Source organism: Atractosteus spatula, chromosome 11 (assembly GCF_055471065.1).
Source record: "Atractosteus spatula isolate fAtrSpa1 chromosome 11, fAtrSpa1.hap1, whole genome shotgun sequence".
NCBI lineage: Eukaryota > Metazoa > Chordata > Actinopteri > Semionotiformes > Lepisosteidae > Atractosteus > Atractosteus spatula.
The window spans coordinates 13276856-13421034 of NC_142716.1; the positions used below are offsets into that span (position 1 = coordinate 13276856).

The following is a 144179-nucleotide window of genomic DNA, read 5'->3' on the forward strand; positions in this document are numbered from 1 at the left end:
TTACAGGTTTCCTTTCATTAAACTGTCAAGTTAACATGATTCCTTTGAAAACAATCAGTTTAATGTGATACAGTACGTTTGGATACCCTTTACAGAGAAATACTGTAGTTCGCCTTTGGACAAGAAAGATATTAGATATTAAAAGATAAAGATATTGATAGGGAAGACCAACTAAGAATTACTGCAATAATAAACATAACTATCAAAGGCAATCAAACAGATAACCCTTTTTCGTGTTTTATTTTCTTGTAGCATTATGTTTACTTATAGTGATTGTGCTGCTACAGTACAGTATGTACACTGTAAAGCTATATGCTAATTGTTGTGTACAACAAACCAATTGAAGTGAAGATTCAAGAGTGATTACTCTGGCAGAAGAGTCTAACAAGTACAGAACTACCATGGAGGAATTGATGGCTATATGACTGCATAATGATGATGATGCTTTATATTTATTATTATTAATACTGAATGACTGTTTTCCTTCAGGAAATTCTTGATAATGTGACAAGTCTCCCAAAAGTGCATCTTAATAAATGTGACTCTTAATTAATAGACATTTTTCTGTGAGTCACTTCAACTGGATATAAAAATAGAAATACCAAGCCCGCAAACAAAAAACCCTATCCAAGTACAGTATATAGCACCTGTGACCTGAATTACATTTCTGCCTTAAGCTCCTCAAGACAAGAAATGAATTAGAGCTGCACAAATTTGCATTCATCTCACATCAATAGATGTATTTCATGTTACCAACAAGGCGTGCTTACAGATCTGAACTTTGAAAAGCCTCAAAAATAGAAAAGAAGATTCTGTATTGTTTATGTTTGTTAGTTTTTTTGACCAGTGTTATTGACTCTTGTTTTCTTGAGATATGCGTTGTATCTGCCCGTAAAAACTCTTCAATAAACCTTAGTATTAATGAACTACTCTGCTTAAAGCAGCTTTGAGTAATCACAGAATTGAAATATTATTTGCAACTTGATATGCACTTTACTGTAATGCGCTAAATGCTATTTTGATCAAAAAGAGTGTTATTATTAAACAATGCTATTTGAACAGGTAGTATATTCATAATGTTGCCAAATTATAATAATGAAGTCCTTTGCATCATTATTTGTATAATTGACTATATATGTTTGAAATTCACAGTTAATATCAATGTTCTAAAAAAGTATGCATATTTGGAAAATGGTGTTATAAGCTGTGACCACTAGCAGGTAGTCTTGTCTTCCAAAAACAGTCATACAGTTTCTTGACAATATTATAGAATAACGTATGCATTTATACATTAAAGGGGAAAAGGACGTGGTTTTCATACCACAGACGCTTGTAGGAGTGGCGTGAAATATGCTTCAAAAACATTTTAATTGAGCTTCTAGATATTGATCTCTTATCGTACAAAGTTAAACGATTTAAGCAATAAGGTATTGCAATCCTTATTATTTCTCTTTGTATAGTCATAACATACATTTTCTGAGTATTTTTAGTCCAGCATTCTTATAAACGTGCTATGATGATTTGCAACAGTCAGTTTTTATTCTTTTAAATAATCATAAACTAAAAAGGCAAGGTGAAGTACTGTAAATGTCTAAAATACCCAATATTAATGCGCTACTAATATTATGCAGAATAATAGTCATGCTGACAGTGCATTGTACAGTATAACGTTATCACCGATATGTGGGAATGACAGACCAGACTTTTAAGATAGAAGCTTAATTTACAGCCACTAGGTGAAGCACTGTCTGTCTCTCAATGAGTATTTACTGTAGTATGACATAAAGCACGTGAGTCTACTTAAGATTTCTGGCCGTTTGGGCTTTCTTGTCTCAGCAGTGAATAATGTCTAAACTGAATATTCAGTATTAAACATTGGCGTGACGGAACAAAACCACTAAAAGATAAGGCTGGGAGAGAACTCTCTGTTACATAAAAACAGCAGAATGCTTTAGCTAACCTGATATCCAAGAAAGAAAGCGCATCTTTTTGCCGTAACAACAGTTAATGAGCTTTTTCCAGTGAAAATAGAGATTTTCAGAATCACTGCTCAAGGGATAGATAAAATATAATAAAATTATATTCAAAGGATCTCTATTCCTATCAGAAAACAAAATTAATTGGTCATTAATGCTAAAAAAGGAGTTTGATCTGTAATTGTAGTAGTTCATGGGAAATACTGTTTTTCTTTTTCGCATACAGGACGACAGATGTATTGCTTGGTATGTGAGTATATGTTTTGTTAGTTAACCATAGAAAATATAAATGTGTATCCTGAACTTGCAGCTTTAAAAAACACAGATTTTTAAATTAAATGTTGTTATTTCATTTTCATTTTGTGTATTGAGCCACAGTATATACTGTATATTGTACTTTTCAATAAAAATAAACATAGTCGGGACAGTTATTTTTTTAACAAAAACAAACCAACTTAAGAAGAACTGTATCTACTGCATATAGCATTCAATAGATACAATTATAACAAATATAGCACTGATACAAATATAGCACTTAGTAAAAAAACGGGAAATCGGGTCTTGTCATATTTGTATCAAATGAGTTATTCAAAATATTATCCAAAGCTGTAGTTTTCAAACAATGTAATGACATTTTAAGTCATACAAAAAAAAGTTTACAGTCGTTTTTAATTGAATTAATTGAAACAATACTGGATATTAGTTTAAAGGAAACCATATTTTGTTGACTAATTTAATCGTTTAAAAATACAAGAGCTCCAGCAAATCATTATATCATTAACATTCCTTCCGGAATCTGATAATAAAGTAGGAACGACCTGTATGTGTCTATCATTTAAAACATAAATCCTCCTGTTTTACTGCTAGAAAAAAATAAGCGAGTCTAGAAAGTCCCCTTTTAATTTGAGCCTCAGTGAAGAGATTTTAAGTGATTATTTTAACTTAATTCTTATTTGATGTGTTATAGCAAGATGAGATAGCAGTATCTCAGATAAACTACAATTCTTTTTGCCTTAATAACACAGTTAAGCCACTAGGGATATTGATTTGCCTGCCACATTTCTTTTTTCTGTGGTACCATTAGGAACCATACACCGTTTCCCAAATTTAAAATGAATGAGGAAAAAAAAGGAGTCTATATCCCCTCCTACTAATCTATGATGCAACGCTGTTCCAATGAAAACAGGTGGAATTCCCAGATACAACCAATCACTGTCTCTTCCCGAATTATCCAAGTAGGAGAGTGTGTATGTATCCCAGACATGGCGCTGCCGTGAACTGCGAATGCATAAGCTAGTTTGTTGATGTAATTTAACGCAGAAATCACGGTGTAAGAATCATTTTTCCCCATACTGCTTCTTCGAATTCCGCATTTTTGCTAGGTTACCTTTTTCTTACTGTAGAGAAAGCGGATCGCTTATTGAAGCATATGAACTGTAACGTTGAACTGAGGAAGTGTGTCGACTTCAGTGTTTGCAATTGCTTCAAAGTTACATTAGCTACCTATTGGGTACTAGCAGCACAGTGACCTTTCGGACAAAAACGCACTGCAATGGACTGCTGGAGTTAGGAAGTTGAATCAGCTTAATCGCATCGGTTATCGTTCAGTCTCCCGTTTTGATTTTTGAATACTGATACACCCCTTAAGGTGATCATGCCGGGGAAAACCAAATACAATTTAGTTGATGATGGTCATGATTTGAGGATTCCTTTGCACAACGAGGAAGCATTCCAACATGGAATCAATTTCGAAGCGAAGGTAAGATACTTCGTATTCCTTTCACGAGTCCCAGTAGCAATTCAACCTGAGAGAATGTTAATGTTTATAAAAAACAGAGTCTTTGTTGTTTTTGTTGTAAAATTATTTGTCCTTTTTTTAGTTAGTTATTGATGTCTGATAAACTTTTCTCTTTAAGATTCACATCTTAACAGCTTTAAACTCTACATTATTTCTTACACAATGCCTATTAATTATTTCTTCAATGCTTTTTTGCCCGCAAGCTTTACGGGTGTTTTATTAGGTTCTTTCCAACTGTTTTTCATTTTTAGTACATTGGTAGTCTGGATGTGTCAAGACCGAACAGCCGAGTAGAGATAGTGGCTGCAATGAGAAGAATTAGGGTAAGTTCTTGTTCATTAGTGTGTTCCTGTGATAGGTTCTCTGATGGACATTGACCTGAACGTTTAATAACACACGATTCTTTCTGTATAACTATTCACCTTTTGATATACACAATCTCTGTTTTTTTTTCTCAATATTGCATCTATTTGCATAGTTATTCGTTGGGTTTCGTAAAGACGGATTGCTGACTATCCAAAAAGTAAAACGCTTGATATAGCTTCGTTTTCTCTTAGAAGAAAAGAAGGCAGTATCAGTTACTGGCCGAGTTCCAAAGCCGTAGAGCAAAGTGTAAGAAATGTTTACGCCGCTGATTACATTTCCAAGGCAAAGTCTGTTTGGATTCACAGGTAATAGTGTATGAAGAGTAGCGTTATTTTAGTTTATTTTTCAGTTAGGGCTTCTGTGGTCTTTAAACCAAATGTATACAAACTTAAAAGACGCATTGTAGCCATTGAGAAAGCACATACCTACGCAGTGTAAGAACAGGTTCATGTCAAAGTAGACCTCTTTTCTGCAAACATCCCTGTCATAAATGAGCGGACTGCAGAAACTTATAGGCTATGCAAAGTGTGTTGTATATTTTATGGAAATGATATCCAAGCTCACAATGCCCTGTAATACACAGACGTACAGTAACAATAGTATTGGCAAGTACCCTAGCACAAGTTTACAATAGACCTATTATTTCATCACCTAGAGCAGGAGGTACAAAATGTCAGTCCTGGAGGAGGTCTTAAATCCTCAAGGAATGGGGAAAAAGGCTTAAACAAGTCCTTTGAAGCCAACAATTAGATCATTTAGGTGAATAAGAGCTTGGTAGAAAAAAAATGCGCAAACTTTGCTGTCCTCCGGGACTGGAGTTGTATGACCCTGACTTATAGGATATGAATTAAGAAGCTGGAAGTGATACAACTGGGCTTTTGTAAACAAACAATTCAAGTTTAAAGGGTCAGTGTGGGGGTTTCTTGACTAGCAGTAATGCAATCCAGCTGTCACACTTGGGTGGTGCCTGTTTACTTTTCTGTAAATTAGTTTTCTTTGTGTACCTTAAGTAGACATAAACGCTGAAATAATTTGTATCTCTCTTTAATTAAACCCAGAACTCCGATGAAAGGGCGCCTTTCAGCACATCACGCTCATCTGGTTCAGTTCAGCTATAGTCCCATAGATAGTACTGGGAGCACCCATCCCCCGTATGAAATCCTATTGCATCCCATTGCCCTCATTGGCAGGTGCTCCAGGAGTTATGAGGTACTGTAGTATTGCTAACCACTACAGACCATACTACACTTAATGAATAATGAAAAAAGAATTGAATGTTCTATAATATGTAAAGATACTGTACAGTATATCAGTTTTGTACTTGCTACATGTAGCTGATGACTACATATATAATATAAATGTATTAATAATCTCATTGCATGCTGTTTACAACAGCCATATCATTACATTATTAGAGGATTTGGTTGACTAAAAAACATTTAATCTTACCGAGGTTACTGCTTTTTTGATAATGGTATATCTGATGGTAAATTATGGGGACAGCACCTGAAAATAACCATACTTTTTATAACTTACATTTAATTGTTTTTGTAGTTAAATACAAATTAAGTGGGTCATTGATAATTCTTTGAGTGGTCATGCTGAGTGAAACTTTCCAATGTGATTTTTTGTTTTAGCAAAATGCTATCAATATTAAACATTTCTGTCAGTTACCTGTCATTTCTATCAGTAACCCAGAAACTGACTTCTTTGCACAGACCAACAAGAAGCTTTTGTGCATATAACGGGATGGGAAGAGGAGCTGGTACTGTATATCGGCTTTATCACTGAGTTTGAGAGCCTGAACGTAGTGATTTCTTGCTGACATGTGCTGCAGACATTCATCTCTGATGTTGAAAAGGAAGTAACAAGACGGACAGAAATAAGTACTTTGAGGGCCAACTCTATCATTTTTACAGTATCTCTCTAGAAGGTGGCTTTCATGAAATAGGTTTACTGAAGTTCACAATGTTTATGTTTTTGGGGTATGAGAGCAGAAATATTTCAAGTCATCCCCTGAATGTGGAGAAAAGGGAGAAATTAGAAATTTGATATTGGAGAGAAACGAAGGGGCTTCCTGTGGTATTTAACGTTCTAAATAAGAATTACCTGTGTGATGAGGTGTGGAGCTTTTTTAAGTCATCACAACTGATTGGCTGATTCCAAATGGCAAGTGAAAGCTATTGGATGACAAGTAAAACGAAAAAGGAACGTGAAATTTTTCTACTATAATGATATAGCACCATTACCTTTGAAAATATTTTCAACGTATCTGAATATTTTTATTTTATTGCTTATTACCAGTCCATTTAAACAATTTCTTTTATATACTGAATAAAGAATAAGCATGAGGGAGTCCTCTAAACCTGTCTTGCCTGTATGATTCCACCAGAGATAGCTACACTCTTTAAAGTGTGCAGCCACATTACTGTATATTTGTTGTTCTGGATTTCGGCTCTTCTCTGTAAACTGCTAATTGGGCAGTTGTTAAAAGTGCTATCTTTTATTAGCCTTATCTCTTGCTAGGCTAGGATGCTTCTAATTATATGAAGTGGTTTGACCACCAAATAAACTGTGGCTATTGTTCCATAAGGTTAATATGCTGTAGTAACCTTTGGCTGTTCCCTGAAGAGAGAAGAAACTGCAGTGATAAGACACATGTCATTGCCAACTGGCCTGCAAGTGCTTGTATTAAGGCCTGTAATGTGCCACATATTAACCGAAAGTGATGCGGTATTATACTCTATTGACATTCTATGGGGAAAAAAGCAGTTACATTGACTGCCTTGGCTATGTTGACTGTTAAATTAGAAATACCTTGAGGGCTCTATCTCTCAAGGTAGGGCCAGCAGCCATATCACTCTGCAACTCACAACTGGCAGCCCACTGAAGCTAAGCAGGTGTGAGCCTGGTCAGTACCTGGATGGGAGACCTCCTGGGAAAAACTAATGTTTCTGCTGGAAGGGGTGTTAGTGAGGCCAGCAGGGGATGCTCACCCTGCGGTCCATGTGGGTCCTAATGCCCCAGTATGGTGATGGGGACACTATACTGTAAACAGGCGCCATCCTTTGGATGAGACGTAAAACCGAGGTCCTGACTCTCTGTGGTCATTAAAAATCCCAGGGCGTTTCTCGAAAAGAGTAGGGGTGTAATCCCGGCGTCCTGGCCAAATTTCCCATTGGCCCTTACCAATCATGGCCTCCTATTAATCCCCATCTATGAATTGGCTTCATTACTATGCTCTCCTCCCCACTGATAGCTGATGTGTGGTGAGCGTTCTGGCGCACTATGGCTGCCGTGGATGCTGCACATTGGTGGTGGTGGAGGGGAGTCCAAAAAAACTGTAAAAACCTGTAAAGCGCTTTGAGTAGAGTGTCCAGAAAAAGCGCTATATAAGTGTAAGCAATTATTATTAAATTATCTAGTCTGTAAAACTTTTTTGCTGAGTAGTTTGTTTTTGAGACATTTGTGTTTGTCTATATTAACTCCAGACTTGACGATTCCATTTTGTCAATGAGTTGGGTTTTTTTTCTTTTGTCAAAGCTTTTTATTTTTCTGTTGCTCTGGATTGATAAAGCTGAAAATGGTATTCATGAAAAACTAAAAACCACTAAAAATGAAATTCTTCCCTTGTTCTGTTTCTACAATTGACAGGAAATGTGAAGATATAAAGGTCTCTAGCCCCAGTGCTGGAAAGTTACTGGCTGCTTTACAATGGAGTTCTAATTCACCAAATTTGATGTCATTGCTATAATTCAGTTTAATTCAACTTTAAAGCATCAGCACCTTAGGAGGTGGGAGAAGTTGGTAAATTGGTTCAATTAAGATAATAAAGAACTGACTTGTTATGGGTGATGAATAGGAATGAAAATCCAGAGACCCTGGAACCGCTCTGGATTAGTCAAGATGAAAATGTTTACCTATTGAAATTGAATGAAGAAACCTATAAAACCTGAAGGACAGGGACTCTGCTCATAAAGAGCTAAAGGAAACTCAAGAGATAAGCATATGTTTTAGTTATCTTGACTGATCTGTTTTTATGACAAAGTGTATCCAGTGATGAGGGGAAAAAGTACAATGAAAAAGTGTTCAGCAAGAAGATTTAAGATTATACAGTAAATAGCCTGTTTCAGGCATAACCAAATACTGATTTTAAATGTAATCTTTTGCAGGATTTTGACATATCTGGCTTAACACTTTGATGTAACTGTTTATTAAATCATATACAGTAATTAAGCTGATGGCATTAAAGACAGACATTACAGTGAGCTAAAATGATCAATATTTGACTGCCCCAGGCCAGATCTCTTTCTGGCCAGTACACACTAAGTGCAGATTTTCCCATTAACTTTTAAAATGGAAGCATAAAAGCATCCTCCCTAGGTATAACAGCTGTTTAAATTGGCATGGGAAAGGCACTGGTAATACTAGCATGGGAGTGGTTGTTAAACATTCCCTATGGAAGAAAAACATGGTGTACCGATAGTGTCCCAGAAGAATTTCCTATATTATGGCGCTTTATGCATATGTTTGTTACTCTGTACGATCATCTGCATCGTGTGCTTATTTTATTCATCAATTCACCTAATTACATTAGCAATTAACATAATTAAAGGTTTAGGCCAGGAAGCTAGACTGTAGTGCTTCCTTGGAATTAGTTTATTAAACGAATATCCTTGATTAAGATTTCCCTGATTTTTAGTTCTGAAATAGTTAATAAAAAAAACTGAGAGGGTTAAAACAATGTACAGTAGGTAATGTAGGAAGTGACTATCAAAAGCTACAGCTGTGAAAGCTTTTATCAGACTAATTTTTTGTAGTTGTACAAATAGTGACTGAATTTAGCGGATTAGTACTAGTGGTGTTGATTTTGGTTAAATCTGACAATCGAGATAGATATTATAAAGTAAACATGGCTTCTGGATTGGCTAATTAATTATATAACTCTCCAAATTATATAATCAATTCTCTTAGAGCACTCACATAAAACCGTACCATCTCCATGTTGAGATTTAGGCTCCGGGTGCAGAATGTATTCTTAAATATGACTCCATAAGATAATAATAATAATATCTATTTTCCCCTTTGAGTTCTGAGCCAGTTATTCCATTGAAAAACTGGCGTTCTTGTTTTTGTATTCATATGTGTGATGATTGCATTTGATTTATATTCCTCACATTGATCTGGCTTTTGTGTGTATAGGTAAGATGGAATGAAGTGGAAGTTTAGAAAAACATACACTGTAATGGGAGATTCTCAAGCAATGTAAAAAATGTAATCACCTCCATGTGCTTTTTAACATTGTCATGTATTAAACTGCAGCATATTCATGTTATTAAAATGTTTTTATTTACATCATAATAACCCTTCTTACTTCTTAATTCCGCCCCCCAAAAGAGGTTACAGTTGCTTAGCAACTCACAGCTATAATCTGTGGAAGCCTGCTTAGACAAGATTTCTGAAAGTCTTAATTACAGGTTTATATGAACACTGTCATTTTTTTTTTACAGTTTACTATACATTTATTGAGATTTTCTATATTGTCCCTTAATGCAGGATAATAAGATGTCTAAAGTTTCTAAATTTGGAAAAACTGAACTGCTGCAGTGCATGATTTGTTTTGTGGGGAACACTTGGCCAAGAAATAGTTTGCTAAAAAGACTAAATTGCAGCATTGGTGCCAGTTTGAGAAAAAGTATTTGTATAAAATGTGAATTACATGGTCCACAAAAACAACCATTTCAGCGGCAAGGATATGATAATGTTTCATATCCTATTAGCCTATGCATAAGCAAAACAGAATTTCACTTTTTATGTGAAAATCAACAAAGGCCATAACTGTGCAACCATGTAATAGACTGTATAACTTTCAAGTCAAGCAGGAACCTCTTTAGGTATAGAACTATTTTGTATTGTTTCTCGTTGCATAGCCTTCAGGTGCAACCATCTGATGTAGAACACACAAGCTCTTCTTGAGGCTTTGAATTTTGGAAATGGTAAACCCTGCTTGTTTTAAAAATAATTCATTTTTCCATCTCTGCCCTTTTAGGAAATGGAATGATTTACTTTGGTATAAAGTAAAATAGATGTTTGCTAAGCCTGCTGTTTCTGTCTTGTAAGACTAATGTTTGTTGTGCAATAGGCCTTATCAACCTAAAGAATAATAAAAAAACTGAACATGGTTTCCTTGTCTAGTGTATTTTGCAATTGTTGAAGCTCAAAGATAGCAGCTGAAAGTCAGCCTCCACCATTACTGTTTTTTTTAGGATTTTGTATCTTTGTCATCCTTTTGTCTGGAATTAACACTCATACCTTCATTTAGTAGTGTTAAAAACATGATAAAGCTTGAATATTTTCAATAGGGGGATATATGTAATTTATTTTATCTTCAGGCTTAATTAAAAGTAGCTTCTGTTTACCTGCCGTGCAGTGATTGACATTAACGACTAATCCTCCAGACGCCTGTCAAATGAAGGTGAGCCTATGAATCATTAATGCTCTTCTTTTCAGACTTTCTTAACCTGATGATGCCATGAGTCAGAAGACCCTTTCATAGTTTGTCCAATCTTGTATCTTGCATATGTGCTCATGAAATGCTACCATAAACCTCTGATATTGAAATAGTCTGCAAGATTTTAAATCTTTTATGTGCCCTTGATTTTAATCTAAAAAGTGCTTTATGCATTTGATATGTGATATCATGTGTACCGTACTTTTGATACTTGAAAGGTTAATGAATATTCTTAAAGACTCAGCTATCTATCTAGATGTTAGTCGGTTTACCAGTTTCACAGTGTTGTAGATATTTGTTTTAGTAAAGTAATCCTAGATGTGTGTTGATAAATGGTAATAAAATGCTGTTCCATACTTTGTAAACTCTGGAGAGTTCATATACAGTAAATGTAGGTTTCTGTCTAACAACCAATTCTTAATAAGAAAGATATAGTATAAATATGTTTCCATTAATGGTATTTTTACTTTTAGATTTTCTTTTTAAGACCTATATAGATTATTTGTGTAAAATCCATAATTTACGGTGTTGCTAGTGTAACGAATATACCCCTGCATATAACAGGGACCTCAGCCACCCAGGCTGGGGGAGTTCTCCTATAGCTCAGCTGGCAAGTTCCCTGTTGTGTGATGTTGGAGATCCGGGTTCGTGCCCAGGCAGTGAATGATGAACTGGCAGGGCAGGAGCACCAAGGGCAGAAACCCCAAGAACCGTTACAATGGTGGCCCATACAGGGATGGCCCTGATTGGTGAATGAGGTGATTATGGTTTTGAGCACAGCTTGCTGTGTGATTAATTTCAGTTATCAAATTCAAATTGGTGCATTCGTTTAATGGTAGTGAAATTTGCAGTTTGACCTAAGCAACAGCAATATCTTGTTTAACATGCTGGGCAAAACCATTTATCTTTTAGTTCAATAAGTATAGCTCAGAAATTCAGTGAAATTGGATGCAAACACCCTAAGGATGTTGTTTCTTTTACATTTGCCTTTTAGAAAAAGGTTATTAGATTGATTCATCTAGTTTAGTGCAACAGGAGAGCCAGATCATTTGGATTTTTTACAAACCTTTTTTGGAAGCCAGTCTTCTTACTAGTTCTAAATTTTGTTCCTGCAAGTAAACACTTCTGAATCTATGAAAGATGTTATGCTTTTCTTCTAATAATGACCTCTTTATGCAGTTAACTGACAACCTGTCCGTACAACCAACACGTCCTTTCTTGGTCAGTATTTTGCCGTAACGACTAGGATCTCTAAATCAGTCTTTTTTTTTCCGTCCTGTGAGGCACCCTTGCTAAACATTATTCAGTGCATGTCACGTTTTGCCTTTCATCACAGTGATCTGAAGAGCTGGTAAGCTCAGATCACAGTGGTTGATAGCATCACACCCTCTTTATGGAGGTATCTGTTTTGTAATGCTTATGTAGCAAAAAAGGTATTGTTATAATTAATTCTTGTTTTAGTCATGCATTCTGTATCACGGAGGAATAAGTCATTGCTAGTCATTGATATTAAACAAGAACCGTTTAGAATTTGTAATATGTTAATCTAATGCATTTTATTACTGTTATCATTTAAATAATGGCCTAGCTGCAGCCAAGAACTGACTTATTAAGCTAAATGCCGAATAATATGCATCCATTTTGAAATCCACCAATTTCAGAACAGACTATGAAAATGAATCATCTTTTTTATTTCTGGCTGCTTTTGCAAATCAATGTAGGCATTAACCTTTGTCATCATGTGCAGAATAACTGCTGTTTTCTACATGCCATATTAAACATTTAAAAATAATGCATATAAGCAATCAGATCCTTTTTTTAAAAAGTTTTGAGTAATACATTTTTAGAATTAGAGCGATCCATCAGGAAAACTTTTGATGTCAATAACCATTTCTGAAATGTTTGTGTGTATACTTGAAAAACCATAAAAAATATAAATACCAGTCCTTACCCAAAAATATAAAGTTTTAATTGCATGCAAAACGGAGGAGCAGATCAGCAAAAAGTCAGAGTGGTTCCTTTTCCAACATATATTCAACTAGCCAAGAGATGGGTAATAAACATGGGCACTGATGTTGATCCCATCGACATGTTTCTCAACGAGATTCAGCCTGAAGTATGAGCAAATAAGTACAGGTTGTGCTGTAGGCATTTCTCCATGGAAATATTCCGACATGATCTGCATGCAGAGCTAACAGGTAGTGTTTGTCGGCAAAGTTGGAATGTTGAATTCAATTCAATTGCACTCAGTTGGCAGTCTAGATAAAGTATCTAAAAATCATGATGTAAATTGGAGGTTTTACATGTTACCGTGTACTTGTACTTTCATTTTGGTTTGAAATTAATTCATAAATGCCGATTCTTTATAACCCTAAAGTGTGAAAACAGCGTTGAAGTTCCCCTTTAATATGCAGTAGGAAATAACTTTACAGAATAATTAATGAGGTCTCTTGCATTCTGGTTAAAGTTTCAGCTAAGATTTACGGTATAGTATGTACTGTAGAGTACACTGCAGTGTTTGCTTAATTCCCATAGACTGGTTTTCATATGTATCTGAAAGAGATCTGCAGTGAGCATGAATAGTTGTAAGTGTCACCACCAATAGTTTGTTTAAACTACTATGGCATTTTTCACCTAATCTTTTTGTATTGATTGTAATCTTTAAGCTAAGGTTTTGAATGTATATGTGGCCCCATTTTTCTAAAAACCCATGTCAGCTGTGAGGCTTGTAATCGAAAGAGACAAACCCGGTGATGATATTTTTATGACTTAACCTCATGTCACATTTCCAGCTTGACTGGTACAGTACATGTGTGGTAGATAAACAGCACACCCAGTTCCTTCTATCAACCTGTTGTGCAATCACAAAGAGCTTTAGAAGATTCTTACAGTATGTGTAAGAAAGAAAGGTGGCTGCTCTATTTGTTCAGTATACCTGTCACTTTCCACAGGTTTCATTAACAGCCTATCAGTCATCTCAAGAAACTTGGCCTGAACAAAGCTGCTTGTTCTCCCTTTTTCATCATGTCTGTCAACAGCACTTTCTAAATGAACAGCTGATGTAATTGGTTAACAAAAACGAAATCCCTCTTCCAGTAATTTACTATGTCAGAAAGTCCTTGATTAAAATGTAGGTTTCTAGTGGTAGACAGAGCTATTTTGTTTTTAATTCCCCTTAGTCCTGAGCAACAATAATTGAAAACTGCATATTCTAGGTTTCTTACAATTACAATAAATTCATGTAAAACTGATCCTTCTCTCATGCTACAGTATCAGCTTGTATTGATTTGGCGTGAAATCTTCATGTCCATACTGTATACGGACATGCATGATAATGAAAGTCCCTGATGCAGATGAATTCTTTCTCTGTGTGCAAGATGAGCCTCTCCATTATTGTTCCTCAGTGCACAAAAAGGTGAAATAGACCTTAATGCCAGATGCTTTTATCAGGTTCTGTTTGGGGTCGTGACTATGTTGTAGAGTAAGGAAAAGATTCCCTCTTGAGACAGTGTTTGCACTCAAGCAAAACAGCTACCCAGAAACAACATATTTCGTTTCCTAAACGCAAAAATAAGAATTGTAGTGCTGCTTTTTACAGACTGTATGTTCACAGTACTTATCTTTAATGTAATTCTTCAACACATAACGCAAGTTAATATTATATTGAAACCTAACCTAATGGATGACTTTTGTTTATTTGGTGACAGGCATTAATTAAATCATAATTCTGAGTTAAAGATCCAGCACATAATCTTGGATCCTTTTTCTAAATTCTGTCTTTTTGCAGAGTGTAAATATCTTGGCTACTTCAGTAGACTTAAGTGTTGGAATGTTTTTTTGAATATACTGCTTGAAAAGTGATACAAATCAAAGCTGATATGAGTTAGTGGAGCATGAAACTGCAGCTATCGGGAATATAGAAGGGATATTTTTCTTTATTTGGTTTAATGCTAGTGCATTATATTGCATTACCCACTTCATAAACTAAGTTTATGATACACACAACAATAATACAAATCATTTTAGGTTTTGTTACCAAGTTAATTACAAAACCAGAGCCAGAATAAGAGTAAACCCTTAGTTTACAAATATATTTTTTTAATATAATGAATTCCCCAATTACGATAAGCATGGTGCTCATTTCTGGCCTCATCTTGGCAGTACACAAATGTTAATATGTCAGTAAAATAACATTGCTTTAATAATAAAATCCAATAAGCTTTCATCAAGAGTTATTTTTTCCTGTAATGTATATTTTATCTCCAAAATTTAAATACTTAGGAAGAAAGAAATTATGCTGTATAATAAGGACACAAGTTACAAATGAGAGGAGTTAATCTGGCTCATCCAACCCAGCCATTTCCTTCAAGAAGCCAGGGTTTGGCTTCAACATGGTTGGTTTCCATACTCCCACAACTCTTTGTGTATAGAATTATGTCCTTGGTTTTAAATTGGGTACATATCTGTTTGTTCTTTTCTGGACTGATACCAGACCAGCAATATTTTTTTAAGGACATAAACACTAGATGGTCAAAATGGCCTTTCATTTGTAACCTGTTTGATAGTAGTAGATTGATACAACTATCTCTTCAACATGGCTGCATAGTTTGATCCATATACTGTATATTCCCATAAGCCTTTGAGAAAAGAAACATGGAACAGGAGGAATTTTAAATGTAAATAGTCCCCACTTTTTGTCTTCAGGTGCATTGATTGTTGGTAAGGCAGTGACAAAAACTGAATGGGACTAAATAGAATGGAAATGAACTCACCCCCACATGCACACCCATTATATTGGTTAATAATAATAGTAATAATAATAAAACTTTCATCACTCAGGGGTTGGAGTTATATGCATGAATGTTTTGACAAAGGTAGAGTTGCATGATTTTTTTAAAGTGTCACAGTTGCAAAAATAAAGTTCATGAATGGAAAACAAAGCTCGATTTTCTTGCAATTCTGATTGATCCTTTAATTGTGCAGAGGTGCGTTAATTGTGCAAGTTATACCTGTTACTTGGAGAATGACTTGCAGTATAAGCAAAACATGTGTATTTGGAATTTAAGTTAGTTTAAATTCTTAAATATTTTGGTAATAGAAATAAAAATTACAAATGTTGCAACAAAGACAGTTTTCAAAAAAGCTCATTTGAAGCAATTGAGCCAGATGTTCTTTAAGTGGGGTCATATGAATGAAGTTGAAGCTCACTTTTGTTGCTTATATAGGTGTCTTATCAAAGTAATGGTAACATTAACTTATTTTCTTTCCAAATGTCTATGTTCTTAGAAAAATTTTGATTGTTCCTAAGCTGTGATATTTACCAGTCATTTTTAAATGTTGGCACCGAGTCATGGCCTGTTAGTATGCTGTACAGAGGCAACCGGTACATTGAGTTTTCCCTTTTTGCTTCCTCATAACCTTGACATGTCTTTTTATTTGGCTATGGGCTGGGTAAGATTACCTTTAGCTTGTTCCCGGAGGAAGGCTAAAACAAGACATTAATGAAATCTGCTAGGAACCTGGGTACTGATAGGACACAATCATTACTGAGTTGCTTGGTTTTTCTGTAATGGCAGTTTGAAAGCTCCAGCAATCAGGAAGGCAGGCTGTTTAATTGACCTGACTGCCCTCAGTGAAGATTTGGCAGTAAGAAGGCTCAGTGCTTTTAATAATGTTGCAGTAATGAAAACCTCAAAACTTCAAAGTTTTGTAATGAAACTTAACAGTAATAAAATGCTCTTGATCTTATATTCACAGATGATGATATTGGTGAATATCTCATTTGAGAGAGAAGCTTTAAATTTGATCATTAAGCAGAGCAAATGGCATGTCTTCCCAGAAACAATTTATTTTGTTGCTGGACGATGAGGTGGGAAGCATCTGTTGAAACCTATGCGTGCTCACACTCCTTGTATAAATTCATGCTTAATATGACCCTTATGTACTTTTTCAGCACTAAATAGATTTCATAAACACGGGATTTACACAACATTAACATCCTGTTTCTAAAACGTTTCTTGGAGAGAATTTAAGCTCGTTTCAATGTAAATTGTTGGAATTGTTGTATTATAAGTACTGTAAACTGTTATGCCAGACAGTGGATCCTATCAGTTACAGCTCATTGGATTTGCATTTCTCATTTAATCTTTGAAACATTTTCAAGTGCAAAGAGTTTACTTGAAATGGTAAAAGAGAATGACTGGAATCCCTGCATACTTTTTTCTTTATCCAGACAAATAATTGTCTGGTACTGTCTGAGCAAGCAAATAACTGCAATTAGGCATCCAGACTGGCTATGTTGAAAAACCTGTCTTAAACACACACAAATAATTTTTAAAATTATCGTTACATCTGATACATTATTCAAGATAAATTTTTTAACTGAAAACATTAAAGGACCGTACAAAAAAGAAAGGGTTGGGTTGCACTCTTTATGCACAGGGAAATTCACTGTTTATGCCTCTAATTAAATACTGAAATATTTTTATAACCCCAGCACCATTGGGGTTTCTCTTAAATTGGTATTCCACAAGGGAAGTTTAGAAATTTAAATAAAAAATCAAGATATTAACTATAGTGGGAATGGATGCTCCTACGCATGCTTAAATATAATCTTAAACATCCTAACTGAGCCAGTGTAAGCAACAACCTGCTTCAAACATGGTGGTTTCTGTTGTGTGTTTATTTACAGTTTATTTGCTAACTTAAAGACATGCGCGCAGTTTGGTCAAATGATGCTATAGCATACAATGAAGTGATGTCTGCTTGACATAATGTCAAAGGTAATTTCAGAGCTGACCTAGATGTTTGTGAGTCTTGCAAGGAGCCACATTGGGGTGGTTGACTTAACAGGGGACTAGTATCATTCAGTGAGATCATAGTTGTGGCTTACAGGGTCAACAGATCATTTGGTCCTATCCTTTCTGTCCAGTAGGCTGTAAATACAAAACTATCTGATTTTTTCCAGTCATTAATTGATCAGTCACTTCAGCTGTTAAAGCAAATCTTGATTTTTCTTTAGGTAAAATTATTCCATAATTCACGCTGTAATTACTACTTTTATGGTTACACTACAGTAGGTTTTTTCAAGAAACTGTAATCCTCTCTTTGAAACATTCTGTGAACTGCTTGGCTGGTTTCATTGTAATCTGCTATTTTCACATGTGGTGTGGTAAGATGTTTGCTTCTTAAACCAGTCAGCAAAAGACAAACATTGAGATGCCAATCAAGTGATTATGAAATGTATGCATTTTTTCCTTGTTTTGACTATAGACTATCTTCATACTGTTGGGAGACTTCAGAAAATACAGGATGTTCTAATAAAGACAATTGCAGCCATGAAGACCAAAAAGCTTTTGTTCTATCTTGGAGCAAGAAACAAAAGGAATTTCTTTTGAAAAAACCCTATTTAAATACAAAGAGTAATAAAAATTAGTCCTTTCGATGGATGCTATGAGATTTTATAGTTTAGTGACCAGATATTTGGACACAGAATTCTGTCAATAGTGGTCCACTGTTGTGGACCTTCTTTAACCATGTAATGCAGCCATAAACTTACAGATACACTGGGATATAGTAATGTCCCAATAACTATTAATTGCATTTTAAAGATAAGTACATCATTGTAACAAACACTGAAAATGAGGAAAGTAGTCATTAATGAGGAAGTCAATAAGTTTGTGTTGTATTGTATGGGAAAGTTTGCATAGAATGTACAAGGCAATGCAGAAGTACTTTTCTGTAACTTAAAGTTTTCAGAAGGTCCAGAATTTATGTATCAAGTTTTTGTAACATAATTTTCGGATGAAACCCTTGTAGTCTTTGAAGTCAGAAAGTGGAGATAAATTTTGTTTTGGGAGGGAGTGCATTTACAGTAGCTCTAAGTACCCAATAGACAGTTTCAGAAAAGTCAGGATGTTAGGCATGCACCTCTATGACATCTTAACGTATTTTTAATTTCAGTGATTAACCAACACAACCACAGTTTTCATTTCACTAAGACTTGAACAGGTAGAAAAATATACTATAAAAATCTAAACACCTGCTCTGACAATAAAAGCATTTCAAAATCAAGTCACCATGAGGCAGTTATGAAATCCATTAAAAATATTTCTAAATACTTGAAAAGTCATTTAAATGTACAGGTTTTTAATTTACAGGAAATATGCTTTCAGACATTTCCAAGTTTGGCTTGCTAAGCATTGAAATCACTTTCACCCTACTGTGGAATTTCCATAATTCATGTTAGACAATTTTGGTTTTCCTTTTTTAAAAATTTATCTTTTTAATTAAAACTTGTAAGCATGTCTGTTTGTGGCCGCTCTTTTCGATTTACCATGAGCAACAGCAAAAATCTGTTTTTGAAGCAGAGTGCTGACAGGCAGATTCAGATTCCAACAAACCTTTTTCCTTGTTTTCAGTTTCATGCATATATATATTATTTTTCCCTTACCTTTCATCCATAAGCAGAAGTCAGTTGTCCTTGTGTAAAATAAATGATGGCATAGGTGGAAATAAAAGTATGAAGAAGCAGTCCCGTATTGTGGATGTTTGAAGTTACTTACTATTAAGATTTTTCTCATCTTCATTCCTGAGTTCTGTTCTCAGTAGTCTAACATCTTTCTAGGTAAATTAAGATTTAAGCTGAGTGCATTAATGTTTGTTTTCTACATGTATTCCCTTTCTGAAAAAATAATTACTGTAACTTTTATACATCAACTATTAAAACATTTAAGCTTGTATGTGCATATACTGTATATATACTGTATATCATAGCTTCACTTAACAGTTGTGGGAATAGGTTCTTTACTAAACGTTTTTAACATAACAATTCTGAATTAACATAATAAACGTGCACAAGCCTTGTTATGTGTTAATGTGCAATCTTGCCAAAAAGTTATACAGTAACATTCCTCTAAATGTAAGAATGTAGTGAAGGCCATTGACTCTTAAACTGTGGAAAAAATAAGCATGCAAATCAGATATTTTTTTGGTCTAGGTTTTGATAAGAGCGTGAATTTCATGCACAAAGGGCTGGTGAAGGAAAGAGAGTAAGTGAGGAACAAGTAGAAGAATAATTAAATGTGTCTGGGGAATAAGGAGTTGACTGAATGAGTTGAATTTCAGGCCAGTCTAAAAACTCAGTAGATAGCTAATTCTATTATTGTTTTTATGTATATACCATCCAAGAATTGACACTTTGTCTGAGAGCTGAAGTTAACACTCCACATTAACAGACTGATCTTCACTGAAATATTTCATTTCAATGACTGTTATTAAAAATTCCTGATTAAACTTGAGACTGTATCTCTGAGTATATGGCCAACGGAGCTACCCTGTCCTAAATGTCATCATTACACATAAAGCAGCATAATTCACATGCTGTTTTTATGTAATTTGGGTTGAGATTCGAACAAGGATGTCATTTGGAGGGGACTGAAAAGAGGGAACCTAAATACTCTCATTGTGCTCCCTAGGCATTTAAACTGCAGTCACTTTGTGAAAGTATTGTAAGTTGCTAAGTTGTCGCTAACCTTGGTTCTCACCACAGGCGAGAGCGAGAGTTCCTGCGAACAGTGACATGAGTCAGCCCCTTTCTGCTCACTAGTCACTGTAATAACTAATGTAATGGGTTATACAAGCAAATAAGTACAGGTTGTGCAGCAGACATTTCTCTGCAGAAATGTTCCAATGTGATCTGCATCCAGAGTTAAGTAGTATTTGTCAGCAAAACTGTCTTGATGTCTATTGGATTAAAAGATGTATTCACAAGCCCACTTGTTTACAGTGTAATATGGCTGCTTCACAACACTGGACGTTGCCTTATTCTGAGTCACAGAACATGACACTGCGTCTACCTGGAAATATCTTTTGTGAAGAAAATTGGAGGTTTTAGAAGTTATTGTGTACAGTACATTTAACTTTTATTGTGGTTTGAAATGTGCACATCAATGTTGATTTTTTTCTAACCCCAAAATATAAAAGAATGTTGCAGTTCCCCATTAAGCAGCTACTGTACAACGTGCCCTGGTGACGTTCTGCAAGCTGCCTCCCAACCCCACCCCATTACTGCAGTGCAAAGCCAGGGAAAGGGTTCACCACTTGCATTGTTTACTACCTCTATCCAAACAATACCCCTCTTAGAACCTGACAGTATACGTCAGTATGAAATACGTTTCAGTGGTACTTAATATCAGTGCCTGTAATTTTTGAAGTGGATTAATCCTGAGAATGTAAAGACATTGCTTGTAAAACTAATATTGCTAACGTGTTATGACATATTTACCAGTAATGCATCCCTGTTGCCCACCATATGCAATGTCAACACTGAAAGGGACAAAAAAGGGATGTTTTCATCCACAATGGAAAACATGGTTTGTGAATCAGATGTTGAATGTGGTACTGCTTTTGATCAACAGGCATTTTACAGTACATATGAGTTTCAGGAAACTGTCATTTAACTTCTTTGATAATTATTTATGAATATTATTATTCACGATTTTGATCAGCACAGATGCAACTGCAAAGATTTTTTTCATGTGCATAAGCACTCATTCATATATAGTGGTTTAATGCCTGTCTATAGAATCTTACCACGTTTTACAATTTCAGTAAACTAGTACTTAAAATCTGTTTAATAATGTCAATAATTGATTAAATTTGAAAACACTTTAGTTGTACCAATTAATGACCTTTTTTAAAGCGAACTGGTATGTGAATATTGATGTTCTGAAATGAAATGAATGTTATAACTTTACGTACAAGCACCCTGAAACCATTTTAAAGGACTAGAAGGAAACAATTTCCTATGGTTATTTTACTGCTACATTTGTCATTTACAAAAAACGTTTAACAATTCCATTCCTATTGTTAATGTAAACATTTGTTATAGTGTGTATGACAAATCCAGTAGTGTGTTGCATGTGTTGTGCAAGTGAGATGTAGAAAGGCTTCATCTCTGAGATAGTGAGAAAAATATGTGTGCTGTTTAGTACCTCTCTTTTTTTTAAGGCGTCTGCTCTTGATAGTTATATGATTGTTCAAGATGTTTGTATTTTTGACTTATTGCTGCTGGAAAATGCACTAAATACTATGTGCATTATATTGCAGAATTGAAGATATTTCATTTTTGTTACTTTTAAGCTGTCCGGTGTATTGTGTGTAGATTTGATTTGCAGCTGAAGCATTCATTCTAAGGCTTTTGTAAAGTGTGTTAAACATTGAAATAAACCACTGTACTAGGATAAATTCTTCCACATGTTGGTAAATTAGATTGTTGTGTTTCTGTACTAAGACTTATTGCTCATTATGTGGTTTCAGATTGAATCAACGGTAACAGAATTGCAGATTATAAAACTGATTTAAAATCTTCAAGGTCATTAATGGATTTGCAAGTTGGCAAGTAGTTTAAATACAATGTGGTAGTCTAGACAATTTTGTGAGCTGATTTGGACTACTATACTTAAAACCATCTGCTCCTTGATTGGATTTAAGACTATTTGCAAAAGTCATTTATTTTTTATTTAAAAGGCTCCATTTTATGTTGAACACTTTTGTTTTGTCAATATTCATTTACAGTAACTTTTCAGCCTTAAATTTCTTTAACATATCATTGAGAATTTCCTCTTTGGGTGTTTTTTCTTTTTTAAAATAGTCTCATTTCCAAAATGTGTGTTATAGGTGAATAAGGCCTCTCCAACATATTCTGAAATTTTAAAATGTACGATTGAATCAAGAGGTTACAACAGTGCAGTTAGTCTTATTTTCATTTCTATGCATTTTATTTCAAGCAAGGTTTGTTTTTTTAGCGTACACAGTACCTTCAACAACTGTTAATGTTCTGTTTGCAGCCCTTTGTGGTATTTGCTTTGTTGCACATAGGAAGAAAATCTCCAATTCAGGGGTGTGTTATCCAGAGCAGGCAAATGTGTCATGGCACAATCTAAATCAAATCATTACCATTTCAAAGGAGTTTGTGAACTTGGAATAATCAAAAAGGACCTCTTTGTGAAACATTACTCAGAATGAAAATGCAAAACCTTACTCAAATGTTGAAATGGCCTACAATGGTCAGTTGTGTTTAACTTGTACTTCTATGTTTTTTTTTAATTAATTTTTTTTAATTTAATTACTGTATATTTTAATTCAGTAATATTACCTTATTATAAGTGTTTTTTTTTGTTCTATAGAGCTTTTAATCTGATAATAGTCTAGAGCATTTTATACTTTGGGTAAGACTCACTTCATCCACCTGGAAGTGAGGATGACGAGTGAGGACTTCTGCTTAATGGCATCTTCTACTGATCCTCAGTCACTATGCTGAGGTCTTCATTTGGAAATTTTAGTCCCATTACTGGTCAGGTGCTGCCTTTCATATATCAACCTCTTCAATTTAAGTCAGACTTATTTTATATACCATTAACAGTTTGCAATTTTAAGATACCTTTTCTTGGAGTTTAAATATTTTAAGATTTCTTACATTGTCGCATACACACGACACATCCTTGCCTTTTAAAGCATTAGATAAGTACAAAATATAATTCTGGAAAATCTTAATTGTCTTTTTTTGGAACATGAATATGTTTTTCCTATGGTAATAGTGTTAAGGCAAGTTCTACAAAATTACACTGCTCAAACCTGTTTCACAGACCTCAGCTGTTGAACCTTAACGTATACCCAAAGTGTACTGTAGAGGAGACCGGGGAGAACGTGCTCTTGAAAGAAAATTCTATGCTTTTGCCAGTTCTACCAGTGTGTTTGCCAGGAAAAAAATTCTGAAGAATTAAAGTGGATTTTCCTCACTTAGTAGGATGTCCCAGAGGGCACATTAAGCCTGCCGGAACCTTGCACGTACAGTACAAAGTCAAGTAGAATACAGAATAAGATGGACTTAAACTCTCTGAGCAGCAGCAGTATAACTAATTTCCTCTCTGTAAAGAGCTGACTGAGGTTTCATATTTTTCTTTCATTAAGATGCATATTGAGGTACTAAAAGGAAACTAAGAGGTATAGGAAACATAAAATGCATATGGAATATTCCTCAATTCAGATTTAATCTGCTTTATTGATAAGCTTTTTTTATTTTGAGATACAAACTGAAATCGGTCTGGATAGGAAAACAGAGTAAGGTAGACTGCTTGTGTATTTTTATTTAGATCTTTATAAGGCAACAATGTGTACTTTGTGAATTTCTCACTTCTATAATTGTACTTGTATTTTGGTGTTTGTTCAGAAAAATAATGGAGAGAGAAACTCTAGGTTCCTCTTAGACTTCTCTCTATGCAAATATGCTGTTATTGTGATTAATTCTACCATCCCTTGTGAGTCAGTTCTTTTCTTTTGAAGTTTGACAGGTCTGTCTCTGCCTCTGTCTGCCCTACATTAGGCACAGTTAGTTCATTCACTTTCAAAGCCACGTTCTTTGCTCATATGCTTGCTTGAAACTATCAAATCAAGTCCAAGTCCCTACTTTTGATTTATTTGTTCAAAATTTGTCCGTTTTTAGTTTATGCCTTGATATGTGCGGCAACGTTGCAACAATCTGAGAAATTCACTAGACTTGAGTTTTATGTAGGCGATGAAGTTGGAGATGGTATATATTATTCCATTAATATTAGATTTACTAGTAAATGATCTGTCAGGTGAAGTATAGGCTACATGATAACATTAAATTTTGAAATGGTAGTACCTTGAGTAAAAATACCGTATACCCAAAAGTTAGTTACATTTTAGAAGGAAGTAGGGGTTTTGCCTTCAGGATTCTGTTAAGGTTACCTCCATTAACATAAGATATAATCTTAAAGCAGATTGTTTCTCTGGAAATTACGAGACATTTGGCAGAAGCAAGAATGCATTTCTTCCTCTGTTTCCAGCAGTCTTTCTGACTTTATCACAGCTTGATTGATGCCAAATGAGATTGAAATGTGAGTAGTTCAATTTCTCCTCATTTATGTAGCTGTCTCTCCGAGTACTGTTTGCTTTCAGTCTCATAGGAAATTGTTTGCTACCTGCATAGTCAAAGAATCATTGTATGATTTACTGTGCAATGATGAAAATGATCAATGTTCAGTTACTTGGCAATGACTTTTAAATCTTAATTACAGTAGGTAAAACCTTCATCTTAAGTGTAAAATTTTACCTTAAATTCTGAAATATGCAGGTACAGCATCAATTCATAAATCAGTACAGAATTTTATAAGATTAAAAATATTTTTAATGTGTGAGTATCCTATTCCTTGTTCTTACTTCCAAGTCTAGGATCTCAACCTTTGATCTTATTTTTTTCTATGATCTAAACCCTTTACTAAATAGTCTGTTCTAATTTTTCAGCATTACAAAACTGCTTTCCTAAGTTATTGATATCATATTTAGATCATCTGAAATCTACAGAATTTAACATATTTTTGTTATTATGGAAATTATGTACAGTACCAAATAACTCATTTGAAACAAAAACCAGGAGACCAGGATATGGTTTTAGAAAATCTATTGTATTTTCCCTTACTTTGTCTGAAATCTGTTGGCCTTTAGTTTCCTATTTCTGTCTATGAACCTAGACTCATATTTTCTGTATTTGTTCAAGACTGTATCTGTAATAGGCTTCACAGCTTTAGATAAGCCAGTGTCCTTTGTTCAGTTGGGTTTTCTCAATAGTTCTTGAAAGCACTCATTTGATTTCAAGAAGTGATTCTCAGTGTGTGATAAGAAGGAGAAGGAATCTCCGTTCATATTTCTGTTAAAGAAAATTGATAAGAAATAAATGTGTGCTAAAATACCAATTAACCACAGTACAGTAGAATTTTACACATTGTATTATGGAATCGGCCTGTATTGTATTATGTAGCAGATACTTCTGAGTGACAATTTTTATTTGATGAAGGAAGTGCCCCTGATTTGGGCATGGTAGATTTTTGAGCTATCATTCACAGCCAAGAAAATCCTGATTTCACACTGTATGAGCTCCTTGTACCCGTTTCTCGGAAAATCGCTGGACAAATAATATAGCAGTACAAAAAGGTTGCTGAGCCCTCTAGCTTAAAAGAAAGATTCATGGTGATGTCGGCCTACACCCCTTCTCCGTCTGCAAAAAATAATCCTAATCTTTCATTTTATTTTGTGAAGACATCATGCTTCTGTAACTTCATTTCAGCAGTTACGTCCTTTAGAATAATGTTATTTAACAGCCTTGTATCAGGTTAAGACATTTCAACTATAATTAGTTAGAATTTGGGCCATCCATCATTTTACTACATCCATAATGTGAATGATGAAGATGATGTGGGTGCAGAATCACAAGCCACCACTTCACTTGAATTAGTTTGTAAACAGGACAGCTTCAGCTAATAACATACACCAGCTGTCAAGAGATTAAGAGCCTGTTTCAATCTTTGTGCAGGATGAGCTAGAACTGTTATTGAAAGAGAGGTAGATGTTTAGCTTGGGTTCTGTCAATCCAAAGATGATAGTAGGACCATTAGCAAGTGCTAGTAGTTGCATTAATTGGATGCCTTTTATGTGGCTCAGTTTTCTTAACTGAAAACCATACACTTTTTAATTGAATCCTTAATTTTGCAGTGTTGCCATCATTGCATTGTTTCAACGATATTATATTAACCTTAGTTTTTTAGGTGTCTTCCTTTGTTTGGTACGAAAAATGAGCAATGCAGGCTTGTCTTTGGTTATTTATTTGAGCCAACTCTCACAGTGAAAAAGGAATTTGACTAGTGCTTCCACGTTTTACTGGTTTATTCACCTTGCAGAGCCACCTTCAACCTCATGCACAAACCCGGCAGTGTGGATAGAAATGGTCTGTTAGATACATTTGTCTACATCTCTTCTGTGCATCTGTAGGAAAAGTAGTGTTTGGTCTGACAGAATAGTTGTTGGTTTTTTTTCTAACCAGCAGCTATATCACCCTGCATCTTACACCTGGAAACCCACTGAAACTAAGCAGGTATGAGCCTGGCCTGTACCTGGATGGAAGACCTCCTGGAAAAGCTAAGGTTGTTGCTGGAGAAGGTGTTAGTGGGACCAGTACGGAGTGCTCACCCTACGGTCTGTGTGGGTCCTAATGCCCCAATGTAGTCATGGGGAAATCATACTGTAAAAAAAACTCTGTCCTCTGGATGGGACATAAAACTGAGTTTTTGACTCTCCATGATCATTAAAAATCCTAAGGCGTTTCTTGAAAAGAGTAGGGGTGTTACCCCAGTGTCCTAGCCAAATTTTCCTGGTCTTTACCAGTCATGGCCTCCTGAAATCTTCATCTTTGAATTGGCTCCATTACTCTGTTCTCTTCCCTACTTATAGCGGGTTTCCTGTGTGCACTTTGGCTGCCATTGGATCATCCAAGTGGGTGCTAAACATTGGTGACAGGATAGTTTCCATTATCTGTAAAACATTTTAGAGTATATGGGGGGAAAAAACTATACAATTGTAAGGAATTATTATTATTAATAATAGTAATTAGGTATTGTACTGTACACTGGTACATATTAAAAGAAGGACCTAACTAGGTAAAATACATTTTTCTTTATAAAAATTGACAGCTGACTACTGCCAGACTATGAATTGCCAAGTTCAACCCATTTGCTCACTGGCTTCATTAAAGTTCTTTGGAGATGTTTCAGTTCCTCCAGCTCCTTCTTGTTAGCAATTCACCTGCAAACCCCCAGTGATTAGCAAATAGGTCACACAAGCCTTGTATGCTCCTCATAAAAACAAGTTCTCATTCTCTCCGACTTCACATTTTTTTGAAGGAAAATACAATCTGTAGAAATATGAGCCTAATAAAAACATTCGCAAACCAGAGAAAAAGAAAAACATTGAATTTTCAAGAAACCACACTTGTAAGGGTAAACCTTGTGTGAAGCAAAATCCATATAAACTATACAAAACTAGAGTACAGAATGTATTGCTCTTCTGTTTTTAAGAGAAGTCATCTTAGTTTAGTCTTCTGAGCCACAAAAGTTGTTTTTTTTTCTAGTACAAGAAGTACCACTACTACAGTGCATACACTGTCAATGAGGAAACATATTAGCTTTGGGATCATGAAAACAGGGCAAAAGTGATCCCATAAATCCATAGAAAAAACGTATTCCGCATTCATCAAGTTTAGCTTGGTTAAGTTCTTGATTGTAGCCTACTGTATAATCATATTTAATTAGGGTAGGTGTATATAAATGTGCATAATAATGAGGAATCAAAATATTGAAAGCTATAATATAATTCAGCCTCGGCATATTAAGTAAAATTGTTGGGGAATCGCAAAAAGGATTTAGATATTTTTTGTTAGTTCATATGTTTTTTTTCTGTGGGTAAATTGTTCATATTCTGTGATTCCTTGAGTGTGGAATGGATTTTATGCCCAGTTTTTATGGTAAAATAAGAACTAAATCAAAAAAAGAGCAAAATAGTAACTGAGGAAGTCAGAGGTTTGATGGTCTACTAAATAAAAATGATCTGGTTTCAAACTGAAAAAATGTGCAACTTAGATCTTGTGAAATAAATCCTATTAGATTCCTGAGAGTTTTCAGACAGCCCAAACTAATCTACATCACTGCCAAATCACTTTTCCAGTTCTCTTAAATGTCACTATTTTCTTTATTCTAGTTTATGAACAGTTAACTTCACATAGATTGTTTGAAGTACAAAACTTTCTGTTTTTAGGAATCCGAATAGCTTTCAATTTCTAAGGTAATGCCCCTTGCTAGCAAGTAACTATAATGCCTTGATTGTAATGAAGAATTACAGTAAGTTACAATTAAGTTTCACAGGAAAAACCCTGCAAAATCTGAGAATCTAAAGTAGTGAAGACTTGGTAACAATACAAAAAGGTTTCATTATAAACAAAAAAATGATAGCCTGTTTTTTTATCTGTGTACCTGTATATCAACAGACTCAAATAAATGATTAAAACAACCATTGTCACTAAAATGTGGTGTAAACTTTTTGTCAGAAACTTTGGGCAGAAAATAAAATGGAATTCAGATTAAGATCCTTTTTCTGAGCATCATAAAAAAAACGTAGAAACATAAACAACATAGAAAAACTGTTTTATAACCTTATGGATGTATTGTGTTAAAAATATTTTATGACATCAGAACTTATGGAAATTCAGAAAACAAAGTACGAAATAAATAAGAACAAACTGCATCTATATTCCAGACTATACAGGTAGCTCCAGTTTGCTATACAATATTATATTTTGGAAAGGTCTACAGTTGTTTCATTTGGTGCATAATCTATTGAAGAAATGGAAAAGGTGTCTGTTTTGGAAATAGAACTGTGATCTGTGGCTGTGACTTATTTTGTCCATTGTTGTTGATCAAAATAGAAGAAATCCCTTTATTGACAATTGAGAAAACGTATTATAAAATGACAATGAAAAGGGTTTTAGCTACTCAATAAAAATGTATTATGTAAATTAAAACCCCAAAAGATCTTAAATTTCAGCAATATGACGAAAGAAATATTGTTGGTTGCCATAGTAACATCTTATGATTCACTGTATGGTTGCAGCTATAGAAATACAAGAATATATTTAATTTTAAGGTTGCCTAAAAATGAGTTATGCATTCAAAGTTATGCAGTTGCAGGGTTAACGGAGAAGATGAAAGACACAAAAACTAACTTCCTATGAAGTAAATATAATTTCTTGCCATTGGATTGAAGTGAATCAAATGGGAGGTGGGAAGATGTTATCGCATGACTTAGTAACATTATAAAGTGGAGATCACTGTCTGATTTAATACATTTCATAAATGAAACTACTTAGCTTTGAGACCTATGCCAATTACATGGATTTTGTCAAATGCTGGAAAACTGTCTTGCTGCTTTTTTTCAGGTTCATAGCCTCAGGAATTCATTGGGGATGGTACTGTACAGAATTTTGGAATTCCTTTCTTGGCTCTGGAGTTTCAAAGGTTAGGGTTGATGTGCTTATTATCTTGGAGAGACTAGAGGGGTGTAAATCTGGCCTGATGACAGACAGAATGAGTCCCAGCAGAGGACTGTGGTAATGAGAAAATTCTGGACCTTTGCAAGAGCTTGTATTAACGCTCAACACACAAAACAATGTTATTGGACATTTTATATTGTCTCTGAAATTTGTAATGGAGATTTTGTTTGTATTTATGTTCAAGAACTGAATATTGTGATCTTACTATGCTTTAAATCATCATCATTTTATAAACTCTGCCAGAATGACATACATCAGACTCTTACAGTAAATTATATAAAGGGATGCTTTGATTTAGTTAATGGGACATGCAAAACAGAGTCCCTATTAATGATGTCTTCCTGTAAGTCAGGTTGAAAAAATGTTTGAAATTGATTATACAGTAGTTCTGTCCTGCAAAAAAAGATTAACCTTTCATATGCTCTTAGTTATTTGTAATACAAAATACCTTATTTTGTGATTGTTTAGAATTAATATTTGCCAAATAGAAAAACCTGTTCCTTATTTGTGTTCAGATCTCTCTGTATGCAGAATCAAACTTAACTTGTTTTACTTTGAGTAAAGAGTACTTATTAGTTTGTCTGTTAAAACAACCATATTGTGATAACTGTGCACCATTGAATAATATGTACTGTATAGTACTACACCTTACAGGCATGTTCCATGGTGCAGTTTTGAGGGTCACTTATATCCGCTCCCAGTGTTGCAGTATTGTGATATAAGACTTCCAGCAGACATGCAAGACTGTTATTTCAGTGGAATTAGATAAATCTTTAGACCCATGTTCCTTGGAGGAAATGTATTATGTGGTCTGAAATCATAGAAAATTATTAAATAAAATTTGTTCACTAAGTTGTACAAATAAAAGTTGTAGATTCATCAAGTGACTTTGATTTCATGCGTTTTCCAAAAGTGGTAGATTTAGTAGAATTTTGTCATTCACAGAAGACTAGCTCAAGACCATTTTTTCCCCAAGACCAACCTTTTTACCTAATGAGAGAGAGAGAGTACATCTATTACTCATTCATTTGGAGAATTGTGTTGAACAGGTTCTGCATATCTTTTGTTACAAAGCTGAAGGCCTTTGGAGAGTTTATTTAAAAAAAAACAGGAAGTGGGATAAGTAGATAAGTAGAGCATTCATCCTCATGTTTCTGTATATCTGTGTTTCAAAAGTATTGTAGTCTCTACATACACTATATAGTTAGGTTGCATGGACTAAATATAGATGCTTTTAAAGGCAATTCATACCTTGAATGCAATGTGATTCATTGTGGTAGCTGAAATTATTGGTTTTTATTGGTATGAAGTAAGCATAAATTATTTTTAAAAGTATTTTTAGCCATGTATACAAACAGGAAATTCTCAAAGAACCCTTACTTGAGCTTTAAAAATTGCCATGCTTTGTTTTTCCATGAGTGGATGTGAAATTGGGAAACCTAGGATAAGCAGAAAGTATTGGTTGTTATGGATCTGAGAGACTTGGGTTAAGATCACTGTGCTCAGCATCACCCAAGCTATAGGAAGACCTGCTCAGTTTTCTAATTTCATCTTTCACTGGTTTGTTTCCTTTTCCTGTCAAAGCCTTCATCCACATTTTGTTTAATCTGAAGTTGAATATTTTTTTCATTTTTACAAATGTCTCATTTGGTATGACAGTTTTTGCTAATTTGATCATTGACAACATGGAGTTCGGTTTTCTACTGAACTACATTCATGTATGTGGGGGCTTCTCAAAATATTTTTGCTGTTTTTGACATGGTAAAGCATCAACTACTAGATAATTATTATGAAACTGATTTAGGGTTGCATGGTGGCACAGTTTTTTATCTTTACAGCCTCACTGGGGCCCCGAGTTCAATTCCAGACCTGGGGTGCTGTCTGTGTGGAGTTTGTATGTTTTCCCTGGGTTTCCATACCATAGGTATCTTTCGGGGGGGCTCTGGTTTTCTCTCACAGTCCAAAGACATACTGGTAAGTTAATTGGCTTCTGGGAAAATTGGCCCTGGTGTGAGTGTCTTTGTTTATCTCTGACCTGCCCAAGGTGTAACCCGACTCCCCCATGACCCTGAATTAGATGAAGGAGTTAGAAGATGGATGGATGGATAAAACTGGTTTACTGTATGTGCTGAAGTAGTTGGGAAAATACTTTTATTCTGAGATGGAGGAGGTACAGCAGTTTAAAACTCAAAAATCAGAAAAACGTCTAGACAATAAATTAGTTTCTACATTTTGCACGCGAGATTGGCAAATCTTGTTAGCTTGTTTTAATAGCTTGATATATGAGGCATTTAAAGTAAAGAAGAAATCCTAGTAATTGTACAGTACACGTCTAAGTGAGACATCCTCAGTTTTGACTGGAGACTAATTTCATCCATTAATAAAAAATCAGATGACATGCAGAGGTGTTAAAACAATCATTCTGTCAAACAAGTTGGATTTATTTCCTCTTTTCCCTACAGTTTTTTTTAGGAAGTCTACCTTCTGCATATTTTTTGATTTGGGCAGGTGTTTTGTTTCTGATCTTGTCCATTTCATCACAACACTTTTTGTGAGTATTTTTTTAAAGAAGGTTCACATAGTCATGACATCAGATGTCTGCTATAGCCTGGCTCCCCTCACTCAGGACATACCCCCACACAGTCACTGGAATGTATCTTGGACCAAAATCCGTGAATGTACTTATTAAAGCAACTTCCAGAGACTCCCTTACAAAGAATTTGGACAATGATTGTACTCCAATCCCCAAGGCTATAAATTCTGATTTCATCCTTACCATGTTTAAGCCTCACAACAGGTAGCATCATTGTGTACTAAGCCCAGTGTTGTTTTTGTAGTACTATCTCTGGTTGCCGAATAAACTAAGTGTTTTCAAATGGTTATTTTTTTGCAAATTTCTCTTTGGCAACGGCACTGGGATTGTGGTATTGTAGAATTTTGTTGGGACTTTCTATTTATAAGTATTTATAGAGTTCAATACATACAGTATGTGTCTGCAAGTGCCATTAGGCCTTGTAATTTAAGTGAATGTGTTTTTTTTAAATTCATCTACAGTATTAGGTTGCTGCTGGAAGAGGTGTTAGTGGGGCCAGCAGGGGCTGCTCACCCTGCAGTCCATGTGGGTCCTAATGCCTCAGTATAGTGATGGGGACACTATACTGTAAATAGGCGCCGTCCTTCGGATGAGACGTAAAACCGAGGTCTTGACTCTCTGTGGTCATTAAAAATCCCAGGGCGTTTCTCTTAAAGAGTAGGGGTGTAATCCCGGTGTCCTGGCCAAATTTCCCATTGGCCCTTACCAATCATGGCCTCCTAATAATCCCCATCTATGAATTGGCTTCATCACTCTGCTCTCCTCCCCACTGATAGTTGATGTGTGGTGAGCGTTCTGGTGCACTATGGCTGCCATCGCATCATCCAGGTGGATGCTGCATATTGGTGGTGGTGGAGGGGAGTCCCCATTACCTGTAAAGCTCTTTGAGTGGAGTGTCCAGAAAAGTGCTATATAAGGTAAGCAATAATAGTATTAGAAAACTAGAAGTTGCAATTTTCAAGATTTAAAATTCAAAATTTATTTACACTCTGGTCTGTTTTCTTTTCCTTTGCTCTCATTTGGTGAAATATAAACCAAAAGTCTTAACTTTGTTTTAGGAGTACAAATTACATTTTATAAGAGCATTATAAGTAGCTATTAAATTTTATAATTGTCTACTTTGGTATTATAAAAGATGGATATGGGACTTCAGTGAATATCCATGTAAATAATTATTACTAGATTATTGAGGTTTTATTACAGATTAAAAGGAGTTAATAAATCTGTACCCTTTATACTGATGTGTTGCCCACTAGTCTGTAACAGTACTTACATTAGGTTCCTTTTGAACTTTGTCAGTGTGAATTAATCTGGAAGAGAACAGGAAGGGAGCAGTGCTAAACAGCACAGGGCCTACTGCCAGCAACTTGAGTGGGGCTCTTAAGGGTGGAGGCATCAGTTTTTTGTTGTTGCCTGCGATGACATAGTAGCCTACATTGTTCAGTTTCATTGGTCATCTATCATTACTGCTAAATGTAACAAGTGATGGTCACTTATGTTTGTATTTTACACCACTGCCTTAGAAATGTGTTTACCTTTCTAAGATGAATGGCATTCAGAAATACAATCTATGCAGCATCACTTTCCTTAACCATGTGAAGGCGATCTCTATAACAGCATATCTAATTTATTTTTCTAAACATTTTGTAAACAAACTATACATTTTTGTGCTAAAATGTACTTTCCTAAATACTCCAGCAACAAAATACAAAAAGGTTTGCTAAACTCCAATATAAGCCCTCTGAAAATGAATTGTAATTCTGAAAATTGAATGGTGGACATAGGGAATTTAATTGTGCTTGCAGGATATAATAGGCTTTTTCTGATGAGAGGACCTAGTGCATGGGAGGGATTCTGTGTTTGAAATGGAGCACGTAAATATTAAGTAGTGCATTGTCATTTGTAGTCTGTTTTGTCTTTGCTTTTTGCCTTTTCAAGTGAAAAATTAAAAGACTTTTCTTATACAAATTTTTATTAAAACCTGTTTTCAAAACAGCAAGTTATTTAAGTAAATGAAGGATATTTTGGGGACTGTACTGAAGGTTTTTTTGATATGCTGGGTCATACTGACCTGAATTGTGAGATATGGAGGCAACCTTGTTTAAAATGAATGCTTTGCTTACAGAATAATTTAAAAAAAAAATCTTATTACTTATAACCACTGAACTGAAAAGCCTCTTTGAATGCAACAGTTTATAAAGTATATTTTCAAATGAATTGCCTACCAGCTTAGAAGTATTTAGCTCAGTTGAGTGCTGTCATCCACAACTAGTCTTCGGAGTAATCTGTAAATTTAATAGCCTGTCTTCAGGATGTTCTGAACATTCTAAACATTTATGTTCATTTAACTAAATCTATGTTATCTATGTGGAATCATGATAAATGTTGTGTTATAAAACAGTTAGAATTTAAAACTAATTTATTGACGTTACATCAGTCAAATTCATGCATCGCATGCATCTGCTTATACTCGAGAAAAACAGAAAAATGTCAGGAACTGAAGGGATAATCCATGTCGTATTGCATTCCCTGTCATAGAAGTGTTTTCAGAAAGGTAACCTGTGCATTAAATCAAATGCATTATATATTCTGCTTACAAAGATTAGTGCATCAAGCTTTGCAGCTGAATGTTTATGTTCAGTCTTTTTCAACATTAGAAAAACTGTTTTATTTGTTAAACTGATACAGGTTTTACAATTTAATGGTGGCTGGACTTCATGAGATTTTATGATGCTCTTCAATACGTCAGGATCCCTATTCATTTTCAAAGGCAGTGTGTTTTTGTACATTCATTGCTTTAGTGCTGGAGTATTTGAAAAGCATACTACAGTCACATTAACAATTTTAAGATTTTTTTTTACATTTGCTAGAATTTCCAAACCAATGCCCCTATGTGATCACGGGAAGAACTATGCTGTAAGAGGTACTTTCCTTTGGATTAGATGCTCTTACTGCTTGGAAATTAAAGATCCCTGAAGTCTGTTGCCACTAGTTTCCTGATCAAATCCCAATTTGAGCCTGCTCAGTCGGCTTAATTCTTAATTCTCACTTCTCCACCTAATGTGCTACTGTAAGTATTGGGGCTTCTGGTGTGGAATGGTCAAACACCCATGTGGTTGCTGCACTTCCACCTGAGCGATAGAAGTAGGTTCCCTCCTATATCCTTTATATCCTCCATAAGCATGTAAGTTTCATGCATCTCTTGGTAAGACAATCAAACCTTTCAGTGAACCATGCAAATAAAGTGTCATAAGATCCTTCCGATGGAAAGTAAAATTTCGTCACATTTGAAATATAGAGATGGAAAATATGGAGATGAAATCTGGACAGTTCTGTTCTATCTGCCTAGTAATGCTTAATTTGCAATCTAAGAGAGGGGTTTCATTTTAAAATTAAAGATAAGAGCCGATTTGGGAAAATTTGTACCTTAGCTAACAATTGAACTTTTGTTGATTGTTTTTATTATTACCAAGGAAAAAAAGTTTGTTTGTTTTTTCCCCAGCATAAAAGTATTGTACAGTTGAGTATGATCTAAATGCCATTTTTTAATATATTTGATATAGTATTGTATTGTTACTGTGTTAAATGCAAGAACTACAAAATTATGTAGTTAGCGACATAAAGAAAAAAAAATTGTGGAGTTGCCCGAAGACTAACATTATACATTTCATTTAAGGTTGTTACAGGTTCAAATATTCATTCCAGATTAACAAACAGTGTGAAGCACTATATCAGACTCCGTTTATAGTTTTCTGGCTTTTGTTTTTTAATGCAGTTATTATTAGGTTTTCTACATTATTGCAAGGACTTTGTACAGATGGTGTCAATGTCTGTCAATGTTCTACTAATATTAAAATTGGCTGGCCTAAATACATCATCTGTCCTTCGTTAGCAGTTGTAATGTTCCTTAAGAGCAAACGGTTACAAATAAGAGGTCATTTGGTCTGTCTAGTGCATTTGCTTGCAAATTGGTCATAGAATCCTATTTCTTGGAATAAATCTGGGTGTTGACTTCGATAGCATGGCTATATAGATTGCTATATACCCCCACAATCCTTTGTGTAAAATGTGCCTCTTTTTAAAAATAAAAATTTCCACTTTTTTTTCCACTTTTGCAAAATACTGTATGAACCAAAGGACACTTGATTCTGAAAAAGTCCATTCTGTCGTCTCGGGCTTATAGCCTTCTCTGTTCAAGATTAAAAAGATTCATTTTCTTTTAGCTGTACAGACTAGGACATTCCTTTGAGCCCAGGAATGTATCTAGTCACTCTTCTCTGGATTGATTCCAGAGCATCAATATCTTTTTTGTGAAGTGGTGACTGTTTCAAGATGTAAGACAGTTGTTCCCTTATTCTACTTATTTCGCCTGCCCATTATATCGCCATTGAAGTGTATCATTTTTCTGCAAGGAAGAGGAGGCTCAATATGGTTCAACATTCAGTCACCGATTGAAATTGACATTGATAAACGACTTCAGGGAAAGAATTGAGGTGTTTTTCCATGGGTAATAGAATGACCAAGAAAAAAACAGTTTAAAAGTTTAAGTACTTCAGAAGAAGGAGCATTTTTAAGTTCTCTATTGAATAATCTGCAATCTTAATATTTAATATTACTAAACGTGTTTAAATCAGTTGTGAAGAACGTACCATGTGAATTTCTGTTTTATGACTTGATATTTTGATTCTTAAAACTTTTTACATTTGTTTGCTTTGAAACTTTTCACCAAGAGACTTTATTTCCAATAGTTATGATGACTTATCTTTTGTCTTCATTTAGGTGAAGCATCTCGTTTATCATAAGGTGATCAGTATCTTCTGCGGAATCCAGATTTGTTAATTTTCTAAAGTTCAAGGAAAAATGCTTCTTGGAGTTTAGTGTTTCCTACATTATCTCATGAATAACTCTGTGTTTTTAACACATTCTTCATTAGTAGTAATGAGGTTGTATGCCACTCAGTTTGTGTTGCACACATTACTCATTTAAGAGTCTAATGACCTAACACTGAAACCTGAGCTGTGGAATATTTAATGTCAAATTGTCCTACAGTACAATGCATGTTCGTGACCATGTATTAACCTGCTTTTTCTGCCATCATGAATTTGCCAACCTTTTACTTTTATATCATGTTGGTGTGCCTGATATAGTATTTCTTTTGCTATTCTGCTGTCCAGTAGCAGTCTTCGATGTTACTAATCATTACTAAGCTTTCAAAAAGATGTAGCACAGCATATACACTATATAGATGAGACAAGCAAAATTTAAATCATGAACTTCAGATATCTGCACTGCCTTGTAAACTTTAACCAATGGTCCCCTACCCATTCTGAACTAAACTGAATGTATGACTGGTACAGTTTATGATTTTCCATATGGGGTGACAGCCAAGAAAGCTATGGTTTATGCCTTTCATATTGCAGTGTTTATATACTTGAATAACCTTGGAAAAATTCCTCTGTGAAGCAGCTTTCTGAAGGCTTGGGCAATTTTCAGCAGACGCACGTAGTGTTTGACTTTAGATCTCTCCTGCTTTATGTCCGAGCATACATTAGCTATGCAAATATCTTTCCCAGCAGTTGCACAAATGTTGTTGTAAAGGACAAATGGCTTTACAATGGTGTTCTTATGGAGGCAGGAGGCACAGGCTGACAGTGGTGCATCAGGCTACTGGTGAATAAAGATCTGAGACCTCCCTCTGAGAAATGTGGTAGAAGATTGCCGCTCAGACATCCTGTGTAATCAATGCACAGCTTAAAATTACGCAGGCTGCTTAAATTAATTTTCCTTGTGTACAATTTTCCTCTTTTTGAGACTCGGCAACAGGAGTACCGCTGTTTAAAGAGCATTTCTTGCACTGCCACATTCTTGGCATGACTCCAGAAATTACTTTAATAACCCACAGTGTGATTTAAATGGACCACACCGATTCTTCAGCTTTGCTTTGGCAGTTTACAGTACATGTGTTCTCTTTATTCTGTTAAAAGTATTTTGACATTACACTCCAGTGTTACAGGTTACAAAGTGTTTTTCCAATTGTTTTTTTTTTAATTTATTGATTATTCATGTGATGTATTTATTGATCCTGTAAAAAAAAATCAGTATTAATGCTTAGGTCCTGCTCATAGTTATTACAAGACAAGGCAGTGCTTATGCATCATTACATAAGGGAAGTAAGGCTAGGCTTGGAACAAAGGGTGAACAGAGGTTTTCTCTTTGGAAAGAAATTCCTCTTTTATTTTTATTCTACAGTTTGTAAAATGATTAGCCAATATACATAGATATAAAAATTATGGGTTGACATGCCATTTAGCTTTTCAACCAAATAATTATACAGAAAGAAAAGAGCTAGAGAACAGGTAATATTAGGATTTTCTAGATAGTGTAAAAAAAGCAATTGAACAGACCAGTGGACCAGGGAAACAGCTCTGCAGAATATAGCACAACAGCCTGCACTCATTCAACAAAGCAAGCATCTATCACAATTTTATTTTTATGTAAATTACTCAGGCTCTTGCTTATTTATGTAACCACCCAAGACACAACTGTGCCTTCCCAAGTAGATTGCAACTGCAGTCAACCTGAATAAGAGATTTAAAATAAAAAAAAACATATTACAACTGTGTAGAGTTTTAAAACCCAATTTCATTAAATAAGAGGAGAATTGTTTAACACAATCTACTTACTTGTAAAACACTTCCATTAAACAGTACACTCTAAGAATGGAACTCGGTGGTTTACTCATATCTGTGCAGCAAAGAACATTGCTCACCATATCAGTGAGAAAATAATTTAAAGTAATATTAATGTTTCAATCCTATACAAAATTTCTGGTGATAATCAGGAAAAGATGTATAAAGAAGTATGCTGAAGATATAATGAACTTCTGTAATGTGGGCTGCACTCATTTTGACTGTGGTCTCTGGGCTGCTCCAGACCCATTTGATGATAACCTATGGGTGAGCTCTGAGTAAAAGACCCTGAACATGATGTATGTGATATACAGCAAAGGAATGTTTCAACTGACAGACGTGTCACTGAGGTGTGGTGCACAACTAAGCAAGATAAATGCAAGGGAACAGTGTGACTTCAAAGACGCATTTACAAATCTGGTCAACTTCACTCTCTGAAAGAGCTGATACAAATCTGCAACTGCACAGAAATAACATTGATCTCTCACGTAAGAATACTTTAATGAATGACACTTTAAATGGTTCCCTTGCTGGAGGCTGTAGTTTTATAACAGCATGGACAAGCAGGTTATGTAAGGAACAGCACATTTTGACTTCAAGTAAGATTGCGTATTTAAAATGTTTCTCAATCAACACATAACTGTTATCAAAAAGCCAATATAAAACTTTAAAATTCTTGTCCTCTCAGTATTGGCACATGGTGTTTTGCAGAGCAAGCCTTTGCAATGACCATTTTCTATCCCTTAATACTGTCAAACAGAGCAGATTTTTCTTTTGTCACTTATCTATAGCTCAGTTTGGCTCTGCCTAAAGAATTCTAAACTTACTATACATTATTTCTTGTCATACACAGTGAGGGTTTTGTGTACCTAGAGAAAACAATTAGTCTGACCTGCCAATAGTTCATATTAAAAGATTTATTATAAAAGTCATTCATGATAATTAGAATCTAGTTAGGCTTGCATTAAATATACTTCTGCAATTCCTTATGTCAAATACATTAATCGCCTCAATGTAATACAATTTATTCCATTGAGTATGAACAAATTCTCTCCCACTTGAATTTCAGAATTCTTGTTGGATTTAGTCATTTGTTCCAAAAAAATAGTCTCTGTATTGTGCTTAATTCTGGAATATATGGAACAGCCAAAGCTAGTGCTAATTTAGGCATCATCTTTTACATCTGATGCAACAACACGTTGAGATGGAAATTTAATAAACTACTCAGAGTACAATTTAAAAGCTGTGTACTGAGAAAATAAATTGTATGGCAAAAGACACAACGACAGTCCTGTGGTGAAGAAATAGAATCTTACAGCAGTGGAAGGTACTTTCATATTGATTTAGATAAGTGTTATTTTAAAGTTATTGGCTACAAAATACACACTGGAAAGTGGAAATTTAAAGTAAAAACATCATAAGTAACAAAAGCCTTTCATTTAAAAGTTGATTTAAACCTATGCAACTGCCTTTTTTTTTAAACTGCAGGTTTCCAGTCTTGGTCCTAGAGAGCCTCCAAATGTAACTTTTATGTGCCACAAGCTGATCATAGCTGTTGTGATTTTACTTTTATGTTTTGCTTGTGTGTTTGGTACTTTTATGGGAGAAGCCGAAGATGAATTTACACAGTAGCGGACAATAAAGTATCTAGATTTTTTCTTTTGTTTGCCCTCTCATACTAGACTCACTACTCATTTTTCAGCCAGCATTACAAAACTGATGAAGCCACATAAAAACGAAAAAATAGGGAGTGTACAGTTTACAGTGAGTAGTGAATTGCCTAGACCACAACGGACTGTAGACCAAAGAGGCTTGTATCGCAGGAGAGATTGTAATGCCTATATTCCTGTAACTGTTAGTTGTGCTCCATTGCACTTCTAGTAGTTTGCATTCCAGTAGCATTCCAGTAGTCGCCATGCTTTTTTAACATGACCAATCTAGTATTAATAAGTACCAGTAAAAGTCAAAGTAACGAGAGTTTCCCATGATCTGTAGGATGGGATCTCATACGTTTGACCACAAATTTTTCATTATTTCACTGCACTCCTGGAGATATAAATGTCAGCTTAAAACAACCAATTCTTTCGGTTGTACAGTCGTTTATTCATGTCCAGTGTTCCCCATTTTTTTTTCTAGTTCACATTCTTGCTACTTGCATATAATACGCTTGTCTGTTTTGGCACACGTTTTGCCCAGTCTAATTTTTTTTTCTTTAACAGTGTTTGCTAATCCACTTCAAGAGTCTATGCATTTTGACTATATTTACTCAAAATATTTCCCTTCTATTTAGTTGAACTGTCTGCGAAATGCAAGAAATCTTCCTGACATTATCAGTTCTGCAGCACCCCAAAGGGACTACTGAAAAGAAATAAATGGAAACAAGGAGAATGATATTTTTATTATCAACAAAATTAGATATTGAAAAGGTTCTGTATTTTGTAACCATGGCAAATCAGCAAAGAGGATGCTTGTCGCCCTACTGTGTTGCAGTTTGATTTATTGGTGGTGATTTAGATTAGTTTGTCTTCCGCTTCCCATAAAAACCTTACCACTGTCCCTGAAATGTTTTGTGTGTTTTTGTAATAGCTTGTGCTTATGAAAGAAAATGGATCACGTGATCATACCTTTTTTGACTCCACATAACGTTTCAACATCATAAAACGTAGGTACTCTTTAGTACTGTATAATGCAAATTATTGGAGCCATTGAATGGTTTTGTATCTTTTATCATTTATTTTTAAACTCCAGCTTTTGCAGGACAAACCCCCAAAAATGACATCTAAGAACACTAGGAATTACTGATGTTGTGTGATGTTCCTTTAAGCCTCTTTGCATTTTAGAGTACTTGCTGTTGTCCGCATAACTGTTCTTGCATATTTTTATTGATGGTATTAGAAATTCAATATTTGCTTAGTCAGGATCTTTTTTTTTCTTTTACACAACAATTACATTGTGGGTACAAGCAATGATAACTGGTTGAAAATTGTCACTTACAGTTAGTAGCCAACTTAAGCTATATTCTTTAGCTGACATACGGGGCTGGAAAGACTAGCACAAAAAACAACCTAGGCATTTGTAAATTTTAACCTCATGAACTCCAGTCACAGAGATTTCTCTATTGATGTGTTTACAGAAGACCTTATTTTTTTGTTTTTGGTCACAGCATGCTATAAACCTTAATTTCAGGTCACAGTCTTCTAATCTAAACATTAGTTTGCTTTTGATGGACCTTTCTTTTAAAATGCCTGTTAAAAAATGTTTAACTAAAGAGTATTTAAAAAGGATATGTCATAACATTTTTAAAAATCTATATTATTAGTTCCTTTCAATTTTAATTCAAAACCTGTTCTGCACCGTCAGCCTCATTGAAATTACATCTGCATGCTAATATCTCAGTTTAATCTGACAGTGAAATAAATACTTTGGACTCGGATAAGACTTTAAAAAATCGTCTTTTTTTATCATACAGTAGATGAAACTGTTGTATTAGCCTAAGAATGAGATTTTATAGGGTCTTCTATACTCTACTGCTTCTTGTAGAGTGATTTACTCTGACTGTCAAAAATTAAAATCTTTTTAGTCTTAGCAGCACACTAAATTTTTTGGCCCACATGAATACTTGTGGAAGGTATGTATAAGAACGTCGTCTGTGTTGCTATGGAAACACTTCAGGCTACAGAGTCTTCAGTAGCCATGGCCACAGACTAATGATACTGAATGATAATTTAGATCACAGAGTGCCCTTATCTGAAAAAAATCTTCCCCGATTACAAATACGGAAGAATAATGTTCCCGTTGTTTTTCCATGAATATTTGTTAGGATAGGTTATTGGCTTCAATTTTGAGTATTATGTAACTGTTGCAACCAATCCTATTAATGTGATGTTCAGTATTTTACCAGTACCTATCTGCTTTCTTGGCTTGTGACACAGTGTTTTCTTTGTACGGGCAATTAAGTTGTCAAACACAATACTGCTATCATGTGAGATTTGAAACAAGATAGCAAGACATAACCTTTACAAAATAAAGTCTGGTAACGTCATATTTCAGCAATGCTATGTATGTTTTATGTCTGTGGAATAAAGTAATTTCATGAATGACAAGACTTATCTGCTTATTTTATATCTTCCTGCATTCTTGATGTGAAGAATGTGTATGTGGAAACAGTCTGATTATTTCTAAAAGTCTTAATTGTGCTTGTTTTTCTTGTTTAAAGCTTAGAATATTTAATATCATAGTCCAATCTCAAAACAGTGATATTTGGTCTTTAGAGCTGTGTGGGTGCCTATGATCAGCAATCATGGGTTCATTTATTTTTTTTAAATGGCCCCTTTAATTACTTTTTGTTTCATGGTATGTCTGCTCCATGATTCACTATGATCTAAAAACAGTGCCTTAGACTGCAAAGACAAAACTAGTCAGCAGTGCCAGTGAAAGATTTATAGACGTGTGACCTGGTCTTACATGAGAAGTTGTGCCTTCTTGGGCACTAAATGATTGCCTGCCAGAAGGGAGTAAATTGAATCTGATTAATTTGAGGCAATACTGTCGGATGTTTGAAGCGAATCATGGCAAGGTCATAGAGCTGCAAAGATAATGGCAGAGAAGCTAGAGCTTAACTATATGAATGTAATATTCATATATACTGTCACCCTACAGTCTCCTTTTATAAGCTGACCTACAGAAGCATTCAAATCTGGGTTTAGCACAGTGTACAATATATTGAACAATGTTTGTCCACTTCTAATAATGATGCTTCTGAAAAAAATCAGCTACATTTTTATTTCATTCATTTCAGTTCAGTCGTTTGCACAATTTTTTTTTTCTTGAGGCTGGTAAATACAGTAGAACCTTTGTTGTATATTGATGTATATTTTGGTGTACATAAACATTTGAACTAGTCAGATGACTGAGACTTTCTTAGAGGCTAGAAATGTGACTTTCTGTTTTAAGCAAGCAAAGCTAAATACAATACAAATGAGAATGTGAATAAATTGCTGATATAATCTTTGTTTGGCTGTTTACAAAACAAAAACACAAAATGAGAGCTTGAATTTAAAGGGCATAGAACATTTTCTCAGTGAAGCATTTTGGTGCTGTGCCCATTTAATAGAATCACGTTGTGTCATTCACCAAACCGCTTCATACCATACGGTGTCGCGGGAAGCCGGAGCCTACCTGGCAAGCAACAAGCACAAGGCAGGGTACACCCTGGATGGGCCGCCAGTCCATCGCAGTCTAATAGAATCATCATCTTAAAATATCACACTGTAGTGTAATGTGACATGATGGTATGGTGTTCAGAGATGCTAGCCTCGGGTTTAGGCTTCTACACACTGGGACACTTCTGTGTTGAATCGGCAGGTATCCCAGGGTTGGTATAGGTTTTCTTCACACTTTTTTTTTCCCCCCCCCCACAGACAGGCTATTGTAATGATTGGAATTTCCATGAGGAGCAAAATTTCCCTTCCTCCCTAATATTCCTGTCTGGATTAGCTCTTTTACAATGCCATTCCTGCATATTTGAGGTAAAATTCAGGTGGCAATAATGATTTTACAGACTGTGTGTATTATACTTCAATGACTCAGATACATTTGCAGGACCACACTTCTAGAAATGTTCTTAATATGCTGAAGAGCACGAAATTAAGACAAGCATCTTCATTACCACTAATAAAATTAGTGAAGATGTGTTCTAGTGGCAAAAGAGGTGTATTTGTTTCTATAGTTTAATTGGGCAATTAGTGTGTTATCAAGTAGAAAATTATTCGATCTAAGATTTCTACATCTGTAGTTAATTTTACAATTGTGCAGCTCATTTCGGATAAAGAAGTAATGGGCAAAAACAGGGATTTTGTAAGATGCTTTAGCGGATGTAAAGGACGACAATACCTTTATAAAAAGAACTGTCAAATATTTTGCTGGCCATTGTTTGTAAGCTGATGCATGAAATGATATTGAACCCTGTAGAGGTAGCTCGCTGACCCACAGGAAGATGACAAACACATAGTTTGTTTTTACCATTGTCCATAGAAACCGGATTCCAAGTGGAAGGAAACCAGGAAAATGTATTCATTTTTCACTAAGGAACCACAGCTGTTTAAGGCTACACTTCCTTTACATAAGATAGTTTCTGTTCTTATTGTGATACGTTTAATATCTGAATTATTTACTTTATTCCTCAAAACCCTGTAGCAATCTTTTAACTTTTGAAATGGAGTGGTTGAACGGTATCTATTGACTGTGTGACTGAATTCAGAGAAATTAAAGCATGTCGGCTCTTTGCAGAAGAAAAGATTGAGATGAATTTTGCATGTTCTCCCAGATATTTGTTGTTCATCTGGGTGCTCCGATTTCTTTTCACCTTCCAGACATGCTGGCTGTGTTAATTGGTGTCTCTAAATGACTGTGTGTTTGCCCTGTGTGAAACACTATGCCCTGTATCTGCCAGGTTAGGCTTTAGCTCACAGTAACCCAGAAGATGGAGTGGCTATGAATTTGCACGGATGGTACATATCATTTGCCTTGGCGAACCATGACATTTAGTAATGAAGGAACAAGTAAAGGTTTATTCTATGTTGAAAAGTGCAGAAAAACGCAGCGTTTCAGCTGTGCGGCCTTCTTTGGGTGTGAGAAAAGAGGAAAGTCTGCAGCTAATAAAGTATGGGAGCAGCTTGGTTGCTTTATTAACTGCTGACTTTCCTCTCTTGCTCTTTTCAGCATGGAATAAACCTTTTTATTTGTTCCTTTACAGCCTATGCATGCTGACACAGCTACCTACTGTACTTGAACTTTTTGGTAATAAAAATTTCTTTTTGGAAAGAGAATTAAAAACTCAGTATTGCATTTGAGTTCCTTATAAATTAAAAGAAAAGCATCCTGGGAGACAAAACTTTATGATGGATATTCAAGGTCTCATTGATCTTGCCACATTCTAGTTTTCATTAGGGGATCATTCTCGGAAAGAAGCTTCCACAGTGCCTTTTTTTGTTCCACCGTATCTTACGCTGAAAATATTTTCATTTGCCTTCTGTTGTGTTTCTTGTTGTATTTGATTTTGTATTCTAATGGCAATGGTGACAGATGTCTGGATGCCATTAAATAAGAACTGATGTTCTGCAGCGATAAGCATTTCTGTCTCGGTATCACAATATTCTCATCTGTACATTCCTTTGTGCAGGAATGCATCCAGGATTCCAGCTTTTCCCTATATACTACTCATGAGCTTCTTCTGTCAGTTCTAGGAATAATGAACATATAAATTTTGCAGAACAGTTGAATGGAGGGGGAAAATTGTAAAAAAAACATTGGACTTATTACTCAGCTCTACATGGTAATATGGATAGATGCAAAAAGCAGCATTTTAAATGAATAGGTTTGACAAAAGGCCCAAAGTGTCTATTCAAACTAGTACCCTTGCTGTGCAGAAAGTGCACGAGCAACACTAAAAATACACAGTAAGTGCTATTGGTTCTCTTTTTTGATGCATTTTTAATGCTTGCCAGTATTTAATGTATATATTTTGAGTGTAATGTGGCTTGTTGCATCAAAGTCACATACAATACAGTATTTTTGACCCTAATGAAGTTTATTATTTGGTAAGGCCTCAAGCTTTCCACCTTTACAGCCTTCTGTGCTTTGTCAGTGCGTCACTGGTTCCTGGTTTCCTGCTGTGATATAATAGACTGGAACGGTGGTCAAGCGAACCCAATTAGTGGCAAGAAAAAACAGGAACTCATTATCACTGACTGTGGGTGTGAAAAAAACAACAGTGGACAGTCATGTTGAGGTGGTGCATCTAAGTATGTTAAGTAAAGTTAAGAAACTAAAGTTTTTTTTTGCATTTTTTATGCTTTTCATTTCTTCTCGTTTTTGCTCTGTTTATGGGAGAGTAATTATTTAGCACACATTGTTAAATTGTCATATTTGTTTGATATTCCCATAATTGATCCAGGGCTGCTTTGTTAAGATGTAAATAGATGGGTTGGGAAAAAAATCTGTGAATCACTGCAAGTCTTAAATAGTTTATGAGGAAATACACAACTGTGTTATCTGAGACTGTGCTGTTTCACACACTGTCTCTCGTGGATTCTTGTTTACAAGAGCTAGGATTCTGCTGCCCAGCTGGGCATGGCTGGCAGTCATTTCACAGAAAAAGCTCTTAAGAAATACGCTTATCATGTCAGGCTTTGGGACTGGCCTGTTTAAGTCTCCAAGGCAGTCAAGCTTGTATTAAACAAGTTCCTGAATCATTTACCCAGGGAGATGTCTAGAGATTAAGGTTCTTAATTTTGAAAAATGATCATCTGTGTAGACAAGATATAACCAAGACCATTTTTTAATTTAAAAAAAAGCAATGAAGTCGGATATGCATGGCTGAAATTAATTTGGAAAGTGTACAGTATTTTTGCAGAAGGACATGAATTTTCAGCAACATTTTGTAAAACTATATACATTTTAGATGTATTTTTATCTAAATCGGGTTTCACTAATTTGTGTCCAGAACTTTTTTTTGCAGATACACATACTGCACCCGACATTTTCAGTGTGCATCCATGTTTTTATCAGTGCATTGCTTCTTGAGCCCAGGGCTGTTTTTCTGCTTCATTCCTGTATAACTGTGGGGCTAGCTCTTTGATGTATTTCAAAACGGAAGAAAATCTCAGAACCTTCTACATTATCTACCCAGAGGGTGATTTGGGTCTGTGCATCGGTATTATCTGAATTGTGTTAATGGTTTTGAAAAGCTATCATTCATTCAACTTGATGGTGTCAAGTTTCATAATGAAAATGTACCTTGATTCTTTTAACTATGATTTTTATTCAGTGTCTGTGTTTAAAATATTTGATTAAGTCCGTTAGACCTGCATGGCCTGGTTCCTTTGTACATCAGTATATGCACTTTTGTCCTTTTATTCCTTTGTCCAAGTGATTCATTACAGGATAAGTGTTCTCACCACCTCGGTTAATTAGCACTTATGCCTTTTCGTTCTGTGAAGGAAATTGTAATATTGTTGTTTTTGTGAAAGGATAATTAAAAATTTCAAGCGTGTTATTTTTTCCAAACTTAACAATTTGCTTTTCAAAGAAATGTAAACTGACAAACTCTTTACAAGTTCCAAACATTTTTCTAGCATTTGCAACAAAGTGTTAAGTTTCCTTGTTGAGTCGACTTTTTCTTTCCTTGTTTTAGTATGAATTCAAAGTAAAGAACATTAAGAAGAAGAAAGTAAATATAATGGTGTCTGTGGATGGGGTCAAGGTTGTTCTGCGAAAAAAGAAAAAGGTGAGTCTCTTAATATTTTTTGTTACTTTTCAATAGTAAAAAATAATTTGTGTCTATTAGGACTGGAAAGTAAAACTTTGCTGGCAAGTCAGGACATTCAGTTTCCCTCTAATGCTTGATGTCTTCATGTTCTGCTTGCACACATTTGAAAACGATTTACTTGGAGGTATATTGTTTTGGAGAGACCTCACATATTCAAGATGTGACCTCTGTTCCCATTGTCTTCTTTTCAAATATCCGGTGAGGAGGATGTTAGAGCCTCTGGTTTGATTAAAGCTGACACATTTATCTAGCAATATTGTAACCAAACGGGAAGGGGAATATTGGAATTGGATGACTGTTCTTAGTTTACGTAGCTTAGAAGCAGCCATCTGAAATTAAGGGATTTAAGAGTGAAAGTCAAAGTGTGACATGTTAAAGCTTAAAGCTTATTGTGATTGTTGTGGCTTCAGAAAACCATAATCTGAAATACAATTAAGTGAAAATGAACTTTATGATTTTATTCCCTCCTGATGTCTAATAATAAGGTGCACATGAATATGAGGTGTTGCTGTTCAGTAGACCAAGAATGTGTACCTGCATACAGAAGTATGTTGCCATTCCATGGCTATACAATAGAAAAAAACAGTTATCTCCTTGAACTTTAAATTTTTAAGGACTGGACAGTTTCTTTAAACTTTAGATGCCATTTAGCAGTAATGTGTTTTGACATTTAATTTAACTCTTTGAAGAGGAAGACTAGTAATATTCCTGGATGAAGCCCAAGGACATAAGTTCTAATTAAGTGCCTCAGAAGTATTAAACAATTAAGATGGCACACATCAAGTATGGAAATCTCTATTTCATGTTAATGATGAGGCTAAAGGGACAAAGTGTTGACCACTTTACCTTATTCGAATGAATTCCTGTCCTTGCTTTATTGGACTTGATTGTTGGAATGATTGTAATGCTTCATTAGACCTACTGTATAAGGGCACATACGGTATATATTAATTTTTAAAAACTGTCTATTGGATACTCCTTGCAGATTCATTAAGTAGTTCTCTTTTTTTCTACTAAACCAATCTCTTTATTACATTGTGATCACCCTATCAGATTTCTACCTTTTAATAGAAGCTTTAAGTACAAAATTGAAATGTCATCAATAAATGTGTTGCATCAAAGCTTTAATTCACCCTTTGTCAGGAATACTTAGGACACAATACAGATCAACAAACCAATTTTATGGACTTCATTTGCATAAAATTTAATATGAGTTGTGCTTAGCAGTCTTCAGCATTTTAGATAAGGCAAACTTTCTCGTGGGAAAGCTTTTTATTTGTGTGTGTCTGAAAATGTAGATGTTTTGTCTGCCTTCTAATGCCATCTACTCATTTTCTGTTCAACTATGGATTGTGGGGGAAAACTCTTATCAGTATTTATAGAAGAGTTTGAATTTGCCTAGTCATAACTAGACATATTTATAATATGTCAACCATGTCTATTTAACAATTATAGCATTCAAATGCAGCCCAAAAAGCAGAATACAGTTAAACTTTCTATAATATTATTCAGATTGACATTTCGAATATGCCAGTATTCTTTGTTTTTTTAGTGTGTTCAATTATATTCCTATCCAAGTACATTCTTGTAATTGACTTCATTCTCGCACTCCCATTAAAGTAAGCCTTCTTGACCAGATAAGGTCCGATGATGGAGTTCAGGTGAGGCAGGGAATCAATACCCCCTAAGACTTTTATAAACTGAGTAGATTGGGGGTAAAGCACAATTTCAGAGAAGGATGTCCTCTCGGACCTTATCTCACAGTATTGGGTTTATTTACCATGTTACTTGTAGATGTAGAAATGTAGTGTAAAGTTTCTAGTGGTACTGCTTAAAACAAGCTGACAATTGTATTGATTTTGTGAGCGAAACAGTCTTGATGCTAATGTTTGCAAATCATTTATATTCCTCAATTTATTAATTGTATTAGTTTTCCTAATCCTCAGTAATTTAAAATGATTTAATTAAAGTAGTTATTTAAAATGCTTCCTTAAAAAAGGACTAAAATTGTATTGAAAGCCTAAATTTCAGTAAACTCCAATTATAGAAAATATTAGTGGTTTAGAGGAAACATTTTTTGCTCTTCTGCACTCTGTTTGCTTGGGAAATATTTGAACAATTTCTTCACCACAAAAATGGTTTTTGTTTGGTGTTGTCCTTTTGGGTTATATACACATTGGTCTAATCCTTGTAGCTTTCCATGTTTTCACAGAAAAAAGAATGGACATGGGATGAGAGTAAGATGATGGTGATGCAGGACCCTATTTACAGGTAATGGCTGCAATCATGGTGACAGCATTTTGTTGACTTAGTTCAGTCAGTGTGACAGTTTTGTGAAGTAGTACTACTGTATCTTGTCAGTCATTACTGAATATCAGAATCGATCAGATTTTTGGTAATGATTAAATGGATTATTTTTCCCATTGCTTCACATAAAACAGTTGTTGGGTTGCTTTTGAGTCTTCACAGAAACCATAGCAGATGCTGTGAGAATTTTCACTTGTAAGTTAATTTCGGATAAGAGATTCCCAGGATAAATTAAACTTTACCCCAATGTGCTCAGAATACCCTTTAAAGTCTACTAATGTTTGATTTTCTAATGTTAATTTCCCTTTTATCTTTAAAAAGTAAAATATTTATAAATATTTTATTTGCTTTGCAAATTAAAAAAAATTCAAAAGTAGCATCTGCTAACTTCTACTTTTTGGGGGAAAAAATCCTATAAAATTCCAAAAATAGGAAAAAATGAAAATTAATGGGACATTCTCCTCATGTTACATTTGTCTTTTAAAATGCAGAGTAATTGCTCTAGCTTCAATGATCAGTCCCATTGTGGGCTATTAATAATTAAAAACCAAAAAACCTTCCTTAATGTAGTTTCATTATTTTGTATTGTTGATATTAGATTATCTTTCTATTACAGTATAGAAAGCAATAACTTTTTCACCATGTAAGTGATTCAGTTGACGATAAACAATTTATTCACCATTGTATTATACGATACATTGGCAAGGCATTTCAAAAGATAGCATCACGTTCATCTTGTAGGCAAGTTTAGATTTCTGTGAAAGCCACTGAAAATATTTAGAAGGTAGGTGGACATTTTGTTTGTCCTGTAGGGATATTTATGTCTCCATAAGTTGATGGAAGTGAAAGCTGAACTAATGAGATGCTATGGTAAAAATTCAAACCACAGGGTTTTAAAGTGATTGCATACACTCTTTGCTGAAGCTTTTCAGACTGGGACCCTTCCAATTCACTTCATTGCAAAAGTGCAATCAGCTCATGCTCTTTGATAAATAGCAGAGTCAATATAACAGTTCAGGTGTTGGTTGCACTAAATTACTGCCATGGAATGGCTTTTAAGGGACACAGTTTCAGATGCTTCACACTCTACAATAGATATACAGGAAAAAAATAAAGTTTTTTAGGCAGGCTGTATTTGTATTTCTATAATTATCTTTTAACACCTTATTGAGAGATTTCAAATTTATATTTGCTGCAAAATGCTAAATATAAGCAATATAAGGAGAATTTGTGCAAATGGTATAATATTGCATTAAATGTTAAGAGTAAGAGTAGTATTCAGTGTAATGGAGGTTATGATGGTTCTACTTCATGCAGATGCAATTTTACTTGTCAAAGCTTGAAATGAAGAAACAGCTAGGAAATATGAATCCTTTTTCTTGGCAGCAAAATTGATTGCCAGATTAGCCCACTTAAACAGCAATCTGGAGAATTTTTATAAACAGGTGGACTTAAAAGATAAGACACAAATACCCAGTAAGATAAAAAAAATGAATACAATAGGTAAAAAATCCAATATTTTCTGATACTGTTTTGATATATGGGATTTACAAGAAATAAGAGTGAAGGACAAATGATCCACAACAGACATCAAAGTTTCTAGTAATGAAAAATAGTTTACTAAGAACTTTAAATTCTTTTTTTTTCCACATACATTTGAAGACAACAAGTGTAAATCTATTATTGATGACCATTATTTTTGTTTATTTTTTGTGTGCCTTAAATCTGACAGAAAAGGCCTAATATAATTCTTGGCCACATCTTCTGGATACCATCCAACAGGCAGACCCACATTGTCAAATGTGCTTCGAAATCTTATTTTTCTTCAAGGCCTATGTGCCTTTTAATTATCATGGAAGGATCCTCCTCTTAGGAAAATGTTTTTAAAAAATTACTTACTAAGATTTGGTTTTTGGGAGAAATAGACTGCAATAATTTCCTCTTAATGTTTTTGCAATCGTTTTTACTGTGCTTTTAAGATTCATGTCTCACAACCTACAGAAATGATAGGTTTCTAGCATAGTTTTTGACATAATGGAAAAACTAGCAGGGTAAATTCTTAAACTAAATTGAGAAACATTTGTAGCTCGGATAACTCATTTATAGATCTGAGTTGTGGCAGGCATTTTGACTAAAACATTTCAATTTTAAATTTATCACAGAGGTAGCCCAGCCCTTTAGTATCTTTTTGTTTTGATTTGTTTGAAGATCATGATTTTGCTCCAGATCTCAGTCATTGATAATTTGCTCCTTCTGTTGGGTATCTGGCCATATACTGTCATGACAGCTGTCCTACAGCATCCTTTGGGTAGCAGTTGCCCTAGGAAACAGTCGCATTCTCAGGAGAGCTCACGGTTTTCAAGGGTTTCCTGCTCTGACCAGATCCCCTTTTTGTGATCCATGTTAATTAGCAATTTCCTACTTATTATTCAGTTCCTGGTGTTCTATTTAAAGCTGAGACGCTGCTTTGATGATCATTGTTCACTTCGTCCTGGGTTTTCCTCGCTGTCAGTACTGCTTTCACTCTCCACATATCTCTGCTGAGCAAGACGCTCCACACTGCACAGAAGTTGCACCCCCAAGTCTCCCCTGCAAACCAATTTGGTCCCCTTTTTCAAGGGGGCTCGCTATTCGGTTTCTCCCATACCCAAGGCTCCCCGTTTCCGACCTTTGGAGCAATTTCGGCTTCAAGCCAGCACTTCGCTTTGCTTGCCAGTTTTGCCTTTAAGCCAGCCTTCGCTCTGCTCAGCAGTCTCAGCGGCCTCAGGCCTGCTCTCCATTCTGCACTTATTCTTTTCACTGGTCACTGTGTCAACACTCAAGCTTGCCAAACTGCACCCCTGGCTCTCCTGAGGGCTGCCCTTCAATGCCCATTCAGTTCCCTTGTCAGGGGTCTCGCTATTCATTTTTTTTCGGTACACGAGACTGCCTTTTTCTGACTGACTGTGTTTAGCAGCCTCTTTTTGCCAGGGATGCAGTTAGTTGGCTTCTCCTGGGACCGACGTGCCTCTCCATTTCTTTTCCATTACTGACCGGTCTGGGCTGATTAAGCCTTGCTGGCCAGTAATCAATTATTTCATTACCACTTCCTTTTACTTTTCACTCTCATCTCTTGTGCTTGAGTTCCGACAAATTACCACCGCAGCTTTATTCAGCTACAACATTGCATATACACGCTGTACTAGATACCTACAAGATCTTTTCTGTCAGTTAGTGAAGTACATGCTTTTAGAAAGTGAACAAGAGTGAATCCGAGTAAGCATGTAGGCAGGATGATTGTCATTTTGGGTTTGCACAGGGCTTAAGGTTTTAATGAAACTATTGTATGATTTGCAGTAAAATCATTTGAGGGTTTTACCAAATAAAACGTTTGGTTATTTCTTGGTAGAGAAATAATGAATAATTATAAAGAATTAAAATAAAGTTAAAATAAAGTATATAGTTTAGCTGTTGCATTTATTTACAATAATTGAGAGGTTTCTTGACATGAATAACAGTTGCACTTTACTTGTATAATAAAGCAATATGGTCAATATTGCAACACAAAGAAACTTCATATGTTGTAGCTTCAAAGAATTCTTTGGTCAAATCTGTTAAAGGAACTCACTGTAAACTTGCAACATCAGCTGATCTACTGTATTTGGAACATGTAAATTCTGCCTGCTGGATATACTGTAGTAGGGAGGGGGTGAATTCTGAATAATACATTTCTTTACTTCTCACTCTTTAAAAGCTTTTCAATTTTATTTAGGTAACAACCTGAAATACTTGAATCATAAGGTGTAATCAACCAAGTCCATATCCATATTAAGATTTCATAGCATTATTGTGGCATGTTCATTTAACATGGGTGCTTGGCATACTATACAGAAGACTCGGAGACCAGTTCAGAGAACACGTCAGGGCTGTAAAGATTAAAGATCTCTCCAAGCCCATTGTTTCTCATTTCACCTCTGACGGCCACGACCACTCTAATCTCTCCGTCTGTGTTCTCAAAGACGGTTTTCCAAACTCATACATCAGAAAGACCACCGAAACTAAAATTATTCTGCAGCTAGGATCACACCTTCTCCCTTCTCTTAACGACAGACTACTGTTCTTTTAAATTTTCCATTCATTGGAAGTTTCATTTCACACCTCTCTGCACCCATTCTGACTTCACACCTCTTGATTGGCCTCTCTTTCTGTCCCCTGCTCCCGCCTCTCACTCCTCCTCCCTCCCAACCTTTGTTCTCCCGCTACTTTACCTTTGCCTACTGCCCTGTCTCTCTCACACCTGAAGAAGGCTCCACGGCCGAAACGTTGTGTTCTCTTTCTTCTTTTTTTCAGCATGGAATAAACCTATTACTTGTTCCTTTGCATACTATACAGAACTCCAGAATAGCACAGATTTCCAACTACATTAGCAATTGGGCAGACACAGTACCTAATTTTAATTTCTTCATGGCAAATGCACCCATGCTTTTTTGGGGGGTGTTTCAGTACAATTTCCCCTGTCAACATTTGCAGTATTTCTCAGATGAAGTTCAGACTACTTCCAGAGTAGTTGAATACTAAATTTTGAGTCAAAATATAAATAACTGGCTTGATAAGATGATTACTGCCAAAGCCCTGAGATCTAATGCTACCCTTTTTTTAAATGTGCATTTGTGAATTTGCCTCATGTTGTAATATAAAATAATTACCCTAATAACTACTTTGTATTTAGGTGTGAAGTTCTACAATTTTGCTGGAATTGTTCTTGTCATAGTTAAACTGAGATTTTGTAGTATAATTCTATAAATTGCAAATTGGGCAATTAACACAGTTGCTTTTAAGTGCTAAATGTTTCGCTTCCTCAAAAACCTTTGCTGATGTGCCATAATAGAAGGCAGAGCAGATTCCAGTGTTCTGTCTGTGAATGAAAGTCTGTTTAAGAATATCTCAGTCACTTCTGCTTCAACTGCTAAATTGAGACCACCTAAGTAGTCTGTAATTCTATCACCTCTTGCTGCATGGTTTAATCTGTAAGTAAAAGTAATGAAAATATTTTGAGTTTTCAGAATCTCAGAAAATATCGGACTGATAAGTTTGACTGTTGACTTCAATGGAATTTGAATACTAAAACTCTAGCCCATTTATTTTTAACATAATATACCAGCTTTTCTTCTATGGAAAAAAGGCAATATTTCATTTAACCTCATATGTAGCTGTATTTTTTGCCTTGAATTCGGTTGAAAATTGTTTATTAGAATCACATACATCTGCCGCACTGTTTATAAACAATGAATGAGTTCCTAAAAAAAAATTAAAAATCTTTGAAAGTAGAAAGTTAATTGGGTGTTTCTTTATGAAAAGTTCTGCAGGGCTTTTTTTTCTTTAACTGAAGGATCAAATGTACAAGGAGCCACTGGGGCTTCTGTTTGGTTATTTGACCTGGAGTTTTCTATTTGACTCACTAAGTGTCGTGAAGACAGTAGGAATTCCATAATGGCGAAGTGGTATCTTTGATCTGAGTGTAAATGGTGTAATTAAAAGGAGATTAATGGAACACGTCAGCTCGGATTAATTCCCCTTGCTCACTGCCAAAGCCCTGCTGTACATCTACGAAAAAGGAACATTTTGAAAGAATCCAACTCTGTCTGTGACCTTCTCATTTGAAATAGCAGTTACTGTGTTAATGTTTTCCTCTGTATGTGGGTGTCGTGTTCCTGCTGTAGCAGTGATCTCAGAATGTTCACACCCTGATAATGGCAATGTGTTGGTAAATATGTATTTTTAAAGATAAGGCCCATGAGAAGCCTAAACAAACCAGACGACTGGTTCCATTGAAACATTAAATATGACTAAATTTAGAGTGTCATCTGTGTTATTTGTTTGATTTAAACAGATAAAAGAAATATTGTTCAGAAAGCACAAGTTTTAAGAATAGTGATTTTTCTTAAATCGCAGTTTCCTTAATCATCACTTTACTTTTGGCAGCAGGTGTGGGAATTGAAAGACAGGCATGTGAGGCACTGCAAAATGTTTGTAATGTTGTTGAACTTTGTGGGGTGAGTGGTTCTATATTCAGAATTTTAGTTTATTTAAAATTTCAGCAGTTTGTAGAATTTTAAAAATCTAAAAAGTGGAAGGATTTTCTTTCAGCAGTGCTTTAAAGATGCATTTTGTATGTTGATTTTATTGCTTGTAAAACAATTCCAAGCTAAGGCAGAGTTGTAAAAATAATTAAATCCGTTTTAAGTTCATTTGTGATTGTATCATTGTCATTGACAGACTAACCTTATTCTTGACACATTTTCACAAATGACTAGTAAGTTACATTGTGTGTTACAAGTGATTAAAGGAATCAGTATGTATTTATCACAAAAAAAGTAAATTACACAAATGTCATGAATTTTGGAAATAATTGGATTTGATCTGCTGCATGAACAGTTCCATTTTTTTATCATTAGCTAGTGATTTCTGAGAGTAGCAAATTGTGTTCTAAGTAAAGCACTGCTCTCGAGAGTCATTTATTTTTTTCAGTAAAATATAGGGATTTTACTGTAGCACAACAGTTGGTAAAAGGAGTTTTTCCACCAAAGTGAAAGATTTTCATGGTGTGTTGAGGGATTTTGCCACATTTCAATAGCAAAAGATCACTTTATACCATGATTGACTTTTCCAGTTTACTGTAGGAATTCATATATATGAAAGAAGCCCTTGGAATTAAAGGTACAGAACACTACTGTGCAAAATGTTCACATCTTTTGCATTTGTTCTACTCTTTTCACTTTATTTTTCCTTCTGTATTCAGAAATACAATTCAACATGTACGTCTTTTGACAAAGCTGTTTTAACAGCTCAAAAAGCAACATTTTAGCTTTATGTAGTTGTAGTGACAAATACAAGATGTTAATGAGCAATTCCAGACAGCCCTGGCAAATAACACAATCTCAAATGTCAGATTTGATTAGTAGCTGTGATGGATTAGCTGCTACAATGCTTCATGCTGGCTGCTTATTTAACTTTATCAAGTATTTGATGATTCAGATCAATATGAATTAAAGATGGATAAGTGACATACTTGGGTTCTTCTTATCCAAACCAGACTTTAGTCAAAGTTACATTAGTATAAAGTACTAGTGGTAGCTTTGAGAATACTGAAGCTCATAATAGGCATGTATTATAATCTGAGATACAATTTATATCTAAGACTTTCACACAGCAGTATACAGTATGTCTGGTGAAATATCTCTCCACATATGTAGGCCATATTTAATTATTGCTTTGCAAAATGAAACTTTTGAGAAAACTAAATCAATCCCAGAAAAAGTATTAAATAATAATGTGCTATGAATACTTCATATGCTATTGATTTTTTTTTTACACCCTGATTTGTCTGTAAGAAAATTGCTGAAATGTAAATCACTAACACTGAATCTTCTATCTCCTGGCCAAGCATGCAAAACAGTAACACTTGTTTCTATGATGCACAGTTAAAACAATCTGAATGACCTTGGTGAGTTTTTAACAACAATGATTACATTTTATAGCTATTTCAGTCAAAACAATAGTTCAGCTGCCATAGAAATTGAATCTTTAGTTGCATTATACAGTATAGATGTGTGCACATGGGACATTCCTTGTTGCTTCTAGGGTTCCCATCTGAAGATTTAGATATGAAAATATGAGAAATATTTTATTTAAATTTATGTATATTTTATTTTATTTATTTAAAATTAAATTGCTAATTTTGTTGGGAAGCTGGAGATGTAATCATACATGAAATACATCTTGCATTGGAGTGATTTTAAGCATCTAGAATATTTAGAATGTCAGTACTATGAAAGCTTCCAAATCTTCTGACTGCCCCTCCAAAAGGGGGTATATCTGTAAATGTGTATTATTCAAATTAAATATTTAGCCTTGTTTCAGAAGAAAGAGCAGATCTCCATCTTCAGCTACACAAAAAGCAAAATCTTATGGTGGGGTTTTGGAATTGAATAGACACAGAATGACCAATATGTAGTTGAGCATGTCCTGTCCTAGAAATAGCCCTGTACAATAGGGCTGTACAGTGGCCCTGCTATAGGTAATTTATGAGTCTGGGATTTTCTGCAAAAAAAGGATTCTCCCATGGAAGCCCGTGAAAAGTTAATTGGAGACTGTGAGCATGAAACAGCCATTTATGAACAACAGTGGTGATTGCACTCTAAACATTGGTCATAATTCCCCTATGCTTTTGAATCACACAGAACCACCTCCTGGTAAAGTCTGTCTAAATTGATAAGTGGTAACTGAGTGGAAAGTTATAATATCTTCAAAGAGAGTATAGCTTGCGGCTACAAAATATCCTGTCTTCAAGACAAATGGATGATGTTCAAGGAGGTTATTGTTATAAACAAACATACATCAGTTTAAGAAGTATCTGAAGTCATATGTGATCTGTATAAGCAAGGTAAACAGTGTGTTCAAACACGCATAGTATTTTTAAATATTGTAATTCAGCATGCTCCTTACACAGTGATTGTCACTTAATGTTTGGCATCAGCCTATTTACTGTCCTTTTCCCCAACCCGAAGCTATCCCACTTAAAAATATTGCAAAATGGAGTGAATTTGTTAAACTACTTTTGGTAGCCCACCATATCCTTCTTTCTTTGAGTGGCAGCATTTCCCTTTAAATCACAGAAAAAAAAAGTTAATAAAGACACATTTCATGTTATAGGTCCAAATATTTTTCCAGGTGATTTATCAGCAGTCACGTTCACAACTGACCCCAATTCCCAAAAGTCCAAGTATAAAACATCTCGACTGGTAAGAAGCTGGCTTTTGAGATAAGAGAGACAATTAACGGATAAAATAGTCTTTCGTTAGATCTCTGTCAGTGTGCAGACCTGGGGGAATGAGGTCACAGCTAATTGTCACTCGTCTGCTTCCATTTCAGCAGCTTCGAAGTCAAATTTTCTTCCCCTTTTCCATCCTTCACATTCCCAACAGACGTGTAATTAAAAGGTTATCAGAAATGGTCTCAATATGGTTTCATAGCTAAAATTAAATATTGCGGCTGCAGGTGTCATAGGGAGATATAATGGATACTGCTAACACTCTTAAGTTAAAAGATTTTCCTTTCTCAAGAAAAACCTTATTGTTTCTTATCAAGTTCAACATCTAAGATGAGAAAGCTGGAGCATTATGGAACATTTCTGGAACATTGTGCCCTGCCATGTTTCTGAAAAGGATTCCTGGAATCCTTCGAGAAGTGGCTGAATTAACCGTTATTAATCAAACTAACATGATGGGTCACGTTCATGTTCAATATTCCTATGGATAGTTAGATGTTTATACTGTAGCAGCCCTTGAAATAATTTCTTATTGTATCAACCACAAATGTTCCCTTGCTATTTACAAATGTGGTGTTTTTAAGCATAAAATGAACAAAGGTGATATTTTTTGGTCCAGTTGGTATTTTTTTACAAGCACTGTATTTTACAGTGATATAGCTGCTTATTTTATTGTCTCATAAGAAAGCTATGTTACAGTGCATAGCTTTCTTATACGATAATAAAATAAGCAGCTATAACATGAATTTAAAACCATCCCTTCTGTCTTTTTAAACTCAATTTGAAAGACCAGTGGAATAATTTAAAGTTCTGTAATGCTGCTAAGCGGATGTTTTCTGCACCGTGTACCTCTGTATTTAAGAACCTTGTAATCCTTGCTTTATGCTGTCGGAAATCTTTAAAATCCTCTTTCATCACAGACCTATAATTGTAATTGCACTTCTTTTCATTCCTACAGACCCACCAATGAATTATGATTTTTAGTTTTTAAATGCTAATACATTTTCCAGAGTTTTGTGATCTGCATAAATGTCATTGCATACATTTTAGAATTTCTCAAAGGGTAACAGTTTTGCTTTTGCATTCATTAATTGCTTTATGTAAATCACTATTAATACTAGTTGAAATGAAGTCAATAATTCATAAATATTTTAGAAAGGTAGAAGTAAGATATGGGCTACTGTCTTAAAAATCCTGCATTGGGTAAAAGCTAGAAAATCCTGTGCAAAAGCTGAGTAAATGTGTTCCTTAAACTTGGTAGTGAATTAGTATGTTGGTTTAATCAGAATCCAAACAGATTATAAATCAAATTCTAATACTTTTCATCCCACTGTACAGGTTTTAGTTATAGTCAGTCATTAGACATCTTTAGTATCTTTAAAAAAACAGAAATGTTCAAATCTACTAAAGATGGATACTAGTGTAAAGAAAAGTTAACTTTTCAAATGAGGAATTATATAGCCTTAGAAGACAACTTGAACCGCGTCCTTGGCTACTGCCCATAGACGGCATAAAGTATCCCTTTGACAATAGATGTACTGATGCTAGCCCTGAAAGAAGTAAGAGCCTATGTGAACAAGGACTGAGAGAAAGTATTAACAATGCAGAAAGGATTATGGCACTTGTGCACTCTGACAAGGCTGGTGAAAATGCTTATCGCTTTTGAACTTGGACAAACAGCATTAATGTATACTTGTCACTTGTCAGCAGGCAGGACAGATTTGTTATGTCAACGGTGAACACTGACAAAACAGCAGTTTTACTGGTGGGCAGCAAATGTCAGCTGGAAAAGCTGGAGAGCTTCACAGTAATCAAGGATGGCTTCTCCATTCACTCATCAGCCGTAATCAGGATTGTGAGAGTCAAACTTGATCCCTCATGTCTTTTCAGCACCTACATGAATTTTTTTTGTTCCATCTTAGGCAGAAATTGCCTAATGTGGGCAGCATTTCTTTGTCCAATCCTGAGTGCCTGATTCATCAAGGCTTGATTTTTTTTTAAAACTCTTTCTGTGGGCTCCCTAACACTCTCATTTATAAATTGCAATATATCCAAAACTCGGCAGTTTGACTTCTAACTCACACCAGACCTTGGCAGCATATCACTCCTACACCTAAGAATCTGCATTGGATGCCTATGAAATCACTTATTCAGTACACTATCTTATTACTGACCTTTAAGGCTTTTAGTAATCTTGCTCCATCATACATCTCTGAACTCCTCCATGTTTACACTCCCTCCGGAAGGCTACATTCAGCTGAGGCTTGTACTTTGCTCCCTGTAACTAAGACTAAATCTTGGACTTTTGGAAACCATGTCTTTTCTGTTGCTACTGCATTGTTATGGACTGCCCTTCCTCTGACTCTGAGACAAATTCTTTGATTCTTTTTCTAGGGCCTGTGTCTGAGTGCCCTGCATTTAATCCTGTATGTTCTTGTTTGGTTTTTTTTCTTTTACATTTTATTTTCATTTTATTACCATGTACACTGTCCTTGGGTTTGTAAAGGTGCTTTATAAATAAGTTGTTGTTGTTGTTTTGGTAATTTTTCTCATAAACACTGAAACATCCTTGATGTGCAGTTGAAAGTGGGTTAATTCGCACTTGTTTTTATAGATATTTGAGTAAGGCTACAGAACTAAGTGTCTTTGTATAGCACTTTTTTTAGTGATTTGTGTGCTCAGGCATACCACACTTCTTTCCAGTTTAATAACATTCTTGGCAACCTCTTTGGCATTAATTTTGGTTTAAGACTCCAAATCTGTGCAGGGGCAGCTTGCTTTGTCTTCACATTAAATACCAATTCTAAATTTAATTGTAAGCCTAGACATTATGGCGAGCTAATTGGTATGACTCATCTTGTAGAATGGCAGATGAAAACTGTTATAATGAAGATGTTCTTAGTAAAAATATATATATACAATGGAAAGACATTTCCATTCTTCCCCTTACATTTCTTTCTGTGTAGTGTATAACCATTTTGAAAAAAGCTGTTTTAGGACTTAATAAAACCCATCTTTTCATTGTCTATCTAACCACTTTATCCAATTCAGGGTTTGCGGGAGAGCTGGAGCCTATCCCAGCATGCAACACAACAGGCACAAGGCAGGATGCAGCCTGGATAGGATGCTACTTAAAAAGACTTTTAATTGACATGTAGTGGCTCAAATACATTGCCTCTATTTGGAAAACATCCAGCCCCGCTAGCCAGTTGGTCCAGTATAGTATTTTATTGATATTTATTTTACCAGAGGATGACATTATAAATCTCTCTTTCATTTCCCAGGAGTGATAATAGTTTGCTCATCCTAGATTTATGCTTTTTTAAATTAAGGATGACCTTTGCTATCCTATTCTGACTTACCCTGTATAGACTCAAAAACCCTATGAGACAAACCTGACTGCAAGAAAACAAAGAATAAACATCAATATTTTACCAGTGTCAGTGAGTGTATGCTGTGCTATAGACCATTATCTACAAAATACTTTCTGCTTCAAATCTCTACAATACATTTGAAGTATTTTTCAAATTACAATAAACAGCTGTCTGATAGAAACCAAATTCTAGACAGTGTGGTGTTTTCATTTAAATTGAGATCTTGAGATGCACTGTACTTACATTAAATGTATGGGTTTTCTTAGCACTTGGTACAATTATTTTAAGACACAGAATGAATAATCAGAGAAGTCATCTTGTAGCTAGACCTTCACGAGTATGTATTTTTGCACTGTGAAAAAGCTTGTTTCAGGTTACTGTTTTTTTTTTACTTTTAAACAGTTTCTAAATAATATATTTTTACAAAAACATTTCTAAATGCCTTTTCTATTTTTATTGCCTTTTTCTTCCTTTTTTTAATTGTATGAATTCACTTTGGTATGTTTGTGTGTAGGAGAATAAACGCATTGGAAATTATGTCATCTTTAGTAGCATATCTGCACTGACAAACTGCTGACTCAATACTCTGGGCATCTACACTAAAGGAAGCAGTGAATTATCAAATGTCATTTTGTTGAAAGTATGTCTAATATAATGTCTAGCTGAAATAATGGACTTGGATTGTGTGTGAAATTCTGCAAACTGTAAACCAGCCCTGACCCTTGATTCATTTACTGTACTGTAGGTTAGGTTTTTGTGTCTGAATGTTCCAGTATAAATACTCATGTCTCAGTAGCACCACAACTCACTGCATCTTCTTTACTTGAATGGAATTTGCTTCTCAGGTTCCAGTGTGTCAGATAAATTTACACTCTTTTGGTTACACTGATTCTTCTGTTTGGCAGCAAAATCTGATTAAATAGACATTTGTTTTAATACCAAACAGTCTGCTTTCCCATTCTTCATCATTACAGTGTTGATAATGTTTTCTCCTCTTATTTTGAAGGAGCTGAGGGTTTTGTTACTTGGTAATGTTATTTTTTAAATCCTTCAATTCACTGGGCACATTCATACTCTCGGCTTGTAGAAGACTGAAGTAATAAAGAGCCCTGATTTTTTTTTCCATCTCGTCTTCGGAAAGTCATGTAAACTTCGAGACAGTGAGGGCTGATCCAGGGAGAGCCAAAAGCTGTAGCCCCTGCCTCTGGAATGTTTTTATGTGAACAACATTTCATTTCTAACTTTCTTTAGTGAAATATAGATTAGCTCAGCAGAACTAGTAAGTGAATGAAACCTTATCTGATCAAGTGTTGTTCAGAGAGAAAATGGGTGCTTTTGCAATTTCACAGTACAGATGACTTTTTCTGATGTCAAAACTTGCTCTTCACCTTTGTGGGATCTTTCCTACAAAACTTTACTGTATTGGCTTTCTCAAGTTAATACCCAAAACACAGAAGCTAAATTATTTTGTTCAGCACAATACTGTTAGAATACAATTTAATACCCTACAATTTGCCTTAGTTCTCACCCTGTTGTTAGCTGCCAGCTCTTAGTTTTAATTGTAACATTTATGCTAGCTTTAACTCTCACACTAGCCCTAGGGAGAAAGACTACAACAAAGGTTGCCTCTCCACATTGTTTTCTAGTTAAGGTTTATGATATCAATTAACGCGCTCTGTTTTTAATTTTCAGGATATTCTATGTGTCTCACGATTCCCAGGACCTAAAAATCTTCAGCTACATTGCACGAGATGGTCAAAGTAACGTGTTCCGCTGCAATGTCTTCAAGTCTAAGAAAAAGGTAAGGTAAAATATGTAGTGTTTTTCAAAAGGCTGTTTTTCAATGCAGTGTAAACAAATCAGTTTTGTTGTTCTTTTTGGACATCCTGCTTGAAACGGAAATTTGCCCTCTTGTGGTTATTCTTGCATAGTTGAAACAATGTCATGATCTCTTCCATAAGCCTCTTTTTTCCCATGTGCCACATGCTGCTTGGTTGGTTTTCTGATCTTCTGCCAGAGGCTTTTTTCTAAGATCGTCTTTGGACTGTAGTGCCAAGCTGCAGCACAAACTTAGAAATTCTGGTTTTCTCAGGACTTTGTTGTCCCTGAGAGCACTGGACAGGTCCTAGCACTTCTGAACAGAGATTCATTCATGTACATTCCAGAAAATTTAATTTTTTAGTATATGTAGGTTGCCGGCTTCTCCCTTTTCTTTCTAAATTTTAAATACATAAAGATTTTGTATTTTTAGAATATAAGATGATAATGTCTGTGTTCTTAAACAACAGATCTGTTATAAAACCTCTATCAGGAAATGACTAAGTTGAGAGGGGTGACCAATTTTTGATTAATTCAGGCCCTGACTCTGGTATCTAGGAGACTTCAATCATGCTGTTGCAGAAACTGAAAGATGTCATGTCACTAACTTAATATTTACTTTACCATAGTATCAGTTAATCTGTTCATAGCTTTTGCAGACACAGTATTAAGCACCTTTTCTCTCATAGTTTATTGCCAAACATAGAAAAGTTGGAATCAGCAGATAGAAGCAGGTAAATTTATGACATTGCAAAAGGTCCCTCTTACTGCTTATTTCCAGGAAAGGTAACACGTAAATAATAATGAGCATGAGCTTACAGGACTCCTTTACATCTTCCCTGAGAGACTTCTAGCACACAAAAAAATTGGCTGTGGGAATAAAATTTATTTTGGCGTCTTTAGCAGGGCATGTTACCATCACCTCAAAAAGTTAATTAGAATGTTAATACTATTTTGGGACCTGGTCCTGTCAATTTCCTGATTTCTGAGTCTACATGTTACTTGGATATCATTAGCAATTTAAGGAAGAAAAAGAAGGAATGTGAAAGTTACTTGCTGCCACGTTTGCAGCATTAATAGTGGTTGAAGTGTAACTGGCAACAGCTGAAAGAAGTGTCATTAGAATTCTATCACCAAGATAGAGTCCAATGAAAATTAGTGGACAGTGAGGGCTGTTCATTATTCATCTACATTAGTCTGGAGAGATAAAATAGAGTAAGAATAAAGAAAAACAGATTAAAGAAAATTACTTCATAATTTAAGCCTCTTTATTAGTCTCATAATTTCTGAAGTAAATGTCTAGTCTGTGAGCAATCATGATGTTTCTTTTATTGCCTGTCCTGGTGATTTGTGGTGTATTTGTGAAGCATCTAACTTATGTGCTTGACTGGTGGAATTATGGTATTTTCGATTAAACCCGACTATAGTGTTTTTAAGTGTATACTGAGAAGCATTAAAATGCAACATAAGTCTATCTCAGTGTATATATATGTACACTTTCTCTATATATACTTCACACACCTATTTAGTTGATACATAGTATGTGGAGAAAGTAGTTACAGAAGCATAGCTACCTGGACAAGAAATTGAATAAGAAGCAGCTCACAAGCACCCTTAGAGAGAACCCCACTGAGTTTTTTTAAAAAATGCATTTGAAGTTGCTCTAGTTGACTCCAGTCTATAAAGAGCTTATATTCATGAGGAATTGTTCATTTGTGGCAAGTATGTTCCCTAATTTAATGAGTAAATAATTAAACCAAATGCAAATGAGAATGACGAGGGAACAGGTGTTTTGGCTCTATATTCTATTACAGCAAACTGGTAATATTCTCACTCACAAAGCCTGAGAAAAAAAAATAGGTATGCAGTATTATTCTAAAACTAGGACTGCTACAGTTAAAATGCTAATATGTGGAGCTGGACCACTTAATAGGTTTACTAAATACAGTACAACAGAATATACTGTATGCTGAGAGGCCTTAAAAAGGCAAAAAATACTTTGCACTCAAATATGTATTTTTTGCATTTTTAATTCCTCTCAGTATATGACCCACAGATAAATATAATTGCACAGTATAGCATTGACATTTAATTCTGCTGTTTTTCCCTTCAGTAGACACGAGAAATTTCTGTTATTCATATTGATTGTGACACATCAAATATATTACCAGAACAAGGCAATCGAGATGGAAATAGCATTACAACCCATAGGAGTAAATTGCTCTTTGGATTTTCATAGCCTCTACTGGTTCATTTAACAAAGGCACATAAGTAATCATTGAAGTTCAGTATTTCGATACCATTCAGAGTGATTAGAAAATTCTGGGCCTAGTTTTCTGCTAATCTCTATAACAGCTCATGGATACTTTACATTCTTTAGATTTACCTTTGATGTATTTAGCAGTTGTATTAAAATCCTGTGCTGTCCCAGTGTACTGTATTCTGTTCAATAAGAGTATTCTTGATTTTCTGGTACATAAGCAAATCATAATTTTAAATAGTTAATATTTAGAATTCTTACCTTTTATAGTTCAAGATAAACTATACAAACTCATGAAATTTGATATTGCATTATGTTTAAAATTTGTTTTTATTTTAGTTCTTTAACTTTATAATGATACAGTGAATAACAATATAAGAACAGTGGGACATGTCTCTAAAATACTTTTTGAATGGTTTATTTTGTAATTGACATCTTATAAAGACAAATTTATCATGAGGCAGCAGTTGTTTTAGTGTTCTTTAGTGCTGTGCTGTATCCCCTTGGGTGTTCATAAGCTTTTGACTTTGCTGTGGAGAGATAGGATAAGTCAAGAAGGAAGTATTCTCTGAAGATAATTGAGCTTCAAATTGATTAGCAGCTGAAGTTGTCCTTTAGTGTTAATTAATTGATTCATCTTGTGACATTTAGTCATGAGATAGATGTTTTCTTCTGTAATAATTCAGGCAGTTTTTCCTTTCCATAATAGTATGTGCTGAGGGCTGTGTCATGAAAATTCAAAGTAAAACCCCTTTATGAAAATGAAGATGGAGAATAAGGTGAAGATAAGGTCTACTGGATAATTTTAATCTTAAGTGAAATACCAATAGAGAAGGCTCCATCAGTTGTCAAGTGGGATACCCTGGGTCCTCTACTTTTTTGTAAATTAAATTTGTTGAGGTCTGATATCCAAGTTAAATGTTTACCATAACCAGAAATGCATTCCGTTGATGTGCTTCACCATATGGTGTGACAGAAAGCCCAGTGTTGTCTTAGGAAAAACTGTAACCATCTGCATAGGATCTGATTTTTTTCCAATGTCAAATTGTATACCTGTCTTCTGACAAAAAAAAAGATTGACTCAGACGTTTGTATGACTAAGCATCACCTACTGTACGTGAGGATTGAAGCTATTGATGATAGGCTCTTCTTTCTTCCATAGAGTCAAGCCATGAGAATTGTAAGAACAGTTGGCCAGGCCTTTGAGGTCTGTCACAAACTCAGTCTGCAGCACACCCAGCAGAATGCAGATGGCCAGGAGGATGGAGACAGTGAAAAGAACAGTGACGAATCGGATGTGCCAGGTACAGACTGAATAAATGATATATTCAGGTGAAAGAGTATGACTCAGAACTTAATTACAGTCTTAGAAATCTGTATTCTTGAAATGTACATCGTTTCTTACATGAGCCATTGAAAGATTAAAACAAAAAACCAATCCAGATAACCAGTACATTTTGTTCTTTTAAAATGAAACTATTTTCCTTCACTTTCTGTCATATTTAATATGTCCAGCTCCTAAAACAAAAGTAAACTTCCCAAGTAAAGGTTTCATATGTAGCCTCTGTATTTACTTTAGACACCCTGTGTTTAAGCAGACAGGGGAGTGGGCGAGGTTAGCATTTACAATGCAATGCTGTCATTGGGATTTCTTTGGTGAAGGTTTGAGATTATCATTATCTCAGTTAAGACATTTAAAGCAATTGTAAACTAGGCTAGTATTCTATGTCTTCCTTCTAAATGTAGTTTACAGTAAACACCCACTCATATATGTGACAGAGTAACATGTTAGGAGGAATCTAAAATGCCTATTCCCAAGCATATGCAAAGAATTGTACATTTTTTGAAAATACGATTGTCCTCTGTTTATAGTACACCTTGCTTCTGTTTAAAGTACTTGTAGCTTTTCCTCAAAATATAGTTGATATTGTAGGTCTAAATCAGCCTATGTTATGCTCTTATCAAAGCTTCTTATATCTTATACATCTTCAAAGGATATCAAAGGATACATTGTTTCTTTTTCTTGATAGGTCAATCCATAAGATTTTTTTTTGTCGAGTGTTTGAATTAAACACGTATAATATATTTCTTTTAGCACGCCAGTTGACTGGTGCAGAGAAAACTGTGGCAGAGGAGACCGATATTGACGCAGAGGAAGTTCCCTTACCCGATAGCACAATTGATGAGTTTAACCGTGGGGTCACAGACCTGGATGAAGCCAAGAAGGAGCAAGATGTGGGAAAGGAGAAGAAGGTACCTTCTTTTTGGTGGAAATACGTGATGAAAATGATCAAAATCATATAGGAGCAGTTGGTCATCAAGTAAAGGAATTAAATTAGCCATTTTCATAACTGGATGTTTCATAGCTTTGTTGGACACAGGATAAACCAAAAAAGTACTATCATGTGGAGTGTAAAGGGGTGTGGGTGTTGAACAAACTGTTGTGTGAGATGATGCTTCAAGAACACTGAGCAAGACCACTGACCTTTAAGAACTAAATTAGCAAGATGTGCAAATGTTCTTGTCTGAACTTTCAGTTAAATTGGTGTATCCACCCATCATAAAAGACCGATAACCCGCTGATTCTCTCAACTGTAGCCTGTTGGAAATTTTTGGTAGATGTGTTCTTATATCAATCTTTTGCTCATCATTCATGCATAGAAATTAGTCATCATTTGTACATGTCATTCAACAAGCTATACATCAGGAATAGACCCCATTTCCTCCCATAATTCTGTGAATCATAAAAAGTAGAACATGCTCTGTTGAATTCAGGGGTGATCAATGTTATATTGCTGCTAATATAGGGCAACTGAGAAATTTGAAACTATGAAAGCAGGAACTCTTGGAACAAAAATGGCCAACTGCCAAGGGACTTTTTTTGGATCAATTCCAGATGCAGATGAAAGGCAACCTATGCTTTTGGCATTCTTTATAATATAAATAATCCAAACAAACACAGGGATCTCACCAAAATAGGTTAGAAACGTATTCCTGCCTGCCACAAAGAAAATAATTTGTTTGCCTGGTATTCCACATTTTTTTAAAAGACAGTGTAGATAGTGACATGTGTTAGAATGCATAGATGCTCAATATGATGGATGCAGCAATTTTCAAGTGGATTTCCCCTAATGGCTTGTGCATCATTTCATCATATTTCTGTGATAGTACTAATTACTTTTTGCAGATGTGTTATTTTGCTTTTATTTCCCCAAATACATGAGCCCTCAGTAAACAATAAAATGATATGCAGGTGTATGGGGAAGGTGTGGAGAGAGTTGGCTTCTGTTGCAGATGTGTTTTCACTTGATGAAGTTCCAAAGGCAAAGAGTGCAAAATAAGAATCAGCATGCAGTGATGAAATTGTTTTCATCCTAAGGGGAATCAGCTTTGTAAAAGATCCAGAAAAAGTGGTTCTTCATACAAAAAAAAATTCTCATCTGCAAGTTTCCTTTTCTGATGACACCATGTTTTGCTAGCTACTGTAGTTCTAAGAGCATCAGTCATATCAACACATAATCATTTATTTACTGTACATCTAAGGTTACAAATATCCGGTCTTATCTTCATACATTTGTTTCAGTAATAATTAATTGTTTAACCTTTCCTTAGCACAAGAAGTCTAAACTATACTTTTGTAAGTGCTTGCCAAGCTAATGTGTTGAGACTCAAGATCAGGCCAATGAGATTACAAGGATAACAGAATCTTTTGGTTTTGGTGGGTAGCTGCGTCAGCACGCGTAGGCTGCAAAGGAACAAGTAATAGGTTTATTCCATGCTGAAAAGAGAAGAAAGAAAACACAGTGTTTCAGCTGTGGAGCCTTCTTCAGGTGTGAGAAAGACTGGGCAGTAAGCAAAGGTAATGTAGTGGGAGAACAAAAGCTGGGAGAGAGGGGGAGCGGGAGCAGGGGACAGGCAGAGTGGCCAGGTAGTGTGAAGTCAGGATAGGTGAAGAGAGGTGTGAAATAAAACCTACAATGAATAGAGAAAATTTAGAAGAAAATTAGTCTGTCATTGAGAGAAGGGGGAAGGTGTGATCCTAGCTGCAGGATAATTTTAGCTTCTGTAGTCTTTCTGATGTGTGAGTTAGGAAAACCGTCTTGGAGAACACAGATGGAGAGATTAGTGTGATCATGGCCATCAGAAGTGAAATGAGCAAGAAATCTTTAATCTTCACAGCCCTAACATGTTCTCGGAGTCTTCTTCCTGTTTCTCCAATGTAGATGGCTGGGCATTTATTGCAAGAGATACAGTAAATAAGGTTACCGGAGGTACAAGATGTCATCTGAGTGATCCGGAATTGTCCTGAGGGGCCTTGAATTAGTGTGGTGTTAGATACAGTATGTACTTGCAGGTGATACAGCAAGCTCTGTTGCAAGGGAAAATGCCTGGTGTGGATGGTTGCTGAGGGCGGTCAAGGGAGCTGTGAACAAGAAGGTTACGCAGGTTAGGTGGTCTGCAATATGAGATGATGGGGCGGTCTTTTGGTTTCTCCTTGAATATATTTGGTTTGTCCTTGAATATAGCTATGCATATTGTAATAGAGGAAGATCTGAAGTGGTTGTAAAAACAAACATCAAAGAAAAAGAGGTGGTGGCCCTAGGATTTTATCAGCAGCAATATTTAAAAGATAGTTTTTTAATAAAGAGAGCTGGTAATTTGAAATCCCAGTTTCAGGAACAACCTGACACTTGACCTTGGGAAGACTAACAAGTTCTCTATGATCTCACTGGAGATTACCTTAGGGAATCATTCTCTTTGGCTAACTTGTGGCATTCTGGGACTTGATAGAGTATATAATTGTCCACATGTCATAATGTATCTTATCCTCTTGCCTTTGGATAAACTTCCTGATTTATCTTTTAGAGCTGCAGAACTAATGAGGTGGATTTTAGGTAAGTCTTTTTTGATTGCAGGAAATGGAATTTGCAAATGCAAGGTAATGGTTAAAGTTGAAATTGACCACAGTTTTGTTTGATAAAACTAGCACCTTGCCCACCTTTGGTGAGTTTTGAGTTTTTTGGTAAGAAAATGTAGGGGTTAACATCAATTAATATTTCCCAGAGTTTTTTCAGTGTTTTCCTTAAATAAGCCATACTATGATATTATAATGTTTCATAACAACAATAATATATTCCCTTCAAGTATAGGATGTGAACCACTTTATCTACCACTAAAATGTAGATAAAGCAGTACTGACCTGGGTGTCATGTGGCAGCCATTCTGCACCTGCAGCTCTACTATACAACTACAGCTTAGGTGGAGTAGTGAGAAATTATATCACCATTATGATTAATGGAAAAATTGAGGGAGACCAGATAGTGAAAAACCAAAGTGGACTTTAAAAGGGGAAGCAGAGGTAAGACTTCTAATCTTACAAACAGTGCAGTGTCACAGTGAATCTTTAATGGCCATGTGTGACAAAATGACCTCCTCTTGTTTATTGCTGGTTTTGTGTTCTTAGTAGTTAGGACCTCAGTTTAATGTTGCATCAGAAAGGCAGTGATACTGTTGATACTGTGACATTTTGTATAAAATATGAAGCCAGAGGAAAGTGTCTACTGGTCTACCAACAGCTTACACTTGCTTGTTTTTTTTTTTCATAGAGGTCTCCCATTCCCAGTATTGACCAAACCCAACCTTGCTAAATGCTGAGATGTGATGAGATCAGGCTGTAGGAAATAATGCAGCTGTCATTTTACAGGGAGTGAGGTGGTGTCTTATAAACTAAATTTAAATAAGCTTTAAAACCTTTAAAACAAAATTTATAGGCTATGAATCAATAGACCTTGATAGACCTTGGTACTGTAGGTTCCTTCAGCAATGGTACAGTATGTAGTCACTTCATTGCAGTTCAACATGCTTGTGCCAAAGGCAAAAGCAACACACTTTATTATAAGAAAATATCGTGCAATTATGCACACTTCAGTACGCCAGTTGTTGTAAATGCAAAGCTATATTTTGTCTTAAGCGAGGTAAGAAAACTAATGTCCATTCTGATATTAGAGAACTCTTTTTTTTCTCAGTTGTCTGCTGCCTCCAGTTGCTTACAATTCATCTAATGAAATATAATTTGACAGTTTGGGGTTGGTGGTCAATAAAGCCATGTTCTTTTAATGTATTCTGTAGCATAGGAATGATTTTCCACATGATTTAAGATTCAGCAATGGTTTTACATGAGTAAAGGGAAACCAAATCCTAATCCTCTCATTATACAAACTAAACTATTTTTTAACAAAACACCAGATAAATTCCTGTTTTCCCCCAGATGATTTATCTCTAACAAAAGGTAGTTTATAGCCCTTTCCAGTTTATTTTCCTCCAACAGACTTGTTTTCTTTTAAGCACACGGACGTTTTGTGGTGAACAGCACAGTCTCACAACTCAGAGCTCTGTCTGACACACCCTTTTATTCCCAGAGACTATGGGAATAAGCTGTGACTATCAAGGCCAATGGTTCTTAGCCCTTGTCCAAAAGAATCGGTGTCACTGTTTTTTTTCCCCCCAGAGTCACATTATTAATTGCAGGTAAATTGATTGGTAAATTAGATGTGTTTTAATTTTGTTTCAACTCAATATCTTATAAATAAGAAAGCAGATCAACTTCATGCATCTGAATTAAAATTAATATTTAGTATATAATGCTTGCAATATTTATTGTTGTAATTTAAGTCCACAAACACCCATATACATGGTTAACAACTTTATATAAAGTACAGAGAATTCAACAATTTACATTTGAGTGGTAACAACACACTACAAACAGGGTAAACTGATCATATATATCAATTTTGAGGAGCAGTAGAAATTCAATATTACAGCCCATTTCAAACAGTTTATTTTTGAGTTTGAACATTTTAAATGAAAAAATAGATTTGGAATTTGAGAGTTTTATTCATTTAAACTTAAAGGTTTAAATAACATTGCTTTCTCAAAATTGTAATAGGTCTGCTACAAACTAAAGTTGACTGTGTAATTTAGTTTACTTAGAAGTTAAGCCCTATATTCATGTTTATTTGTTTTGGTGCTAGTTTCTTTGATACACTGCAATCTGACCTTCGGATGGTAGAAAAGTAAGTCTTTTCTAGTTGCATAAAAAACACAAACTCCTTTCCTGCTTGTTCAATATCTCATTCTGTCAGGACATCTGTTATAATTCGTGGCCAAGCTTCTAATTGTCTTTAGACTGTTTAGTTTGTTTTGTTTGACCCCATAGTCAGGTCTCTTTTGATTTAATAGTAACAGAACTCAATGGGTATTCAAGTCTGTATGATAAACGTAGATTAATAGATTGTGAAAGATAAAAGTGCCTGACACAATACTATATAACTGGTTGCATCTAGGAATTTAATTTAATGGAACTAACCCAGGACTGCTTAAAAAGTTTTTAAGGTCTAAAAATACTAGCATTATGAGCACAAATACAAGCTTATGTATAATTAGAACAGTGCTTCACATCCTTGTTTATCAATACCTTACATTCTTTGCTTTATGCCACAATGTGATTTGCTTTCAAAATGAACCAATGTTCCCATAGTTGTTTAAACCTTTATATTTTCAGTAAATCTGTATAGCACAATACATTTGCATATAATACATTGCCTTCATTTTACATTGTTACTGTTTTTACTGGACAATGTTTTTTTTTCCCAGAAACTTCTGAATGTTTCTGAGACCTAATTTAAAAAGACAAATATAAAATAACAATTTGTTTGTGTATGTTGATCTATAGTTGTATAACTGCTATGGAAAACTGTACTTGTGTAATGTGCTCTCCAGCAGAAGAAAACATTTTTTTAAGTGTTACACCTTCGTCAGCTACAAGCAATTTTATTTGCATTTCAAATGAGAAAACCTAGATTCAGTACCAGATGTGCTCACCACTTGCAGTCATCACTACATTGCAACAGTGCTGGAATGATGTAATTAGTTTTACATTGGGGACTGGCATTCCATACTCGGATGAGCTCCCACTCAGAACTCTGTTGGGGTATCTGCCAGGCGCACAAGTCTGATGATGGATAATGTCTCAGATGCTTAAATCAATTTAAGTTGTGATTGATCTAATACAAACACCCTTGACCATTGAATCTGATGTGATGCTTAGGCCATTGAAGTCAAACTTGGATGTGTCAGGGAGCAAAACATGATTATTGCAAACATCATTGAACATGGATTCCTCTTTCATATAATAGCCTCAGCACAGTTCTAGCATTAATCTGGCAAAGTCAAGTGAGTGTTTCTGCAGTTCGTTGAAACCTTCTGAAGTGATTGGAATGATGCCTTGTTCTAAATAAGCAGTCCTAGGCAGGTATCATAACCGTCAACTGGTGCCACCACCTGAGATTATAAAGCTTCAATATGTGTAGATTGACAAATCTTGTAACGTAAAATTTAGGATCCTGTCTCAAGGTATCTCAGAATTTAATTTTTGTGCAGTTATAACATCTGCGTTATTGCAGTGACATACAGTAGGTAAGCCAAGAGTACGATCTAATTAGACTTCAGACTGAAGCAATAGACATTATCAAATCACCATTGTTACAAATCCAATTTTGACTTACAGTTTATGGTGTAGTTAAACATGTTGCAGGCAAGCTTTTCAATACTTAATGAGAGCTCTATTCCAATTGAACGTTCACTGAAAAGTTGTCCATAGAGATTATGTAAACACTGCTGTGCAAAATATCAGACAATTGCATTGTACTATTGAGATTTATAAACTGAAACTGCTCATTCCAAATAGTTTCATGAAAAACATTTTCAAATTACAAAAATTGAATTATTTCAGTTGAGTGCTGTGGATCATTATCTTGCAATATGATTAAGTTTGAACTTTCATCACTGGGGACAGCAGGCTGGATCACAATTTGGTTGTACCATCTCAATTATATTAGCAAATTTCCAGAACTGCATGGAGATGTATATAACTTGAATAGAACTTTGTCCAAGCTTAACTGTTGCTTATAACCAAGGTTTTGTTGTATCTTAGCCATTTTGTCTTGTTCACATTTCTTAATGGAGCTTTACTTGCTGCAACTCCTCTGTTAATTCCCGTTTTCAAAAGGTACCTTTGTACTGTTGATGGATGATGCCTGAGTCTTCTGCTAGTTCTGTTATAATTCAAAACTTCTCTTTTTTCTATTCCTTAAGAATATTATCTTCAAGTATTGCTCATTCTTGTTCAAACTTTTTGATCTTCCATTATTGGCACATGATTATGCTTTGGACACTATCCCTTGAAAACTAAGTACATCAAGTGAGTTAGTTCATTAAGCTTTCCTTCTTTTCACCAAGACATTTTTATAGCATCTTCTGTTAAAATTTTAGCTAATTTGATTTACGCTAACAATTAATCCTTATAGATCTGTAGCTTGTGTCTCTAGTCATACTACTTTGTGTAGAGACAATTGATTTTGTGCACAAACTCCTGATGAGTCAGTTATGTGATACATTCCCTACTACAATACATCATATTGTGTATTGCACATATTCATTGGTACACATATATACTGTATATATATTTAAATAAGGATGACCCCAAGTGCTGTGCATTCAGTCACTTTTTATTTTAAAATTCAGTTTCAAATTTGTCTTAAAACATAAAAATTTTTTAGGCCTGTGTTTTTAGCCATTTCTTGGAAAATGGTTTGTTGTAAGGAATTTGCATGACCTTATCTTCCATAAATCATGGCAAGAACTATAAAAGTACATTTTATTCTTAAAACAGAACATAACCATTACAAATGAGAGTTAACTATTGCAACTATTTGTTGTTCCAGACTTCTGTCTGAAAGAAATGTCTCCTGTTCTTCGTATTAATTTCAACTTAATTTCAACTTGAATTCCACTGTGTTCCTCAGTCCTTGGTTTTCTGTGGATTTTAAAGGACTCCCTTAAGCTGGTCAATGATTTTCAGGATTTTGATTTTGAAATTTCAGTTTTATTTACGTGTGTATATACTGTATATGCAGGAAGTTTGTTGGCCTTTTATATTGCTTCCCTTCACATTGTAGTTGAAAAAAGTGAAGAGTCTACAGATGCAGCCATTCAAAATGCGTGAGGTATTTCGCGGCATACCCCGGTGGGCGTGTCACAGTATCACGCGGTATGACGCAGTTAACGTGGTGTCACGTGGTTAACTATCCGGCGTCGCCTTGTAAAACCGCCAGGGGGAGCTTAACCTCTCATGTACAGCATTTGAGCCTTTAATTTTGAACTGTGTATTACAGCATGTTAATCATCAGTCATTAAAATGTTGGTATATTTTATGAAAGCAAGATTGCTCAGTTGGACAAAAGTACACAGCCTACCTTTATCATAAATATTTATGCATCAAAGCCTTTACTGAAGATATTACTAATAGTATTAATAATGGATGACTTTAGACAAGCTGTATACTCAAAGTATAATTTCTTTAGCACATTTGTACAAGCACTTGGAATCTGTCCAAGCCATACTTTGTCAGGCATTTTGTTTTACTTCAACGGGCATAAAAACTTCCTTGCTTTTAACAGGGCGTTTCATAATTTCTAACTACGAAAATGATTTAAAATGCGACACTTATCATTCAACTAGAGCTTAAAATATCACAAGGATCCTCAAGAGCACAGCAAAGAGTGTATTAAAAGACACTTGTATTTATCAACGCTTTCTTTTCCGTATACCAGATTTTATGGAACCACTTCAGAGGGGTGTCAGCCAGTCAGATTCCAGGATTCGGCACTTTAAAGGAAAAATACACACCGGTATTCCATTTCTCCCTAACGATTTTAAGCATCGAAGTATTTAACTAGCATGTGAAATAGCGTGTGAAAAAGTGGTAGTTTTAAGCTTTTCTGCTAATATAATATGGAATCGATATTGATTTAAATCGTGTTCTGATTTAAATCGCAAACGCGTGTTTAATTATATGTGTTTTTTAATCATAATCAGGCTAATGCAACATAAATTGATACAGTATCTTTGTCTTCTAAGCATCTTAATAAACTTTCAGCATAGCTTTCTACCCGTCAAGATTTATATTTCTTGGGATTTTGGGATCAAACGTGGAAGGATTAGATTATAATCGTTTTTATTTGTCAAATACGTGATTGTATTTCTGAATGTTATGTGACACCTACAGTAGTTCACTGCTTTAAATACATCGAATTAAGAAAGTTATGTGTAGCACTTTAGATCTTTTTTCTGAACCAGGGAAAATCTGATCATGTTTCTCTATAACAATAATAAAAAAAACTTTATTTTACATATCGCCTTTAAAAGTGGCATCTCAAAGCAATACAGTAGATCGAAAAACAGTTAAAAGGGACCAGATTAAATACCAGACAATCGCAAACGCATTTCCAATAAAATTATTTTATTCATTCAGCAGTTTGTGAGAGGAACATCCAGCAGGGAGAGACACACACACCGGTTTTCATTGACAAAATTGTTTTTTTTCAATTCCTTTTGTCTAACAGGAATGTTTTGTTTGTGGACAAACTGTTAGACAAGAGGAAAAGACCGCCTCCTCCTACGAAGCATTAATCGCGTATCTAAGGAAAATTGCAGTATACCTTTGTTCATGCACATCATTATACAGTACAGTATCTCAATTTGTATTTCGATAAAAAAAATCGTTTGCCCAGCCACTACTGTTGTTATTGTTTTTATCCTGTAAAGCGTTTTCTTTTTCTGCGTTTTCCATTTCCTTTTTCTGATCACTCGCTTTCTGGATACACATCTCACCTGTCCTGTTCTTTGTTTTCCTGGTTTGCTGATTATGCCTGCTGCGGTCCACTCCTACCCTCACACCTAAAGAATACTATTTTAAATTTCTTGGCGCAGTTCATTAACCCTTGTATGTGCTGTCCGCGCCCAAAATGCAATTAAAAAAAAGTAAAAAACCGCGCTCAAAATGCAATTTAGAGCTTAATAAGATACACTCCACAGGCAAAATTAAAGACAAAATTAAAGACGATTAAAATCTGTAATCTTTCCACTTGTACTGTGAGTCATCGGACAGTTTCTGCTTTGTGTAAGGATGGTGAGAAAGCTGTGTTCAATGTATTTAAGGGACTCAGAAGTAAAAGAAGATGCTTCATATTGCGTGACTAATTTTAAAAACCAAGTTATAAATGCAGACGCTCCCTCGGTGCCGCGCCGGGTGTAAATATCAAAGTATACATTCCCAACAAGAATTGTACCCATCTGTCAAACAAATAAAACACCTTGAATTGAATTGAGGGAGAGATGGGGGTAGTGGGACAGAGATACTGTAGACAGACTCAAGGCAAATAAGATACTTATGGGTACGCAGGCATTCACGACAGCAACATACGAAACGTTTGCACGTACTGTATAGTTAAGTTATTACTTGGTTTTCAAAGTGCAACGAAATACAATATTGTTGTTGCTGCTGTTCTGGTTGTTTTTATCCCGTAAAGCGTTTTGAGAAGCCACCTTTAAAGGCGATATATACTGTAAAACCACTGATTCTTATGGAATGTGTTCCGCGGGAGATTCAAATTTTTATTTATTTATTTTTTAATCGCGTATCTTAGGAAATCTCAGTATAACTTTGTTCATGAACAGTGGCATGTTACATTATCATTCGTTTTTTTAACAAGGCTCGCCAGCTAATGTGAATCGAAACCTGTCTTGCTAGCTTTTAAAGTCGTGCATGTGTAAACTGTACTAGAGGGCATGCAAGTTACTCTGCCCCTTTCAGCGGCAGGGAGTCCCTCTGCTGCAACACACAGCAGACAGAACGGGAGACTATTGCCTTTCATATCTGACACCAGTGAAGTAAAAGGGGTGTCTAAAGGGGTGATTTTAGACCACATTTTAGTTACTTTATTTTGTTTACTTTTAACATTTCTGTAATTTACAGTAGATGTCACAATAGAAGCCCGAAGCCTATTATACTCAGTCTAGCCTTGGATCCTCTGAGTCCCTTGACTCAGTTATTGCATATTAATTTCTTGAGATACGCGATTCCATATTATATTCCCTTTTAATCAAATTCTAAAAGTATGCTTGTTGACTCCGGTATCGCGTTACTTAAAGACTTCGATGCTTAAAATGTTTAGGGAGAAATGGAATACTGGTGTGTATGTTTTCTTTAAAGTACCGAGACCAGCCATATACTGAACGTTTAAGTTCCAAAATTAATATCGTTTATGGACTTCACACGCGTTGCAGTATGCTCCTATTCTTTTTATGCTCAGGCACTAAAATCTCCCTTCTGCTTTGTGTAAGGATGGTATCAAGAGCAATCTTAAGTGGTGAGAAAGCTGTGTTCAATGTATTTAAGGGACTCAAAAGTAAAAGAAGATGCTTCATATTGCTTGACTAATTTTAAAAACCAAGTTATAAATGCAGACGCTCCCTCGGTGCCGCGCCGGGTGTAAATATCAAAGTATACATTCCCAACAAGAATTGTACCCATCTGTCATGCAAATAAAACACCTTGAATTGAATTGAGGGAGAGATGGGGGTAGTGGGACAGAGATACTGTAGACAGACTCAAGGCAAATAAGATACTTATGGGTACGCAGACATTCACGACAGCAACATACGAAACGTTTGCACGTACTGTATAGTTATTACTTGGTTTTCAAAGTGCAACGAAATACAATATTGTTGTTGCTGCTGTTCTGGTTGTTTTTATCCCGTAAAGCGTTTTGAGAAGCCACCTTTAAAGGCGATATATACTGTAAAACCACTGATTCTTATGGAATGTGTTCCGCGGGAGATTCAAATTTTTATTTATTTATTTTTTAATCGCGTATCTTAGGAAATCTCAGTATAACTTTGTTCATGAACAGTGGCATGTTACATTATCATTCGTTTTTTTAACAAGGCTCGCCAGCTAATGTGAATCGAAACCTGTCTTGCTAGCTTTTAAAGTCGTGCATGTGTAAACTGTACTAGAGGGCATGCAAGTTACTCTGCCCCTTTCAGCGGCAGGGAGTCCCTCTGCTGCAACACACAGCAGACAGAACGGGAGACTATTGCCTTTCATATCTGACACCAGTGAAGTAAAAGGGGTGTCTAAAGGGGTGATTTTAGACCACATTTTAGTTACTTTATTTTGTTTACTTTTAACATTTCTGTAATTTACAGTAGATGTCACAATAGAAGCCCGAAGCCTATTATACTCAGTCTAGCCTTGGATCCTCTGAGTCCCTTGACTCAGTTATTGCATATTAATTTCTTGAGATACGCGATTCCATATTATATTCCCTTTTAATCAAATTCTAAAAGTATGCTTGTTGACTCCGGTATCGCGTTACTTAAAGACTTCGATGCTTAAAATGTTTAGGGAGAAATGGAATACTGGTGTGTATGTTTTCTTTAAAGTACCGAGACCAGCCATATACTGAACGTTTAAGTTCCAAAATTAATATCGTTTATGGACTTCACACGCGTTGCAGTATGCTCCTATTCTTTTTATGCTCAGGCACTAAAATCTCCCTTCTGCTTTGTGTAAGGATGGTATCAAGAGCAATCTTAAGTGGTGAGAAAGCTGTGTTCAATGTATTTAAGGGACTCAAAAGTAAAAGAAGATGCTTCATATTGCTTGACTAATTTTAAAAACCAAGTTATAAATGCAGACGCTCCCTCGGTGCGCTGCTCTGGTGCGCCGGCTGTTACACAGTGCCTGTCTGCCGTAAGCGTTACAATATACATACCCAACACTGCTTGTACCCATCTGTCATGCAAATAAAACACCTTGAATTGAATTGAATTGAGGGGAGAGGGGGGGAATACTAAAGCCAATACTGGCTCAATACCCTCAATGGGCTTTGACTTGCTAATGCGTTGGTTTAACAGTCCGGGTGTGGCAGGCTTCCAATGTCAACTCGACTCGATTGGAAGACAATGAACGTATTTTAGCCCTAAATGAATTAATAGCAAACATGGTTTACATAAAATACATTTTTCCAAGAAAGTTTATAATAATACGATCTATAGTTGAAATCTGAGCCTACTTTAAAAATAAAGGAAAAGCATTTTCAGAGAGTAATCATGCTGTGTTTATGTAGAAAAAGCGATTAGGTTTACGAGCAATCTAATTACCTATTCGCTTAAAACGCTATTAAAAATTTACTCTGTTGCACACACACACACAATAGAAGCAGGCACCGCTGTCAGAAGGGAAGATATGTTCAAAATATCGCAAATATCGATCATGTTGCGATATTTTGAAATATAAAAGTCAATTGATTGTCCATAATATCGCTATTCTATTTTTTCGAAGAAATGTTTGTTAAAAGAAAAGACCAGCACCAGCTGGATTCGAAAACACAACCTGTCAGCTGGTAGTCACGTCTACAAGACAGCTCACATGAACAGGCAGGCGAAACAGCCCTACACAGCCCTGTCGCAGCACACGAATACCATTATTAAATTCTTTAGATACGCGATTCCATATTATATTCCCTTTTAATCAAATTCTAAAAGTATGCTTGTTGACTCCGGTATCGCGTTAGTTAAAGACTTCGAAGCTTAAAATGTTTAGGGAGAAATGGAATACTGGTGTGTATTTTTTTCTTTAAAGTACCAAGACCAGCTATACACTGTATGTTTATGTTCCAAAATTAATATCGTTTATGACCTTCACACGCGTTACAGTATGCTCCTATTCTTTTTATGCTCAGCTACTAAGATTTCCCTTCAGTGGTAAAATTCAATACCTACAACGGGCACAGCAAAGACGTTTACTGTCTTTCTACGACAGACCAACGGACCACGAGTGCCCCTGTCGGTCAACCAATCACGTACTGCGGTGCCACGCGTCATCTTGCGTCATACTGAGCGACGTCACCTGCGGTACGTGTCTGTAACGCGCACTTTGAATGGCTGCATCTGTATATAAATAAAACTTCCAGTTCAGTATCATTTATCTCATATTTAAATTTTACATACTTGCTTCCTACATTTTGTCTTTGTCTTGTCTATGTTAATTTCATTTGGCAAGTGTGTTGGGCTTGTACATCTGTTGACATTCTACCCTTTTTTCACCATTTTTATATCTGCAAATTCACCAAATCTGTTCACTATCCCAGAGTTTACAGTGCCATCATAAAGTATATTCCACCTGCCTGATTTTCTGCATATTTGCACATTTTTCACAGGGAATTTGGTCAGATTTTTTTTGTGTGCTGTAGCAGAATACAGAGGAGAGTCTTAGAGAAAAAATGACACTTAAGTTTTCATTTCTTTGGTGTGCAAGGTAATCAGTCATGCACTCTTCGGGTGTGAAAAAGTTATTAACGCTCAACTCAATTAAAGGGATACTAAAGGGATAAAGGGAGTTATGAAGCCATTTCTCTGGATCTGGGTCTCCACAAAGCCACAGCCATATTGTCCAAATGGAGAAAGGTTATGACAGTAGTGAATCTTCCCAGGAGTGGCTCTCCTGCACAAATCTCTAAGAGCAAGATGTAAAATTGTCCAGAAAGTCACAAAGAACCCTAGAACAACATTTAGGGATTTGTAGGCCTCTCTCGCCTCAGCTAAGGTCACTGTTCATTACTCCACCATCAAAAAGACAGTGGTCAAAAATGTGGTCCAGGGCAGACTAGCAAGGTGCATGGTGGTGGTAGTGTTATGGTTTGGGAATTTTTGCTGCATCAGGAGGACCTTGACAACTTGCTATTATTGAAATAACCAGGAATTCTGCTCTGTATCATCAAATAAAATTAATATTAAATTATACAGGAGAATGTCAGGCCATCCATTTGTGAAGCTGAAGTGCAGCTGGGTCATGCAGCAAGACAAAGATCCAAAACACACAAGCAAGTCTACTTCAGAATGATCAAAGAACAAGTGGAATGGCCAAGTCAAAGTCCAGACTTAAACCCCAGATGTTGTTGCATAACCTGCAACAAGCTTTTCATGCTCGAAAACCCACAAATGTCGCTGAGTTTAAGCAGTATCAAGTTGCTGTGTAATTTGTTCACTCAGGGTCCCTTTTTTCTAATATTAGGTTTTTGTTGAAGATCTGATAACATTCACTGTGAAAACTATGCAACATTGCAGAAAATCAGACAGGGGGCAAATACTTTTCATGGCACGGTTTGTCAGGGGTCCCCAGCTCTGCTCCTGGTGACCCACAGTCTGGTAGTTCTTGATTCCCGCAGAGCTCTGTTACATAATTGAATGTTTACTTAATCTGTGCAACAATGAGACATTTAATTCCTAAACTTACTGCAGTTCAGTTTATAACTAGTATGTTTCATGATTAATCTAAAATCTCCTGTGTTTAAATAGAAAAAAATGTAAAGGTTCCAATCAAGCAATTTTTTGTGCATGATTCCAGCTGAACGTAAAGTAGCAGTGTGTTTGTCAGATGGACCAGAATTGGGAATTTTTGGTCTAGATTATTGCAGATTAGCAAGAGCAGTGGCCTCGCTCCTGTATTAACTCTCCTTTATAGGACCCTTTACTTTCTGTAAAAGCTTAGCTTAGTTCTGTGTGCTTTTATTACTATATTAGATGGGTGAATGTTTTGTTGAATCACAGTTTCTCTAAGGAGGTCAGTGCTACCTGAAGTGTAGCGCACAACTTGTGCTGATCCAATTTAATTAAAAATGCATACTTAGAAGTGAGTAAATTATTAAAACTAAACTGAAATATCATGTTTTTGTTTCTTAACTTTCTTAACTGGAAAGTAACTTCCTTTAGATGTTTTATACTCAAGGAACTTAATGATTTCCATACAAAAGTTAAAGCACACTAATGTAAGAACTATTTTTCTGTCCTCTTTTTAACCTAAAAATGACTTAAATATCTTCTGCAAAGCATAAGAGCTAGCTTTATATTAATGCACTTTGCATCTGTATTCAAATATGCTTTCATGTTTGCCTTTCATGCTGTTCAGACTATGTAACTTTAGAGATGCTCAGAAACCTTTTTGCACAACTTTGCTTTGTTGCCTTATTTGATCTAAAGGTGCCTGTTCAGCTAGTACTCTGGAGAACAGAAGTTAAATACAAAAACATAAATTCAGGCTTTTCCAGGCATAATGTAATCTGAGGGTTTTGCTATTCTTGTTTAGCTCAATTATTAACCAGGTGAACAGCTTTCAAGAAAGCCATTTGATTTTTCTCTACAGAAAACTGTGAAGAAGGTCTTTTTTTAAAAAATAGACCACTTACAAATGTGGCCCATTTAACACATTTACAGTAGTCAATAGTAGCCAATCAGCCATTTCTTGAAAGAAATCAGATTCTACAGTGTGACTGTACAGCTTGTTTTGTGCCCCCACAAACCTTTTACATAGTGAAATGTGTTTTTAGTTAACTGGACTTTTGCACGGTTTTTGCTTGTGTTACCATGTTGATTCTTAAAGAATCCACTGGGTTGACTTTGTCAATGGCTTTGAGGATTCTGAGTAATTGAATTAGGTTTCTTTTGAAGTCTTCCATCCTCAAGACTAAGAGGTTTTTTTTTCTAAACAGTGTAGAAAATGTCTTTAACCTAAAAATGATAATGATGATAATAAATAATAAATAATCTGGTTACTCTTCTCTGGACTGATTCCAGAGCAGTGGTATCTTTGCCACTGTGAAGATCAGCCCTTTGAATTTAGTTAATTGTGAAGAAAAGTAAAAATTACTTCCATTTTCAAGTGTACAAATTAGTCTTTTCTACAAATGTTAATCTTCACATTTTAAATTCCCTCAAAATAAGGCACTTGCGATAGCCTTGGCAGTTAGCTTTCTCTTTTAAAACCCAAATTACATCAAACCTGTCATGTAAAGTGATTTTTTTTATAAATGTTTTGTTGGCAACTTTCTGAAAAAGTAATGAAAAGAATATACTAGCTTCAGAATTCAACCATAGCTTAGAAAATCCACTAAAATACAGTGAGATGCATGTGTCCTGCTTCATTACAAAAACACTGCTTTTAAATTATATCATTATAATATTTGTTTTCTTAAACATTTATGAAATTGAGATGTATACAGTACAAAAATGTAGTTCTGGGTGAATTTAAATCCCATGCAAAAGTGTCAGTGACCGAAATGTGACAAAATGAATCATTTTTAAATGAGTTGTAAAGACTTTTAATAGAACTGCTTAACTGCATATCTATTAGCACTGTTTTTTTCCTCTTTCAGATAGTAACCTCATGTTTTTGAAAAGATCTGTTTATAAAGACTTATGGAACTAAGTTTGTGCTGTTTCAAAGGGTTATCAAGAATGCCACTTTTCCAGCATGGTTTCTAGCTTCTGCACTCCTCCAAAATATCTCTGTAACGTGTCTTCTGTATTAGAGCTTTTATTGTTTGCCTAACGTATGCTGCCAGTAAGACACAAATTTAGGCCTCTGTGGTATGACTGTTCTGTCCAATTCTGTATTTTAATGCCACAGAGTTTTTATTTAGTATTTTCTTTCATGCCACATGTGTGGCAGCCATGGAACCAGCAAAATGCTGCCCATAGTTAAAAGGGCAAATCTGAGCTAATTCCCATGTTGATGCTCTTTGATGCCTTTGGATACTCCAACGCATGTGGGACCAAGCAGAGAGATACCATATGATGTCTTGCACTTTCAGATGAATAATCCCCCCCTTTGGGTGTTTTAGAAGATGAGTAAGATACTTTTTTCTATAGAGGCAGGCTTAATGCTTTTGCTCAGCAATCTTTTTTTTATTAAGAGGCAGTTAGCAGCCAACCCTGCAGCTGCAGCATTGGAAATATTCTTGCTTTAGGTGAATGCCACTGACATATACTAATCATTTTAATATGGAGGCTTCTCAGCAGTGGAAATGTAAAATGATTATGAGGCTTTTTTTATACCTTGGAAACTGCTTGTGTTCCCAGACCTGGCTGCCTAGGAACATTGAACTAGACAGACACGTTAAATTAACTAAAACAACATTAAAATGATCCTGCATCAGTTAAGATGACAGCATGACCAATGTGTTCCAAGCCCCTCCAGAATCTTATATATTGTAGAAACAATTGAACTGAAACAACACAGACCTCGGGAAAAAACAAAACCGCTTCTGAATTGCCTCATAATTTGGGACTCTACTTTTCCTACCCACACTAGGTCATCAACTGCTTGGCAAAACACAGCCTCTTACCCAACCTGCTCCTGTTCAAGGTTTGTTTTTAACTCCAAACTCAGTGGGCGTAATATTGCTGCCAATGTATTTACAATATGGTCAAGTAATGTCCCTGCATACACCACTCCCCATTTGACTCCCCAATCTCCATTTTGTTCTCTTGTCAATATGCATTCCATACCACAAAACTGCTCCTGAGTAAAATCTGTTTAGCCAATTAATTCCAGGTCTTGGGTATAAAGATAGACTGTATGCTGGACAGACTTGAGATTTCCCAGGTTTCATCACACTAAATTTTCCCTTAATGCTTGCACCTCACATGATGCAGTGATACTTATTGTGGATTTTTAAAAAAGTCATCAGCTTTGTAAAACTCCACATAGATCTAACTGACAAAACCCAAACATTGAGGGAAACATTTTAGTTTTCCCTTAGTTTGCTCACAGTTCAAGTGGACTGTCAAAGAAGATTTGCCTTGGAAATACCATGTTTGAAATCTGTTGTGTTCTGAGACTGGCGAGTTAACCAATAACCAAACCAGTTTGTTTTATTTTGCTTAGGTTTCTTCTTTTAGAAATTGCTTCATTTGCCCATTTTAATTCTATGCTATGGATTTGGGGCCTTTAGTCTCTCTAATTTTGTGTTGAGTGTGGGCTGAACCTAGCAACAGACATGCCAAGGAGAGTGTTCTCACCCAATAATGACGGTATTAAAAGAAAGAGTGACCTAGGATCAGTCTTTTTGTCATCTGGGACTATAACTGTTTGGATATCGTAGCAGACAGATACCCAGGACAATTTAAATGCTGCTAAGAAAGTTAAAGTACTGAAGAAGTAAACAAGTCTAGATTCTCTAAGAATAATGCCGGCTGTTTGATTCTGGCCAAAATCACATTTTTAAGTCACAGAAGAGAACTCTTTCCATAGAGACACATCTAGTGTTTTTTAAAATTAATATGCAGTTGTTTGGGGTTGACTGAATAGTGCAACTTACTCTGATTTTCAGGTTTTTAACAGTTTTCAGCACATGTCAAGGTTCCAATGAGAAAAATCAACATATCTGGGGATAAATGAAATATTTTTAGTGTTAATGTCTGTCAGGGCTTGTTAGTATTATATTTTTTTCCCAAAACTAATGCTATTGCTACAGAAAAACCATCAAAGCATTTTTAGGAGGGGGGGGGGGGTCTCTTCTTTTCATTTATTTCTGCTAGCAAACAGCAGTTGAACAGAAGTGTATTCTCATTTTTATATTTGTATTCTCCATCATAAATGTTAATATGTCCAGGTCACAGAGAAGTCTGTATTGCCAACTCCTAATTCTCTATGAAGCCCCTTTGTCACATCTTATTACAATGAGACTAAATTTAGGAAATGTTAAAAACCTCATGATTAATTGCAGTGTATTTGTATTTTGTACAGAAATGTTCACTCTAATAATTGTGTAATGTAGAAGTCTGGCATCTTTCTGTATTAGTATAGGATCCTGTTAGGTCTATTTCTTGCATCACACTTCTGGCAAAGTTTTAAAAGGCAAAACTGTACAGTCTATAGCATATTCAGTAGTCACAAATAGTGGCACCGTGCTCTTCTAGATAAAGTAATGTCATAGTGATGATCCAGTTCTTCAGACTAATACAGTTGAGTGACAAAACCATTTGGCTAACATGTTCAGATCCATTATTTTCTTTGCCTAAAGAAACACCAACGGTACATTTAATTTGTAAAGTGTTTCATCTCTGCTGGACTGATAAAAGGTATTATTCAGGGAGAGGACTGAATAATACAGTAGGTGTTCATTAGGTCTGTGTATTCATGCAAGGTGAAAGGTGGCAATTAAATAAGAGAAACTGGATAATGTTGTACTAACCACAATTTAAGTAAATTTTAGCACTTTTTCTCATTTCTATTCATTAGACATATGTCTTGTTTTAAACCTATCGGTTTTCAGAGACTTATGCTTCAGTGTTTTGACAAACATTCATCTCCTACATCAGGTGTCACTCTAATGGAAACGCAAATACATTTCATTTTTTTATTCTTCAGCAATATTTCAAGTGCGTTTACTGAATGATATACCAAATAACAGGGAAAAAGCAAACGACCAAACTGTGGTTCTCTTTTGCATAAAATGCATTTTCTTGTTAATTTGTCTACTTGTGTGGGATTCTGGAACTCTTCCAGTGAGAACAAAACAGTTATGAAATTCAGTGCAAATTGAATGTAATTAATATCAATTTAGACCTGCCTTGATCATTGCTGGCAGGTGAATTTCTGTCCATCTCTGGCACCTTTACACTCCAGGGTAGAATTGAGATTAATATTTGATATGCAGTTTTTAAGGTACTGATAATATAACTGTGATGTTAATCCGTTTGGGGCCCTTGGGATATTTGATGATAGGACTAGCCAGTTGAATTCAATTTCCTCTGAGGTTAGCTTTGATAACTCATGAACATTCATTCTCAGAATGTCTAATACCATCTGCTGTAAGTCTTGGTGATAAAAAGAGACATTGATGTTCATGCACTATACTTGTGAAGTATAAAGTCTGATTGTTAATCTTAACCTGCTTTTTTCAAATAGTTTCTTTTCTAAATTCCTTTTTTTTTATTTGTTCAGCATGACAGTATCCAATGTTCAGTACCTATAATGACAGACGCGTTGGCCTTAAGATGTTTAGTGCTTTAATAAGATGTTTCTTTCTCCAGAATAACTGCACTTGTACTTGATCAATTGTACATTCTGTACTGTCATATGCTCAGTTGAAAAGAAATACTGGGAAGGTGCATCCCTTGTGAGTAATTGAGCAGAAATGCTGAAAGAGAAACAAAGTGTTTATCAACAAGAGGTGGAATTCTTGTGTAGTGCAGCAGAATTCTTAATGCTCTTTGTGGCTACTGAGAAGCATAGGGGATGAAGACTAAACAGCCTGTCACACCTTGAGATATTATACCTCATTAACCCATAGCTGCAACTGACAGTCTCATCCGTCAGCAAATTCTTTTTTTTTTGTGTAGAAACATTAAGATACCATTCTTTTCAGCTTCGGAAATTATTGCCACAGGACTATTGCTGCTACAATTATTGGTTGAGGAAACAGCAGAACAATCTGTTAGCTTGAATGCTCAGCTTGGATTTCATATCTGATACTATGCGAGACATTTTGTTTGCATCTAATTAGTATGATAAATCATAAATGCTATTTTATTCTGTTTAAATCATGTTTTGTTTGGTGAACCAATTTATTAATTTTAATTAAGAAAGATAAAAGGTTTCAAAACCTTTATTTGGTCTCCGTGTGTGGTTTAGACACCTCAGGGACAGGGAATGTTCTTTTCTCGAGCCTGACTGGATAGTTGCTATTGTCAAACTTGCTATGAAAATGTTATCCATCGTGAGTGATCACCCTGCTCAACTAACTTGCATTCTATACTTCATCAATGCTGCTTCTTTGCCTTTTCCAGCAGAGCTGCCATCTTTAGCAAACTGAGGAAAATCAAGCTTCTTGTTTGGGGAAAGAAGCAGGAGTCAAGTAACTTGTTTCATCCTTTTCAAATTAATCAGGGGCTTAAACTAAATAAATTAGGGAAGCTTGTAACAGGAGCTCTAACCTTGGGTTGCCATTCTGTTGTGCTGGTCACCAGTCACCATGTGATCTCCAGTTTTTGCGTTTTGTGATGAGAAAAAGCCAATTGTATTTTCACACTGTGAAGGTTGACTACAGTGAGACAGCAGTTTTAGCTAAAGTCTAAATGCATATCTGCTTAACTTTATCATGCAACTGCTTACCAACAGTTCAAGCCTAAAAGGTAATAGTTTGAGCTTTTTTACTTTATGGCGTTATTCAGTTATCTAATTTTCCCCTTTTCAACACACATGACTCTCACTATAAAAGTTGAGACTTTAAGATATCTATTCCGCAGGGGGATTGACTTTTTCTCCTCTTTATAAATCTCTGGTGTTCACAGGTGAACTTTATTGAGTTTTGAACTGCACAGTCCGTCTTCTTTCAAAGCATGACAAAAAAGCAATCTGCCTTTTATATACTTTACTAAATCACAGAGCACATGATCAGCTAGGGAAATAATTTCCGTTATTGCTCCTACCATTTATGGCGCATCAAAGCAGGTAATATCTTTTTTTATTCAATCTTATCGGTCACACAGCTTTTTAAAAAAAACTGTAGTGGTTGAGACCTTTACCTGTAAGCTCTGGGTTTGAAACCCTTGGGCTGTCATACCCTTGGGTACTGTCCCCTGCCACAACTGCTCAATTCACTCCTAAGTTTAAAAAGGTAACAGCAATACAAGGTATATCTCATAGATGAATGATCCTGGGGTCCCATTATCTAGCAGTTTAACTAGGATAAACACAGACCTGCTAATACCCTAATTACTAAGTAAAAAATCTTAAAAAAATATTTCAAGTTTGTTTTCAGGTTTACTGTACTTTTAGTTATTGCATTATTTAGTTTTAGTATTATTAAAATGTGCGTTGCAATGCTGACATTTTTAAGATTAGCACACAATTCAGAATTACTGTAGTACTATATTACAACACTACCTCAGTAAATACACACTGTAGTGTCAGATGTTCTCTTTGTACCATTGCTCAGGATAGTTAAGCCAAGTTTGGAAGTTATCCTTACTTGCTGTATGTCCACTGAAGCATAGATACTTAGCAACGTGAACGGAGGTCACCTTGAAGAAGGTTTTGAACAGGTGGCAGTTACATGGTAATGTTTTGTATTGTGCCCAAGTAAACATCTGCTATTCATTAAACCTCCAAGCAGAAGTGTATTGAAAGGCAGGATTTAACCCAGTTACATTTGATTTTCTAAACTGAAGCAGCAAGAAATAGTATCAAAGAGATTATTAAACCAAAGTGTAGCAGTGGAAGTCTGTCTCTCTCAATATTGTCTATTGCATTACAAAACAGTTTAAAGTAGATCTGGCTGAATATGAGCTCATATTCGTGTTTTGTGTTGATACAGTTTTCTTTGAAAAGTCTGTAGTTTGTGTTAAAGGATGTTGTTTTGCGCTGATTGTCAGGGCTCTTAAAATGATTACTTTTTTTGTTTGGAACCCTGAAGCAGTTTTTGAATTCATAGCAGAACTTTGCTAATGGAAAATGATTGGAGCTGACATAAAATTAATATATTACAGTGCCTTGAAAAAGTGTTCAGCCCCCAACACATTTTTCACATTTTGGTGCTGCAGATTCTGAATTTGAAATAAATTGAAATAGGATTTTTTGGCACTGATCCACAAAGTATTGAGTATCATGTCAAAGCAAAATAAATGTTCCAAAACCTTTCTACAATTTACAGAAATGGAAAATAAACAAATGATTAAATGTAAAAAGTATTCATACCCCTTGTAATTGCAAGCTCAAATTTGCACAGGAGCAATACATTACCTCATAAGGTTCACAATTTGTTGATTGACTCCATCTGTTTAAGAAATTAGTGGATCACATGCTATCAGTTCTTTTGTAAATATAAATACCGCTTTCTCTGTGAGGTGCTTCAGCATGGTAGAGACCTTCCAAAAAAAATGACTCAAAATGAAGATGAAAGAACATTTGAACAAGTCGGCAATATGATTATAGAGAGGCACAAATCTGGAGAAGGGTACAAGACCACTGCCAAGGTATTGAACATCCCTCGGTCCATCATAAAGAAGTTGAGGAATTATGTAACTACAGCCACACTGCCTACATCGGGCCACCCTACTTCATTTAGTTGCCAGTAAAGAAGTGAACTTATTAGAGAAGCAACTGCGAGGCCAATTGTAACATCGTATGGGCTACAGAAGTTGTGATGCAAGATGATGTGCATGGGTCAACAATCTCCAAGGCATTCCACATAAATGACCTTTATGCAAGGGATGCAAGGAAGAAGCCCATAGCTTGAGCAATTTTGCCAGAAGGAATGTGCTAATATTGCTTTGTTTCAGCCTGCAAAGTTAATACGTATCCAAAAAGACTGCTTGCTGTAATGCCTGCCAGAGGTAATTGACCAAAATAATTATGGCAACTAATTATATGATATTATTTTTTTATTTTTAATTAATTTATTTTACTATTATCTTTCTTTTTTGTGGGGGGCTCTGTGAAGATGAATGAGTGACTCACAAATAATTCCCATTCTAAAAAAATGAAATTCCCAGTTGTGAGATTGAGTGTGAAAAGGGGGGATGGGGCTGAATACTTTTTCAAGGCACTGTATGTCTGTTTATATTTACAGAAGAGATCCAAACCTAGTCCATTTTTTTCCGTGGTAAAACTCATAGTGCATGTTACGTTATACTGTGCAAGTTACAATGACCACCTCTAGGAATAAATGTCAATATAATGTTTTTTTTGTGTTCTATTGGACCTAAATTTTAAAAAGGTATTGCAAAAATAACTAGGGTACTGTTAAATGTATTTATTCTTCGTAAACTTATTAAAACTAAATTGTTTAATCTGTTATCGTTTCACCATGCACACAAAATGCATTTTAGAGGCATGTTTTTCTTTGGAAGTGAGCTGTAGTTACCTGAACAATGGACAGAATTGTGAAATGTACAAAAAGAGAACTACTAACTGTGTCTCTGTTTGTAACCCACATTCTGGCTACTAACAGCAACCATTACACTTAAAGGTAAGCTACTTCACATCACACTTAACCTCTAATAAACAGTTATGTTATGCATAAACAAAAACTGTTATGAAATTGTATGCTTTGTTCAATATCTTTACCTCCACAAAATGTATTAGCAGTTCAATACTTGGCTCTCTGTATTACCATATTTTCATCTCAGACAAGGGTAATAAATAACCTACAGCACAGAAGAATATTAACAATTTGTCTCTGCCATGCAATCCATTGTATTTGATCACCTATGAATTTTTATTTTTAGTCTTGACTCTGAACTTCTGTGTTCTCCAAAGAGGCAAAGGCAATCAAAGGGAATGACCAGAGCAGTTTTATGTCTGTGTTGATGAGTGCTGACCTTTAGATGCCAATACTAACTTCTATTTTCAGCACTTACTGTAGGTTGTGCTCATTCCAGTGACCATTTTAGGTGAAACAAATTAAACTGAATTTGAGTCCTTTTTGCTCCACACGGCATTAAGCTCTCCAAAATCCTCCTCCATCTAGTTATACAATGTAATCTGACCATATTGTACATACTGACAAAAGTGAGATTTGTGAAAAACCTGTACTACATACATGAAACATTTTTTATGTGATGTACAGTGATATCTTGCTCTATAAAAAAAAGAACTTTGCAGGTTTTATTTTCCAAATGAATTCTCTAATGATCAATAGTTATTGCTTTTACCCTGGACTTGTTTTAATTAAACTACAGTAGCTTTTGTTTTAAAAGCTCACATAAGATGAATAAGAGTGTATATTACATAAGAGTAAAGAGCTGGCATTTATAGGACTTTATTAAAGGAACGGGGTTGTTCTCATTGCTGTGTTAATATGGAAATATCCTAAAATATCCTAATGCTTTCTACTTTGTTTACTGTGTGATGTAGTGTGAACAATGTAGTTTATATTTACTAGAAGACACTTTGTATACATAATTGTAGAGTTAAATGTTTCTAGCTTGTCATGCTTATTCGTCCTTTGTTATATGATGTGACTCTTACTGTTACTGCTGTTGTGGAGCTACTGTGAGCTTTTCCAGTATTGATTAGCATAGTTCTATTTTTCCATAAAGATCTTCCTAATCATAATATCTAATTTCTTCCAGGTCTCAGAAGACAGCATTCTGTTGGCTACACCCAAAATGCTGTTGCCATCATCTAGCCAAGTGCCAGTAGGAACTCCCTTATCTGTGCATCACCAAATTCAGCTCTTACAGCAACAGCTGCAGCAACAGCAGCAGCAAACTCAAGTAGCTGTTGCACAGGTAAGAATAAAGCCAGTTTCATCTTATTTCATGAAAATAATCTATATCCGTGGTTCTCAAACTGTGGTATGTGGAACACCCCCAGGTGGTACGCCAGATGACCCTGGAAATTTGTTGTGTGCACTGAAAAATTGGGACGGGTTTTCATATTTTCTATTTTAATAAAATTAGTTTTTGACAGTACTGAATATTTGACAGCACTTCCAAGTTTATTTGAATAAAATACACTGAGCGTCTCCGTGTTTTGCTCACATGCTCATGAAATAAAAACTTATTTTAACTGCTGAGATGGACTCCTGACTGTCTTTTAAGGGGAAACGGGGAAAAATGCGAACTTGCGGATTGCTAAGGCAGGTAAGCCCCACACTATTGGTGGAGAACTTTGTTTACCGTTGGCAAAACAGCTGACACGTACTGTATGATGTGTGGAGAAAAAGCTGCTAAACAGCTTGACCTGCTGCCCCTTTCAAATGACACAGTAGAATTATTGATATGGCAGATAATGTCAAATGTACGCTGACAAGATGAGCTTTTCACTGCAATTCGACGAGTCTGTAGATGTCGTTGATTTGGCCAGTTTGCTCCTTTACGTTAGATATTACGTTAGATATGTTCCATGAGAACTTCTGTTCTGTAAGCCGCTACCAACAAGAACTATAGGAGAGCACATATTTCAGCTTCTGAATGAATTTATCGAAGAGAATGGCATCGACTGGGAAAAAATAAGTCAGAGTTTGTACAGATGGTGCTAGAGTAATGACAAGCCGACACAGTGGTGTAGTTGCACTAATTAGAGAGGTTGCTCCAGATATGAAGTGGACGCATTGCAGCATCCACCGTGAGGCCTTGGCAGTCAAGAAAATGCCTGAGGATTTAAAATCTGTTAGACTCTGCTCTCTAAGTTGTGAATTGTTTCAAGGCTCGACCAATGAATTCACATCTGCTTTGCTCGACTAAACAGGCTCACCCCTCTCACTGAAATGGTAAATGCTCAGTGCTATTTTTATTACATGTGTATGTGAGTGTGTGCACGCACATGCTCATGTTGGTCAATGAGATTTTCTGTGGTTCCTAAGAGAAGATGAGTTGTAGGTGGTACTACTTTGGTTTGGCTTTGGTGTGATCAGGGGTGGTACTTGGTCCAAAAAGTTTGAGAACCACTGATCTACATCATTGTAAAGATGTGTTGTTAAAGTTACCACATTATGATTGCCAGTCCTATGGGCGCATATATTAGATGCGTTCACAAATTCAGAAATGTTTTAGGATACCATGTGTGCAGGGTTTAATTTGACAATCAATGGCAAAGAATTTTTTGTATTTTTTAGTATATCTTTTTATGCATGGTGTATTTATTTTCTCCCTAGCTGAATGTTCTGGAATGTGTTATTGGTTCAAAAACCTCTAATATTTACATGAAGGCAGTAGAACATTGGTGTTTCAACTTCTTGTAGTTCAAACTGGGACTACAGTCAAGTAGATTCCTTTATTCTTCATGTACACTTTTAATTGTGTGCATACAGTAGGCCATAATGGATAATGTAGATAAAAAATAAAGCATTGTGCTATCGTTCTCTAGTTTTGAAAATTAATAACCACATTAGAAGACCACAGTTAAAACTATCCCTGTTCCATTGTTTCGAGTTACCAGTTAACGTTAGAACATAACATAAAGAATTCCTTGGAAATGTTAAATGTGACTCTGCAAATGAGTTGAAAATCTTTTTTTGTTGTTGTTTAGCAGTATGTCATTCTAAAGACCTCTTGCTGGATGAGTTCAGTCTATAAGTCTTGTCAGATTATATTCTCTTTTTTTATTTTCTTTAAATAAACTTTGTCAGACAGAAGTAAGAATTGCACAGCCAGAGTTTGCTATGTTACAAAATTACCACTTGGTAGGAGCAGCAGCTGGAGTTTCTTGATTCACAGTGGCATCATAGCATTGAGAGCCTCCAGTCTTGTATATCATCCTCATTTCCTGCTGCTTTGCATCAAAGCAATTGCTGCTGGTCTTGTTGGCTTATTAGGAGGCAGCCCAGGAGTCCAGAACTTTGTTTCATGTAGCGAGGCCACTGCTATGAAATTGCTATGATGTGTCAAGATGTATTTGCAGTTACATCTTTTGATATAGTTAATTTGAGGCTGACGACTAAATCAATGTGTCCCTAGTTTCTTCAGGTGTCTTTGTTAACCAGCCTTCAGTGTGTGATGCAGTAAGATAATTAAGCTGATATATGATTCCTAATAGTGGCAGAGTTCTGATTACATACAGTACAGTATTTAAAGTGGCAAGTATGTCGTTTGTCAGCAAGTTTGTAGTTTTCAGAAATTGTGGCTCTGAATGCATGAATGCAATTAATGCATGAGCAGTGTAGATATACTATTGTACAGTATATTCTACAATGAAGCAGAATGAGCAGCAATTAATTTAGACTTGTTATATTTAAGTGTTTGGTATTTTAAGTTTTTTTTGTTGGTAACCTACCCATTTTCATTATTCCCTTTTAAAAAATATAGCAGGAACATAAAGATGTCTCAACTCCTTTTTTTTTTTAATCCTATGATGTGTTGATGAGCACATTGGGATGCTCAATTAATAAACATTACTGAATATTTGTTTGGTGTTTCTTTTGTGACTATACTAGCTAGTGTCTTTCATCCTACCAGGTGTTTTCAAGATGCAGAAAAAAACTAAATTTGATTGTGAATAAAATAAGAAATTGTCTTGTTCCTTTTCTGAGCAGCTCTTACTGCTCACGTTCTTCCATTTGTCAGTTTTGGAGAGACCGTCACCTGTTCCATTGGGGACCCTTGCTGTGAGGTTAATTAGGGACTTGATTGATTTCAAGCTCTGCTTAGTCCTGTTAGCAGCTGTAGCAAACAGTTGGGCTCACAGAACGAACCAAACATTGGTTTGTTATGCTTTAGTCAGGGGATACAGAGGACATTCACAGGCAGGTGTATGTTGGGTTGGGATCAAAAGCAGTGTCTTGTCAGATTTATCATTCTTGCCTGATTAACAGCCTTCTGAGAATGTCACACCACTTTCATTTTTTACACCCTCCACTGCAAGAAATGCTGTTCTTTGCCTTAGTTTTTTTTCCCCAAAATTACTCTGTCATTTTGTAAAATATTTTGCAAAAGGGGGTTGATATATTTAATGCAGAAAATTAATACTGTAATGGAGTTTTATTGTTCACCCTAACCTAAAGGTACAGTAAATATTTGTTAAGATAAGTTTAGTGTAATATATGTGCTGCCCCACAATAATTGCGTACACTTCTAATGTAGTAGAAAGAACTCAGGACATGGTATCTTCCTGAGGAACATAAAATAGTAGAGACCAGGCCTTTACTCCAGTATGCTGTGCTAAGGGAACTGAAGCTTCATGTTAGTTTTTAGTGACATACTGTAAAAGGCTGCAGTGACTTGTAGTCAAACTGGCCAACTTTACTTCTTATAATGATCCTTTTTATTTCACTCTTTGGCACTTTACCACAGCTTTTTTGAAAAAATAATTTCAACTACTCAGAACCTCTACCTGACCACATAAATGTGGGCGTTTCTACCGAAAGTCATATTTGTTCATATTTGTCCCCCACCCTGTCTACATAAGAATGGATTTCTTGGAGGGAAAATATACATTAAGTGCTATCAAGTGGAGTCAAGCTTGGAGTCAAGATGACCCAGGCTTTTTTTATACTTGGAGTACATTTTTAAACAGCTGGGACACGTGCTGTTTTTTTTTATTTAAACTGATCATTTCATGGTGTTTGATTTATTTATTTATCCATTCAGGTATTAAAACTGCTGTGATGTTTTTGTGTGGTCAATTCCTAGAGGGGAATAACTTTGCCTGCCTTGTTGGGCCTGTAATTAAATTTATTCAGGGTACATGATCTAGTGATATCTGAGGACATTTTTAAAAAGGTGGTTCCTTTTTTCCCCCAAGTACAATTATGCTTTTAAATAAATAATCCCCAACGATTTTAATTCTTACCATACCAATGGGTAGATCCATCCTGCTTATAGTTTCAGTGATTTTCTTTTGTGAAATCTGATTAAATTCACGACTATATCTGTCCATGAATAGAAAAAAATGACTGTAGAACTCTTAAAATATAGAGCTCTTAAAATGCAACTTTTTATCTTCGCCTGGCTAAAAAGTGTTAGATGCCTATTTAACATCAAGGGATAATAAGGGTTCTTGATTGTATTAATTCCCCCTGAGTAAATCATACTAATAATAACTAGTGTAAATAACTGATGGTTTCTATTGGCGTTTTATTTTAAGGAATCACATGAAAGAGGTCTGACATTGCCGTTTTAAATTTCAGAAATACTGCATTTCTATGAATCACACATTGCATATGTGTCTAAATTTCCATGCTTTACTGAGTGGGAGTCCAATTTGGGTACATGCCAAAATATTTTGAAAGACTTTGCCTTTACAAATAATTTTGGATAAATCCAAAAACTATATAAAATAAACAAACAAGACGTAAATAAATGTGACCATTAACACCCAATTTGCAGTTTTGCAATGTGAATACCCTGTAAGAATTGTATATCATTTTTTTTACTCTCTCATTACACAAATTTGGTACAGTACTGCAGGTTATGATGGTCAGTCTGCACATGAAAGGAATAAAATTGATGTGATATGAATGAAAATATATATACAAGATCAAATACTAAAAATACATTTCTTTCAAACTTTTTTTTTAAGTCTTTCCTTTTTTAGATCTTTTCAGAAACAGCCTTGCAAACATTAAAGAGTGCTTAGAAAAATGCACATCCCCTCTTGATTACATTCAGTGGTGGCCTGGCATTACAGCTTTGTCAGACAGCAGAGATGGAGATGCTGTAGGGGAAACAGATGTGAGTGGTTATCAGTAGCATATCACAGGATGTTGTGCGGCTTTATTATTACCTGGGGTATCAGCAACTGACTGCTCTGAACATCTCAAACATTGAAAAGACCATTTTCCCAACATTTCATTAGAGTTTTGCAATTTATATGCATGTCACACACATAGAAGCAGATGTAACTAGGCCTATATACCAATGTAACGCCACTTAAAAAATGTTGCAAATTATCTGCTTACAATGTCAAGTCATCTTTTTATCTCCTTAAATTTACTGAATGCATTACTGGTTGCCAGATGTTAATCACCCTAATTCATCTTTGTTATACGGCTTTATTCTTAATAATGCCTATCCAAATTCCAGTTTAGAAATGTTTGTCAACATTCCCTTGGCTCTAATGTGATGTAAACCAGCATTAGAGAAAAATGTCTCCGTCGATCATAAATTTAAACAGATGCAAAAATCATAGCCTGTGATTGGCGAGAAAAATAATGTTTTGTAATTTTTTTCCTATACTGTCTCTTCATTTTAGTTTGTGAAGTACAGTATACTGTTTTGGAAGCATTTATGCAAACATCATGCAAATCAAGAATGCATTCTGTCAGGAAATGTAGAAGCTGGTATGCACCAGCTTCTCCTCAATGAAATGTCATACAGAGGTGTTTTCAGTCCTGAACACATTCTCCCAAGTTCTTTGGTGGCCCACTAACATCCAGAGATCATCGTCCTGCTCCTGTTGAAGCTCATAGTGATGATCTGACAATAAGGCAGCTGTTAAAATAGGTTGGTCAAGCACTTGAGTTCAGGCTGATTTGCATTTGATTTGCACATGTAAGAAGACCAGGTATCTACAGAAACAACACCTGCTCAATCCACCAGAGAATGTGTCAAGCCCATACTGCTCTTACCTGTCACTTTTCATGTTCAAGTCATACTTGACTGTGACATTAGGCCAATGAGGCTAATGAATGATAAGAACCTGAAAACTGGGGCTAACTCCCTTGGTAAAATCTTTTCCTTTTGTTGTAGATCCTTGTTATCTTAAATGTGCTGCTAAACTCTAAGTGATAAAGACAACTTATTGAAATACCAGTTGTGATGTTGTGGTAATAAAGTTGAAAGTGAAGATCAATGAGAACAGATTTACAGTGCAAAAGGGTAATTAGAGGTCGTTTGCACTAAACAAAATTGTATTATTTGAATAAATCAATCCCTGTACTCTCTGGAGAGTTTTATAATTGTAGGCATTATTGGAAGATTCAGTAACCCGGGAGTCCATTTCCTAAGGTCAAGGCCTCTTGTCAAGTGAGGATAGAAGTATTTCCTTTGACCTTTTCAGCTGTAAATGGAGTTTAATGTTCTTACTGTGCTTAAAGATAGCCTTGTTGTAATGATTTTGTTTTACACTTGTAACTCGGTTTGTCTTCAGTGAATATCATTTGATAGTATTTTCTTCATTTAACTGGGTGGGTCAAGAGACAGGATTTTAATGCTCTGTCAGCCATTCCAGAATTAAATACTAATATAAAGCACATCACACTGACTCATTGACTAATATGTCTGAGTGGACAGCTCATTTTTCATCACTCTTCACCTATGTGGAGTGGGCAATGGAGTACTATATTCATTTAACCGCATTACATAGGCTCTTGTGTCAGAGTGGATTGCTAATTTCATAGCAATGTGTGCCTGCATAGAATGAAAAATAGTACTATAAGGTAATATGTTTTCTTGTTAATGATTTTGTTCTATATGCCTGGAAATAGTCTGTGCCACTCTGAAGAAATGTTCATATTATACTCAATTCCCATCGCTTTCTGTGAAATTATACTATCTCGGAAAGAGGGACAGCTGAAAAAAGTGTGGTTCCATGTCTGACTGGCAATTTAAAAAAGCCGCAGAAAATGACTTGGATACTGAAAGAATGAAATTGCTGCAGGTTATTTCTCTATTTAAAACTTAAAATCTGTTGAAAGGCACAGAATTAAGCCAGGCTATATTCGCCTGGTATGGTCACAATCTCTCTTGGCATTTTTATTGAAGTCATTGAGGGCTTTGATTCAAGAGCATTTTTATATATAAATTGATAATGGGTCTGTCAATTTAGACTTAATGGAAATCATTTTTTAATTTATTGGGAAGAAGCCATTGTACAGCATTAAATTTTAAATGAGCCTTAGCTTAATATTGCTGCAATCTGATGGAGCTAAAAAAAAGACATGGCAAGAGCATTAAAGGTATTAGGTTTTGCCAGTGGAGTCTGACATATGTCACATAATGTCGACTAGCTTCTTTCTGTTCACCCTGGAACACCATAGTGAACTCTACTGGGATATTAAGGGTTTCATACTGATACTGCCAACTGAAGCAATATATTGCATGTTTACGCAGGTTCACCTGTTGAAAGACCAGCTGTCAGCGGAGGCCACAGCTCGAATTGAAGCCCAGGCCCGAGTCCATCAGCTCCTGTTGCAGAACAAGGACATGCTACAACACATCTCATTGCTGGTCAAGCAAATCCAGGAACTGGAGCTCAAACTCTCTGGACACGGCTCAAGTCTGTGGATCTTATTTGCATTTCCTGTTTTATTATTGTTTTTTGATTTCATGTGTGTGGCCTGTTTCCTGCCTATAATATCTTAACTGTGGGAAGCCATCAGGTTTTGAAAATGAACCAGCACTTTCTAGGGACCCAATTTTGAAATTATTGACTGCAATAAATTGAATGTCATCTTTATACGCATTGACTCTGCTACCATTTACTGAGAAGTGCATCCAATGATGCTTAAAGTATTGACATTCATAAATCAAGCCCTGTAAAATCCATAGGTGTTAGCACAACCTGACAGATTTGAATTTCAGTTTGAAACCTCAAGATCAAGAATAGTCTGTGAACAGTGAAACTTTGATAGTATTTTTGTATTTAACTGGGTGGTCTAAGAATAATTGTATAACACAGCAACTACTAGGCAATCCTTAAACATCTACTGCTGATGACATATGCATCACATCTTAGGGTAATGTTGACCAGGGCACTAGTGTAAATTATTATGAAAATATATAATGTATAAAATATATCTCTTATGCAATCTGAGCTATGAAAATCTAGAAAATATGAGAGAAGTCTGCTGCTGAGTTTTGTTTCCCTGGGCAATAAGTAGGGCCCTACCAAATTCACTGATATTTTTTGTGTATTCAAAATAGCTGAAGTGCATGATATTTGACATTTCTATCTTATATCTCAGTGTTGTAACAAACATATTTAACAAGAGCTAGAGTTAAAGTATTTAAAGCTCCAGTTAGCAACTGCAGTTATTTCAATAATTAACATGTACTGTAGCAGTATTCTTAAATATTGATTAGCAGATCATAGAGTTTTGCCACTCGGCAGAAAGCAAGTACAGAACATCCTCTAACAGTGTGTTTAGTTATTCTGTCTCTGTGGTGAACATGTAACAGACATGAATGCGTTGGATTTCTGATCTTTTTAATATACCGATTTCACAGTGGAGATGAAATGTCATGTTCCATGTAACGCTGCTCACAGACAAGAGTATGGTGGGGCCTTATCAATGAGTAACAGTGAACCTAAAGAGCTGCAGGGCGAGACACAACCTAACACACAATCTGGGAATTGTGCAGCTTAATATCCACCATAGTGCATAATGATCTGCCTCTAAAGAGAATTCATAGTTGAGTGAGTAATACTACAGACTGTGAAGAGCCTATTTAATGTTGCCAGTTCTATGTTCTTGCTATGCAATCAAAGCAGACCATATAGCTATCAAATTCATCTTCCCCTCTTGATATAGAGGTAATGTAAGCCCTTTAATTCCCCTTTGAACTAGGAGGTGCTATTTTGTCACTTGGGTGGTAACTCGGTTCTTCCACCTTGGTTGTTTAACTGTGGAGCAGAAACTGTATTCATTTGGCTGATGATTCTATCTGAAGTGACGTCAGGGTTACAATTACCATTTTTTAGTACCCATTTATACAACTGGATTCCCTGGATGACGGAGAGGTACTTGTGTCCTAAAGGATATAGCAGCTGTGTCCTTTAGTGGGATTGAAACCTACAGTCCTCCAGTCAGAAGTCCAGAGTGTTACCCACTGATTCAAACTGCTCTCTCACCCAGTAGAGCCCAGAAATGAAGAATGGTATTTTTAATAGCCCTATCCTGAGGCTTAAAGTAACATATCATCATATTCTTGATAATTACCATTTTCATTAATTATGAAAACATTAACATATAATGCTTAAAAGCCAGACCTGATGTCCTTTACACAAAGGACAAGATAAAGACATTTAAAATTTTTTAACACTATATTGGAGCGCAGTATTTTTCCTTTTCCCGTTTGTGGAAATTTGTATCCCAAATGCAGCAGCCATGGTGACCATGATCTTTTGGCTGTTTTCAGTAATGGGATTAAGAAAAGCATTTCCTTGCGGCAGAAACTATAGTTTGTAACATAGGAAACGGGAGAATCAGAACTACAAGTTAAATTTTATGTACTCTATACTAAAAAGTAGATGTTGTGGCAGTGCGACTGGTTTCTGTTTCAAGAAGTGTTCAATTTCACAATGGTATTGTTTCAAGTTCTGAACTAATTAAACCATTCCAACAACACCACAACACCAATTGCTAAAATAGAAGTATATCTTGTTCATGTCATCTAGACATTGAAAAAATTGGAAGAATTGTGTGGAGACCAATAATATAGCAATCTGGAAATGTAAATATTGCTCTGTGAACCGATGTATATCATGGCAGGGATAGATTAAAGCTGTGTTTGACACAGTATACAGTACGTGTCGGTGACAATTGATGTATTTCAAATGAAAGACTAGCTACAACAGAACAATGCAGTTTATTAAAACTTTGACATTTTTGTTTTAGAGTGAAAATATTAGGCAGGTTGATCTAATTCACCTGTGATTTTGTTTTTTTTTATTTTATTGGTTGCAAATGTACATTGTGCTGTAATGACAAATGAACTGAATCCTTTCCAGGCATATACATTTTGATAATTAAAATAACAGTACATTGTTTTTTTTTATGATGTTAATATAACAAGTGCATAGTCTGAATTACAATTATTATGTAAAATAGAGCTTTTTTTCCCAGGACAATTTATTCTTGAATGTACAGTAAGAGGGCCTCTTTGTCTCCATCTGGGTTTCCCTCAACAGTGGGCTCTCAGGACAGCTTGCTGGAGATCACATTCCGAGCAAACGTGCCGCCAGTGCTGTGTGATCCGACCACACCAAAGCCAGAGGACGTGACCCTGCCGCAGCTCAGTGATGGGACCCAGCTCTCCCTGCCCTTGGGCAGCCCCCTAGGTAGGGAAAATTGCCTGGTAAAACTTGAGTGTTTCCGCTTTCTCCCTGGACCACCACAGGAAGAACAGGACAAGTCGCAGCAACCTCCAGTGCCAGTCCAGGACAAATTCTTGGGTAGTCTAGAGCTTCTCAAGTTCCGGGAATCTGGGATTGCCTCTGAATATGAGTCTAATACAGATGAGAGCGATGACCGGGACAGCTGGGGTCAAGAAGATAGTTCACTTCGGCTTTACAATGTATTGAACAAGCAGGGACCACCAGACAGCCTGGATGACGAGATTGCAGTCTGAATCTATGGTGTTCTTTTTCTTCAGCTCTGAGCTTTCGCAGTAGTCTAGTTTGCCAATCGGATCACTTGTGTAAAATAATGAAGTTGCACCCCACAAACTGCCTGCACTTTGCTGTTCTTTCTGCCTCTGTCTGTATATTCTCGGCATTTATTCATAGATTGTTTAGAGAATCTGTTTTTTTATTAGGTGGAGGATGATCTCCTGTCACTCACTTCAGCGCTGTTAGAAGAGACACGTCAGAAACCTAGAGTAGGAAATTGCAAAAATAACTAAGAACTGGTCATGCTCCAGCAGCTGCTTTTTACAGATTGCTGTAAAACGAAAGAAAACAGAAATGTTTGCCACCTGTTATGCCATATCCTTTTGAATGTGGTTTTCTAATTTTTAAGGATAAAGGTTCTTTTTTAAAACGGAGGTCATCCTACATGCATCAGCCACTGCAACCAAGTCTTAAATCTGTAGGCAGCATTACACAAACTATGCTGAAAGATCTGTTCTCGCATTCTTAAAGCATTTATTCCATTCTGTTACTTTTGTCTTAAACACATTAATACTTTATTATGTACATTTGTAGCATGCCAGACAACAAAAATATCAAATAAGCTACATTCGCAAGAATTTTCTAGTTCATAAGCAGTTATTTTACTATTTCTGTATTTCTATATTTTTCAATGTCGCTCCTGCTTACTTGTGCATGGTAATGATGTTGCACATCTCATTTCCTAGCTAATGGAGATATTGCACACCATGTAACTAGATCTACATAAAAAGTATATTTTGTACGTCATCTGTTCATTTGACCAAAAATGATTTGGTCTTAGACTTCAGCTCTACTGAAATGTCTTTAATATCAGCAGAAGACTTTTCTTAAAGTAGTTATATCTTTAATATTATTTTGAAGATGTTACCTGAAAGTTTACAAGTTCTGGTAATGTGGAAGATCTGGCCAGGGAAGTACCCTTTAAAGTTTACGGTAAGGCCAAATACCTAAATCTTTAATTTCCTTATAGGTTAAGGAAACATTAGCCATTACATTTGGCTACAGAATGATATGTTCTGTATAATACAGATATTGATATCTCTTAAGGGTATCCAATTTCAGGAGATACTAAGGCTACGAAGTCCAAAGAACATATTATATTAATAAGTTAAATAATTTAGTGTAAGTTAAAACCACTTATCAATACCCCTGTAACTGCACTGTGTTTATTTCAAAGAAAAGTACAATGAATTACATTATTATATGGCCACCTTTAATTAATTAATGCTTATTGTAATCAATCATTTCACTTGATGCCCTATCATTTGTACTTTTTCTTTTCCAATAAATAAAATTTATTGAGGTTTCCAAAGAGAGGTAATTTTTGACATTTTGAAAACAAGTAAGCAAGATTAAGTGATTGCTTTGTATCATTTGGCTTCAGTTTTTTAAGGTACAAAAATACTACCAAGGACTGCATTATTTGAAATACTGTGAAAAACGTTTGAGTGCAGTTCTGAAGCAAGGTCACATGTTAGTTTTTGAGGTCAAAGTCTATATGTGCTGAGCTACCAGTGCTTTGTCTTAAACTGCAGTGGGAAAGACCTAACAAGACATTGTTATAAGGTTTTTTTAGTATGCTTCCTCCTGATGTTTGTAGATGTAAATTGCACAAAATATCACTGCTAAATCAATTGTATGGAAATGCTTCTGCTTCTACTCCTGACTAACATTACCAGCAATTCTCCATGTTGCCTCGCTGTAATCACAGCCTTTAGACAACCTGTAAAAATGTGTTTTCAATGCAAGCTGATGACAAGTCTGTACTCTCATCCTAGGAGATGTTTGGCAAGCTTTTTACTTGTTCGCAGCTCCCACAAGGAGCCTCCATTTGGGGTCAGTGAACTTTGAGTTGGAAATGGTTCTTTATTAATGCTGGTTTCTTATGAAAAACACTCTAATCTTGTATTTATAATGATCTCAATTCAATGACAAAAATGTGCTTTGAGATGTCTATAAGTATTACATTTAGAAACTAATGTAGGGGTGGTGTGGTGAATTTATGTGAAGCCTCAATTAAAAAAGACATAAACTGGGAAGCCAAGCCCTTTGTTTTGTACCTAGAGTTTTTATTTGGTATGTAGGTAACCTTGCCCACTTCATCCTATCTCCCATCATGGGATGCCATAGGCACACATTGCAGAATGGACAGATGTTCAAAAAGAAAGAGGAGCCTGGTAGCTAATATTGCAATTTCTGGAACCTTGTCCTGTAAGGAAAACAGACCTCATTCTTATTTAAACCGTCTTCTGAAATGTTCATCTCTTTATTACTCCAGTGTGAAAAAGAGAGAGGCACATTACAGAGGTGTGGTGTTGACAGCTTTCTGCCTCACAACTCTTGGGGGTCCTGGGTTTGTGTCTAGACTGGGCTGCCTTGTGGAGTTTGTACTTTTATGTTCTCGCCATGTTTACCTGAGTATTCAGTGCTCTAGTTTCCTACAACCTCCCAAAGAAATGATGGCTTTGTTAACTGGGGTCTCTAAATTATATTTATACTGTATATCTGTGTGCGCATGCCTTGAATTGGTCCTGCCCAGAATATAGTCCTAATTTGTGCCCTGTGTTGCTACAGTTATAGGAGGACTAAGTTAAATTCTTTAAATGGAAGACTGCCATAAACAGACAAATAATAAAACAAAAGACTTCTACCGTATATAGATCAAATGCACTTAAAGTCATGTACTGTATATACAATAACGACACTGAGGATGTGTCTCTAAAGAAATAAGAATGTTCAATGCATTTGGAGCTACTTACTATAAATTTGAGTTCTTCACGTAAAACATTTACCAATTAAGTATTTTGTGTTCAGTACATAATTTCCATGAATAGAACAACATTTTCTGAAAATGATTTTTCTAAGTTCTCTGTTGCCAGCTATAAAAAAGTATAGTGAGCTGTTCTTATTCTGTTTTAATACACAACTACAATCAACTGGAATATTGTGTTAAGCAAATCACTGTGGTCTTTGTTGTCTTAATAACATGGATGTAGTAGCCACCCAATACTTACACAAGGCTTTGTAACCACATGTTATGTGTCTTTGTGCTACTAATTTAAAATACAAGTGTTTGGGTAATGTTTTTAAAGTAGCTGATCTTCATTTAGTGTCTTTTTGTTGTATATGTCCCTGTCTGTTCTTAAAATGCCTCTAGTCATAAAACATCACAGCCTTCACAAAGTGGGGAAAAAAAGTTAAATCCCATATTCCCAGGCTGAGCTGTTTCCTTTGAGGTATACTATGACAGCATACAAAATATTTACTGAATTTTATGTAGAAGTATTACATACATATTTCTGATTAAGGAAACCATTGAGAACGACGGGGAAATGAAATCTGAGAGGCTGCTTTTTATTTCAGAAGTCCAATAGAGATTAAACACCTTTTGTTCTCCTTGTTCACAACAGTGAGTGACATTTTACCAAGACTAATGTTAATGTCATGCAAATTACATTGTTAACTGTGATAGAGGTAAGGATTATGTAATTAGACAGGCATTTAACTATTAAAGGTATTGGTTATTATTCTTATGCTGGATATATCATACTGTATCTTCTAGTAGCTCTAAATCTGCATCTAAAAAGGATGGCCATAGTCTTTGTTCATGTAGTAGAAGTTCTGGATATACTTTAATGCATTAACTCCAGCCAGCACAGACCCTATTCCTGAGTTATTTCTGTATTATGATGTGGATAATCCACTGTGACTTTTCAGATGAAGTCTCAAGATGTTAACAAAAAAACTTTGGCACAAGTGAGCAACGTGTCATTGCAACAAGACTTTCAAACCATTGTCATAGATTCAGGCATTTTGTTCAATCATAATTGAAATCTTTAAAAAAATACAAGTCCCAATATTGCACAGCTTCCAGTGTTTCAAGATAAGAATAAAGCTGCTCTATATCTCTTGATAAGAGTTTGTGTAGGCCCACCCCATGTTCGGAGATCAGCTCTTGAAAATAAATACACTGCAACAAAAAAAAATGGGGCTTTGGGGAATTTATCTATTTTGAAAGTAATTTATTTTCTTTGTAAAATCTCACAATCTTTAGGTTTTTAACTTGATTTTTCACTATTCTCCTTATCTTATCATTGTGCACAATAACAATTAGCCAGTGTCTTAAGGCACCTAAAATCATTTTAAGGACTATTAAAAATGTCCTAGTAAAAACAGAATTCACAAAATCATCAGCTTACATGTCTTCTTATTGACTTGAGAGTTAGGGAGGTGTTTTGGTAAAGGTATTCATAAACAATATCTATTGGGATCCAAAAATACATTAATCATGCTATTGATTTTGTTTTTTTATGATTGTTATACAGGAGATAAGCTTTGTAATAAGATACACATTATAATTTTTTTTAATTCATCTGCCTTTGTCATTGTTTTTCCTTTTATCAAATGTTTTAGATCACCTTATGATTTAACACAGATCCTTCCAGCCCCAGTGAACAATGAATGCACCTCAGATAATAAGCAAAATAATTGGCTGTTCAAGACGTTATGCTGACTAAGGGAAATATGAATATATCTTGAATGTCAGGAATACGTGGTTAATTCATCTGCACTCAAAATGAACTCAATGGAGCACTTTACATTTTTGCCACACTTACATTATTCTCCTTCTGTATTTTATGTATTATGATCTTCAATGAAGTTGATAATGAAGGGATAATACGTAGTTTCAATCCATTTTAAGAAGATTATATTCACTGGAATGGAAAGAATCTGTACCTGCTTTGTCAAGAAAGGGCAACAATCTTCATACGGCCTGTGGTGAATTGTTGGATGAAATATTGATTGGATTGCATTACTAGTGATGAGTTATAAAAGCAGGATGATCCCACCTGCATCAGTCAATTTTGATTTCTTATACTGAAACCTGTATTTCATTATATATTTGTTGCCCTAAAATTGCCGTTATTTTTCCTAAAAAGGCATGTACATGTTACATGTAAGGTTAAGGAAACAGTTCTGAAGACTGCCATACATCTGTATGAAAACAGTATTGTATGAATTAGTCCCCATGGATTTAGAAAAGGTGGAGCCTACTTGTTACAGTTCTTCGAACAAGCTACAGCATTAATAGATTCACAGAAGGCACAGTTTGTTTAATTTTATTTTCTGAAGGCTTTTGGTATTTCTCGCAAAAGATTCATCCTTAAACTGCTCTTGGTATACACTCAAGATAATGTATATACTGCATTTGGTTTGGTTGGTTTGAGAACTAGTTGATACAATAGAGAACATGGTACAGACAAGGGTGCACAGATTGGGTTAACAATAGTGAAATAAGGATCTGTATTAGGAGTATTGCTCTTCCTAGTTTATATCTGAATAACTAAACCTAAATCATTGACATAGTTGGTGACCTAGTCCTTTGGGTGTTTTGTCCAAATTTCCACCTTGGACCTTTGTCTCACAGTCCCTGTTATTTAAAACTGTCCCGAAGAAGTGCTTAATTAAAGGTGTAAGGATAATACAGAAAACAATCATGTTTTGTATTTTATTACAGCCATTGATTTACCCAAAGCCATTTTATTTGAATTCTATTGTTTGGTAAAATTGGCTGTAAAGCTAAGAATTGAGTAGTGATTTGCAATAACGGTAAAACTTGTCTTTTTTTTATTAATGGCTCTGCACAAATGAAAGATTTTAAACATTTATTGTGAGGCATTAAAAATGTAACAGAAGTACTGGATAAAAAGTTTTAAATCCTTTTAATATATTTTTATACATGCTAAAACTCTGGTTGAATCAGTATTGTCTCACTGATGCAAGGGAAACATGCAAAATTAAACATGCAATATGAACAAAGGCTACATTACTGGTGTTACTGTCATTTTTGCATAAAAACCTTTAGATTTTCTTCTCCACTACCAAAAATACTATAAAAAGGTGTTTTTCCCCCAACAACTAATTCCATCTTAAATCTTATTGTCCATTCTTGGAACTCCAGTGTTCAGAAACCAATACCTTCCTCGTGGATTTCTATTGACTAAGAAGGCAGACTCTTAGTATGTTTAATTGGCTGTTGGTGGTGACCCCAACAGACCAAGTCATTAAACATTTATTCAGACTGTCTCCCTTTATATTTAATTTATGTTTAACCTTGCACCTCATTTAATGAATCGGGATAGTAGGACTTTCATTGACCTTTATACATAATTAAAGACTGTGAGGGCTATCATGGTTTCTCCAACAGTGTGCTACAGACTTATGTTTATGACTTATCCTTATTGCCTTTTTATAATTCTTTTTAAATAATAGAAAAAGCACACATAAAAGTTATTCTGTAGAACTCAAAGCTACAGCACTGTACAGGTTTTGTATTCACTTCAAGTGGGCTCACCCAACTTGAAAGCAAAACAGGGCTGGTGTGTTTTGAAGTTGTAATATGGTTTGTAATAGACATCATATTTGAATATCCATATCCCTTGTAGTAGTTCATCAAACAGATGTCTGTTTCTGGCACTTTACAATGAAAAGAAGATTTTTCTTTAAAAACAAAATCTAAATTTCACTGCCTCAGTCTCTTGCTCTTCCTAAATCGTAAATAAACGATCTTTCTTTTGACATCCACAGTAACTGTTCTTTTTCTCATTTAACATGTGCTTGTTCTACTTGTGCTATCACAGAAACAGAAGAATGGTGGTTTCTGTCTGGCTGGATCTAAGAATCAGCAGGAGCAATAGTACGAAAGCAAATCTTTCTATCTTTAGCTCATTTAGGAAATGATTAAAACAAGCTGTGCTTTAAGTTATAGCTACTATATCTGGATATTGGATGTTTCTTTTTGCTAAAAATGTGAAGCCAGGTTTTTAAAAGACATTAAATAATGAGTTTAAATTTCTGGTTTTATAATTAATGCAAAAAAGGTGCACTGGACCATGGATAATGTTTGAATAGAAATTTTGCAAGATTTCCGATTAACAAGGCTCCTGCTGTTCAAAGATAAATTGCTGTGTCTTGGGTTAACATTTATGTAGCATTTACTTTGAAGACTTTATCATCTTGCTGATATATTCTTTTTAATTTCTCAACTGACATTTCTTAAAAAGAGTGCAGAAAGGAAGCTTTTGTCAGTCATATTGTGAGATTTCTCTGTCTAAAACACTTATGGGAGCGTAAGTGCACTTACTCTGTACCTTGTCACTAACCTTGCTTTTGCTGAATAAATCTTTTCTTATTCTACTTTTTTTTCCCCGTCTTTTTTTTTTTACTTTTAGTACCCCTAGACTGGAATGCATTCTGGAATAACAAGTTTGAATTTGGTTTCTGTTTTGGGTCTGTTAATAATTGCAAATAGAAGGTATACAACTCTGTAAAAGAAAAACAGGGGGGGGCATTCTGTTGTGTGTCCACAGTAAACTGTCTGCAAGTGCAACCATCCAGAAAGCGAGCCATTTTTGTTCTTAATGTGTCCTAATGAATAAAATTGGTCTGTGTTTTGATGACTACCGGAAACTGACAGTTCATAGCATGTGATCATTTATACAGTACTTTCTATAGGTCATTATGTATTGCCATGGTTTCTGTCTTTGTCAGTAGTGGTGCTCTGTACAGTGTTTCCTGTTGTTGCGGAAGGATCTTTCTTCTTTTAGTTGGAAATGAATGGTAACAAAGTGACAAGCACTTACCAAGGTATCTGGGATGATGCAGTTTTGTCTGCATTGCCTAAATGAGCCTCTGTTTCCATAGATATTATAAAAGCTTATTCACAGGATTTAAAGTTAATTTTGTCCACAAGTTGTACAAAGCGCCCTAAAGCTTAACAAGATGAGTCATTTATGGAACACCAAAATTTGACATCTAGAGTTTGGTTTGTAGATTTCAATAGACAAGTATTTTAACATTTTGTTGTCTACCCACAGTTACCCCATTGTTCAACAGATATTTTGCTGTATCACTGTGTTGATAAAATAATTTCAAGATAAATCATAAATATGATTTTTGTCTTGAAGATTGTGACTGTCAAAGTTTAGTTTTTGAATGGCTATCCGTACTCCTGCTATGGTCACATTTTTTATTTTAAAAAAAGCTATTTTTATGATACCACTGGCATAATAATTCCTACAAATGTACTACTTCAGAGATCAGAATTTGAAGGGGGCTATAGACAGGTTAAAAACAGAATGAAGTTTTAATGACTTTGAAAATGACTTAATGAAATTGTTCTTACTAAAACAATAATATGTCTTGTGTTATTTGTATACGTTGAAAATGAGGATTCTGTGCTGGAAGATATTTTTGTATGTGTTATGTGCTTTCTTATTGGAAGGCCAAAGATTCGGTTTCAAACTACATAGTTCAAACAAATCTAAAGTGTTGTTTTTTTATTGAGGGCACTAAATGTCTGTTCCTGCAACTGATTAAAAATATTCACAGAATACCATGTGTTCTGAAGCCTGTTCCTTCATAATAACTAATAAAACCTAGACAAATGCCTGATATTTTTCCTGTATAGAGGGTATAGGTTGACATAGAAACTTGTAATACTGAATGGTAAACTGTGATCGTGACTAGCATTGCAGCTTTGATATAAGCAATAGCACTGCATTGCTTTACTCCTTGAATAGACTTACTGTATTTAGTTAATACCTTTGGCATATATAAAAGGGCTGTATTAAAGAAAAAAAGTCTATCTAGTTTAGCAACTTTTTTGCTTAAGGTAAGGTTATAATCAAGCAATGAAACAATCCTAATCAATAAATGTACAGTCTAGAAAATGTGTCAGTCCCTATTACTCTCAGTTCCTGACTCTAGCTGTCAAAAAATCCTTATTAATTATTTGAAACCAAGAGATGAGCTTAGGTGCTTATTACATCAATTAAGTCATCTCCAGGTTTTAAATTTAAATGCTAATCATTGACACCATGTACAATATGGAATTAAATATTTGCTTTGGCTAGCACAGTATTATATCTGAATATTATACTTTAAATTTGTGCATTAATGTAGATGCTGTCATTTTCAAGTTCTTCATATTTACACAATTAGGAATTTTTACATATCTTGTTTCCGTAAAACGTCTTGACAATATAATGAAAATGTTTCTCAGGCTTAATCTCTTTTTGATGAAACCTGAAACAGTCCTCCTTATTAGCCAGTAATGTGCTTTTTTGAAGTATAATTTTTGAAGTGACAGTCTGTCACTTCTTACTCCTTTGGTTTTCATTTTAATTAGGTATTGAACTGACATTCAAGTGTCTGTGTCTGGTTTAATATTTGTATGATTAATTTTCATCACAAAAGGAAAGCAAGACTAAAAAATTAGATATCCCAATGGATGTTAACTTTCTTTTTAAATTCCTGAATTCTTAAAAAGTACCAATTCTGGGTCTTCGGCTGATCTGTAAAATCAGAGCAACACCTACACTGGAGTAAGTTTAACAAAAACAGAGGCATCACTTCTGTTTTGTGTTCAGAGAATGACTAAATAATGGTTTTAACTAAGAAATTAGAGTAGAAATGTGTAAACGAGCACGCTCCAAAGTAAATAGAGATTTGTTGAAAAGTAAAAGTAGGAAAACCAGAAGAAAATATGACCCACACATCAGAAGAGAGAACCAGAGCTAAATTATTTGTTCTACTTTTTACTTTTCAGTGTGGAATTGAGTTCTACTATATGGTTTAAATCAATTGTATAATAAAGAAGTAGTTATGACTTTAAAGATTTTCACAATATCTCTTTTCAAAAAATGTTTTGCTTTTGTTTTATACAAATGCTTCCCGAGTAACAATTCTCTACATGAGGTAAGAATTCTTTAATGATACAGCACTTCAGATTTTTTTGGCAAGATTCAGTTTTACATTGTCTAGAATACCTGTGTATTGTTATGGTCGTTGCATGTTGATTTATCATTTTAGTTACTGTCTCGCCAATATGTAATCTGTGTTGATTAAGTGCTGCTTATCTGTTATGTCTGTGTATTTTGGTTAAATGTTAGGTTTCTTTATGTTTAAATTGATCAAGTTGTTACTTGAGTCTACCTGTGACATTAAACAACAAAGGTCATTTTACAAAGTGTAAAACACTCTTTTCTTGACAAGATGTTAATGTTTTTATGGTTGTGATGACAACACACAACCACATCATTACACCTTAACCATTTTTTTCCATCCATCTTCTAAATACTCTTTAGGTAGAACTGTCTGGGTTCAAATTTTACTTGTTTTCTTTTGTTAGTGATGTAACTGCAGATAATACTCAAATGTCTGATTGCTGTTTTTTGTGCTTTGCAGTTGACCAAAGCATGTTTGAGAATTCCAATGCTGCTCACACACCAAAGCTTCAGAATGCCAAGTTTGCCTCAACCGTGAATAAACGCTCTGTAGCCAGCTCCTCCAGTCCAGCCACTCCTGCGGAAATCTTTGGCAGTGGCCCAAAGACTGGCAGCAGTCAGCATTTAAAAAACGCCTTTAATCTGGGGAAAGCCATGGGAGCAAAGGTCAATGACCTTCTGCGCAGAAAAGACCAAACCAGCCTGGGAGACATTGGAGTGACTGAGGTGAATAAGAATGTGGGCGCTGTCTTGTCCTCCACTGAGAGCAGTGTTCAAGGGATTTCGGGAAACAGGTAAAGTGAAGCTTCGTGTTATTGTCATAGTATCTGTCTAAGCAGCACATGGTCCTTCAGGGTCCACTTTTACAGTAATAAATCTAATCAGATGTAACTGCAAGGTGAAAGTTTGAAGTATTTAGACTTAACAGAGGGAATAGATTTCACATCTGTTGTATGGCTGTATTTTACATGAATTAAAGGCTCCTGTTTAAAAAAAATCCCAACTATGAATCCATAACACACATATTAAACTTATTTATTATTGATTCATTAAATTATTGCTATGTAAGAGCTAACAGAACCTGTCAACACAGCCTTATTTCAACATAATGTCCTTGACACATACATTTTAATGGGTTCTTAATGACTTTGCAACTTTACAACCCCTTAGGCAGGCATTGACATAAAGGTAATAACAAGATGAACATTATGTTGAATCCTTGAAACAAGTCACTGTTTTGATAGGCACAGGAAGCTTGATTGATTTAAGAACACATTCACCAGCATTGACTTTTAAAGATAAAAAAAAGTTGTCCCTACATTTGTAGTGCAGTTCTGCTCACTTAATCATAATGCTTGCCAGGGCTTTTACTACTGCCTCAAAGAGAACTGAAGAATCTGAGTATTTCCTTATATTTCATTTTGTCACCAGTACTTACTGTACGTATCTTATTTAAAATGGTACTTTATTAAAGGGTATTGGATGGGGTGAATACTGTAGGTTAATGTTTGGATTACAATTCTTTTAATCCTTGCATAAGTCTGCAATTCCAAACTTTATAACTGCTTTTAAACAGTGTAATTGGATTCAGGTCCTCTTCTTGTTTTCTAGTTTTGATATCATAGCAGCTGATATTTCTATAATGTTTTTAAAAGAGCTATATAACCATTAACGTGTTTTCTGCTATACAGTTTTCACCACATTGCAATCATTTGAATTAGGTTGAAAGAAGTATTTTATTATTGGCTCATAAATAAAATTGGATGTTAAGTAGTTTGCCTTTCCAAAGAGTAATGAGAATAAAGTATAGCATATTGAAGGAGAATGTACTATTATTCCAGGTGCTGAGATTACCATGCTTCCTGTCATTGCTAAAAATCTATATATTGTTGACCTTTAATTCTTTAAAGAAAATAATTGTATTTTAAATTGGAGAAAAAAGCAAAATTAACAAACAGCTTTCAAACTACTTATGTTAACTAAAGTACATGTCTGGCATAGCTCAGATAAATTATTACCTATTTTGATTAGGTTTTTGTAAATATAAATCCAAATGAGTAGCATTATTCTTATTATGTTAAATAATTAAAGAACATCACTTCTGATTTCTTTAGTTTGTTTTAATTGTATGTTTAAAATTCATATCATATCTATTTTAAGATTGTTTTTTTAATTATACCTGATATAACTGAGCAGGTTTGTTCAAACCCTGTTTTCCCATGTTTTGATATACATAAATTTGTTTTTTTTCCAGTCGCACCTCAATTGACTGGATCCCTAGACTGGACCCACCACCTGCAACAGGTAAGAAACGCATGCCCCGGGCACTGAAGACAACTCAAGATATGATGATCTCCTCTGATCCAGTAGTGACAACTGCTGAGGTTTCTGAGACCTCTTACACGTCCTCGCCTGATAAAACCCCACTTATCAAGAAAGAAAAGTCCTTAGAAAAGTTGGAAGAGGAGGAGCTGGGGGGTGAAACTGGTTTGCCCATCTCATGTGGTCCAGAAAGCAAGGAAGGTGAAAATCCCAAGGAGGGCGTGCAAGGTACTAGCTCTGGATTGGGTGAGGAGAACCAAGAAGATGCACCTCATCTCCTCTCAGTACCTGACCTCATCCACAAAGATGAGATTCCCCAAGGCAGGAAGCAAAAGCCAGGTGGGCTTGAAAGCGGAATGGTTTCCACTCCCTGTCTAGGGAAAACAGGTCAGCCGATCAGCATCAGCGAAGATCGACTCCTGGAGAATGGATCTGTAGATGCAGGCACATCCAGACAGAGGCCATCCTGTGTTGATGATGAGCATCATCCAGACCTGCTGTCATTTGAGTAACACTCTAATTTAGTACAATATTGTAATGTACTGTAGACTGTGGTTTTTGAAGGATCAGTTGATATCGCGTCTTTGTGAGTCTGCCACATCCTTGGCAGGATACATAAATCCTACTGATATTTTCTTTCACAAGTTATAGGTATAATCACTAATACTTTGTTTTAATAACATTTTACTGAGATTACGTAAAAATCGTCAGAAACAGTGCAAAAGTTTATAGAAGGGGAAAGACCAAAGTCTATTTTTATTAACAGATTTAAATGGCTTACTACTTACTTCAGACACATTTGTAATGTAATCACCATTTTATGCATCCTGTTTTTGAAACCACTGGTGCTGGATGATATTTAATGTTTTTTATTCTTTTAAAAATGATCACTTTTTTTAGATATCATTAACAATATATTAAATAATTGCCAGGATATTTCAACTGAAGTGCATGGTGTGGAGTGAGTAAAATAAAACAGTGTGGTATAATTGAACATTTGTTATAAAGAAGGTAGGTTCTAAATCCAGGCAAACTGGCAAAAAATATCAACCAAAGAAAAAATCTCTAAATGCTGTTTTATAATAAAATAACAGACACAGACAGTAAATCAGTCAGAGCTATTCTTTGTTAATTTATTTTTTATTGATCTTTCTCAGAGTTTACATGGAAAACTGTTCTTAATCCCTGTTGTGTAAGGAAAGGTCTTTTTTAATTGCTTTTAATGCAAGTGAATGGATTGAGACCATAAGAATAGCATTCCACCACACCACTGCTACTGTAAACTTGTATGATAAGACTTTTAAATTAAGAGTATCAGAATTGTTAGAATAAGTGCTTTTTTTAGCCCAGGAAAGTGCTACAATGTTAGGTGCTGCTTCTTGTTTTCATACAAAATATACAAGCCATCACTTATTTATTGCTGTATGAGAGAGAAAAAAAGTTTTTACAAGATATAAGTAAAAAAATATACCCTACTTAATCATTTCTCTAGCTGTAGTAGAATGATTGGCTGCAAACTCCAATCTTCTTAGATCCATCAATATTTAAGAAAAGGGTTTGGAGCTTTTTCATAAAAAAATAACAGATGACTGACAATTTTACTACTGGAATAATGGGGTATTCTATGAGCAACCGTATAAACAAATACAGTATTTTCAGCAACCAGAATTGAGTGAGAGAGGAACTAATAGACTTCCCTTTTTTATGTTCCTCATTTTTTCTGGACATTAGAGCACAGAAGATTAAACAGTGAATGAAAAAATATCCCATAAAAATAATGAAGAATAGGTTCTTTCATATTGTTTAGTAGCATGAATGTCATCAGTGCTCAATCACAATTCTGCACAGAATCCATTTTGGGAATGTTAAGAATGAAGTTATACAATTGCAGGTTCTGTCTAGATACAACTAAGGTTTACTTTTGTCGGTGGCTACCATTTCTAGTGTTGAGTTGTGAGACTTTCCATGGCTGTTTCAGTGTGCGTTTGTGTAAGTCTTTTTCATGGACTTCCAAGATTATTTGGGGATTTTTTTACCTAATCTGGGAAAAAGACAGCTGTAAGAGAATTTAAGACACTAAATAAAAAACACTGAAACCTTCACCAATATGAAACTGAACACTATACGCATTGCGTTATCTATTGTGTAGTTTTTATAGTGATATAAAATGTTTTTTTTAATTACATATTGCAGAAGCTAGAACTGTTTTAAACCTATGGAATCCTACTTGATGAACAGTCCATCTTTTGGTCTGATTACTATACATGATCAGGCTTATAGCACATATATTAAGTTACAACTTGTCATCTTAAAGACACCAAGGGCTTCGAAGGAGTAAAACAGTTACTCAGAAAAAAAGTGATTTCATACTTATCCAAGAACTTTACAATTATATCTGAAATGTAAGCACAACCCTAAAGTAGTATTGCATTATGATATGTGAAGAATCCACAAAGGTTTATTTGATGATTTTATAGATGTCAGAAACACTGTTTTGTGTATTTTAATATGAAATTGTTTTGTATTTTTACCGTTAGTTTGGAAAAAGTTCCCATCAAACTAAACCACTAAAATTGATTTTTATTAACTTTGGCATTGACATTTTTCAGAGTGCAGTTGAGGATATTAGGTTTTAGAAGTGTTAGGTAGAAAAAAAATCTCATTGTAAAAAAACAAATTGCAAGTTTGTAAACAAATTTCAAAATGGCTTCTGAAAATGCCAGTGTTTAAGAGGATTGTTCCTTATGTAAGAAGAGTGATTCACAAGATTTTTTATTTAGAATTATAATATCGCTGTACAAAAAACAGAACAGAAGTATTGGATTGTTTTTAAGTCTGAATTCACAACAAAATGAAGGACATTTAAAAGGAATTGAGAGAGCGCTACCACAGGCTTTTGAGTTATAAAGCACTAAAGAATGTTTCATTTCATACAATGCACTATTCATGCTGCTATGGGGACAAAATGCTTTTGCAGGTAGGACTCACCTAACATAATTGAGTCATTGTACAATTACAGTGCATTAGTCAGAATAATTATTTGGATTTAATAAATATATTAACTTAGTTTTATTTAATAGCTGGTGTTAATAAAAACATTACTCATAATGGGATTTTGTCTACTTAGTAACTTTTGATAACACAATGTTGATGTTAAAGATAATCTGCAACTGTGTATTAAAAAAAAATTCAAAGCTACAATGTACAAAATATTTCTGGCAACATGTCAGAAGCAGGGACATTAAAAGTAACTGAATTAAGGTGAAAGGTTGAAAGTAGCATTAAGATTTAAAAATAAATATGAACATTTCCTAAGACATTAAAATAGATAACTTTATTAATATAAGGGGAATATTAAATTGTAAAAATATGATGATGGCAAGAAACCTTTTGCGGTTCTTGATGTAAAAATAGTTAAAAATATTAAGATATAGATATATATATGTTTTTAGAACATCTAATTAATATTGAGTTATGATTTGGTTTACTGGCTGATTTCCTTTCAGTTTTAAGACTTTTCCCATTTTCTGTTTTCCCGTGAAAACTATGGTGGTCAATATTACAAAGATCTTTTTCAGCTTAACATTCCTGTAGTTTGCAATGATTTTTAGTTGCTTAAAAACTAAGCGAAATCCTGTTTTATGCATATTGATCTCTTTTTCTAATTGTTTTGTATTGCACAGGCTTGTATGTAATTCTTTCCACAGTTGTTTTGTGATCCTACTGTATGCTGTTTGCAAGCAGCATTATAAAAAATGCTAGCTTTTTCAAGAGCTGACCTGTCAATACTTTTTAACTCATTGAGCCTGTTAAAACTGGTAGTGCTTCATGATATTCTGTATAAAGAGCATACAGAATTCCATTTCATTGACATACTGTACTCACTTTTTAATAACTGTTTGAGAGACACAGTACAGTGGGAATGTAAAAGGAAGCAAATTAGTCTTTCAAGCAGAATAAGGCTCTAATTTCCAAGGGGACTGTTGTTTCTCAGGTTAGTAAGTAGCATTACTTAAATATCATGTCTCTTGAAAATATTGCGCAAGTTCAATGGTTGTAAAAACTAAAAGTATCAATAGTGAGGATAGTAATTGACCTTCTGCATCAGAAGCTGTTCTGTTTTTCTGAATGAGAATTCAGGTATGACTTTTTCAAATGATGCTGAGAGATACATAATATCCACATATGGGACTTATGAAGGGATATTCTGCTTGACTTCAGTAATAAATCTGATGTTCTCTTTAAAACATTGTGCTCTTACATTCCATTTGTAAAACCGAAAATACTTTTCTGTAAGGTTACTGACATTTCTATTTGTAAACAAGATAAAATTATTAATATGTAAATCAGATTGATTTATTTATTTGCATTAGCTTTCTGTAGATCTAGCTTGTAAACAAGAATCCATTTATCACTGGAGATCATGTATGATTCATGGCCATGTTAATATTTTACATTTTTTCTGTAAAAAAATCTGGAACCCATAAATAATGAAAATGATATAAACTTTTTTTGTGTGTGTTGTATTGTTTGCCTTATAAGACGTTGTTGATGAAATTTTAAGTGTAAAATAACTTTCATATTCATTTTTATTACTGTTTGATTCAAGGGTATGTGTATAGCTGAGGAAGAAAGTTATGCCTCACTATTAATTTTCTTAATAGTCTTAATTCTCTCCTGTCCTACCTTGTTAGAAACAGACTGCACACAGAAAGTAACCATTTAATGCCTAGCATCGCACTAGTGAGGTAGTATGAAAATTATTAAAATTAATTAAAATTAAACAAAACCTAAAAAAACTGCTGCTGCCTGAAAGATTATATATTTTTTCCCATCAGCTGGTTACCCTTTTATTTTTTCACCTGTGCTGCAAATGTAGTCTTCAAGATGTGGTTACATCCAAAGAGGTTAATGGTTATTTGTACAGTATATTTACTTTACAATTTACTTTAACTTTTTGTCTTCATTGACTGTGATTCTGTTACCATCTGATAATACATACAATTTATATAATTATATGCATATGTGGAAATTATTTTATAGTTCTATACATAGACAAGCTATGGCTAAATGTTAAATGTTTGTGGTGTTAAGTCTCATTAACACAGGTCTAAGCAGGGAAATCTACAGTAGGCATGAATGTTTTAATCATAGGGTTGTTTGAATACATCTTAAGAAGGAGGGCTAAAGGAATAAAGCTGGTTTTTCATGGAACACAAAAACATTGGGTGTGGTGAGTCCATACTGAAAATCTTCATTGAAAAATTATGTATGAAATGAACATTTAAATTAAAATGATGTAGCTGGTTCACACAGAGGAATAAGAATGATAGATTCAGGGAGCAGAGAAATGGGGTACAGAGGGCTACACATTTCCTTTGTTGGTATTCTAGAAAAAAACTGTTTTTTGATTTTAAAAAAATCCACATGGCTGCCTGTTTTTAAAGGATTCGTCAGTGATAGCTTTAACTTTTTTATTAAAAAATATTCAACCAAAAGCAATATGTAGTATATATGGAGTAATATGTGGAAAATATATCTATATTAAAACACCTAAGGAAATTATGTACAAGAAAAGGTATAGTAGCAGATATCAAGTTAAATCAAAGCTACTCTGTTTATTCAGAGAACTCTATCAGCAGTTAATATACCATTCTGATTTTCTGCTTTGAAAATTTCAAGCAGATTTAAACTTTTGATGCGTCAAAGATTAATCTAGAAATGAATAAAGGAATTTGGCATTATAATGTGAAACCACATGTAATGGATTTCTATATAAAGCATTAAAAAGAAAGCCTCATTTTAAATTAATGAGCTTTTTAAATGATTCTATTTGTATGAAAAAGTTTTAAAGATATGAAGCTAAGTAATAAAACTCACACTCAGTCAGCTATTCGTGCACAGACTGCTTTTAATTGATAAATTATTAATTATATAAAAAATTAAGCTTTATGGGTATATAACTGAAGCATTGCATGTTTGTCAAATAGACTGATCAAAGGACAAATATATCTATCTGACCATCCACCTGTCCAACTGGACCCTTTTCTCCAAGAAAAACAAACTACTGTCTCCAAGAGATAGTAGTGTGTATTTCATATGATATGATTTGTATTTCATATCAAATGATTTTGTAATGTTGAAGATTTGTTTCCAGTGCAAGACATAATAAATTGCTAACAGTTCATATTTCAAAATTTCGTTATGATGACTGGCAGTCTGAGCTGAGGTCTCTTCCAGGGAAAGAGCAGTTTGAGCTGCTCTCAGTTTTGTGTAGTGTTTTGTTTTTCTGGAACCCCCACTAGAATAAACCACTTTCTGACAGCTAGATGGGTAAACTATGATGGCATGGAATAAGTTGTAAACTCAAGAATTTTTACTAAGATAAAGAGGCTATGGCAAAATCATGTTCTTTTTCCCTTTAACGAGGTAGCCTTGCCTGATGGCAGCCAGGACTGTCTCCAGGTACATCTATATGCTGCTCGGCTCTCAGGTAGTCGCAGGGTTCATTAATAATTCACAGCCTCATTTTGGACTGGGTGGTAATTGTGTCTCTAAGTGCAGTGTGCCATGCAGCATGTTTAGTATTCAGGGACAAATGCAGAATGTTTTCTATCAATCTGCCTTCAGCTTTGTCTGTGGACTGTGTGATTTTGCAAGAGTATCATCTTTGATCTGGAAATTCTACACACCAAAGGCTGGTTAGAAATAAAACGGAGAAGCCAAAGTCCCCATGTGGCCAGAAGAATTGATGTATTTTGACTGTATGTGCCAATAAGATACAGATTTCTTATGACTATTTAGAATTGACAATTTCCCTTCAATTTGAAATACTCAAATCAGATGTTATTGAGCCTTACCCCCACACTGGGTTAAGGGACTTGCAGACAGTAACAAGCCTTCCAAGACATGCCGTCAGGGCAATTAGTTTTTCTGCACTGAGACTGTGAAATGGAACCAGCATAAGCTAAGTGTTAACTAGAGACCACTCCCAATTAAATTATCCTCTCATGCAGTGCTAGCATCACCATAGTGACAGGGCCTAAGGATGCCCTGATTGTCTCAATTGCAGTTTTGTACCCAGGGATCCATGGCTGCAACAGGCAAATAGCACAGCCTGGATTAGGGTACTGTATGCAGTCTTTGAGTTGTAAAAACTATCTGCATTCCCCAGCAGTCAATGAGAAGCAGAAAGCCTTTTCAGGGGAATCTCAAGAATTTACTTAAACTAGAAGTACAGGCCCCATAACTTTAATTTATAGTGGTCACGGCTACTTTTGAGCTTTAAAATGTCTTCTTATCATGCATTAGAACTACGTTTTCTCTTTATTTCTCATGCACTCAAAAAATTTAAAGGAAAGAAATCATAAGTAATTAATTATGACTCAATGAAGTGTCATCTTTCAGCAATCGTCCTGAGTGACCGATGCATGCTTAACAAAGCTTTTCTTCCTAAAATGTACTACATTTTGGCAGCACAGCAGATGGGCCTTCCAAGTCTGCTTTTAGCCATTTCTTTATTACATGAAAAAGTAGCACACATAAAGAATGGTTGCAAATACAGTTGTAAAACATTTTTTCTCCTTAAGCTATTTCTTGTTGAAATACATCCAAAATAAAACCGGGCTGAATTGTTCCAGAATGCTACCAGAATGTAGCACTGCCTTATACTTATTATACTAATAACGATGTTTTGTTTTATACCTGGAGGCATTTCATTACCATTCATTTGAGGCACATATAAGAGCTTTGTATAAAAATAAGTTATGTTATTAAGATTCATTCTTTTTTTAAAAAATAGCAATTTATTAATAATTATCATCCTCCCAGACATTATACTATGTAATATCTGCTTCTTTCATTGCAAGACAGGAGTTCTGCAAGGTAGTCATCAGTCAGTACCTTGGATTTTAAGTGATTTTAGGTGCAGCCAAGTACTGATGAGCACTTTGTTTACGAAGAAGTACAGTATTATGTCCTTAAGAGGCCTACCCTGAAATCATCTCTGACGGCAGCCAACAATCACTGCCTAAAGCCACACATAACTCACACACTTTGAGTGGGAGTAGAACTCAGTGCTGATGTCACTGTCAGACACCATTCCCCATAGTCTTAGCTCGAGAGGTATCTGACTCACTATGGTACATGCTTAAGCCCTTCAGGTGTAGGAGAAGTTCACAGATGGAGCACCAAGGAGAAAACGAGAAAATTACTTTCACAGGCTGTCACAGTGGGCCTAGCTGGAACCACACTGTGGGAGGGGAGTACAGTTCTCAGAGGTTAACCCAGAAGTCCTTCATTGTAGAACTTGGACCGAAGTAGTGAAGCTAATACTACTGAAGCATATTATGAAGAGGTAAGTCCAAATATTATAAGATGGTGAACAAACCATAATTTATTCACTTTTTAATTACATGTTTTTCACTTTTGGAGGCATCATGATACGCACTATAAGCTTAAGACCATCAAACACTCATCATTTCTAGAGCTTTGAGCATAATAAAACTTAACAATTGGGTTTCTTTAATGGCACAATGACTGATTTCTGAAAAGTCTGTAAGCAAAGTGGGGGAAAAAAAAGCTGGGTCGCTAGGAATAAAATTCCTTTATATAACCACTCCGTCACAACAGCACAGTTGTTGGAGGAAAATCATGTCCTTCAATTTCTTTTAATAACTCCGTGCATTCAGGAGCTGTATTGATAACCAGCAGAGTCATTGTGAAAGCCTATATTCTATTCATACCTCATAGATATCTGGCTATGTGCACACCATAAAAAACAAGTTCATAATCCCTAGACAATACTTCTATTATTGACTATCCTGGAAGTTGTGACCTTTAGAAACTGGTATTCTAAGTTCAGCCATTCAATATTGCTCAGGCTGTGCAAAGCTGAAACAACCAAAGAACAGAAGAATGTTACAAGTTCAGGAAGAGAGGGTATCTTCTGCACAACAACTCTAGTGTTCATTGCAGGAAAATGGAAAGAAGGATGGAATACCTCATTTTCCATTACAGATCTTCAGTATATTTGTTCATAATCATGGGCTAACATTAGCTAAGAAACCTCTTCAGAAAATACAGAGGGAAACAGACTCTCATAAAAACTTTGCAAGAGCAGTCTGCTAATGTTTTGGGCAGTCAGCTCCTGAATAAATAATAATCATAATATAATTAGAATAATGTAATATAATTAGAATTGAATAACAGAGTTTTGTTATAATGGCCTGGAGATTTTAAAACCTCCAGACATTTTTTTTTAATTGTAAGCAAAAGCAGTTTAAACTGCTGATTTTGGTGGCATTTCCTAAGCATTTAGGACAGCTCATCTTTCTCCTTTTATTAATTTCGTGTTAATCTAAGAAATCATTTAGAATTCAGAACTGTGGCATGGAGGATTGTAATCAGTTTACACTTAACATTTTAAACTTAAGCTTAATAAATGGCTGGATATTTTTTTTGTGTGTGTTAACGTGAAAGACTGCTAAAACGTTGCTCATTTCTAAGATTATCTGAAAACAGGACATTATTTGAAGAGTTGTGAAGCTCTGCAAAAGAATGCCCAGACAAATTTGTGAAGTAAAGACTGGACAAGATTTTGGGATCCTTCATTTACTTAGAGAGGGTCCACTTAGTCTCCTATATTTTGTATTACAAAAACTGAAGACAAATCTAAGCATACTTCATTATAAGATTACATTACAATGTACTGATATCTAATGCATTTGTTTTAAAATACAAGGTTTTCAAAACTACCTCAAGTTGAATGGTCTATGTCCAACAACAACTGAATGTAATTTGGTTGAAAAACAAAACTAGTTCAGTGATGTTCTGAGGAGAGAGCTAATGTTTTTAACATTGAGTAGAAATGCTAAAGGAGCATGCTGCCTTCTAGTGGTTTTGTAATATCATAGCGACATAATTTCTATGAATGGGATTAAACAAATTTTCACCTACTGTTCCTGCTTTTATTTAAAAAAAGACAAACCATGAAGTTAGAATTAAGATTCAGAATTAAACCAAGAGGAAAATCTCATTTAATCTCATATACTTCATATTTTATTATTTGAATAGTGCTATTTTTGTAGCTATGAATATGTACTGTACATATGTAGTTCTGAACACGTAACAACTTGTACTGCTCGTATTGTTTTTGTCAAGTAGTAACATTTGATAATTAGATTGTTTGAGCTAGTTGGATGCTTAATTCTTAATACATTACACATGCCATTCTAAGAAAAGAAACATGGCAGCAGATGCAAAGATTTTATGACTTTCATCACTATCTGAACTGTGAAACTTATTTTTCCCTTTTTAAGACGCCCTTAGTTTGTATGAATGCTTATTGTATAGTATCAGAGTGAATAAATGATTCACTCAAAGATTATGTAAGGTGAACAGAATACCACACAATAGTGTTAAAATATAAAGTGCAGATGAAAATATTCAAAGATTGTAAAATATCCATAATATATTAGAGATGTACATCTTAAAATCACCCCTAACAAAAGACATGGGGAAAAAACTGCTAAATTCTTCAGGAGATGAAGAGCCTATAGGTACTGAATAATGAATATGAGATTTCAGTGAGGCTTTGATCAGATTCAAAGGGCTACAGTTTAAATCCACATTCACTTCAAAAGCATACTGATGTGTAATCCTACAAATAAATACGGTATGATTAGCAAAGCAAATAAAAACTGGATAAAAATTAAAGCAGGAGACATTCTTTATTGTGAGATTCATAAACAGCATCATTGTCATGTAAAACATTTTAATTTCATCAAACATCTTATACATGGTAACTGAGTAAGTCATGTTCTTTGTGCCCTTATTTCCCTACTCTGTACATTTCTGAAGTAATTCAACAGAAAACACACATTCACATGAGAAAATATTTGAAGAGTTTTAGAAACATCTTTCAATGCAAGTTTACATCAGTTTCTCTGGGTCACTCAATTATATCCACCATAAAAAAACAAATTACTCAATCGTTGTAAAAAGAATAACCTCTTTAAAGTACTTTGTTAATCACCTGTTTAAAGTACTTCGAAGCTGGCAATAAAAAAATCAACAATCCACCATGAAATAAGGAACATTGATGAGCAATAATTTGTAATTAAGAAAGAAATCAATAAAATTTCATTCAAATGTTCAGAATTCAAATTGGTTTTACTTGTCATAATGAAAACTAAGTGCCACTGAATCCCAACAATTAACTTCCTGCTCTCCAATATCTACCTGCTAGCTACCCATTATGGGTTAGATATTGATTTTCAAGATTCTTTTTAGGAATGGATTATTTAAGGATGTGGTACCCCTCTAAGCACCCCAACCACACCAGATTAATGCCAACAATGGCATTTAAATAACACCTGAAGTAAAATTTAATAAATGAGAATGCAGATCATTTGTATTATTTTATGCATTTTAAAAGATGGAGAAGCATCTGCATTTCTTTGTTAATATAAAGCATTCATTCTGCTTTCTACCTAAATGTATTTTCTATAAAAAGTCTGTTCTAGAAAACGGGAACATTTATCCCTAAAACTACATTTGTCTTATCTTTTCACCCCCAATCTATTTTTTTTTAAATAGAAGTTAATTGGTTCACACTATGAAGGGGACCAATAATTAAAATACACATTAGTAATTCACAAAAACGACTGATCAGAAAGAGAGGAGAACAAAGCCTGTCATTCCATTTTTCTTTCCTTCATAAAATTTTGGACGTAACGAGTCCTCCACACACACCTACTCCATGACTAAACAGCTCAATCTCAAATGAATCAACTTGAAAATATCCACCCACTGATGTAAATGAAGATAATTCACTAGGGCCGAATCAGGTTTTCTAACTAAACCACACCTTTAAAACCGCACACATTCTCAAACGCAGCAAACTAATGCATCTTTGTTAATAGATAAAACTATTCCTTCTTAAAACAGAAATGTGTTGATTTCTGTTTAAAATGGTCTATTTTACTGTTATACGCACACTTGATAACTGAATATTAACCTTTTAGTCCTGATTCTGCACCGAAAAATGTGAAGTGTTATTGTACTTTCTATTACTGTCTACTTCTGAGATAAAATATAACCTAACTGCTGAACTCTTTATTTATACCAAATCTTAATTCAAGTTGGCTGCAACTGATACTATTAATCAGGGACCCAACCACAGGACACACATTTCACTCTTAGAAAATAAGAAGTTATTTAAATTATGAGGAGGAAACTTAAAATTTACAAAGAGCCTCGGCAGAATATTTCGAATATGGCCATCACTAACAATCTTTTATTCCTATAAATCTTCATCCCAAATTACAACCTATTAACTTCCAACATTTTAACCTTGAATTCGGTTCTCTTACTAAACTGATCAGAGCATCATTCAATATGAAGATGACATCTCTACAAAAGAGAAAAACTAGTCCAGCAAATTAAAATTCCTCCTTTAAAAAAATATAATCTTGTTTTCTGTGACTGAAACTTTTGACAACCAAAAATGGATTTTGTGCTACTTGAACCTTGAAGCTCCTAGGGTGTTACAGCAGAAACTGCCCCCAGGCTGTGAAAGTATCATGCTGTGTGTAAAAATCCATTTAACAGGAAAATCTGAAAGAAACTTTCAAGGTTAAATTAACATTCCAGAAGACCCAAACTACAGTGTTCTACCGCTATGCTGCCTGCAGTGCTGTTTACTCTGGCAGAAACTATAAAGCAGCAAGTGTCTTCTACTTTTTTTGGAATATTATATTAACACAAACAATACTTCATTGCACAAGGACTACAAGAAACAAAAGCAGCTGTTGGGAAAAGTATTTATAGTTTGACTTCCGGACAGCTTTATCTTTTTAAAATATGTACAATTTACTTTAGCTTAACTACACAGGATACCAAAGATATAGCTTTCAAATAGTTCATTTTTTTAAACATTGAGATTTAATTTCTGCTCTGCTAAAATGTGATTCTATAATATAAAATACTCTGCAAAGACAAGATGTAGTGATGGTTTATATCACAACAGTGACAAAAATACAGTAGCTTAAGCTACTCAACGACTAGGAATGTAACAGGTGCAACTAAGGTAGCTATTTAACTAGTACATGATCTACCAAAACCAACAAAATGTGTAAAAGTATGTATAACTGTATAACTTTGTTATAAAGTATAACGTTATGTAAATACAGGTCACATTTGTCAAAAAATTTGTCAAAAAACAAGTCTGACCCTTTCCAGACATCTGTTCATTAAGGTCCCCAAAGGACATCCAATAACCTAGCCAAGTGGGATGTCAGCTGAGTTTATATGAATTGGAATTTAAATATTTAATTATCTCAAAGTATAATTGCTGTATCTATTGTAACTTCTAATGTTTTAATATGATAGATTTGATGGAATTGCGGAATGTAAGTTTTTTTTTTAAATACAGTTTAATGTTAACTGAAATTCTGCTAAAATATGTGAACACTTTTTGTATACTTACAGTAAAACAAAACAAGCCATACAAAGGATATTATAGGTAAGAATTGACTCCTAAATGTTTTTTTTCAGTTTAAAAAAAATAGTGTCTGCACTATTGAAGCTATTATTCATTCGCACTAAAGTAAAAAGATGTAAAGACACACAGTACACCTAAAAGGCGATGAATAAAGTCCCTGAACACTGTATGCTGAAACAAGTGAAATATAGATCTTTTCCACATATTGTTAGTATTCATGCTTAAAATATTATAATTAAATTAAATATGATCATTTCAGATATAGTGTGAACAGTGTATTGCTCAATACACTGTCTTAAGGACTCTTTACTTGTATTACTCTTACAAATACATTTTACTTTTAATAATTTACTGTAAATACTCAAAAGAAAGTTTGTTTTTTTTACTTCCTGATCATATAACTAATAGTATTAGTTAGTAATAGTATTAGTAATACTGTTATGCTCTACATGCTGTATAATCAAGTTGACAGTTTATTATATCCTCTGGTCTTTTTAAAACAATATGTGGCTTATATTGTTTTAAAATTCTTCTTATTTCTCACTAGTCATCCTTCTGTATTTGTATATTGCATAAAATGTCACTTTCTGAAGTGTTTCAATACATTGCATTTCTTCAACACTGCATTTGAACAGAGTATTTTTTAAAGAAACAAACTATCTTGAGGTGTAATTTATTTTACAAACCTACAGGGATCTGAAAAAAACAACTGTAAAATTTACACACGTATTAAAGACTAAAAATACCCTTTTCCAGGTTTTGTATCAAACAGTTTAGGTTTTTGACCTGTAAATCTAGTCAAAGGCATCATTTGGCATTCATAAACCTCATTATTGTAGGGTTGGTTTGACCTTTTGAGAGCAAAGTTACTCCATTGCTTATGGAAGAATCTGTGTGGGTTTTCAGTGTCCAAGTGAACTAAATCACTTCACTTTGCTTCTAGCATACTACATATCTGAATTAAAAGATATTTCTGATCTATTGGTAACACTAAGGAGCCAATTAGTGCCCGGAAGAAAATATTGTTATTACAATGTAACAGTGCATTACTTCACAGTAATTATGGAAATTGCATTGCCTATAACTAAAGGAAGAAAGCCTTCTCAAACATCATTAATAATCTATTTCAGTCACTACTTGACTTTATCTTTTTCTGTTCCTCAGAATGAATGTTGTCTGCTAATTAACCGCAAAAAAAAAATTATAGTGAAAGTTAAGTAAGGACATATACAGTTGATTTTACGTGTTTGAAAAAGGCTTTTATCCTTAAATTATACGGAAAGTTTTATCAAAACATAATACAGCAAAATAACATGGCTATCTCATTAAAATGCAATAATTATTGCAAAATAGCAGTTCTCATAATAATGCAATATTTTTTCTACGTGGAGCTAAACGGCTTCCAATAATGCATCCACAAAAGGGATGTTAATTTTAAATTTTACTTTAGACAACACACCATAGCCTGAGACAAAATTGCAGCTTATCATGTAAACAGATTGAGCTACTCCTGCTTCAGAGCTTTAAAGCTCACAGCAGTGTATTACCCAGTGAACAATCAGTACTACAATAAGTGGTTGAAACAGAACATGTTATTCCCGTACTGATGTTCCACATCAAGGAATAAAAGCACATCTTGCACCGATCATTGATGAGTAGAAACTAATCAAGGTTTCAAAAGGAAGAAGATGTAAAAAGAATGAGCTAATCCTAAATCAATGTTCTTCAAGCACATTCACTGGACAGTTCTGACAGGGGGAATATGAATCTTCATTAGTTGGACAACAGGATTATACACATTTTCATCTATATAGTACAATCTGACCCAATCTGAGGTCATGGTCCTCTCCAAGTAAAAAGGAGCTGAAGGAGTTACCTCAGGGTCTCAATTACAAGCAATGGCAAATAGGAATGTGCCGTAGGTTAGTGAATTGGTGCTGTGTCATGTTCCAGTCTGTAGTTGTGAAGCAAAACCCAAGCTCTAGGACAAAACTCAATGTTTACAAATTGATCTATGTATATCACAATCTATGGCTGAAAATTCAATATAATAAGATCATGAATGAAAGAAGCAAAAAATACATTTCTTTGTGGGGCTATTGGGCTTAGTCCCTGTGGCACCCTGTGACAGGGTGAGAAGATCAGCTATCTGGGAAAGTCTTCAGAGAAGACAGCTGACGTTGTTTGGCCAAGATGTCACCAATAAGGATTCTCTTGAAGGTGTAGTGGGTATGACCTGCTCGGCAGAGACCTTGAAACTGAACACAGGATGTGCCAGAAGCAGTTTATTTTACAGCTGGCCTGGGAATGTTTTGGAAATACCACAGGTGAAGCTGTAATCCGTTGCTGAGGACAAAGATGTGCAATCTTCCCTATTCGATATGCTGCAACTGCTACCCACAACACAACAAGAAGACTGAAAATGTATTGGCAAACATCAAATCTCAAGGTTAAATCTTCCAAAACAAACCTTTCCTTGTCTAAGCTCCTGAATCAAATTTGTTTAAATAAAGCAGAATAGTTTCAGAATTAAAAATTAAAGTATAAAGTGAAAAAAATGGCAATTCAAGTATTCAATGCACATGTAAATACCAAATAGGATAGATAGGTTGATGGACATGCCTTATTTTCAGTAAGAGGCAAAACAATATTAATCCTTTCTTGTAAACATTGGATCTACTATTGCAGCTGTTTTAAGTGGCACATCTAGGAGTCAATCAAAATCCAGCATTTTCAAAATAGACTGATGGTTTCTAGACCATTGCACAAACTTAATTTATACAATACTATACTTCAGATTATTGGTGAAATTACGGTAATTTCAAACAATTCTCCATTAAAAAAAATTCTCCGTTTTCTTCCAGCAAATGAAAAACAAGATTTACAATAGCCCATCTTTTTAACAATGACAGATATTACACTTCAATTGTCTATTTTAAAAATCTGGAACAACCATAAAAACAGTAATCACAGGTTTTTGGTTTTTAACTTTTGGACTATTGAGCTACATAATTTTTGTCTGAATCACAATTAGCAAAATTGGAATAACTGGGTTCTGAAGAAAGCTGTAATAAAATAGTTTAGCCACCACTTTTCTATATTAAAATACACATACATTTGGGATGTACTATTAAAGAAAGTGCACATTTATGTTTTGTTCTGAACTATTTAGCGTATGATTAAGAATATGACGTCTTCAAACTGCTTTGGATAGAAGGTGTGGAGATGTACCGTGAAGAATATACTGTATAGCATAGTGCAACAATGCCTTGCAAAGTATTCCGACCCTATCAAACTGAAGACTTCTGAGGGTAAGTAAATTTCAGCACAAACCACAGAGAAAAAAACTGAAATATGTTGGTAGCATAAGTATTCAGACCCATGGATATTTGTTGGAAGTGCCTCTGGTAACAAGATGCAAGTCTTTCTGGGTAGGTCTGTACCAAGCTTGCACACTAGTTTGGTGGCACACCAGTGCCCATTCTTCTTGGCAGATTTGTTCAAGCTCTCTCAAATTGATTGGGTACAACAGTTCTCAATTATTTCCAAAAATTCTCAAAGGATTCAAGTCAGAATTTGAGAACATTAACTTTTTTTATTATTCAGCAAATCCAGTGTACATCTGGCATTAGGATTACTGTCCTTATGAGAGGTTAATTTTTTCTCAAAGTTCTAGGTCTGAAGCAGGTTATCCTGTAAGATTGCCAGTGCTTTGCTCCATCTATGTCCCCATCAGTCTTGACAAGCTCCCTAATCCCTGCTGAATAACAATAGACTTAGTAGTGTTGTATAACATGCCAGCATAATGCTTGACAGCAGGGATGGGGCTGACAGTGCAGCACAGAGTTGGGTGTGTTTAACTTTTTCTAAAAAGTTCTAAGTCTGACCACAAAACCTTTTGCTACATGTTTACGGCATCACTTAGATGCTTTGTTGCAAAGCCCCCGAGAGGTTTGAGATTTCTTACAAGTCTCCTTTTTTAAGTGACCAAAATATTGTTGATCCTGTTTCTCATTTCCTCACGTCTCAACCACCCAACTTTGGAACTCTTTCATAGTCGCCACAGACCTTACAGTGAAACCCCTAAGCAGTTTCCTCCATGTTAGGTTGCTTAGTTTAGAGGGACAACTTGATCTAGGCAGTGTCTACGTGCTCTCCACATTTTGATTATCAACTTCACCAGTGCTCAAAGAGATATTAAGGACCTTTGAAGTGTTTTTATACCTTTTTCATGATCTGTGCCTTTCTCAATTTCATCCTCACGTTGTTTTGAAACCGATTTTTATGGTTCAATCTTTGCTTGAAATTCAGTACCTGACTGATGGACCTTATGGAGGTAGGTGTATTTATTCTGAAATTATGTGAAACACTATTATTGTACACAAACACAGGTCGCTTTAACTGTGTGGTCCTTAAGGTAATTTTGTGTGCTTAAATTATTGTAGATTTCCCAGTGCAAACTGCTTGAATACTTATACAATCGTGAATTTTCTTTTGCTCTGCATGTGGAGAAGGTTGTACAGTATATATAACAAATATTATTACTTGAAAATGTTATAACTTCAAGCTTTAAAGAAACAAAATATGTAAACTGCAAGGGTCTGAATACTTTTGCAAGTAATTACTTGTATATAACACACACTTCTATCAACAAATACAATATTATAGTATTTTATTTATAGATTACATCCCTCACGTATTGTAAAAATAACCACTACACAAGAACACAGTCTATCTACAGATCTCTATTTATACAAAAATAATGTTAGTGACCATAGATAGTACAAATCAGCCTTGTAGCATGTTTAATTGAGACAGTGGATACCCCTTTCCTTAGATTGATGCACAATTCATTAAATTAACTTTAACACTGTTCAGAACTCTTATTTATCCAATACCTGTGTGTTTCCAGGTGCTTTAACAGCTCAATGAATGCATTAAACATGAATGAATGTAGTTCAACAGCTTCTGAATATGTTCTGTAAATACTATATGCCAGAATACGTACAGCAGCTAGTAAAACAAACTTGGAACAGAAACAGGGTGAAGTTTTAAGACAGGATTGGAAAACACTACAGTGTTTTCAGTACTAGGACGGCAAGACCTCTAACAATGTAATCTGGCGCAAAGCAGAAATGAAGGGCAGGGTAATTTTTTTTCTAGGATAGAGCTACAAAAATATGTAAACCTTTACATTTTGTGTCAGTAATGCAAAACATGTCGCAGGAAGCATAAATTATACATTTTATTTTAGCCATTGTGTATACATTTTAATGCTAAACAAAATGTTTTACCTCATAAGTCTTCTATTCCAAGTTGCAAGTACAGTTGAACAAATACCATCTTTTCACATTAAGTAATTACAAGGGTCAGTCTGCCTAATTTGGATCAGTGCAAGTAAGATAAGCTATGACTGTGGAATTCATTTTATATGCAGTTTGCATATTTCTGAAATATACAGATTGATCACAGGTATTTAAATGATTGTATTTGCAAATTCATTGCACAGTTTGGTACAAGTATCCCCTCTTATAGGCACTCAATGGATAGAAAGTGGCCACAACAAACTTCCCATCAAATGTTCTCCCAGTCAGCAACTTTTGAGCTTCTTTGGAGTCACCAGCATTTGCATACTCAACAAAAACCTGCAAGATATATTTTATAGTGTATCAAAGCAAAGGGTTAAGTCAAAGCAAAGAGTTAAGTCATTAACAGAATGTCATTCTTTTCATGCCTGTGTCTGGATTCTGTCTGTCTAGATTCTGCCTAGATGTTTTTCTAAGACAACTACATAAAATCCTTTTCAGTTGGGAAAAAAAAGCAGCTGGACACGGCTCACTTTTGACTTTAATTAATGGGCTGTCTAACTCAGTCACTGAAGAGTCGATGTCTAGTAGTTTGTTTTTTTTTCAAAATGAAGTACATAAACTAATTTAATTAAGCTTATTTTTAGATTTTTACAATTTTATTTTTACTTTTGATTGTGTATTTGATGTTATTTGATTACCTACATAATTCTGTTGAACCTGAAAGTAAATATTAATGTTGTTAATTCACTAGTCTAAGTAGCAGACAATTTGGTTGGTATGAAACTCAGAAGACACTGTGCCCATCCATGGATGGACTAGAGTGTAAACCTTTTTTGAAAAATCTCTGTATCCTTTTATCAATTTGTGCTTCTCCACAATGCATTAACGATTAATGAAGAACTCCTATTTTCCCAGTGATCTTTTACTATTCCCTAGAGAGTATGACCAGCACCACAAAAAAAGAAACTTGGAGGACAGTGGAGTTTCATGTCAGTGAGACACACTGAAAAAAATTGGTGTTCTGTACTTATTGTAATCTATAAATAGGGCAATAATAAACTTTAAATGTGATATATAAAGAGGAACTGCACTGCTATCTCAAACTGGTTATTAAATCCCAGTAACAGAAAAAAATTCACTGACATAATAGAAAAAAGTTACAAATTTCAAATTAAGCACAAAATTGTTAACTTTGTGAAAGTACTGTAAGCCGCCATGTCGTCGCAAACTCGCATTTGAGTTCCCAATAATTGTGACGTGATGTGGTCCTTCATGCTCACTGGTCTCTGTAATGACTAATGTAATGTGATGCATGAGCGAATAAATACAGGTTCTGCAGCAGACATTTCACCGCAGAAATGTTCCAATGTGATCTGCATGCAGAGTTAATAAGTAAGCAGTATTTGTCAGCAAAACCAATCGAGAACAATATTTTTATTGGATTAAAAGAGATGTATTCACAAGCCTGCTTGTCGGCAATGTCATAGGGCCTCACACGTCACCGAAAGGTTTGTTGCCTTGTTCTGAATTGCAGAACCTGGAAATTTAGTCTATTTTGTGATGTAAATTGGAGGTTTTACAAGTTACCGTGTACATTTTACTGTTATTGTGATTTGAAATGCACCCGTTAATGCTGATTCTTTCTAGCCCCAAAATATGAAAATAGCATTGCAGTTCCCCTTTAAGTAAGTAAATGAAAATAGCTTTTACCTGGCCTTTGCCGGGATTTTCCTTTGGAATCAACAAAGAAACCACTGCTCCATATTTCTGACATTCCTCTTTCATATCTTCAACAATGTCTAACAAGGCAGCATAGCAAATCTTTGGATTAAAAGATTTTCATGATGTGGAAAGACAGAACTTAATATGTTTATAATCTTGAACGGAATATCAAACGCATTGGGAGCAAAAAAGCAAAATATAATATTTCACTTAATGGAAAGTACTTTCATAACAATCCTTTCTATACAGACACATTGACACAAGAAATCCTAAATTACTTAAGCATTCAGAAATACTATGAAGGCAAATATGTTCTAAAAGATATGATTAGCTTTGAACTGAGCTGTTCAAACATAAATCTTTAGCTTGTATAATAATGTTCAGGGGCATCCTGAGTGGCTCAACCATTAAAAGCATTCACCCAAACACAGCCTGAACGCTAAGATACAGATGACATGGGTGTGAGCCTGCATCATGTCACTGACAGTGGCCAAGATTCAATAAGAGGTGGACAACCGGCTGAGCGCCACTGGGGTTAGGATTAGCCGGCCAGGGCTCGCTTGGGTCCCAGTGACCCCTGAAGCCTCCCATGTGCTTCCCAGCTTCCAGTGCTGTGTGGGATGTGGGATCTCTCCTCCAGTCAGTGCTCCTCCAGCATGGGGCTGCATTGCTTGTGACAAGTTAAAAACCTACTGGCCTGAAGGTACTGTAAGCTGATCAGAGAAGTCTGCCTACACTTCCATCATTCTCCTGTGTGTGTTTGCAGGGTTTGAATTGACGAGATGAGAAAAACAAAATCAAGTAGATATAAAAAAATGGGGATTCTTTTTTTTATATATATTTACTGTTTTATATCCTAATTTAAACATATATGATTGTAGCCACTATCTGAGAAACTGAAAAGTGAGATTCAAATCTCAATGTATGCTTTTGTTTTACAGAATGGTGAGCTGAAAACTCACCTTCATATTCCTCCTCATTCTGAAGATGGCTGTCATTGATGACATTAAGCAGTCTCAGTACAGGTGTTGGAAGCATGACTAAATCTTCAATATGTGGTGCTTTAAAGAAAAGAGAGACCATGGCTGTATAAATTCTGCTTTCCAGAAACCAAATACTTTTGTTACTCAAAGTAACCAGCAAAATGTATAAGAATTAATTAACTGAAAAAAAGTAACTTATATGAAAGTTAATTATTACGAACAGTGCCAAAATAGATTTTCTTATAAGGAAAGATTCATACAATGTCTCTGTATAAGAATATTTTTATTTAAAATTATTAACATGCTGCCAGGTGTGAGCCCTGGCTATCCAATAACGGATACTCTGACAATGCTCTGTGGACTGACGTTCGATGAATTCCAGTCGCAGTCAGCTGGTGCCTTGACCAAGACTTGAACATATGGTTTCAGGGGAAACAGAGCTCCATCAACACCCCAAGAGAGTGCCGTTACGGGTTTAAGAAGTTCAAGTAGGCAGCTGTGGTAGCATGCGTAAGGGCTGCAAAGAAACAAGTAAAAGTTTATTCCATAATGAAAAGATAACAAAAGAAACAAAACGTTTTGGCTGTGGGGCCTTCTTCAGGTGTGTCCACAGCTGAAACGTGTTTCTTTCCTTCTCTTTTCGGCGTGGAATAAACCTTTACTTGTTCCTTTGCAGCCCTTACGGGTTTAACTACTTCAGAGCTCACCAAGGGTAATTTGTGTTTTCAGATATTGATATAATTGTGTTAGGGTTTTAACTGAAAGGTCTACTGCACACTGTCTTTACAGTGAACTACTATGTCCAATATGTTCAGAGAGTATAATTTTGAAAAAAGTATTTCAAACACCCGTTTGACAAAATAAGTCAAACAAGTTTAAAAATAAAATGGATTACTCCTCCTACTTACCAAAGGGGATGCTAAAGAAAGGGCTGGACAGTGCCTTTTCTGCTGTGGTTCTTTGTCTTGGGTCACAATGAAGCATACTAGGTGGGAAAGAAACAAAAATATTCTGAGGCACTTAAAACAATCAAACACATTAAGAAGATAAATTGCTTATTTTAATTTACAATTTAGCAGCAAACTGTAAATCTGACTTTTATAACAATTTCTATCCTAAACCAAAAAAGGAAGGAAGAATGTGGTTGCCATCTTTTTTTTGTACAAGTAGATCATATTATTCACTACTAGGTTCAGAAAATGCTGGAATAATGCTCAGCAGTTATTTTGTTTAAAGCCATTGTTAGAATGTTAGTAGTTCAGCTATAAAGATATGGAATACAATGGCCACCAGTCATCTGTAAACTTTATGTCCTTACATGCCAGGTCATCAGTTGGACCTGAAGCCAACTGCACAGACTTCAGAAGTTTAAAAAAATATATTTTCACCTACGTTTTAATGAGGTCTCTTAGGTGATAGATTGGGATAGCAGACCCAACCACAGTTTTACTGGCAAAGATATTGTCTATTACAGTAAAATTATTAGCCTGCAGAAAAGAAAAACAGAACATGAGTAACGCCAAGCATTCAGCTATATTACAGTTAGACATTCAGACTCAACACATTTCCAAAAAGTGCATCACCACTCACCTTCCATTCCCAAGATTTAACTGTTTCTTTCAGTTTTATTCCTGAGAACATTTCCAGTAAAATGATTCCAAGACTCCATAGGTCAACAGCTGAAGTACATTCTGTATCACTTTCCAAACCAGCCTGAGCCACAGAGTTTTGAATCTCTGCCTCAGGGGCTCTGTACCCGTCAGTCTGGATGTATTTCACATCCTGAAAATATAAAGCAACATTACAAAACATATAGTGTGAATACAGATTAAGCAGAGAAGCAGATCCTTTGAATGAGATAATCTTCTGTTAAAAGTTAATGGAACACCACACTTGCCCTGAAACAATTTGAAAACATACCATTATCTTGAAAGCTGAACTTCTGCAGCAAATGCCACACAAAGGGGTCTCAAACCCTGTTTATGGAGAACCCCAATTCCATTATTCTTATAGATTTCCAGTTTCTAAAAACTGAGAAAACATTTACTTTTATTGATCAATTAAGCAAGCACTACGTTTAATGAAAAGGCCTCAAGTCCTCCAAGTCTTGAGATTCTAAAATTTGTCTCAACCTCGATATTACTTAATTTAATAATGAATCAATTAAATTGACAAATGACTTAATTGATTACAATGAAATCATTCCAAGTCTTCAGAAAATAACAATTTAATGGAGATGTACAAAACCTGGTGGACTGGAGCACTCCAGGAGTATCCTATAGTATATATATATACTATATATATAACTATCCTATAGTTACAACTAGGGATGCAGACACTGAACTCTTATAACCAGTTTACTTCTTCCTTCCTTTTGGCAAGTGGTTAATAATTGGATCATCATGTATACAGAACGGCTGAAAAAATATATTACCTGGTTTCCCTCCTTGAAACTAAGCCCAAAATCAATTAACTTGAAGCACTCATCATCTGCACTCCATAAGATATTACGTGGTTTCAGGTCAGCATGCACATAACCTTCCCGATGCATAAAAGAAAGTGCCTCAAGAATATCTCGGGCGCAGTGCTGGATCATCCACATGGAGTGTCTGTGGTTGCTGGACCGCATCAGCAGCTCTGAGACACTGACATCAAGCAATTCCAGAAGAAGGCAGTGAGTAGATGTATTTGGAGTGTAGTAATTTGTAAAAACTCCATACAAGGAAACTGCAGAGAGAAAGAATCAAACACCAAGACATTGATTAAAACATCTATATATTTTATATTAGCTTATTTATAGCTTAATTATACTGTCCAATATATTTTAAATAGCCACTGACACTGAGTGATGTGAGCTAAAAATACACTAAAGATAGATTAAATGTTCCTCCTTTAAAATGATTACAAATCTAATGATAATAATTCTTTACACTTATATAGCGCTTTTCTGGACACTCAACTCAAAGCACTTCACAAGTAATGGGGACTAACCTCCACCACCACCAATGTGTAGCCCTCACCAGGATGATGCAACAGCTATTAGTGGGATAATTAGGAGGCCATGGTTTGTAAAGGCCAGGGAAAATATGGCAAGTACACTGGAGTAACACCCCTACTCTTTTTGAGAAACGCCCTGGGAATACTTAATGACACTCCGTGTCAGGACCTCGGCTTTACATCTCTTGCAAAGGACGGCGCCTTTTTACAGCAGAGTGTCCCCGTCACTATACTGGAGCATTAGGATCCACACAGACCGCAGGGTGAGCGCCCCCTACTGGTCCCACTAACACCTCTTTCAAAAAAAACCTTAGTCTTCCCAGGAGATCTCCCATCCAGGAACTGGTCAGGCTCACACCTGCTAACAATGCTAAACTAACACACAAATCGACCATTTTAACAAAAGATTCAAAGCATGACCTTTTGGAGAGAAAAAAATAATTTAGTATAAACTATTCTTTTTTGTGCTGTGATAAAATCTTAAAACTAATGAAACATTCTTGGCGTAAATAAGTTTGGGCACAAGTGCAAGATATTTTAAAGGCCAGCTAACATGAAAAATCATGAAATTATTTTTTTCTACCCAGCTGATTGCATCCTACTAGGCTGATGTAATTCCAGCCTAGTGACACAGTCTATTGTAAAGGATATTTGACTATTTACCAATATTTCTGTGTCCTTGGATGTCTTCAAGTATTGTTCTCTCTTTGTGATACCCGTAATCCCCACCCTGTGTATCCACCTGAAACTCTTTTACAGCCGCAGAGGCGGATCTCTCCGAGGTGACACGGTAAACCGAGGCTGAAACGCCCTGCCCAAGCCTCGCCTGCACTCTCCAGACTTGTCCGAATATCTCGAAACTTGGCGTCACCGGCTGGTTCACACTTCCGCGTGAACCTGCCATTGTCACGGAGAAATCCGCATCAAGTACCTCTGTCTGACCGCTAGACCCGCAGTAGGCAGCCATTGTGCATGCACAACCAAATTGGTAAAGAATTGAAATATTTTTCAACAGAGAATAAAAAAAACACAGCTTCACATTTCAAGTCAGCATTATAAAATTACAGTAGTTTTCATCACGCAACGGCGCCTTGCGAATTAGCTTTTTTTTTTCACATTACAGAATATGCATGCACCTCAACTTCGTGTCGCGAATTATTTTTAACTGGCTAAGTAGTCGCAGCTCAACCCATAGCAACGGCTATTAAACTCTCAGTCCTGCCAACATCGAAAACGCAACATTTTGCACCGACTTGTTTGCGAAACGTAAAATTCTCATTTTAAGAAGTTCGTTTTCATGTAGTTATGTAATTTTTGGAGTTAGTGATTCTGGAAAGAAAAAACCCTTTCGCCTGTTTATACAGCCATCTTTACCGGAAATGTGAACCATAGAATATGAAGACTTGTGCTAGAGTTCCTTGGAGGACTAACAAAACTAATATCTGTGGTATACGGAGTATATAGTTATGTGCCCTGAAAAAGCATTGATTTTTAATTATGATTAGTAAACGTGTTACATTTACTTTCGAACAGTTTCAATTCATCTCCATATTGAAAATCACACTGATTTCCCAATTTAGTACTTGAAACCTATTTAAGGTTTAACCAGCTGTTTGCAATTGCTTCTCGTACAGGGCAAACCGAATTCTGTAAAATACAGTATCTCACTATTAAGATCTCACATATTGTGAAACATAACCAAGCTGGAGGATATAAAATTTAAGAATAAGTTGTACAGAAGTAGCATGTCAAGCAGAAATGTGCTAATCAAAGAAACTTTGACATTGAGTAATTAGGTAATATAGTGTATGGCCTTAAGTCCAAAGTAGAACATACTCCGAGAAAGCAAAAAGATAGTGAATTATGATTACAAATGACAAACATAAAAAAATAGTGGACTATGAACGAATTGTTCTCAACTGTGATTGAGTAACAAACATTTAAGATCACTCTATTAAGGATATATAAACAGCTGATGGTTTTGGAATGTGATTTGTATTTAAAGTGTTTTTAAGACTATGTTATGCCTGTAAACTACTGTGTGCTTTGCAGTATCCATAGGCACTATTTATTCTGGAATGTAATTTATTTAATATCTCCTTTGCTATCAAAGTCTTATCATTAACGGGCACCAGCATTCCCAGGTTTACATGTAGTGAACTACATGCACTAAAAGCTAAAGATAAATGTACCTATTGCCTTTTATCGCTTGAAGAAAAATGTAACCCAGCTCTTCCTCCAGCTATTGC

At 35.2% G+C, this 144179-nt stretch overlaps 2 protein-coding genes across 4 annotated transcripts; one reads left to right on the top strand and one right to left on the bottom strand.

Moving 5' to 3' along the window:
- The first annotated feature begins 3208 nt into the window (after positions 1 to 3208).
- nos1apa (nitric oxide synthase 1 (neuronal) adaptor protein a) lies at positions 3209 to 118477 on the top strand. The gene is made up of 12 exons (XM_088926852.1): positions 3209 to 3735; positions 4026 to 4097; positions 48085 to 48177; positions 50432 to 50490; positions 64399 to 64507; positions 67947 to 68088; positions 68880 to 69037; positions 94607 to 94765; positions 102026 to 102191; positions 104826 to 104975; positions 115554 to 115887; positions 117348 to 118477. Exons 1-12 carry the CDS (start codon positions 3631 to 3633, stop codon positions 117925 to 117927), a joined length of 2127 nt encoding a protein of 708 aa, XP_088782978.1. The 5' UTR covers positions 3209 to 3630; the 3' UTR covers positions 117928 to 118477.
- A 9649-nt stretch (positions 118478 to 128126) lies between these two features.
- On the bottom strand, positions 128127 to 143310 carry uhmk1 (U2AF homology motif (UHM) kinase 1). 3 transcript variants are annotated; one of them, XM_088926853.1, is made up of 8 exons: positions 142594 to 143310; positions 141368 to 141660; positions 140524 to 140715; positions 140326 to 140420; positions 139842 to 139918; positions 138913 to 139011; positions 137939 to 138027; positions 128127 to 136564 (listed from the first exon to the last, which is right to left on the bottom strand). In XM_088926853.1, exons 1-8 carry the CDS (start codon positions 142895 to 142897, stop codon positions 136418 to 136420), a joined length of 1296 nt encoding a protein of 431 aa, XP_088782979.1. In that variant the 5' UTR covers positions 142898 to 143310; the 3' UTR covers positions 128127 to 136417. The 3 variants fall into 3 exon arrangements, 2 of the variants coding, with proteins under 2 accessions (XP_088782979.1, XP_088782980.1); XR_016093718.1 differs by having other exon boundaries at positions 136523 to 136564; positions 137939 to 138049; positions 142594 to 143298; XM_088926854.1 differs by lacking the exon at positions 137939 to 138027 and having other exon boundaries at positions 136432 to 136564; positions 142594 to 143298.
- Positions 143311 to 144179: the final 869 nt, after the last annotated feature.

Coding starts and splice junctions, on each gene's coding strand:
- uhmk1 (XM_088926853.1), bottom strand. CDS start 142,897: ATGGCTGCCTACTGCGGGTCTAGCGGTCAGACAGAGGTACTTGATGCG. Junction 139,919..140,325: donor CTAAGAGACCTCATTAAAAC/GTAGGTGAAAAT, acceptor TTTCCCACCTAG/TATGCTTCATTGTGACCCAA. Junction 138,028..138,912: donor GAATGAGGAGGAATATGAAG/GTGAGTTTTCAG, acceptor CTGCCTTGTTAG/ACATTGTTGAAGATATGAAA.
- nos1apa (XM_088926852.1), top strand. CDS start 3,631: ATGCCGGGGAAAACCAAATACAATTTAGTTGATGATGGTCATGATTTG. Junction 3,736..4,025: donor GAATCAATTTCGAAGCGAAG/GTAAGATACTTC, acceptor TTTCATTTTTAG/TACATTGGTAGTCTGGATGT. Junction 115,888..117,347: donor CAAGGGATTTCGGGAAACAG/GTAAAGTGAAGC, acceptor TTTTTTTTCCAG/TCGCACCTCAATTGACTGGA.